This window comes from Populus alba, chromosome 1 (genome assembly GCF_005239225.2).
Source record: "Populus alba chromosome 1, ASM523922v2, whole genome shotgun sequence".
In the NCBI taxonomy this organism is placed as follows: domain Eukaryota; kingdom Viridiplantae; phylum Streptophyta; class Magnoliopsida; order Malpighiales; family Salicaceae; genus Populus; species Populus alba.
The window spans coordinates 48,703,986-48,825,881 of NC_133284.1; the positions used below are offsets into that span (position 1 = coordinate 48,703,986).

A 121,896-nucleotide genomic window follows, 5' to 3' on the forward strand; every position below is an offset into this window, starting at 1 on the left:
TCTTTTATTCTCTTTCCTTGCGATTTACGAGTTGACGGGATTAGAAAACACCAACACCATAGACTATAGAGCAAACCAAACACCAAGCAGCTTACCTTAGGTAAGGCGTATTAGGGGTGCTAGTACCTTCCCTTTACGCAACCAGTCCCTTGCCTTAGAATCTCTGAAAGACCAGTTAGGGTTCCTAGTGACCAAATACTAGGTGGCGACTCCAAAGAACCAAATCATCAGAACACAACGAAAATCGCCAGCCGATGTCGTGCCTTTATAGATTTTTTGTGGGGGTGTGACATAGGTCACAACCACTTGCTTCCTCGCATGAAGAGGCTACATCTAGTACATGGAATTCAAGTATGAAGAGTCACCTAATACATTGCAAAAGATAGGGGGAGACATATTTTTATATCTAAGTTATATATTTATTGTCATAATAAACAAATAGGAGACTGTTTACCTCAAATGAAAGAATATTAATTATATTGATATACTAGTTGTTGAAAGGTTAACTCAAACTATAAATAGCGTTTTTAATATGTTAAAATCATGATAGGTTGTAATACATTGTACATAACCTTCAAATATATATTAATCAATTATTAGATTGATGATAAATTAAGTTATTTAATATATCTAATCATATTTTAATTAGGATTATAGTTTATAATTGGGTTAATATGTTAGGAACAACAAGAAATTAAAATCAAGTTTTACTTGACTATAAATAAAGTTTTTAAAAATTAAGGGACTAATGTAATTTATTTAAAGGATTACAATTGCAGACCTAGAAAAATCAAATAGAGACTTAATCGAACATATTTATAATAGTTGTGCTGAAATAAAACATGTGATATTTTTTTTAGGCAGCAAAGTGATATTTTATTATAATTAGAGTTATGTTTTCCCTATGAATACAATGATGTTACTCATAACTCTAATAAAGATATTTATTAAAGAGTTAATGAAAGAGTTAGAAAAAAAGCTAGCCCTCAAGATTTAACAATCCTTCAATCCTAAAAGAGTTTAAAAGATTTTTAATTTTGCAATTCATGTGGATTATAATCAAAGATTAGATAATTTAACAACTAGTGATTTGTGACAATCTAGCTATAAAAAATCTATCAAATCCTAAAAGAAAGAATTATTCTTCAACTAATCTTCACTCAAAAGCTAAATGATCTTTAACTGTGTAATGAGATTTATGGGACTTTGAAAAAATTCTGAAATTACCATTTTTATTGTGTTCATGTTTTATGAGAAACCTAGAAGTTCATCAATATGAACATATGGAAGGGTGTCGTTTTAAACAAAAGTATGGATAGATTTTGTAAATATTCATAAAAATTAGATAGAAGCATAAGACCATAATACTTCTCAGTTTAGTGAATGTCTCAAAGAATGTAGTTTTATATGTATATCTCTCTCGGTTAAACATTAACCAACCATGGTTTAAAACTTGGGCTATCACTAATTTAGTTCAAGTATTGAAAACGTAACGTAATTGAAAGTTTAAATTGAAAGATATCTTTAAAGTCAAAACTATATATGAATCTCTTAAAATAGAAATGTAGCTTAACATATATATTTTTCCATTTGAACATGAATCACTACAATCCTATAAATACATACAAGAGCAGAATTAAAACATTATAGTCTAGATGAATTTAAATTAGCATCACAAAGACTTGTGAGTTAAAGAGGTAATTTCTATGAAAAATGCAATTCCATGACATATAAAGTAAGGTAGTATGTGTAATATAAAGACATTAATAAACAAATAAAAGAAGAATATGTACAAGAAATTACTTGATGGTAAGGAGATAAACGAACGACAAATTCAAGATGATTAGTTAACACCTGCATAGATGACACAAATGTAATTAATCTAATAATCTTATGCATGTAACTATATCTATGGTAGCTCAAAAAAGTAATTTTTTTTTATATATATAGAATAAAAAGAAAAGTCTTCAAAAGGAGTAAATAATTAATTGAATTAAGGTCCCTCTCTCCCACTTGCAAGGATCTTGCAGGAATCAAACTCGAGCTAGCATCTAATAATAACTTGCGTATGAATATCCTTATGATATATATCCATGAAAGAGTTTCCTTACTTCAAACTCGATTTGTCCACGAAGGCCAAAGACAAAAATATTCATATTAGAAGGGGATTCTTTATTTCAAATTTGATCTGCTTTCATTTTTTTTTTATTAAACATATAAGGCTAAAATGTTCCGATTAATTTTTACTTCAAACTATACTCGATTAACATATAAGTAATATTTTATATTTGTTAAAAAATCCTACACTCTATTTTGCATTAACTAGGGAATTTATAAGAATTTTATTTCTCATGGACTAACCATACAATTCAATAATTAACATATACTAAGGGTCTTGGCATTTCATTGTAGCAATTAATAATAAAATATTTTGGTCTTTTTCAATTTAATCCTCAAGTTTTTTTAAGTTTAAACTCTTTTTTTTCAATGTCATCATTCAATGTTGGGTTTAATGGGTATTAAACTTCATGATTTGTTTCAATTTTTTTTTTGTGGAATTATTATAGTTTCATTACCCGGGTTTGATAGGTTAATCTAGGTTAATCATATTCATTTTTTTTATGGGATTATCATGGTTTCATGACCTAAATCAACGAGTTTTACACGTTAGCCAAGTTGACTTGGGTTTTTTTTATCCTATTCTGAATTGAATTTTTTTAAAAACAATTCATCATTAAACATTAGGTTTATTAGGATTTTGACTTCATAATTTTGTTTGACTTTCTTTGTATTGATTTATCTTGGTCTTAAGACCTGGGTTTGACAGGTTGACCCAAGTCAACCTATGATAATTTTTAATTGATTTTTTTTTCAATTTATTCTTTCAACATTGAGTTGATTAGGAATTAAGTTTGATAAAAAAAAATATTATTTGTTTTCTATTGGTTTATCACAGTCTTATGATTCTGGTTGCAAGTTCGCGTAGTTGCCTTAAGGTTTTTTTTATCATTTTTCAATTGAATGTTTATTTTTTTCAATTCCATCCTTTTAATATTGAGTTGATTAAGAATTGGGCTTTATAACTTGTTTCACTTTGCTTTGTTTAAGGTTATCCCGGCCTTATGACTCGAGTTGACTCAGGTGGTTTTTTATGTCCTTTTTTTTTTAATTAATTGTTTTTTCAATTTCATCTTGCAATATTGAGTTGACTGGAAATTAGGCTTAATATTTTTTTTTCTATGGTGTTATTAAGGTCTTATAACTCAGGTCGAGGACTTGAATATAATATGTTTTCGTCTTAATATTTTTTTTAAAAAATATCATCTTAATTTGTTTTAGTTAAACTATACTCTTACCACTTGTTTTAGTTGTCTTTGGATTTGTGAAGTCGACTAAATCGCTATGCTCAACCCCTATATAGTTTTTTTTTCTGCTAGAAAACATGTTAAGAACACTTTGATTTTTTAAAAAAAAAACATTTGATTCGACTCGCAACGTAGTACGAGAAATTATCTAGTGTTGGCTAAAAGGGGGTATTTCTCGTAACATCGTACAAATCATTGAAGATTAATTTATAGTATTTAGAGTTTAACAGCAACTATGAATATACAAATACGCTTAGCCTAGTAAATAATTGCATAATAGCTCTATCTATTGAAGATGATTTGATTAAAATGAATCTAATTTCCTCAATTATTAAGTAATGGGAAGGTCTGTTCTTGCTATGAAGTTCGTGGATTTTTGGGCTTTCTAATTGACAAAACCATGAGTGATATAATAATAATAATAATAAAGAAATGATGTGTCAAGATCAAATTATGGTGTTCAAAGCTAGCCATGCACTATTAAATCCAAACATTATAGTTAATTAGAATGTTATGACAAGATTACTATTATTTAGACTATTACCCTACTTTAATTCACCAAACACAGAGAAATTCTACTCTTGTAAATTTGTAGCTTTTACATCCGTGTCAAATTTAAGGTAAAGTTTTAATTTAATTGTATATATGTATTATTAAGAAGATTTTTAAAACTAATTATTTTCTAATTGACTAATAAATTAAAACACCATAATCTTTTTAATAATGGGTATTTGATCTGTATTTACAATTATTTAACCCTACAACGAGATAAAATTCGATATAAAATTGCATACAGAAATTGAGTGAGTCTGGTAGGAGAAAATAGGAATTAAATTGAACAAATAGTTCACTTTCTTTCTCCATGGATCATACTTGCAAACATGTATGAACACATAATAATATAATATAAAGACAATAACAAATAACACAAGAATTAGTAGAAATACACACCTTGTTTGTAGTACGTAGAGACAGGAACGAATGGAAGATTCACGATCACTTAGACACCCACAACCTCTCTATCAATCGATTGCAACCACAAATATAATCCTTAATGTATGTAGTGTTGCTATAATTATGATCTCTCAAGTTTTTTTTTTCTTTAGAAAATGATGATTAGGGGGGAAAACGAAAGGACCTGAAAAGAAGACAACAATTAATTAAATGAAGAATACGCTCTGCCACTTCCAAGGATGAAACTCGAGCTATATGATTGTCCCTATATCCCACTCAAGGAATATGATTTGCCCATAAAGAAAAGGAAAAAAAAAAGACATTCCTTGCTTTAAACTTGGTTTACTTATGAAGTAAGCTAATGACATCAACATTTGCAGGCTAAAGAGAGATTCTCATTTCAATTTTATTTTTTATTTTATTTCATTTGTTGGGTGCAAGCAGGCCAATGGCTTCATGGGTAAGCGAAAACATTACTGCTGCATGTACAAAAACCAATTTAAGGCATGTAAGAGATGCCCTAAAGCCTTGAATTTTCTATATTACCGTTTAGAGTTTTAGATACTTCTATCATAGGAAGATGGTAACAATAAAAGAACATTTTTTGTTTTTATATTAGAAGCTGGTTTGCTATTCAACCTGTTTTTAATGAAAATTTAAATTGTTTTCTTCAAATTAATTTTTTGGATTGTTTTAATATATTTATATCAAAAATAATTTTTTAAAAATAAAAAAAATATATTATTTTAATATATTTTTTAAATAAAAAAATATCTTGAAAAACTACGTTTCCAAATAGGCCCAAAATATGACTGGTCAACAAAGTGACGCGAACCCATTAAATGGGTTTTTTCCTAGTAATAAAAAAAAATTAAAGTGTAAATTAAAAAATTTATACACGCATCTAATTAAATAAATTAAGAACCATCTATGTCAACAAATGAAAAAAAAATATTAACGATAACTAAATACATATCTAGAAAAGTCAAGGGGCGGACCTGTATTAAGATATTTGATCTCGCAACATGGTTCATTTACCTGATTGTGTTTAATGACTCTAGTTATTAAAATTAATTTTTTATTTAATCAAATGGTTATAGAAATAGACACACATAAAATTAATTATATCAAATTGAAGAAAAATATATATCTTGCAAGGTTGCACTTACTAAAAATATTATCCAAAAATAAATATTTTTTTATTCTTAAAAAATAAAGATCAATTATATGAAACATAATAGATGAGTAAGAAAAATCTATTTAAAAATTAAATACTTAAAAACAAGAAAATTAAAAAGGCTAAATGGAAAAAATCAAAGAGAAGAAGTATTAATTTAAATATAAATAAAAATATATTTAATATATATATATATATATATATATATATATATAAAGCATGATTGTTTTTCTTAAAGCCAAAATTACTAAAACAAAGCCAACATTGTTGAGCCTAGTAAGCCAGGCCAACATCTGGCCCATTTAGGAGGGCTCACGTGGGGATTTATTTTTTAAAAATGCAATTGAGACAAACAACATGTCATCTATTTCAATGTTTTTTAAAAAAATAATAATAATAAGTTAGACGACACGTCGCTGGACTTTGCGAAGATTCCAGCCACTGACCCTATTTTTCAACTCATTTTTTACTCTTTATTTTTTAAAAAAAACTTTGAAACCATCATCCATTTGTGGTGTCTTTTCCACTTTGATCCCCAGACTTTTAATTTTATCCTTAGTCAAAAAATTTAATTCAATTAGAATTTAATTTGGCTTGCCATGGTATAAAGATTTTAAAAAATATTACTATTATAAAATAATATAAACCATATTTTGGGGACTTTACCTAATAACTTTAGTTACTGGATTGAGATGATTCATTGGCATGATATCAAAGTCTTGTTAATCAAGTTGTCATAGGTTCGAATTTCACTACTCTCATTCTAGTTGATAAAAATTAAACATAAGGTAATGTGAGGATTTGCAAGTTTAAAGCCCAAAAAGCTTTTACTTGAAGGGGTATGTTAGATAGTAATATAAATCATATCTTAGAGTCTCACTTAACAGCTTAAGCTTTTAGATGAGATGGTTCTTCGACATGGTATCAAAGCAAGTTTGGGTAAGATGGTTGTCATACTTCTTTGACATTAATGATAAGCAGTCATGAGTTCGAATCTCACTAGCCTTATTTTATTTTATCAAAATTAAGGATAAGTTATTATGGGCATATGCAAGTTTCAACATTAAAGAACTTTCATTTAAAATGGTGTGTTGGAGAATAATATAAATCATATCTTGGAGCTTTCATGTGCATGTAAAAAATACTCTACACAATCTGAATAGGAATACATATATTTGAAAAAAAAATATGATTTTAATTCAAGTAAAAAATACTTTTAAAAAGTATCATGCATTATAATAGTCAACACAATCTAACTCATGATATATATTTGAGAAATCACATGGTATTTTTATTTTTGGTATAAAATATTGAGGACATAAGAAAATTAAAAACAAATAAAAGCATATACATTATAGATAAATTAGTTTTATGTCCTCTTCTCACATGAGTGAAATAATTTTTGATGGTTTTATTATTTTTACGTAATGAATTCTATGATAATTTAATTATGTTATTATAATCTTGTTCATGTGTTAGTGTAGTAGTTATAATAATTTTTATTTATATTATTCCTATTGGGTTTAAATAAGAATAATAATACATATTATATCCATTATAAATGCTTAATCCAAAATTTCAATTATTTTTATAACATTTTATTTTTTTTTCAACTTGGTATCATTGTTTTTTTAATTAATTGAAATAGAATTTAGAAAATTCATATCCTAGAACTAAAATAAAAAAGTTGTATAACTTTTTAAAAAATAAATAATATACTCATTCTCTTGATGCATATCAAATTTAAAATTTTAATTAGTGTTGATTTTTTAAAGAAATATACGAATATATCACTTGATACCCTAATCTTATTAAAAGACGGACTTAATTGAAAATAATAAGGTTCAATAATGTAGATTCAACTCTTATCCTATCATGTACTATTAAAGAGTTCAAAAGACTTTGATGTGAGTTAGGGTATGTTTGACATTGTAATAACGGTTATGATTCAAAGTATATTTTTATTTAGAAATATATATTTTTTATTTTTTAAAAAATTATTTTTTAATGTTAGCACATTAAAATAATTTAAAAATATAAAAATAAAATATTTTTTAATAAAAAATAAATTTTCAAAATTTAAAAGAACTTGCACCGCGATTTCAAGCAGCATTGCTAAGGCCTATTTCAAAACCTCATAAAGAATCATAATAGAAACAAAACATCAAAATGACAGAGAAAACATGTTTACGAGGCAAATACACAAGTCGTAGAGCCATTAGTTTGAGCAGAAAAGAGAACGAAAATCCACACATCAAACAATAAGCGCACACATGAGTAACATTATGCCCTTCACTTGTTTTTGAAGGTTCAGAAACTTGAAAAGAAACACAAATGGGCAAGCAAACATACGCCCTTATTTCTTGAGGTTCGCACAATAAATGACTGAAGACACAACATGACATGGGTAGACAACACAAAACATACGCCCTTATTTTTCTAGAAGTTCAATATCCTTCTTTTAGGAGTTGTATGGTAAATATGACTGTTACAATGTAAAGCCAAATTGTATATCATTGCCGATGAAACAGTTGAAATTACTTCCACGAATTAAAAGAATACTCGCAGCACCACCGCTTAAAGACATGATTCTCCGTGAAATCATCACATGAAGAGGTAACCAGTCAACCTGATGCAAACATGAAGATTAACAACGACCATTTCAGGCATATCGCATATGTTAACTTATTTCAACCAGTAAGAGTTGAAGGAGAAGGATAAAACATAAATAACTGCAGCCACATTACTTGGTTGGGGAAATATTGAATTATTAGCATGTTTTTCAAATCCCAATGCCAAACTAATCTTCTTACCTATCACCATCATGAAGAAAACCAATTAATCTTATTACACCCTCTTCCTCCTCCTCCTCCTCCTCCTCCTCCTCCTCCTCCCACCCATTATTTCGAGTCCACATTCTACCAATGCTAGAACCCTCAGCTACTTGAGATACCTGCAAAGCCAATTCAAGCATGGCATACACATTCTAACTTGTAAGTCTTATTATCGAGTGAAAACAAGAAACAAAAGCACTAAAAGAGAGGCAAGAAATCATGTCAAATAAGCATCACCTCTGACTGAGCACTCATTGAACCATTTGTTGTAGTAGCAAATTTTGTGGACAGCTTTGGACATTGACGCACCTTCAACGTCTCCAGCCGGGGAATAAGAACTCATAACATCCAAGACTGAAGTAGACAATCCTTGGTAATTGCTCTAGAGACAGCTCCTGCAGATCAGGGAGCACCATCTCCTTCTCAACATTGACAGGTGAAGCATGATCGTCCTGCCCAAATACTCCCAGTAGTTGAGAGGATTGGCTTACTCTAAGTATTTGAAGCTTCGGGAGACCTGAAGCCATGGCTACTGGGAAGAGACTCGTTAACTTGTTGCATTCATTGATCTCCATTCGACACAAACTGGGGAAGCATAAAGATTGGAGATCACTTCCGGACAATATTTGATCATTTCCATCATCAATATCCGTAGCTATGATTTGCTCCAATTCATCACAAGTTGATATCTCTAGAACTTTTAGTTGAACCAGACTAATAATCATGTTGCCTGTAAATACATGTGTCAGTCTCTCACATTTCCTCACCACCAAAGTAGTCAAATGCCTCAACACGAGACCCTTCCATATACACCTCATGTCAGGCACAGGCAGGGAGGACAACTGTAATGCTTCCAAACTTGTTAAGCCCTGCATAAAAAAAATAAAAATAAAGGTGCTAATTTGTTATATATAATTCCTCGTAACGTTTGTGCACTTTGGAACTATTATATAATTTTGGTATATAGGTGAACCAATTATCCCCAATACTTCAGCAAACTACTTAATCAACTAAAAAGATATAAATAGATAGGGCAATGGGTCATAAATCATAATTTTCCATATTTATGATAATCTAAATATAAATCATTATTTTATATTAGTTAAATTAAAAGAAATCATGAAAAGATTACACTTATTAACTGAAAAATAGTCTTTTTAATATTTGATTTATAAAAAAACAAATTATGACATTAACCAAAAACATATATATTAGATAAAATAATTTTAATTTTACATATTAGTAATATTTCTTGTATATAAAGTAAAAATGATTTATTATTGATCATTTTTTTTCTTGTACATAAATTCAGTGCATAAGAGCTTATCGATTACTTTAGTTTTAGACATTTGGAGGAAGAAAGAAGAAATTATAACAGTGTATTGAAGCAGACAATTTAAATTAGAAAATAAAAAAAAAATTCATGGAGAAGTATAAAGGACTTACTTGCAGCTGTGCCAACAAATTACCCGATTCTTCTTGGCCATCAATGGTTAACTCTTGCAAAGAAGGCAACTGGGCAGCAAAATTCTTTGGACCGAAGAAGCTGCAATTTGAAAGAGACAATTTTCTTAGCCGAGGGAAGTTGATGATGCCATCTCTAGTGAGAGCATCTCCCTCTCCACTGTAAAATATTTGCTTTAAATTGCTAGTAACTACAGTCATTTGTTCCAGGTTCAGAAGACTCGGAGACACAGAGACAGGGAAGACGTATTCCAGTTGACCACAATATTCTATAAGGAGAGTTTTTAACTTTGGGAAGCTTAGAGACTCTGGAATTATTTCACTTTCATCATCGTGTTCTCTGATAAGATGCTTCAATCCACGACAACTTCTTATCTTGAGTGTTTCTAGCTGTGGTAGACTTTGAGCGATGGACGGTGTGAAGATAAATGTCAGTTTGTCGAGAGAATCCAAATTCAGATGAGCAAGACTTTGGTGGCTGACATACCTGGTGAGCCCCTTCCATATACATCTGAGCTCAGGCAAGCAGGACAGTTGTAACTCTGTTAAAGATGACAACAACGACAGCTCCTTCTCCTCACTGCTTCCTTCATCAGCCTCACCCAATTCAAAAACCTCTTCCAAAGATATACAGTCTTTAATTTCCACACCCCTTAGATTTTTCAAAGCCTGCCGCCATTTAGCTGGAAACAGAGTGCGAATATCCCCACATCCATTCACTTTGACATGTTCTAATCTTTGCAAGAAGTCCTCTTGCGACCCATGGCCATGGGTGGTCATCTGATCGGAGGACAATACTATATTTTCTAAACCCTCCACTCTACGAAAACTAATTTGAGACACAGTAGGAAACAACTGCTCAAATGTCTTCGCATTTAAGGATGTGGCGCTGATTTCACCCAAATATAATCTTGTCTTTGCAGTTGGGTATTCATTATCAAGTTCTGAATACCCATTCCCTAACACCCAAATATCATATTTGAGCAACCTGGGAAAAACAAAATCTCTGGGAATGCATTCAGCCTTCGGTATCCTCAATGATAAATACAGCTAAATGAGACAACGAGTTTAGTTCTGTTAGGCTCGCATTCACTCCTCCCTGCTTGTCCCAACGACATCCCAATCCTTAAAGCTGTAACACCCGATTAGCAGTTCTTCTAACCTCTTCAAACTTCCAATCAAATTCACGGGAATCCTTCCTAGATTTCTACAACCTGTCACGTCCAACAACCTCAACTCCTTGAGCTCCCCCATTTCACCAGGTAATTCTTCAATGGAGTCGCACCCTATAAAACCAAGAATCTTAAGTCTTTGCAGCTCTCTCAACCAAATGAGGTCCTTGCATTTACACTCCATCAACAGCAACGATTGAAGGTTCGTTGAGAATTGAAGTGACTGCAATGACAAACACCCTCCCTTTAGAGACAAAACTTCAATTTCTTTCATCCCTTCAAAAAACCTCTCTGGAACATTCAAGCCACGATCCAGTTCTAATAATACAACTTTGAGCTGTGGACATACCAATCCTTCAGGAAGTTCTGCTACTTTATTGCCCATTAACGAAATTGCTGTGCAACCTTCAAAGCTTTTACTGCACATTGGCCACTCCTTCAACCCAATGCCTGCCTTTACCATGAATCCATATTCTTTAGATGATGCTATCTGAATAGCAACATCACGAACCAAGTCATGCATTTTCACATGCTCTTCAGTTTCAGTGCCTAACAGCATACAACAATCTTTGAGGGTTTTTATTTCCACGTGAACTTTTTCCCTTGCATCTTCAATGGACTCCACATCTTGATGTAACCCGTAGCCAACTGCATATCTCGTCAAGTCCTCAATTGGAATGTTGTAATCTTCTGGAAATAAACAGCATAGCAAGAAACATAACTTGGTTTTCTCGTGCTTCAAATAATCATAGCTCAACTTAAGACATGAATATGCATTTTTTTTGTTCACCAATTTGTTCCATGTGCCGAAATTGAGAGTTTCTGACCTCTGTGGACGCTACTTCCCACTCAACAGCAGATTTATCTCTTAGAGCCCTTCCCACTGTCACAAGTGCTATAGGCAGTCCTTGACATTCTCTCGCAACCTTCTTTGCCACTGTGTTCAAGGTAGAGTCCGCCTCATGTAAACCTGCATTGATTTTGAACAAAGCCCATGCTTCATTTTCTGATAAGAGACTTAAGAACACTTTTGGCTGGCACTCCATATAAGAACATATGTCTTTGAGACGTGTTGTTAGAAGAATTTTACAACCCCTGTGAGCATCACCAAATGGGATCCCTATCTCTTTCAAGTTAATAACTTTCCAAACATCATCCAGGATTATAAGCATCTTCTTCTCTGTCTTCAGTCTCTGCCATAATCGATCTGCTCTCCCTTCTTTAGTCTTTTCGTCAAAATGCAGACCTATACTATCTGCTATTCGATCCTGAATGTCCATGACATTTGGATTCTGGGATAGTGTAGCCATCAAAACTTCATCAAACAGCTGCGACTCTTTGGCTCTCCTGCCGACTTCTTTCACCAGGGTGGTTTTACCCACCCCTCCCATGCCGTACAGTCCAATCATATTGACGTTGTCATCTTCGAGAGCTTTCATAATCTGCTCGAAAGCTTCTTTTGACGATTCCGAGGGTGTGAGTCCCTCTGATGGAAGAAATTCTATGTCTTGAAGAGGTGCTTTGTGGGACACTTTGGGAAACTTTTTTGCCATTTTCTTCAAGCTTTCTCAAAGTCTCTGTCTTCTTTTCCAGTGCCTTGCTTAACTTGAATTGTCGCATCCAGTTTGGGCACCAAGTAAAGCATTTGCCATTTTTTCCTTCTTCATTTTCCAAACGATTCACACCTTCAATTTCGTTTTTTGCATCTTCCAGCCATTTGTTGACATCAATCTCAATCTCTTCAGTATTCCTTTTAGCAACATCGACAGCATCTTGTAGACGATAGAGTGCCAAAGCCAGGCTCGTCATTTGTTCATTGAATTCTTGAACAAAATTGTTGAAACAGAACATATAACGGAACTGCTTGATTGCTGGTTCAACCAAGACTTCGGCTATCTTAGATACAATGGATCCACCAGCTCTTTCGATAGCCATTTTCCACCAGTCTGAAAAATAAGAGAAATGAGAATAGTAATTTTATCACCTTAATTTGTGAAGATATAAGTGGAAAGCAATAAAATAGCGGGAGGAACAAAAGGATATTAATATCTATCTATGCCAACGAGCAATTAATCCCTTGTCCCCTCATCTAAATCTCTATCCATGCCATCCACAAAAGTTACTTAGGGTGTTATCTCTTTTTTGAAGACTATAATATCTTCAAATTAATTTGTCATCAATCTTAAATTGTCATAATGCTGTTAATAAAATATAGAATATTGATATGGTTTCTATACATTTTAAAGACAGAATCTTTATGCCACAAAAGTATACCTTCAAATTCATTTATTTGAATAAAGTTCTGACTTTCCCAAATATATGAGAAAGGTACGTTTCTATAATAATTTTTAAATTTGTTTTTACAGGATTGAAGACGATGAAGATTATATTGTTATTGGGTAGAGAATCAAAAAGTAAAGACAACTTGAAATTAAAATATTATTTATGAAAAATAAACCATATAAATGTATGAAATAGCATGGTGAGAAAATATTTTACATAGAAAATATTTTTTAATAGTAGTGGTGATGGATGTCATGAGATGACAATGATTGTGAAAAGGGTGCTGATGAGATAGCAATGATAACAAAAAAAGAGGTCATAGTGAGAAGGTAGTGGTGGCGGCAGCCATGATGGTAGTAAAAAAAAAATGGGGGAAATAAAATATGTTAGTGGTGGTAGTGAGATACAATAGTGTTGAAAGTCAAGATATAAGATAATAATTTTGTTAAATATTTTATTGGCAAGGATAAACATTCATAAATAAACAGAAGTTTTGAATTTTGCAATGCATGAGTAAATGTGATGAAGGTTGTGTGCCATTTGAAATGAAAGAAACTTTGCAAAGATATTACGTACCTCAATCATATGAATGATTGAATAAAAACTTTCTAGATGAGACTTTGATTTTATTTTAACTTGATATCATAATTTATCTACATGTTAATGATTGTTCATAATTTTTAAGCAAAATGCATAGTTTGATAGAAGTTAATAGGCACCTCAAAATAATATTTTGAATAGTAGATGTGATTTTCCAGTTTGACAAGATTATTTTGATATTTTATATGATGTTTAAGAGAGATCGATACTACTTTATATGCTTGGATTGAACATATTTTATCAAGCTAGTTTGGAAAGTCATACGTTAATATTCAAGGTAAGACTTCACCTATAATTAAATGCAAGATTGTTAAAAAATGATGCCAATTATTTAATTGCACTATAATAGGCTATGTTGTCAAAATATAGATTTATATGCTTGGATTGAACATATTTTATAAACAATTGGAGATTTAATTGCTTGTTTAAGCTATATTGTGTGATATGGAGCTCCACAAAAAAGGATAAAACTAAAGTGATTACTGATAATGAGAACTCCATCTTTCCTAGTTTAAAAATTAATCAAAGGTTTGATGATAAAAACTATTGATAGATGATTAGACTAAATATTAGGGCATGTAAATCTAAATTTTAGAGTTCATTAATAATGTTATTGTTAGTGAAATATGCTTTGTAGTAATTTGGTTCGTTAAATGTAGCATTGATTTTATTCATGCAAAACATATGTATTATTAACAAAGATTTTCTTTATCTTTAATATTCATTTATATTTAATTAATGAATCTAATATTTAATTAATGAATCTAGAGTAAAGATATAGTTCATGAGACAAAAAAGCTTTGCAAAAAAATCATAAAGTTATTATAATTATAAGATTCATATTGCATTAAAATATTGTTCCTAAATGTTCTAGGTCAATATTCTATTAAGACTGAACATTAATTAGAGCTATTGAGATTGGTGCATATTATGTTTTTTTTTTTATGAAAAGAAAAATTACATATGTCTATGGAAAGTCTCATATAATAATTGTGTAAGTGATCCTTAAACTTGAGATAACTAAATATTATTGATTGTGAAATCATTGGCCCCGGTGGAACGAATTTTGAAAAAGAATCAATGACTATAATGTTGAGAACAAAAATGATTTAACAAAGCAGATATACTCCATGCTATAATATCTAAATAAAAACATTCTTGATGAAGGGATAATAATTACACTGAGAAACTAGTTACTGAAAGGTTAAGTCAAGTCACTTATGACTTTTATAATATTTAGGGGATCATGACAAGTTGCTAGACATTGTACTTGATCTTCAAATATAAATCAATCAATTATTGAACAATTGGTCACACACATAAGAACCATTGGTCAGAAATTAAAATAAAATGATTAATCAAATATGACTTGATTATAAATAAATTTTCAAAATTGAGGACTAGAATATAATTAATACAGGGGATTGCTATTCTAGACCTAGAAAAATCAAGTAGGGATTTTATTCAATAAATTTATAAAATTATCCTAAAATAATGTATGCAATATTATTTAAGGAGCAAATTGATGTTTTTCTATTTATAGGGTTTTCAAGTTTTCCTATAAATAGAATGGTATGCATATTATTTCATAAGAGAATGTGAGAAAAGTACGATACATAAACACCTAAAACAAAAAAACAAAAAAAACAAAAAAAGAGCTAGCACTCTAAGGTATATCAATCTCTCTCCTAAAAGGGTTTATGAGATTTCTCACTGGTCATTAGTGTGGATTACTATTAGAGATCGAATATTTGGTCGGCTTATGATTTGCAACAACTCAGTGTTGAAGCAAATTTTCAAAGCCAAAAAGAATATATGTTCTTCAATTAATCTTTGCATAAACCCTCAACAACTCTAGATTTGTCTAACAGGATCGTTAGGACCCCCAAAATTTTTAAATTTACCGTTTTTACTATGTGTATGTATTTCAAGATACCCAACAATTATAGGTGAAGCCTAATGTTCTTATTGGAGCTTAAATATTCAGTTATGAATATATGCTTGTAGTATTTAGAAAAGAGCATGAAGTTCATATTAGTGTGTATGCCCAACAATTATAACTTTATTTCTTTTCTAATTAGGTGGTTGTATATGCCACTAACTTTATTCGTGCAATCAATATATTTAATATTCATTTGATTGTGATTAATAAATCTAAAGTAGAGATAAAGTTCTTAAGAAAAAAGATGCTTAGAAAATAAAGTTATAAAGTTGTGATAATTACAAGGTTTCTTAATATATCAAGACATTGTTCGTAGTGCTCCTAGTTAATGCTTTATTAATACTAGAAATTAATCAAAGTTGTTTGTCACACTAGATATCGCGGTGGCCTTCAAATTTCTAGGATCAAGAATAGACATCTAACATCTTGTTTTTAAAGAGGAAAAAGATCTGGTTTAAAAAGTCATTATCTACTATTATGATCACTAGAAACCTTAACCGTTTAGCAGAGATTATATGATACGAGACTTGTTAAGTAAAATAAAAGATAGTATCACCTTTAAAATATCCTGCCTGAGATAGGTTGTATTGCTGGTTTTGTTTTAAATTGCTAAAGATAAAGATTTGTTGTATTATATTTTTTATATCTGCCTATAATATTCCTGATTCTCGCACTAATAAATATTCAACTACAAATACTTGCAATACTGGTGTTGATAAATATTATGTAACAAAAGAGTATGGTATTGTTGACTTTGGTGTCATTGAATATTGAGGATTCAAAATAATTCTCAATCTTATTGTCAATATTCCTAACTTTGATGTTAGCAAACATCGAGAATATTTCTAATTCTGACATTAGTGAATATGAATATTCCTGACTCTAACTCCAGTGAATAAACCAGTAAAATTTGAATTGAAAGCAAAAGACATATTTTTGTTATTTTTTTAGAGGAAAAAAAAGATAGATATGTATTATATACTAGAATTGCATTTCACACTATAAGTCTACAACTCAATACTAAGTAAAGTGGTTAAAAAAAAGTATGAGGAATCCACAAATAAATTTAAAAGGGTCCCCGAATTATTTTTAGAAACTTATTATATCTTAAAAGACCTGTTTGGCTAGATATCAAAAATAAATAAGACTAAAAAAGGGAAAAGGACATAAGGTTGTATTTTTTCAAATACACCCTTAACCGAAGGAAAATTAGGCCTGCTGAGCCTAAGGCCCAAGTCCAGCCCTGTCTCAACAGCTTTTGTCTCTCTTTTTTTATAGGCTAGATCTAGCCCAGCCATATGGGCTGGGCTTCATCCACCGGCCCAACTTGGTCACTAAGGTTGAACAGTCCTCCTTGGAACAACATCGCTTTTTCGGCTAAAATGGGTATCTTCATTTTCCCCCCTAAATTGGAAATATCTTTTTCCTTTTTAAAAAAAATTTCAACCCTGGATCAATGCAATTGGACCCTGGATTTGAGCGTCATTTACAAAATAGTTCTTGGTTTTAAATTTAATCAATTCGGCCCTTAATTGACTCTTTAACTTCTAATTCTTTCAAAATTACCCCTGAAAAAATCAATTAACCCTCTTATTGTATCAACATCTATTCACTTTGGTCTCTAGAATTTAATTACTTGAAATTTTAACCCAAATTGACCCTGAACTTTGATATTTCTTTAATTAAGCCCCTGTTTTCATTAACTAAACTAATTCAAAGTTTAATTAAGTCCCTAAACTTATCAATTTTCCTAAGTTTTAATCAAATTGACATCCACATTTATACTTTCCTCCTTATTACTCCCTGAACCTTTAATTTGTGTTGTCTTGACCCAATTCTCAAAATATTTTTTCATTTGTTATTATTATTATTGTTATTATTATTGTTATTGTTATTGTTATGGAAATTTAAAAATTAGGTTATGACATTGTTGATATTGATACATATTTTTTTATTTTTAAAAAAAATAAAACAATCGTTCTCATAGGTTTAGGTGTAAAGAATATTTAAAATTAATATGTAGGTGTTTATTTAATGAAAAAACACGCTGAAATGACTTCCAAGAGGATTGTAAAGAGAATTTATTCTTGAAATGAATAGTGAGAGGAAAATAGAATTTGAAGAAGTTAAAGAACTATAAACTAACATCCAATTAGAACTTGAGCTAGAATATACAACATTGGATGCTTAACTTAAAGCTCAAGAAACACAATATTTTCATAAATCTAATAGAAGATGTCATACACCAATGAGATATGGATTTTTCATAGAAGCTAAAAATGATGAGCTGCTCATACTTAATGAGCCTACCAATTACATGAAAGCAATATCTAATATTGATTTCATGAAATGACTCAAAAATATAAAATTCTAAATGGATTAAATATAACTTGGTTAATCAACCTAAATGGGTTAAATCCACTAGATATAAGTGGATTTTTAGGAAACAGATTAATATAAATGGCAATGTATAGATGTACCAAGCCAAACTTGTTGCCAATAGTTACAAGTAAAGAAAAAGAATTGGCTTTGATGAAACCTTTTTGTTGGTAGCTATGTAAAAACCTTATTACTATAGCTATATGCTAATATTATGAATTCTAGCAAATAGATTTTAAAAATGCATTCTTGTATAGGAATATTCATGAAGATATGTATATTACACTACTTAAAGGTTTTGAATCTAAAGAATTTCCCAATAAATTATGCAAGTTGTAAAAATCCATTTAAAAACTTAAACAAGATTTAAAGAGTTTGAAATATCCATTTTGATGAGAAAAATTAAAAAGTGGTTTCATTAAAAATAGTTAAAATATTAATAAGTACTTAAAAAGAATTAAGAAAATAGTTCATGGATATTCGAAAGCTAGATTTAAATTAGATATTGATAATAGCAAATCTTGGTCTAAATATATTTTTACTCTAAATGGTGGTGATGTTATTGACCTATAGAGGCACACATCACATTTTTATATATTTTAATGATAACAAACAAAATAGAAAATGGACTAAAAATATACTTGGTTGAGAATAAGCTTTACACATGTTTCATACGAAAATCACATCAATAAGCATGAAAGATTTCATGAAAAATAAATCAAAAAGCCCAAGAAGGAAGAAAAGTGAAGACTTAGTTTAATATTCATTTTAGTGCTTAATTTGTAAATCTTTATATCTTACTTGATGGTACAATTAAAATGAACTCACACACATCACTTTACATACATTAAAGAATTGATATATTAGATGATCTAAGATAGATAGATGGTTCTAAGAATTCACCTAGATAAAATATGTTAAATATGGAATTATGCATGAGCCGTACGACCGCTTGTTCATCAGTGATGAACACTTGGAAATTTTGCGTGAACTAGATGACTAGTTGTTCATCACTGATGAAAACTTGAGGATTTTCTAAGAATCTTTTGATTGATTAGCTTGACCAATCTGAACTGGTTGATTGTTTTACTTATTAGTAGGGTTCCAACGACGAGTTTTTCTTAGAAAAATTTATATAATTTGTCTAATTACAAAATTAGCAAGGGATTCCAAACATATATGATAAACAATCTACTCTAAGATAAAACTAAACAAAAGTATCAATCCTAGATCATACTCTAACTAGTTCATGGATATTTGAATACTAGATTTGTTGAAGAATAGAAGGTTTATTTTGGGGATTTACATAATTCAAGACTCGTAGATCGAGATTCTTGGAACCCTGATCAACCGATCAGCTAGTTGGTCTAAGTTGTTTGATCGGTTTGCTTGTTATTGCCAATCAACTAGTTAGTCTAAAGAGATTTAGGATCAAGAAAGTATGGGTACCAAAACCTTAACTTGATTTTTTGTATATAGGAATCAAAATAGTATAGGAAATGGTTTTTGGATAATGTTTGCTCAAATCATATAACTAGAGGTGACTCTTTATTTTCAAGCATTACCAAAATCAATGGTGGAAAAGTCACTTTTAGTTAAAAGTCTTCCTCATATAGCTTCTAAAAGAGAAACGTTATATGATGAATATGGAACAATAATTAGAAATAAAGCTAGACTAGTTGCCATATGTTATATTCAATAAGGATACTTTTAGTTTAATTAAGAAGAATGTATTGATTATGATGAAACTTTTACACTAATAGCTAGACTATAATCAATAAGGATATTTTTAGTCTATACTTGTCATGCTAACTATATACTTTTTCAAATGAATGTTAAAAATGCATTTTTAAATGATTTTATCATGAAAGAAGTGTATGTTGAGCAACTTGGTTTTGAAAACTTTCATTTTTTTCAATCATGTTTTCAAACTTAAAAAAAAAACCATGTATGATTTAAAAGAAGCACCAAGAGCATATCCTTTCTTATTGATAATGGTTTTAGCTATGGCAAAATTATCTCCTCGTAAGAATTTTGTAAAATGCATGGAAGATGAATTTAAAATGAGCATGATGGAAACATTGAACTTCTTCTTTGTATTGAAAATCAAATAAACAAGGGATGGCAACTTCATTAACCAAAACAAGTACATCAAAGATCTTCTAAATAGATTTCGGATGGAACATGTTAAAGTTGTCGATAACTTATGGGAACATCAATTAATCTTGATATAGATGAAAGTGGTAAGAATGTAGATATCACTAAATATCAAGGTATGATCAGAGATCTTTTATATTAATTGCAAGTAAACCTGATATCATGTTTTGTGTATATTTATGCGTAAGTTTTCAAGCTTTCCCAAAAAAATCACATTTAAGTGTTGTAAAATATATTATTATTATTTTTACTTTTTGCATAGTACTGTAGATTTAGAGTTATGGTATCTGAAAGGAAATGAGTTAAATTGATCACCTATTCGAACGTAGACTTTGCTGGATACAAGGTTGATAGAAAAAGTACTAGTAAAACATGTTACTTTTTAGTATTCTTACTAGTATCTTAGGCTAATAAGAAGTAAAACTCAGTAGCCCTATTAGCCACTAAAACATATTCATATATTGGCATGTAGTTTTTATGTACAAAGTTTATGGATGAAATAAATCCTAGAAGACTATTGACTTTATTTTTATCATATACTCATTAAGTGTGATAGCATTAGTGTTATAAGCCTTTATAAGAACCTTATCCAACACTCAAGTACAAAACATATAGAAGTGAGACATCACTTTCAAATGGATCACATTGCAAAAGGAGATATTGTACTTAAGTTTATCAGCACAGAACACCAATTAGTATATATTCACAAAGCCTCTAAGTAAAGATCAATTTTGCAAAATACAAGGAATTTAAATGTTGCTCATGCTAAAGATGTGTGTGGTGTCTCCTATATGTATATGTTAATGGAAATAAGTTGGATATATTCAAGTGATGAAATGTATATTTGTGAGCATGAAATGTCTGGAAAATTTATTATGTTGCAAAATTTCGTTGACTATCCAAGCTCTGAGACGAACCGGTCGACTGGTTGATGCTAAACAAACATAGGACGACTATTGTATGAACAATAACCTTTTAAGATTTGAGTTAGATACCCTTTTAGAGTCAAAAGGGTGGACAAACTGGTATATTATACTAATGAAACATATCTGGATGATAAAATTTGAAAAATATTAGTTTTTATGTGAACCATTCGATCGACTCATATAACTATATCAAATGGTTGGTCAGTTGAGCTAGATGATTGATAATGATGCTATTATCCATATTTTCAATTTTTAGCCCCTCGATTTTTTTCTTTTTAGATATAATTTTTTATATGGAAAGGATTTATTTTTAGTGTAAAGAAAGGATTTGATAGAATTTTAGGAAATTCTTAACTTGGGATGCAATCGATCGACCAGTTCAGCTTAACCCAAAACAATCAGTCGACCGGTTGCTCGACAATATATATATTTGTTATTTCTGAAACAAAATCAGAAAATAAAACAGACCCTAACCCCGACTCTCTCTCAAACACTCACCAAAATCCATCCTCTTGATCACATTTTTAGCTTATTTCTTGAAGATTTAAGTACAATGGCAAGCAAGAAACGCATAAGAGATGTGGAATCAAGGAGTGAAAGGGTCAATGATCCAACCTCTTGCAAAGGTGATGATATTCAAAGATTTATAATAAGTCTATTTCTAGAGAAAGAGGGTTAGGCAATGATCTCAATACTTTTGATATAAACACTATATTTTAGGAAATGGGTAACAGCATAATATATTATTTGAAGAAAGTTAGTTGTGTTTTTTTTTTTTTTTTTGCTAATATGAGGATAACAATGGAATCAAGGATTATAAATTGAGGATTTGTTGTTAAGACCTAGATTGCTACATAGGATAATAGCATACAATATATTACCAAAGAAAAGGCATTTTAATAGGGTAACTTTTATCAATATGTGCTTAATCGATTGCATAATTACAAGATGGCCAATAAATCTTATATATATTATGATTAGGAATATGATCATGCCACATGATCAAAAGCAAAAGTTTTTTCCTTATGGTCAAGCATTAACTTCTATTTTTTAGAATTTTACGATTACTTTGACGGATATGGATAGGAATCCATATTTAAAGCTCATGGAAATAGATAATAAGACCCTCACCAAGATGAAATATATGTTAAATAAGGATGATGTTTGGGTTTCTCAGAACCAACTAAGAGTACATCCTGAAGAAAAAAAAACATGGTGATGCAGAAGAAGAGCAAGAGACTAGTAGTGATGACGAAATTGAAGTTATGTCTAGTACAAGGAATTCAAGGATGAAGAGTTACCTAATATATTGCAAAAGATAGGGGGAGACATATTTTTATATCTAAGTTACATATTTATTGTTATCATAAACAAATAAGAGATTGTTGACCTTTAGATTCTTTTATAAAAGAAAATAGATATTCTTATAGGTTGTGATATGAGGTATATTTGAAACTAATATTTAGGTGTTTGTTTAATGACAAGTATATTGATTGCACAAAGATTCCATATGAAGAGATACTTGTGTATATGAAAAGACTCTTTTGATAATTTTGAAAGTGATTTTTAGTGATGCGAACCCTAGCAGAATTGAATGGAATTCGCGAACCCAAGTTCTATCTAATCCAAGTTTTTACTGAAAATAGGATGAGTTTATCACAATGGAAGACCTGCTCCAAGGCAACAAGACTATAAACCAACCCAATCACAACGCCTACATCTGGAGATGAGCAAAAGGAGTATAAATTCACAACAAAAATAGGTCAATTCTTTGAAGAGTTGAAAGTTCAATCAAGAACCAAGATTGACAACTAAAGGTCGGCAAAAACCATAATGTAATTAGCCAAAAAAAAAAAAGTGTGCTGAGAATTATTCTCAAGAGTATTTATACCCCAAGCCAAAAACCCTAATTTTTCTAATGGGTCACATATAAACCCAATTTAAATAATAATCAACCCAAGCTAAAACAAGACCAAACTAATTAAAATAAATAAAATAAACATGTCTAAAACCCAAACTAGTGTTTCCTCATAAAATAAAGAAAGTTTAATAGCTCAACTAATTTAATAAGACAAGTTCGGTTATTCTCGTATTCTGTCTGGCAGCAGCAAATCCCAACTTCACATGAATAGTTCTTTCTCATCTTAAATAATTAAAATGTGTGTCATGAACCGTTGGAAAGGTATGGAAGTCTAGTTTCCATACCAACTAGAATCACCTAAACATTCGACTTGTAGCTCGATTTATGATAAAACAAAAGGTAGCGAAAGGTCAAATTGATTGAATCTAGTCTTCTTATCTCAATCCTTGTGTAATGATCTTGGTTCCTCCAATAAGCCCTTCGGCCACAACATTGCCACTTTGAGCCACCATCAACGACAACACCACCACCGCCAGGTCAGCCTCATCTCCTCCTCTTCCTCCTTCTCCTCTTTCTCCTTCTTCTTATGCATCATTTGTCGCAGTCTCCATTGTTTTGTAAAGTGAACAATGGAGAGTTTTATCACTGTTCAATGGGTCAGACCAGGTCCAACCTAAATCAAAATGGTTGAGTCGGGTCTGGTCCAGTCCAAAAAAATATATAAATTTTTTTTTTTTCAAAAATCCTTTCAAAATTTATGATTTTCCTGCGTATTTTTCTATCAACTTTGCTTAATATTGGTTTGTATTTTTATATTGTAAAGATACGAATCTGGTATTAAAATACCCCATTTTCTCTAAAATATTGTGAAAACTTTAAGAAAATGTCTTCTTTACATGCATACGATTAAGTCTCTCAAAGATTAAAAAAAAAAAATATATATATATATATATATATATCATATTTTCATACAATAAAAATTCAAAAAATATATTTTAGCATGTATTATAGATTTTAATAACCATTTTATTAAAGCCATTAGAATTATGCTAATATTTCAAAAATACTAAAAAAAATTATTTTGTTTTCTTTTAATATCTAGGATTATGAATTTATATGTAAGACATATTCTCAATATTAAAAAGTAGTTCTTTTATATATAGACATTAGAACGGTTAGGTTTTACACAATAAGATAAAAATCTCCTTACTAAGAAAGACTTATCTTAAACTTTAGACAAACCAACAATTAAATAACACAAATACCTTAGCATTTATCAGACAATTAAACAATGCAGTTTACCTTAAATAAGGCGTATTTGGGGTGTTAATATCTTCTCTTTACGCAACCAGTCCCCGAGCCAGATCTCTGAGACCAGTTAGGGTTTCTAGTGACCATAATACTAGGTGAGGACTCCTATTCTCTCTTTACACTAATAAAAGACAAGAAATCCTTATCTTCCCCGTTTTCCGATATTATACAAGAGTGGACGCATATTGGTCGCAACGCCGCAAACATGCGAAGCTCTTCTAATAATATTTAATCTGTATTTACAATTATAACCCTACAACGAGATAAAATTCGATATAAAATTGCATACAGAAATTGAGTGAGTCTGGTAGGAGAAAATAGGGATTAAATTGAACAAATATTTCACTTTCTTTCTCCGTGGATCATACTTGCAAACATGTATGAACACATAATAATATAATATAAAGACAATAACAAATAACACAAGAATCAGTAGAAATACACACCTTGTTTGTAGTACGTAGAGACAGAAACGAATGGAAGATTCACGATCACTTAGACACCCCCTCTCTATCAATCGATTGCAACCACAAATATAATCCTTAATGTATGTAGTGTTGCTCTAATTATGATCTCTCAAGGTTTTTTTCTTTTTCTTTTTCTTTAGAAAATGATGATTAGGGGGGGGGGGGAACGAACGAAAGGACCTGAAAAGAAGACAACAATTAATTAAATGAAGAATACGCTCTGCCACTTCCAAGGATGAAACTCGAGCTATATGATTGTCCCTATATCCCACTCAAGGAATATGATTTGCCCATAAAGAAAAGGAAAAAAAAAAAAAAGACATTCCTTGCTTTAAACTTGGTTTACTTATGAAGTAAGCTAATGACATCAACATTTGCAGGCTAAAGAGAGATTCTCATTTCAATTTTTATTTTTTTATTCTTTTTTGGGTGCATGCAGGCCAATGGCTTCATGGGTAAGCGAAAAAATTGCTGCTGACCAATTTAATTTTCTATCATAGGAAGATGATAACAATAAAAACATTTTTTTTTTCTTATAATGAAAGTATTTTAAGTTGGCTTGCGGCTGTGATTCAACCTGTTTTTAATGAAATTTTAAATTTTTTTCTTCAGATTAATTTTTTGAATGGTTTTAATATATTTATATCAAAAATAAATATTAAAAATAAAAAAAAATTACTTTAATATATTTTTAAATAAAAAATATTTTAAAAAAATTATATTTTTAATATCTAAAATATGACTGGTTAATCAAGTGACGCGAACCCATTAAATGGGTTTTTTCCTTAGAATATCAGGTTTAAAATTTTAGTATAAACCATATAAAATATTTTTTATATGCAAACGAATCTACGGCCTGCAACTAGATTTTGCATGCCACTCGTGACCTGTATTTGAGAAATCATGATATGGTATAAAATACAGAGGAAATAAGAACTAAGAAAGTTAAAAGCACACAAATTAATTAGACGTCTGCCCCTGTATTATGGAAGTGAAATAATTTTGATCGTTTAACTATTTATATATAATAAATTGTTTGGTAATTTAATTATGTTATCGTAATTGTGGATGTATTGTTATTTATAATTATTTCTGCATACATTGTTTCTATTGGGTTTAAACAAAAATAGTAATATATTTCATATTCATAATTAAAATGCATAACAGTTGCCTAGAAAAAAGAAGAAGATAGGTTTTAGTTCTTTTTAAGTGAGAGAAAAGAGAGTTCTATTAGTGGTGGTTATAATTAATCGCTATTTTACTCACTCTTTGCTAAGGACCGGGTTTTGTTTTATCAACAAAAAAATTAAACATATAAACTTTTATTACATATTTTTTTACATAAAAAAATATCAAGTGTAAATTAAAAAATTTATACATGTATCTAATTAAATAAATTAAAAATCATTTATGTCAACAAATGAAAAAAAAAACATGAGGGGGGTGTAGATTAAAATATTAGATCTCGAAACATGATTCATTTACCTGATTGTGTTTAATGACTTTGATTATTAAAATTAATTTTTTTATTTAATCAAATAACTGTAGAAATAGATACACATAAAATTGATTGTATCAAATTAAAGAAAAAAAATATCTTGCAAGGTTGCACTTACTAAAACTATTATCCAAAAATAAATATTTTTTTATTCTTAAGAATAAAGATCAATTATATAAAACATAAAAAAAAAAATTTATAGATGAGTTAGAAAAATCTCTTTAAAAATTAAATATTTACAAAATACTTTAAAAACAAGAAATTTAAAAAGGCTAAATGAAAAAAAATCAAAGAGAAGCAGTATTAATTTAAATATAAATTAAAAAACACATATAAAAAAGCATGATTGTTTTTCTTAAAACCAAAATTACTAGAACAAAGCCAAACACTATTGGGCCTAATAAGCCAAGGCAACAGCTAGCCCATTTAGGAGGGCTCATGTGGGGGCCTATATATATATATATATATATATATATAAATAATTGAGACAATCAGCATGTCATCTATTCTAATGTTTTTTTATATAAAAAAAAAAGTCAAACGGCACGTTGTTTGACTTTGCTAAGATTCTAGCCACTGACCCAATTTTTCAACCTATTTTTTACTCTTTATTTTTGTAAGAACTTTGAAATCATCATCCATTTGTGGTTTCTTTTTTACTTTGATCCCCAAACTTTTATTTTTATCCTTAGTCAACAAATTTGATTCAATTATAATTTAATTTGGCTCTTCATGATATATAGATTTTAAAAAATATTGTTGTTAGAGAATAATATAAATGATATCTTGAAACTTTATCTAATAACTGAAATTATTAGATTGAGATAATTCATTAACATGATATCAAAGTCATGTTAATCAAGTTGTTATGAGTTCAAATTTCATCATCTTTATTCTATTTGATAAAAATTAAACATATGTAGTGTGAGCATCTGCAAGTTTAAATCCCAAAAAGCTTTTATTTGAAGGGGTATGTTAGATAATAATATAAATCATATATTAAAGCCTCACCTAACAGCTTAAGCTTTTAGGTGAGATAGTTCTTTAACATGGTATCAAAGCAAGTTTGGGTAAGATGCTTCTTTAACATGGTTATTTGACATTAATGATAAGTGATCACGAGTTTAAATCTCATTACCTCTATTCTATTTTATAAAAAATAAGTATAAGGTATTATGGCATGTGCAAGTTTCAACATTAAATAGCTTTCATTTAAAAGGATGTGTTTGAGAATAATATAAATCATATCTTGTAACTTTTATATACATGTTCTTCTTTTTTCTTTATTCTTTTTTGGTTGCAAAAGTCATAAGCTTGAACTCGGATGTGTACATTGCCGATAAATGCATATATGGGCCTGCAACTTCATTTTGCTTGTAATGCTCTTTTGTTTTTATGTTTAAAATTTTATTTTTTTGTTAAAAAAATATATTTTTTTATATTTTTAAATTGTTTTGATGTGTTGATATCAAATATTTTTTTTTTAAAATAAAAAAAATATTATTTTATTATATTTCTAATCAAAAAAACACTTTGAACCACAACCATCATTACAATTCCAAACACACCCTAACTCACATCAAAGTCTTTTGAACTCTTTAATAGTACATGATAGCATAAGAGTTGAATCTATATTATTTGAACCTTATTACTTTCAATTAAGTCCTTCTTTTAATAAGATTAGGGTATCAAGTGATGTATTAGTATATTTCTTTAAAAAATCAACACTAATTAAAATTTTAAATTTGATATGCATCAAGAAAATGAATATATTATTTATTTCTTAAAAAGTTACACTACTTTTTTTTTTTAGTTCTAGGATGTGAATTTTTTAAATTCTATTTCAATAAATTAAAAAAACAATGATACCAAGTTGAAAAAATAAAATGTTATAAAAATAATTGAAATTTTGGATTAAGCATTTATAATGGATGTAATAAGTATTACTATTTTTATTTAAACCCAATAGGAACAATATAAATAAAAATTATTATAACTACTATCGCAACACATAAATAGGATTATAATAACATAATTAAATAATCAAACGATTCATTACATAAAAATAATAAAATAATCAAAATTATTTCACTCCCGTACAAAGAGGACATACAACTAATTTATCTATAGTTTATTTTATACCAAAATAAAATACCATGATTTCTCAAATATATATCATGAGTTAGATTGTGTTAAGTAATATAATGCATGATACTTTTTAAAAAAGTTTTTTTTTACTTGAATTAAAATAATTTTTTTTCAAAGTTTATTTATTTTTTATATCAGTACATTTAAATTATCAAAAATCTACTCCAAAATATTAATTTAATATTTTTAAATTTATATATATTTTTAGAATACACTAAAACAAAATTTTAAAATTTAAAGAAACTTGTACTGTGTTCTCAAACACCCTTAATCTAGTTCAAAAGATAGTAATTTGTTCCGCATTACCAAAAAAAACTTAATCTAGTTCAAAAGATTTCTCTTGATATTTTTACTTTCACATTTTACCGAGAAACATTCAATATGCATCTTAAATCGAAGTTTTTGATACTTCAATTGATTAAAGTAAAAATTATTTAATAAAAAGTGTATGTTTCAAAGTTTTTAGTTAAAAGTTTTTCTCCTACATTCTTCTTTTCAATCTGGTATCAATGTTTTTTATTTTTTCATTTTATCTGCATATGTGGCAAAAAAAAAACCAATTTATGAATTAATTTTCTAATATATGATAAAATATTAATGATTAAAATTTAAATGTATTGACACATAATCAATCAATGTATGTTAATCATAAAACACTTAAAATTGCTTGATTTTACTATTATATTTTGATTAGTATTGATGGTTGATTCCACTCTTGATAACATTAATAGTTGCTTTGGCATAACAATAGCTCTTGCTATAACTAGTGTTGTTTTTTTGTTTTTTTAATTTTTAAAAAGAAAAAAATAATTTCATCATACCAAATAAAATACAAATGCATCATTATTTTTATATTATATCATTAAAAAATATAACTTGCGATTAGATATGTTACGCATTGCCAAGTTTCATTGATAAAAAGATCTAAATATGTTGAGTTGTATGTATCCTCTTTTTCTAGCCAGAAACAATTACTAGACATTTATTGGAAAAGAGAAAAAACTAGATCATATATATAATTACAAGATCTAGATCTAAACTAACTATGTAACCTGCTGCACTCTGCACTCTGCATCGGGTTGAATAAAAAAACAATTGAAGAAAAAAAAGATATTCAGCAAATAAAAATGTGTTTTAAATAAGGGAAAAAAAATAAAAACATAGTCGGACAATGAAAACATGAAAATATATATATATATATATATATATATATATATATATATATATATATATATATCAACTATGTTAACCTACTAAACTTGAGATCTAAATAAACTTGAAAAAACATTAAAGCCCAATTCAATTAACCGAACATTAAAGCATCAAATTAAAAATATAAATATACAAAAAGAAAAAAAATATAGCAATTATAAATTAAAAAAAAATACCTAAGGCTGATGGGTCAACCCACCTAACCTATAGACCAAGTTATAAGACTGAGATAACCCGATAAAAAATAAAATAAAGAAAATAACAAAACCTATTTTAAAAATGTTTAATGTTGAATCATGAAAAGGATTAGAAAACTAGCAATTATAAGCCTAAAAAAGAGTTAAGCTTACCCAAGTCAACTCACCACACCCACGAGTCTAGTCTTAAAACTAGAATAACCCTGTAACTAAAGGAAAATGAAGATAATCAATAACCCTGATTTTCTCAAGAGAATCAAGAAAAAAAACAATGTTGAATTATAATATGGCACAAAAATAAGTAAAAAAGAAAAAAGAAAAACGATGTCAACCCTTGTAAGCTTATAAAACCTAAGCCCTAGGCTGTTTGATCGAAAGCATGAAAAAAAAAAAAAAAAAACCTCAGAGATCAATCAACAAATTAAATATTGAAAGAAAAAAATCATAACACAAAAGTATCCAAAAGGAAGAAAAAAAAAGTTATTAAAAGGCAAAACAAATGGCGTGAACCATCTAGGTTGAACCATCAAATCCAGGAGTTAGGTCTAGAGATTAGGATAACTTTATAAAAAAAAAAAACCACGAAGCCTATTTATATAAAAAAAAAAAATCAAAGTCGAGTAATGAGACCAAAAAAGAAAAAAAGTCTAAAAAAAAAAATAGGAAACTCATGTCAGCTTACAAAACTCATGACTCAAGTCATTTGATTAAAGGCACCAAATCCGGAAAAACCATAATTCTTGAATTTTAAAAAATTTAATGTTAAATGATAAAATTGATTGAAGAATAAAATTGAAAATAATTGAAAGCTTACAAAAAAAAAAAGGCAAGGAAAAAATCATGAAAAAAAATCCACGACCAAATTTGAAATTTTAAAAAATAAAAATTCTAGATTGAAGATGCAATAAGAAAAAATAACTTACAAAAGAGCCAAGATAAAAATTGACAAATCCAAAGAATAAGGACTGATATGCAAATATACTCAACCAAGAGGACTGGCATGAAATTTTAAATGCTGGGCATGAATCGCGAGGGAGGATAGAGAAAAGAAAACAAACAAAGGCAGCTTCTCCGACTACAATCTGTTCATCAAAAAGCAACACACATCCCCTAGGGTAAAAGAGAACTTCATGAGGAATCCAATGACATGGTGGAAGGAATTGTTAGTCATCTTATGAAGGTACATATGCCATATCATATACGCTTGACAACTTTTTTTTAATCACTTCAAAAGACCAATCTACCTCTAAACTAACTTGCTTATAACTAAAAAAAATTCATGTGTAAACACGAAATTGCCCCTAAACCATGCCTAAATTTTTTTGAGACATTAAGATTTCGTCGCACTATGAATAGTGAAAATACATGAATGCCCCCAAAGCAAGCCTTAATTAATTCTAACATAAAGGATAAGGTAGTAATTAAACTTTGCAAAAAGACATGAAATCTCAAAAAAAAAAAAAAAAAACCTAGCAACCAAATATCTTAGTATTTTATTTTAAGGGTAGTAAAGGTTTTTCACTATTAAAAAAATATGAAAATATGTTTGTATCCCCACTAAATATGTGAATAATAAATGGATCACATATAAAAAAAATATTTTACCTCTAAACTTAGTTTTCTTACCAAATTGGAGGAAGCTAGGTTTTTGGGTAGTTTTGAAGGAAAATAAAAAAAGAGCGCTATTAGTAGAGGTTATAATTATAAAGTTATTTGGTGATGATTGCTCTTAAAAGTTTTTGCATAAAAATACTCCAAAACTTCATTTTGATTATTGATTTCCAAATAATTTTCAAAACGTTTTTCCAATTTTACCGAGCATTGTTTTATAGTGATTTTTGGAACAAAACATCAATTTTATTATAAAAAAAAGTAAATAATTCCTTATTTTATTGTTAAATTAACAAAAACTAATTGTGAGGCTCACAAAGCATTATTAAGGTGGGTTTTTTTTTTTCTTTCTTTCTTTTGTTTATTTTAGATTTTTATTTTTATTTTATAATTCAATATTAGGTTTGTTCATTCTAGTCTCATGATCTAGGTTACATTTTGTTTTTTATTTTTATTTTTTATTTTATTTTTTTTAGTTTCATCATATAATGTTGGGTTTATTGGGAATTGAGCTTCATAATTTATTTTAATTTTTTTTTCTATAGGGTTATTCAAGCCACATGATTCGGGTTGCGGGCTTGACATATTAACCTAAATTAACTCAAGTTGTTTGTTTTTTTGGTTTTTTTTAATTAATTTTTTTTTTAATTTCATCATTCAATATTGAGTTGATTAGAAATTAAATTTCATAATTTTTTTTTATTTTTTTCTATAATCATTTTGGTTTCATGATCTATGTCTCGTATTTGACATATTGACTTAATTGACTTGGGTTCAATCCAATATGTTTATGTGTCAATATTTTTTTTCAAAAAAGATATCATCTTGAAATAGTTTTTAGTCAATCTATTTTTAATAATTTTCTGAGTTGTCTTTGAATCTGTCAAGTTAACTGAGTGACATCGGATTAACTCCCACATAATTTGAATTTTCTTTTCTTTTACACTATAATATTTTAAAAAAAAAACATTATGTCTTGATATATGTGTATCTATTTGATATTGTGTTTTTAAGTGTGCTTAAAAATATATTTTCTTAAAAAAATATTAAATTAATGCTTTTTCTAATGTTTTTCGAAGATTTAAGTTAAAAGTTTGTAATTGATTAGTAAATATAGTTTATATTGGCTTTTTTTTTCTTTTAGTTTTGTGTTTATTGGTAAATCATCTCTATCAATCATTATGAATGTATAAAAGGGCTCAATGCTCCTTTTACTATTTACCTAGACTCAGAGCACTATGGATTGAAGCAGTGTAATAACAACCCAGTCCTTGCCACAAAGAGTTGCAAGGGTAGCATGGGAGAGGTGGGGCTGTCTTTTCACTATGATGTATTTGGCATTGAATGAATGTTTAGGGAGAAGATGGTCACTTCAAGTTTTGGTAGGGTTTCCCTAGGCATCAGCTAGGCCCACACCCCCACGTGAGAACACCTGGTGCTTGGGATGACCTGCCCTTGCACTAGGTCAGACCCGATCGCCATGTGGCACTGGGCTGGCTTGCCCTTGCCCTAGGCGTGAGTCAACCCAAGCCCCCACGTGGGGACACCTAGCGCTTGGGTTGCCTGCCCTTGTGTTGGGTTAGACTCGAGTGCCAGATGGCGCTAGGGCTGGCTTCCCTTGCCCTGGGCAGGAGCCAAGCCTGCGCCCCCATGTAAGGACATGATTAGTACTTAAAAGTGTATTTTTATCAAGGTTTTATATCATCATTTTGCACTTGAAGTATCAATAATTCCTTAACTAGAACATGTTTTATAATAACAAGTCTGATAATATAAGATAGCTTTAATTTATGGTAAATGCTCATTTTAAATGCAGGCATATCTCACAATTCAAAGAATTGATTGATGTGATTAACTATTGAAAGTGAAAGGACAAAGAAAATGCTAAACTTAGAAAAGAGATGTTGATTTAATTCAAATTGAAACAATGTTTAGTCATCGGGTCATATCTGGAGCTGTAGATCTTGGATTTTAGTTTGGTTTATATGGCTAGAAAGCTAAGACATAGACCTAAAACATTCATGAGGGTCCAAGACTCAATTCTATCATTTGAAAGTCCAAATCTTAGCATCAAAAAAGAAGTTTGAATTTGTCCTACAGCCCAAACATTATTCAGTGTTCAGCCTATATCTCGAGTTTTAGAAGTCCAAATGACCTCATTCTTGTTTTGTTGGAAAGCTGAGATAATTTCCGAGAACTTTCATGAAGACTATCTGTTCAAATTTTGATGTTAGCAATGACATTTTCTGCAGATAAAAAGATAAGAATTGTTACCAAGTCAAAAGGTGGTCACCCATTCAACAATTAGTCATCAAATCAATAGTTCTAAATTTTGGTTTATTAAAGGAGACATTTGCCATGCATTTAGGCATCTTGGTATTTAGATCAAGATCACTCTTTTTCTTTTTATTTTGTACATCCTTTATGTGTGGTTTCTAGTTGATTAATAAAAAGAGTTTATATTATACTTATTTCTAATACTATTAGTGGATCCTCTAACCTTGACAATTGTTTATATCTTTGATTAATACTCATATCAATATCAGATCTCAAAAGTTCTCTTCAACTCCTTTTCATTTGTTTTTATAATTTTATATAGTTCACATCCTTGTGGTTCGACCATGTTCTTGCCGGGTTATTTATTACTTCGACACTCCTGCATTTGGGATAAGACATCAATCTTTGATCGTGTCAAGACACCGAGTGCTTGGGTTGCCTATCCTTTTACGGGGTCAGACCCGCATGCCACGTGGCGTTGGGGCTGACTTGCCCTATTCCTAGGGCTAAGGGTCAGACTCTATGTTGTGCTAGGGCAAAAAATAATAATATTTTTTAGTATTAATACTTTCAATGATAATAAACATAATAATCTTTGTACCCCAAATAATAATATTTTTTATATTAATAGTTTGAAATACAATAAAATAATTATTATTGCTTTCAATTATAATAAAAATAAAAATATTTGTATTGCAAATAATAATATTTTTTATATTAATGCTTTGAACTATAATATAAATAGTAATATTTATAACACAAATAATAGTATTAATATGAATACCTTCAATTATAATAAAAATAATAATATTTATGGCACACATAATTATAATAATAATAATTTTAAATTTTATCCTTCAAATCAACTATATGGTTTTTCTTTGTTGGTAATAACATGTTGGACCTGGACGTGTCCACGTCCAACCCCATGCTGGGTTGGACGCGTCCACTCCATGTTGGACCTAGACGTATCCATGCCCAACCCCAAGTTAGGTATGCACACGTCCCCGCCCAACTCCATGTTGAACCTGGACGTGTCCTTGCCCAACCCAATGTTGGGTCTGGACACGATCATGTCCACCACCATGTTAGGCCTGGAAGTGTCCACGCCAAACCCCATGTTGGGTTTAGACGCAATTGCGACCAACTCCATATTGGGCCTAGGCCCAACCGCGTACACCTCCATGTTAAGCCTGGATGCGTCCACCTCCATGTTGGGCCTAGACGCGTCCACGCCTAACTCGAGGTTGGCCTTGGACACATCCACACCCAAAACCACGTTGCACTAGACGCGTCCGCGACCACCTCTAGGTTGGGCCGGGACGTGTCTGCGCCTAGCCCAACGTTGGCCCTGGACGCGTCCCCGCCCAACCCCACGTTGGGTCTGGAGCGACCGTGTCCAACCAAATATTGGACCTGAACGAGTCCCCACCCAACCCCATGTTGGGTATGGAGCAACCGCACCCAATTATATGTTGGACCTGGAAGCGTCCGCGCCCAATCCCATGTTGGCTCTGGACGCATTCGCAGACAACTCCAGGTTGGGCCTGGATGCATCCTTGCTCGACCCCACATTGGGTATGGAGTGACCGCGCCTAACCACATTGACACAATCAAAAGATTGATGTCTTATCTCAAGTGCAGGGGTGTTGAAGTAATAAATAACCTGGTAAGACCGGGGTCGAACCACAAATAGGTAAACTATATAAAATTATAAATAATAATGATGATGATGATGAGTTCAAAAGGACTTTGAGATGTAAGATTAATGTGAAGATTAAACAATGATAAAAACAGTTATAAAGGTTAGAGGATCCACTAATAGTATTAGAAGTAAGTACAGTATAAAAAAATGTTATTAATCAACTGGAAACCACATATAAAAAAGGTTTCAATCGGATGATTTATCCTTAATAGTTCATTATAAATTTTTAACATGATCATATTAATTATCTTATTTAAGTAACAATAAAATTTTAAATATTGTCAGGAATTCATGATGCTAACTTATGTTAACAACAAATCAAGTTCATTTCATAGCACATGTGTAAGTTATAACATACGGTTGGCTATGAAAGTGCCAAGTATTTGTTGTACCAAGTATTATACAACACAAATATAGATTGACCATTCAACAAGCAAGGTATTAAGAATTAATAAGATAAAAAGATAAGACATGTTAATAACAAACTTTCTTGGATATAAATATTGAAGTCCATGTTGAGTTTATATTATACCTATTCTAACACCATTAGTGAAACTTTTTCACCTTAACATAATAAACTTAGCTAAACATAATGAAGAAGAGAAACATAAATAAACAAAAGAAGAACATGATTATATAAGTATAGTAAAGGAAATGAAAGACATAAACAAGAGATTAATGAAAGCAAAAATTAAGCATTACAAAAATATAAAGAAAGAGAGCAAGAATATGATCTTGATCTAAAAACAAAGATGCCTAAATATATGGCAAATGCCTCCTTTTATAGGCCAAAATTCAGAACTATTGATTTGATGACTAATTGTTGAGTGGGAGGCCACCTCTTGACTTGGTAACAATCCTTATTTTCTTGTCTGCAGAAAACGTCATTGCTAACATTAGAATTTGAACAGATAGTCTACATGAAAGTTCTGAAAAATTATCTCAACTTTCCAACAAAACACAAATGAGATCATTTAGACTTCTAAAACTCGAGATATAGGCTAAACATTGAACAGTGTTTGGACTGCAAGACAGATTCAAACTTCTCTTTTGATGCTAAGATTTGGACTTCCAAACGGTATAATTGAGTCTTGGACTCTTCATGAATGGTTTAGGTATATGTCTTAAATTTTTATCCATATAAACCAAACTAAAATCCAAGATCTACTACTCCAGATATGACCCAATGACTGAACAGTATTCCAGTTTGAATTGAATCAGCATCTATTTTCTAAGCCTAACCCTCTCTTTGTCTTCTCAACTTCAATAGTTAAACTCATCAATCAATCCTTTGATTTATGTGATAGGCATGCATTTAAAATGAACATTTACCATAAATTAAAGGTATCTTATATTATCAGACTTGTTATTATAAAACATGCTCTAGTTAAGGAGTTATTGATACTTCAAGTGTAAAATAATGATATAAAACCTTGATAAAAATGCACTTTTAATTATTAATCACACATATTGGTCCTGGAATCGTCTGTGCCCAGCCCCATGTTGGGTCTGGACACAACTGTGGCCATCCCCATTTTGGACCTCCGAACGTCCACGCCCAACCCCACGTTGGGTCGGGATGCGACCATGCCCAATAACATGTTGGACCTGGACGCATCCCCACCCAACCCAACCCACATTGGGTCTAGACGCGTCCCCGGCCAACCTTGTGTTGGACTTGGATGCGTCCACGCCCAACCCCATGCAGGACCTGGACATAGCCGCGAACAACCCCACGTCATTTTTTTTAATATAATAATATGTGTTATAAATATTATTATTTATCTTATAATTCAAAGTGTTCATATCAAAAATATTATTATTTGTGTTATAATCATCCTTGAAATTCTTAATATAATTATTTATATTAATTATAATTCTCCAGATTTCTCCTTATTCCTTGCTTATGTTTGACAGTAGCTCATCCTATCACAACACCTATCCAAGTCAAAATAGGGTGCCAATCTTTATCCTCTTGCTGTATTTCTCTTCCATTATCAGGGTCTTCATCAATTCTCCCCTCGAGAACTCACAGTTACCGAATCTAACTTCTTTGGAGAAATCACCACTCCATCAGATCCTTGATTATATAGAACCCAATTGTTCCCCTTGTGCCATCATCCTACTAGTCTTCACTAGTTTCATTACAGACTGTTACATATACAAAAATAGTACCGTATGGATAATCCTTCAACTAAGCAAGTTCCTAGGAAAGATTGGAGGGGTTACACCGATCCCGCTTAAAACCCAATCTCCTAGATAAAACTTCTTATGCCATATATATCCATTGTACTGTCTTTCCGTATATACAACCATTTTCTAGCTTTGTTGAAGCTTTCCTTTACAAGTGATCTGGGGTATCTTGAATTTATACCTGATTTCTCAACATCTGGCAAGACTACTAGTGCTTAGATTTATCAAGATTGGTCTTCATCATTTTTCACACTACACCTCTAATTATCCACATGATCGGGTGTCCAGAGTGTTCTAATTTTGTGTACCAATTTTGCCTTCCCTCAAGGCAATTGAAATTCTCCCCACTTAGAGCGTGTTTGGCAGTGTGATAGCGGTTGCTTTTCAAATAGCTTTTCGTGCTGAAATACATGCCAATGATGTTTTTTCATTTTTTAAAAATCATTTTTGACATCAGCACATCAAAACGATCCAAAAAGTACAAACGGCACTCAATTTTAGCAAAAAAAAAAATTCAAAATTTCAGCAAACGCAGGTTCAAACTCACTACCAAACGGTCTCTTAATAATTCATCACACATAATTGGGCAAATGTGTGCAACTTCTTCTTCTTCATCTCCATTGACCACTATAATGACCTTTAGATGCCTTCTCATTGTCATTGGGTAATCTCTCTTAATAATTCACCACCACTAGTTTTGATCTCCATCTCAACGATCGGATCATACCATTGCATCCGGAATGATCAAATTAGTTTGAAACAAGTCTGAAATCGTCCAAATCACATTTCAAATGGCTAAGATTTGATCAAAACAATTATGGCCTGATGAGCGACCCAAATTCAATCTCAAATCCGGTTGCACATAGGATCAGTTACATTGGACTTGTCCCTTGACTCGCAGCTCGGCTCCAACTCGGCTTGGCTTGCGGATGATGACGTGGCATGTGGGTCCCACTGTGTTGACTAGTCGTTGACATGCATGCCAATTGTGCATGTTGACGCCATGCTTACATCATGATGATGCCATCCCCATCTAGGTCAGTCACATGGGTCAGGTCGTCTGGTATTTGGGTCAGGTTAGCCCATCCGGACGAAGAAGATGCGTGGGCACCTCTTTGTTGGTGCGAGTTGGCACTTACGGCCATGTCCCACGACAGAATTTTTCGTTGCTTTCACCAGTGTACTCGTCTCTTCCTCCTCTACACGATGGCATGGTCAAAACACAATTTTGACAACCTTTATTTTTGGGCAAAAATCAAACACCACTTTAAACCATATGCTTTGATAACAATTGTTGGGGATTCCAACCGGTGATGTTCTGATAGTTGCCAATTGGAGGCTAAGCACACTGACACAATATTTAACGTGGTTTGATAGATCGCCTACATCCACGGGAGAAGTCGATATTATTAGAGATAGAAAAATGGAACAACATAGATACATGGAGGAGGACACTCTACTCTATTCCCGTTGCTCTCACAGACACTACTGCGCTTGGCAGCTAGTCCTTTTTCTCTCTCACGTGTTTCTCTCACACTCTCTAACTCTCTCATTTTACTCTTTAACCTATGCCTCTATTTATAAGCATGAATGGTGAGACAACTTGGCCATAAATTATGGCACTAATAATGACAACACATGAGTTGCATTATTTTATCAATGGTTGATGCAACTTGTTTGATAATACTCATCTATCATTGTAGCCTTTTGACAAAAGCAACGCTCTTCTAGAGTAGGGTTGCAGATGCTATCATATAAGTGGCAATATCCCAACATCACTAGTCCAAATATATCTGCTAGACTATTTATATAATTTGTCTTGGATCGATTTTTATTTAGTTATAATAGACTAACATCTAACTGCTCAGAATCACTTTTTATCATAAACCCAACTACATCATGGAGTCAATAACGGAGAGCATTGAAGATATATATATATATATATATATATATATATATATATTATGGACGCAACCAAGCGCCTCACATAAGTTACAGGCCAAAATCCTCTTATATGCCACTCTGCTTCTGATATTGAAAGTGTCATTGTTCCTTGTATAGCATTAACTTCTTTTTTTAACTCATTTCTTACTACTGCCATGTGGAGTTATGGCGGTTAAAATGTTAGCCCTGTAAATTGCATCAGTACTCCCATTTCTTCGACGTGAAGGAGAAGAGACTACAGGTCGATTTTTACGAAGAGGGTTTTATAAAAGCTGCCGTCCTCAATTTTTCTGTGCGCTCACGTGCATCTGGTGTGATACACTACCATAATTCTTAGATTTTCTCACAAAGTTTTTTTTGTTTGTATTTCACATATGTAGAAAATAATTAAATTAAATTCATATAAATCAACACTTAATAATATTTAGAAACTGATTTACTTAAAAAAAAATCACTCAAATAAATTTACAATAAATAAATAACACAAAAAAATAAACAACAACAACAAAGAAATAAATTAACTAAAAAACATTTCCACCTAACCTAGAAAACATATTCCAAGACCCATCATCCAACAACAAATAAATTAATTTAATTGAAATTGAATAACAAAATTTTAAAAAAAAATCCAACAAAATTAATCTCTTATAAAAAAAATCCTAGAAAAATTTAAAAATAAAATAAAATAATAAATATAATGCAAACAAAACACGAAAAAGAAAAGAAAAAAAATTCTACCTTAATTTAATTATGAGTGAAGCGGAAAAGAGAAAAGAAAAAATAAATTAATAAAATATGTTAATTAAAAAAAAAATTGAGAAGAGAAGAAATACATGTATGTAAATTTGAAAAAACAATTAATTTAAATATGGATGGTTTATCTAATATTTGATTGTAAAATACTTAATTTTAATATAGATAGTTTGGATCTTAAGTTATTATAATTATAAATAAAAAATGCATATGATCGTGAGTATGGAATCATTGTATTTTATGTCAGGAAGAACGTGTTTGAAATTGTAATAGATATTGTTTTTTAAAGTATTTTTTATTTAAAAATATTTTAAAATATTGTTTTTTTTTTTTTTATTTTTATATCAAAACATTAAAAAAAATCCAAAAACATCTAAAAATTTAATTTAAAAATAAAAATAAAAAATAAAAAATTTGTTGAACTGCACAAGCCAACATCTCATAAAATTCAATTCCAACCCAAATCTACTTTAGCTTCAACGTTACCAAAAAGTCCTTGGTAGCAATACGGGAGAAAGCAGATGAACTTTTTTCACAATGGTGAATCACTATATAATTTCAATACTTAGCATATTAATTTTAGTGTGAGTTCGCATTTTCTATGCATAATACTGATTATATAATCATATGGTATAATTTTTTTTTATCACCATTCCCTTTTTATCCACATCAAAATTTAAAAAATTTGAGATAAATTAATTTTTTTTATTATTATTATTAATATAAATATTCGAATTAGTTTATATATAATTCAACTAATATCATTGACTCTAAAATTAATACTTATATAAATTTTTAGTGATATTGAAAAAATTAAAACTCATAATTATTAATAAATAAACTTAAAATTTGATCAATTAAAATATTTTTTTTCACAATTAAATTAAAAGAAATCAACTCTTAACTCAAAAAGTATTGTGAAGAGACTTGGGTATATTCTCTCAATCCAGTAAAAAACAAATTATGTAAATCCTTTGACCATCCTGAGAACATGGAACTCTCAAGAGAATCGAAAATCTAGAAGAAGTCATCTCTTCTTTAGCTTTGTCAAAGTTTTTGAGCCCATGTCAAACTCTCCATGTTCATGCTTCACGCAAACACAAAATGGTCAACACGTGTACATTGCTCGATTGGTTAGAGCCTTAGAACCCATTCTGCTAACAACAAATCTTTGCACACAGTAACATTTGCCGCCCCCATTGACACCAAACTCTCTTCTTCATTTTTTTTCCATCTACCTTTTCCAAGAAGAAAGTTGTTGAAAAGAAGGAAAATTTATTAAAACGTATAAAAGAGATCACATGATCGTTGCCGAACGTCAGTCTTGAATTTCTATTTGGACTGGGACTTCAGAGAAAGTAAAATTAAAAGCCACCTTCTTCTCTTGTCCTCTCTTTCTACCCACCCACCACGAAATAAAAAAAGAGAGACCTCTATTTTTATTTCACTCTTTTTAAAAAAAAAATATTTCTGTTAGTCCGTAGATTATAAATCAGTGATTTTTGTATTTTATTAAAAAATATTATATAACCCTTCAAGATCTGAATGTTTCACTGCTTTTTACCCTTTGGTTGATATTTAAAGACACTGGTTTGTTAGAGTTTGTGTTGTTTTTGAAACTTTCTCTTGATCTTTGATCTTCACGGATTGGTATTCAGATTTTGAGTTCGTTTTTTGAGATTTTGAGATAAACCCATTAAGAACCTTTTGGATTTTGAGTCAAACGATCAAATTTTTACATCATGATTTGCAGTGTCAAGCAATCTGTTATAACGCCAACAATCAACGGATCTGACACTATTTTTCGCCGAAAAAACCCGTCGGCTATACAAAGATCTTTTATTTTTCCTTCACTTAATGGCGATAAGAGTTCAAAACCAGTTCTTTCAATGTCCAAGCCCTTGCATGTGTCAAAGGTTGAGTCTTTTGCTTTGTCAAAGCCTCAAAAGAGGAGCTTGATCACATGCAAGGCCTATGAGGCTGATCGATCAGAGCCAATTGAGGCACCTGAGGTGAAATCAGAGGCTGCAAAAAAGGTTAAGATTGGGATTTACTTTGCTACGTGGTGGGCTTTGAATGTCGTGTTTAATATTTACAACAAGAAGGTTTTGAATGCTTTTCCATATCCATGGTTGACTTCTACACTCTCTCTCGCTTGTGGATCTCTGATGATGTTGATCTCATGGGCTACCCGGATTGCTGAGACACCAAAGACTGATTTTGAGTTTTGGAAGACTTTATTCCCTGTAAGTTTTTATTTCTGGGTTTTGTTTGGTTTGATAGAAAAGTGAGAGAATTGATGGGAAAGTGAGGTTTTTGTTTGGTTTGTCAGAAAAAAAAAATGATGGAAAACATGGGAAAGTGATGTTTTTTTAGTTTGGTTTGGGTGTTACGAAAATTTCCCTTTGTAGGATAGCTGAGGAAAGTTGAGAGATTAGTGAAGGGAAATTATGATGGCTTGTTATTCGTGCTTTTATGTTTTTTTTTTTTTTAATTTATTTATTCTGATAAATGAAATAGCCCTTGTTTGATTGCTGATAAAGCTGAGAAAGTAAAGTTTCAAATCGCCTGTTTTAATTTTACTGGTTTCAAATGGATACAAATTAAGAATGCACTTCAGGTCAGGATGATATTTGAATTTGGTTCAATTTATGGTGGCTTTTGATGCTAGAATTAAAATTAGGGAAATTTCCAAGGTCTGGAATTCTTTTAGCAATTTATACTAGATTTTTGTTTTTCCAATTTTCTTCTCTTCAAAACAAAATTTGATTGTCGTTGGATTTGTAATCTGGTTATGATATGCTTTCATTTTTTCTTTTCTTTTCTTTTTTTTTTGCAACTCTGTGTTTCTAATAATTATTCTCTCTTTAAGGTTGCTGTGGCTCATACAATTGGGCATGTAGCAGCAACTGTGAGTATGTCGAAGGTTGCAGTTTCCTTTACCCATATCATTAAGAGTGGTGAGCCTGCTTTCAGCGTATTGGTATCAAGGTTCATATTGGGTGAGACTTTCCCTTCATCAGTTTACCTGTCCCTTGTTCCGATCATTGGTGGTTGTGCATTAGCTGCTGTTACTGAGCTCAACTTCAACATGATTGGTAAGAATATTAGCTTTCATTTGTTGAAATTTGATTTGATTATCTTAAAATATACGGTAACTTGTTTATAGTTTTGCTAAGATGTAGGGGAAAAAACCAAACAGCAGTTTTGATCTCAGAGCTTTCTTTACATGGAATTTGAGATGGCAAAAAAGACAACACTCAATCAGCTATATTCCATTTAAATAAAAGATTTGGACCGAAATTTGTGCTGTTTAAAACCAAATTCAATGCACTCTTTACTTTTCCTTTCTTTCTTCATGATAATCAAACCAAAATTATGATCCGAGTTCCTATCATTCAAATTAATTCTGTCGCATTGTTTCTGACTGTATTGGAGTCAAGCTGTCAGCCTGTTTTTCTTTTTATGGTGATTGGTTTCTGGCAGGTCATGTGACATGGGTTTGGCATTTTCCTTGTATTTCAGTCATTACAGGAAATTATCAGGGCTTAGAACATGATTTCAATAATGTTGATCTTAAGGATTGTTTTCAGAATTATGAATTTGATTGGCTGTCTGTTTCAGGTTTTATGGGGGCCATGATTTCCAACTTGGCTTTTGTTTTCCGCAACATATTTTCAAAGAAGGGCATGAAGGGGAAGTCTGTTAGTGGGATGAACTACTATGCTTGTCTCTCTATGTTGTCACTCTTGATTCTCACACCTTTTGCTATCGCTGTGGAGGGACCACAGATGTGGGCTGCAGGTTGGCAGACAGCCCTCTCTGAAATTGGACCGAATATTGCATGGTAATTGCTGGCAACTGCAAACTCAGTTTTCCTTGTATTGGTTGGCTGTGCTCACTTTTCATCCACATGGATTTGTTTTTACATGGTAGAAATTTTTAAAAATCATAATGTAAATTAAATTTGCAAGAATTTGTTTGATTGACCAATAATAAGATCACCTAGTATTCTTGTCTCTTGTTGTCAAGAAATTTGAGGTCTATAGGTATTTTTTATCTGAAAAACTTAACGGTTTATATTGCAAAACAATTTAGTCATCCCGGTAAAATTCCATGTGATGGCTCACAACTAGATTTCTATGCAGTCTTGCATTTAATCAAATAGCTTTAGTTTTACTTGTGCATGTCATGTCTGATGTACAACATATTGAATCGAGTTGGTACTAGACGTGAAGCACAATCTGAAGGCTTTAATCGCTAATTTGGTCCCGTTTGGTTTATGCTTGATGAATGTGAAATGAATTCTGGTCATTTTGTTCTGATTAATTGGCCCTTCATTTTATTGACAAGAATATTTTTTTGAATTGACCACCTTTTTGTGAATATTTCACTGCAATGTGCTGCAAGCTTCTTTTAATTTTCCTGTACAATAATCCAAAACATGTATTTCATCTTCTTTGGAATTTGACTTCAGATTTCTGCATGTGTTTGTGTGGTGATATTTATACCTTTTCCTGTTGCTTTTTGTTGAACGAATGCTTATGTGACTCTTATTTTGCCTTGTAGGTGGATTGCAGCACAAAGTGTATTCTATCATCTTTACAATCAAGTGTCATACATGTCCCTAGATGAGATCTCTCCCTTGACCTTTAGCATTGGAAATACCATGAAGCGTATATCTGTCATAGTCTCCTCCATTATCATTTTCCACACACCTGTCCAGCCTGTCAATGCTCTCGGAGCGGCCATCGCTGTCCTTGGAACCTTCTTGTATTCCCAGGTAATTTTCCCCTCTTCTCTTGATGAATTTAGTATGACACTTCATAATTCACCTATTTTACCCCTGAGATCTTCAAAAAGACATGCATGCCCTTGAGACAATTCTGTATGCAACGAACTGAAATTTTATCTGTATGCATTTTTCCCCTATCAATTGTCTGAATGTTAAAGATGCCAAATGAAAAGCTGGAAATGCTTTAGGTGGGAATAAGATGTATCAACTATCACGGGCTCATGAGAGAGTATTCATGTTGCATCCTAAGCATAAAAAGCTGTCTCCTCTATAAGTTTCAGAAATATCAGTCGCCTGCTTAAGAAATATACAATACACATACAATATAGCCGGACCACACTACCGAATTCATCTCAACTTGCTCTTTGGCAGTTAATGCTTTTGAATACAAAAGAAAGTTGAATATCAGATGCAAGGGTAGTTGAACTCCTGATCCAAGACTTAGGGAACTATGCCATGTGCTTCTCTTCTGATAAATACAGATATGGGAGATCGATCTTTTACCTACATCACGTGCACAATGTGCTGATTAGCTTCAGTTCAAGGGAAATTTTACGACAACTTCAGTCACCGTGCTATAGTGACTTTGAGAGTTACGTAAAATTGGCAATAAATGGATCGAGATTTTACGGGATTGTGTTTGACTGTTAGATGCGGTAGAAAATGTAATTCCTGCACTTTTCTTTTCATCATCTAACCTTGCAGCATGGTGGTCACTGACAGTAGAGACGTCAACTGCCTGTAGCAAGCAAGCACTTGAACAAGTTAATGATGGGGTTAGGTGTTAACTACCAATTTTGAAAGCTGATCGCCTAGGTGACGTAATATTTTTGGAGTTAGTTGACTTAAACATTGTCTGTTAGTTAGGTTGGACCATACAGAATGCCTACCTAACATTAAGAATTTTGTAAGCTAGGTTCCTACTATTTATTTCTCTGTGAAGACAACGTTTTCAATCTGTTCCTAGGTACGCCTACTGTTTTTTTTTTGTCTTGGAACGTTCTTGGTTTCTTCCTTCAGAGGAAGAGCTCTCTGCTTAAGATTCCAAATCTTGTTAACCCTCTGGTAAACATGATTTATCTATGTAATTTAATCGTTTGTTTTGGTTTTTTGCAGGCTAAGCAGTGATTGCACCAGACTTGGCAATTTTAATACTCCTCATGTAATATATGATGAGAGAACAAGCATGCCGCCAGCCGGAGACCTTCAGATTAGGTGGTGGTGTGTCAATAACTATCCGCGGGTTGATAATAAAAAACAAATGATGGAAGTCATTATATATTTAGTAGTTTTAGTTCTGTATATTTTTCAAGAATAATTGGCAGTACATGGAAAAATTGGAACGAGAGTGTAAGAATTTTGTTGATGAAATCTGAATCATCATTGTTTAATTCAAAAGACAGCCCTTCATGCCCTAGCTTATGCAAGGTTCTTGTTGCCATATCCTTTGGTTTCCATTGTTGCAGAAGTCTAGGAGCAACTGCCTTGAACAAAACTTAAAGAGAGTAATGCTAGATATAATAATCGATCTTGTAGCTTATTAGTACTCTGGATCAAAATATTATCCATAGATTTGGTAATCAACTGTGCTAAGTGGTGTAAAACGATCATATCCAAATAAAGCTGAACAACAAAACTAAAGTTGTTGAACAGCCTCTAGATTTCTTCATGTGCAAAAACGGGGCAATACTACTTTTCGTTGACATCAAGTTGTCAATTTTGTTCTATTTTGTTGGGAATGGTCAAAATATTCTATATTAATTCAAAAAACAGAATAAAATAGAACAAGTTTCATCTCATTTTGAATTTTGATCCGTTCTAGATTTTTCGGTTAAATTTCGGTCAAAACGTTCCAATTTCATTTCACATTTTCGTTCTGTTCTTGAAAAATCATTGAATCAAATTGAACAAATTAATTAAACCATCAAGGTATAAAAAGTTTTTTTTCATTACTATTTTCAATAACAATGATATTAATAATAATATTGAAAATTATTATTATTATTTTCATTAACAATGATATTAATTTTTTAAAATCAGATTTATCACTAATATATATAGTTTATATTTATGTTGTTATTTTCATGTTTATACTTTGTAGGAATTTGAGCAAAATAAAAGATGTTTTAGATTTCATTAGCCTTGATAACATTGACCTAACTTTATATTTAAAATATTTGTGTTAAAACATTTTATTGTCATAATATTTTGATATTTTGTTTAAGTTGAATTACTTTAAGTTAAAGTTCTATTTAATCTTGATTATTTAAAAATATTTTAAATTTTAAAATTATATTTATTTGGCATTGTATTTGTATTGCATAATTTATAATTAATTTATTTTGAATTTGAATTATGTTTGTTAAATATATATGTGTGTGAACAATACAATCCTAAAACAACATATTAAAATACTCCAAAACTAAAATATTTTATTCCAATTAAAAAATCAAAACATTAAAATAAAATTTACAACCTTTATCAACATTGAGATATGGAGAGTTTATACCTGCCATCTGACAGTCCATCAGTCCATGTGCCCGAGTATAATATAGTACTGCTCAAGTCTCAAAGCTCGCGTCTCTTTCAAAGGGCATGAGTTCATGTTGTCGGCTAAGATTTATTAACATATCTTCCTCAGGGATTGATTGAGGAGTGGACGAAGTGGGTGGCTGCGGCTCCTTCACGCATTAAGGTGCGAATAGACTCTACTGGCAACTGGAGGCACCGTCTCTCCATGGCACTGAAAGGTCGACGAATTTCTCAGCATCTTCATTGTCAATCTACACGATAATATATACTCTCAAAGTGTTGTCTGTCTAATATGGGTTATGATTTTTTTTTGTGAATATTCTACTTCACGTATAAATCTTTAAGAAAATCGTAATATTTTATATGTAAATGGCAGGATTAAATTATCTGGCTCAAGTTACCTCTCACAACTTTTTTCCTGGAAAAGAAGTATAGTTTCTGAATTGCTCACAGATACTCGTCAACTTTTCCTACCAAGCTACCGCACAAATCATTCATGTTGCTGCTCTTGCTATCTTCATTTTCTTTATTTTTTATTTTGCAGTGCTCATTCACAAAAATAATCTTAAGTAAGGTTTTGGGTATTCTTTATGTGCTCCAAGAATAATCTCTCTTTTCTAAATCTAAATTGCATCTTTATTTTATATGAATATTAAAAATAATTTCAAATAAATAATACTTTAAAAAACAATTTTAAACAATTATTATCGTAAACCTAAACAATATCAAAGTTCTAAACAATAGCTACATCTGCTAGTTTGCTTTCACTTTCGTTTTCAAAACAAAATAGCATCGAAATATTGTTATTTTATTACTCCGAAGCATCCTACAGAATAACATCACCTCAATTATTTTGCAATATCAAATATGCATGCTTTACTCCAATTTCTGGATTGATACATATTCTAGCACATCCCGCATACATTAGATGCACCAACTTTGCTGATACATATATGAAGGAGTGCGTGCATGTCTGTATTTCAAGTAAATGAAAACAAAAATCCACAATTTGATTTGACGAAAAATGGAGTTCTGCCAACACATTTGACAACATCGAAGCTTTTCATATAGAAAAAAAGCTGTAAGACTTCCATGACCAAGATAGCATTTGCCTATTATTCCTCTATCAAGTAAACAAAAAGCATCACAAACACCATTAAACCTGCAAATACTTTATGGCAGTTTGAACATCTTTGTCCCCTCTGCCACTGCAGTTAAGAACCACCTTTGTTCCATCTGGGAGAGTGGGGCAGAGATTCTCCAAATACGCCAGTGCATGTGATGTCTCCAAAGCAGGGATTATGCCCTCTAATCGCGATAATCTCTTGAATGCTGCACGTGAAGATTAAAAAACTAGTTAACAAGAGAGAAAGGACATGTTATAATTTTGTTGCATCACATGAGAAGAAACCCAGTAATACTGAGAAAGTATAGTTTGCATAGAGAATCAGAAAGCATTAATGAAAATCAATGATGTGAAATCTTGAAAGCCTGAAAATGGAGCAAACAATAAATCTTAATAGGATTTCCAGACCATCCAAAGCTTCTTCATCTGTGACGCTATAGTATTCAGCACGCCCTTTATCTTTCAAGAAGCTGTGCTCGGGTCCAACTCCAGGGTAGTCCAACCTATGCAAAACAATCATATTGTATAAGCACAGGGAAGAATGTGATAGTACGAAACAAATAAAAGCAATCAAAAAAGTCAACCAGAAGTCTTACCCTGCACTAATAGAATGAGGCTCAATTATTTGTCCATCTTCATCTTGTAACAAATAGCTCATAGCTCCATGCAACACCCCCACTTCTCCTTTGGTCAGAGTGGCAGCATGCTTGCCGCTATCGACACCTAAACCCGCAGCCTCCACACCAATCAACCTAACATCCTTGTCCTCAATGAAATCATCAAAGAGTCCCATTGCGTTCGAACCACCACCAACACATGCAACCAGCACATCTGGCTTCCCACCCCATTTTTCCAGTGCCTGTTTTCTTGTTTCTATACCAATAACCCTATGGAACTCTCGCACCATCATGGGAAAAGGATGTGGCCCTGCAACAGATCCCAGAATATAATGTGTTGTCTCCACGTTCGTCACCCAATCTCGTATAGCTTCTGATGTAGCATCTTTCAAGGTTGCAGTGCCAGATTGAACTCCTCTCACTTCAGCCCCAAGAAGACGCATCCGGAAAACATTAAGCGATTGTCTTTCCATATCTTGTGCGCCCATGTAAACAACACATGGAAAACCGAACCGTGCACAAACGGTAGCAGTTGCAACTCCATGCTGACCAGCTCCGGTTTCAGCAATTATCCGCTGTTTTCCCAAACGCTTTGCTAGCAAGACTTGGCCAATAGCATTATTAATCTTATGAGCACCTGTGTGGTTTAAATCTTCCCTCTTGAGATAAATATGAGGCCCTTCACCATTAGGACGCTTATAATGCTCTGTAAGCCGCTCAGCAAAATAAAGAGGGCTTTCCCTTCCAACATAATCTTTCAATATCCCATCTAGTTCTTTCTGCAATGTAAAAATATTCATTCCATAAATTTTATTCAACTAATAGAAATATTCTGGCATCATTGCATTACATTTTTAGAGCTGGAGTATGTTTCGGTTGTTTTTTAAAAAATTATTTTTGATATCAACCGTAATATAAAAACACCCAAAATTATATTAATTAAAAATAAAATAAAAAATTTATTTTTTTCAAATACGTTCACTCAACCAAAATTTGTCACAACATGTTCCTTCCAAATTCAGTATTTTGAAAACCCACGTTCATATTTAAGTTCATGAATCCCACAAATACTTAAATTCTTTACAGGCAATGTGCTGTGTAAAAACAGAAAAACACTTCAAGATTCCGAATGTTTATACACCAGAAACGCTAAATAATTGCTTCAAATTTGTAATTCTTTACTTTATTTTATACATAATAGGCACCGAAAATGAAATAAACATTCTTTTCCAGAGAAATTAAATAAGCCCACAAATGCAATATATAGAGAAAGGCCAATGTATGTGTAGGTAGGCAGAGATACCTTAAATTCAGGGTCATCTTTTAAGGAATGGAAAGCAGATTCAAGCTCAGTGAGTGCATACATAAGGGTTTCAGGTACATATTTCCCGCCAAATTTACCAAACCGACCAAAAGAATCGGGTCGTTGCCATTGGGCCGGGTCAGAATCCACCTCGTCCTCCATTTTAACCACAGCCTCTCGGGCCAGAGTGCAAGAAATTGCGAACCTAGAAGGTGCGCGAGATGCTGTAAATTTGGAAATTTTGAAGGGTAACTGCGAAGAAGAGTAGGGTTTGAGGAGAGAGGAAGATTGAGATTTGGTGATGGTTGCAGCGGTGGTCGCTGCTGCTGCTGTGGTTTTAGATGCGGCGGTCGTGGTCGCTGCCATTAGGATTTGAAGGATTGTTTTTTTAATGGATTTATGTCACTTTGAAGGAGGATTTGAAGGATTTTCTTATAGTTTGGACATAATAAGTAAGTACACGTGGGATTTGTTTGGTTGGTGGAAAAGACAGATTGCAGGATTGCAGAATGCTGGTGATGTGGAAGATTGTGGACGATGTCTTTTTAAAAAAACCAAAAACAAATACTGCCTCGAGAAAAAACTGTGGGTTGTTATATAGATTTGATTTATTGATTTTAAAAATAAAAAATTATTTTTATATATTTTCAAATAATTTTTCAAAAATATATATCATAATACAAAATACATATTAAATATTTTTTTATTATTATAATAGAAGATACTAAAAAAAATTTAATTTAATATTTTTTTAAAATTATATATTTTTGAAATGTATTCAAATACAATTTCAAATATAAAAATATTTTTTTTATCCAATTTTATATGATTATTTTCGTTGATACTTGATTCCAAAATAACCAATTCCATAATTTTTTTAATTAATATTTAACTCTTAATAAAGTGGATCTAATTATTAAATTTTATAGTTGATGATGTTATGAGGCTTGTTTGTTTGAATTTAATATTTTATAATCACTACGTTATTTATTAAAATATTCAGAAGTGGAAGTGTTTAAAATGTTTAATAAATATTTAAGGTTGATAAGGATTTATTTTTTTTACCGGCTTATGTAAAATTGATATATTAAGGCTTTGTTTATTTTTGCATTTCAAAAATGTTTTTGAAAAAATTTAAAAAATTTTATTTTTTTCTTTGCTTTAAATTAATATTTTTTGTGTTTTTAGATCATTTTAATGCGCTGATATCGAAAATAATTTTTAAAAAGCAATTTTAACTATACTTTCAAACAAGCTCTAAAAAAAAATTATTATGTATTGAATAATAATATAAAAAATATTATAACTTATCAATCAAATTATTCTTCAAAAGATACTGATAATTAAAATTATAGTGAATTGATTCCAATTTTTTCTTCAGTCAACCTTTCATTCTAGATTTATATTAATCTTCTTTCATTAAAAAAAAATATTATTTTTATCAAAGAATCATTTCAATTAAAAAATTTAAATTTTAAAATAAGGTTTTAAAATATAATTTATATTATTTTCTAACAAGTCCCTTTAAGTGAAAGCCCTTGAGGCTTGAAATTTGCACAGGTTTACCTTAACTTGTGCTTAATTTTTATCAAATAAATGGAAATAATGAAATTCAAATTCTTGACCACTTGGTCATCAATGCTCTAATATCATGTTAAATAATTATTTCAACCCAATAGCTTAAGTTGTTAGATGAATTCTAAAAAATAATTTATATTATTTTTTAACACACCCCCGTAAAAAAAACTGTCCAAACATTTAGTAATTGATGGGATAAATCTTATACAAGGAAATTGGAGGATGGTGAAGCTTTGTATTCTAATTAAAGTGATATGCAATTCAGTGCATCTTTCTCTAATTTGTATGCTCTATACGATGAACAATTGAAATTTCTTAATTTGGCAAGACAAGGATTTTGGTGTGTGTGGTAGACAGAAGGTAATACGGTTCGCCGAGTTTGGTAATTTGTTAAAGAGTATATTTTAAATATAATTTTTAATTGAAAATATATTAAAATTTTCTTTTTAAAAAAAGTATATTTTGATGTTTTTTTTAAAAAAAACAAATATGTTTTACAATTCTATTTATTTTTTCTATTGGGTTATTTTAATCTCATGATTCAAGTCATAGGTTTGGTTAAATATCCTAGGTTAGCTCGATTTTAATTATCGAAATTACAAATTTATCAAGCTAACTCAAATTAACCAGGGTTTTTTTATGTCTTTTTTATCCCATGTTATTCTTTTATTTTTAATGGTTTGTTAATTAAGATGCATCCATTGTCTTCTTTTGAAAAAAATATTTATTTCTTATGTTATCTTGATCATTTTTCTTATTAAATTTGATCTATCTATTATCATTTTCTATATTGTTTTTTTTTCTAATTAAAAAAATTAATTTATTTAACCCAATCAAATCTACACGTCAAGCCACAAAATTTTCTCTTTTAAAAACATACTTACAACACTTGAAGACAACTAACATATTGGCTCGCGTTTCATAGCTAGTTAATAATATTTTTTTTTCAAATATAAAAAATATAAAGAGTATAGAGAATTTATCAAGTGTCTTGAGTCTAATGGTCAAACCAAAAAATAGTCTTGGGTTTAGCTGCAACGATAAACTCATATAACATTGGGTCTGGCGGAAAAGTCGACCCGATAGCATTGAGTCTGATTATCATATCAAATCCAAGAGCATTAGATCTGGTGGCCAAGAAGTCTAAAAGCTGCTAGGTCTGGCTGGGCAATTAGACTCAATGCTAGTGAGTCATTCCAAAAGCTGAGGGGTCTGCTAGATAACTAGACACAACACCTGTTAAAGCGATTTGGGTCTGCCTGTCCAACCAGACTTAGCAGTTTTTGACAGAAAACAGAAAATACAACACTCTTAGTAGTAACATTTCCAGTATTATTTTTTGACTAAAAAACAGCAAATACAACACTCTCAACGCTACAATATTATCCATAATAAAAGCATTTTATATCTATAATAAAGTTCACAGTGTAATAAATTTATTTACACGATACATACACAGTAATTTTTCCACAAGATCATTTTTAAGAAAAAAATAGTATGGCTCCATGATAAAAACGCGGGCAGAGAGCCTAGTTGACTTCTAATTAAAGTGATATGCAATTCAATGCATCTTTCCCCGGTGCATATGCACTGTGGGATGAACAATTGAAATTTCTAAATTTGATAAGACTAGGAGTTTGGCTAGAAAAATAGTAAACTTGGCTCGCCGTTGCCCATTTCAAGGCCACGTGGTTCGATCTTTTTCACTAGTGCATATGCTCAATGGGATGACCAATTGAAAAATTCCAATTTCACGAGACAAGGAGCTTGGGAAGTGTGGTTGGAAGAAGTTTACATGGCTTGTCGTTCCCCATTTCAAGGTTATAGGGTGTACACAGTCTAGAGTCTCTAGACTCTCTCTTTTTAATTACATATTTTTTTAATATTTAACATTATTTTTAATGAAAATGCCATTGTTATATATATATATATATATATATATATATATATATATATATATATATAGTCAGCCAATAGAACAAGACAACAAACATCTAATGGCACAATCCAGCTTGGAGATGAGCTCCACTTTTCCTGTCCTTTCCTTTCTTTTGTTGCAATTTACATTTAGGATAGCATGTGCGTGCTTTTACACAATTACATCCCATTTAGTCCCAAACCTATATCCTAATTCTTAATTGAAACCCTAACTTATAAATTCTATCAATTAGGCCACGAATGTATCACGAAATTCTCAATCAAGTTTTTTTTTTTTGGTTGAAGTTCATGGTATACCTATCAAATTCTCTTCAAATTAGTCTAATTTTGATGCATAAAAATCGAAAACGTTGATATTTAATAATTTTTTTGTGAATTGTTCTTAGGTCAACAACGCTTTAGTGCATAAATATATATGCATTAGACATAAAACTATTAAAAGAACACGATTTAGAAATAGAGAAAACATTTGAGACCTAATTGATTAAATTTATAGATTTGGCATGCAATTGAGATTGAATAAATAGGTTTGGTACTAAATTTAGGTCTTCCTTATTTCTTTGCTGGAGTGATAGCTTAGGATTAACGATCAAAGCCCATTGAAGCAGATATATCGGCAATGATAAAGGTGAGCTTAAGCAGAATCCATGAAACCCAGGTCCAAGCCCAGGATCATGGCCCATGTAAAATAAACAAACACTTGAGATTGGATTCCCATTGAAACCCCGTTTTGGGCTTCTATCAATTCAATCCTTCTTGTTTTCATCAAGATGCAATTAAGTCCTTGAAACATCATTAAGCCATTTTGTTTTGTTTCTTTTCCATTTTTTACAAGAAATAGAAAAGGGAAAATTAAAATATTGATGAAAAAAAATAAATGTTTTGAGATAAAAAATATTAAATTATGCATGATGGTTTTTGAAACTAAAAGGACTATTTAATTCATTTTGTAAAACTAGAGGGACTACTTTATAATTTACTTAGAAAATTGTGACCTTTAGTCTTGATATTAAATATATGTTTAATATCCATGGAAAGTGTTAAGGGATTAACATTTATGTTTTTCTTCAATTTAACATCCAAACTTTTCTTCTCTTTTTTTCTTAAACATTAAATTTATTTACCGTGAATATAAAAATCACAAAAAAAAAACCTTATCTAAACCTAACAAACTATAAGAAAAAAATGTTAGAATGATATTTAAACTATAAGCTAAAAAACAAATGCATTTACAAGTGATTTTCTGCTTTTTAATGGAAAATAGCTTTTTCCCTCAGATAACTATTCAACAAATATTATGAGATTTTTTACTTCCATATCTTTACCCAATTTTTCAACTTTTTGGGTAAAAATTTATTGACTAAATCAAAAATTAAGTTAAGAAGCTAAGATAAAGATGAGGATATGTAATCCAGTGTTTCATGTAGCTTTTTCAATTCTTTTTATTTGATTATAGAATAATACTTTTTTTAATGAAAAGAATATAAGTCATTTTACATCATTACAAAACATATATATTTTTTTTGAAGTGTAAAACTATTTTTTTTTATTAATGTATCTCTTGTTCATCTTAGTAAACACAATGTTTTTAAATTAAAATAATTGTTTTCATTAAAAAAATATTTTATAATTGTTAAAGTAAGTTGAAAAAAATAAAATATTATGTCCATATTTTATATGCTATTCAAAGCTAAAATGATCATAAATGTGTTAAAATTATATTCATAATCTATTTAAAAATTTTAAATTAATGAATAAAATTTTCACGAGCAATTTATTATTAGTATTGTTATTTTCATATTAGATACATAATAATTGAGAAAATAATAAAAACTCAAATACTATTTAAAAATCATGTTAAAATTAAAGAGTAAATGAATCAACATAATATTTGTTTTAGTGCATAAGAAAAAAAAAAGAAAACAATTTAAAAGGGTTAGGTTGTGCGCTTAGCCCTCGATAACAAACGCAAAAAAAAATAAATTGGCCAATATGTTATTTGTTGAGAAAAATGATGTGTCGTTTGTTTTTCTAGATTCCAGCAACCTAAATAATTATAAATTAAGCAGAAACTCGTATTTTATTTTTTGGACCAAACAACTTATTGTACTTGCAAACACATGAAAAACAAAATATATAACTCAACAAATTTATTTGTGTAAAAAATAGCCAAAAAATAAAAAATAAACTCGAGACCCCAAATATTTTCAAGCCTCGATCTATTCTTTTTAGGCAATTTGAATGTCAATAACCATCATCATCAAACTTTACTTATCAAATGGAATATTTAGACACTAAATTTAATTATTTTTATGGCTAAAATCGCGACAATCAACCACTTTCTCTCCATTATTGTTTTTTTAGTGAATTTATCTTTCATCCATGAACTAAAAACACAATTAAAATGAATTTTTAGATCAAAATAAAGATTGACAAAATGAACTTGTTCTTCATGTTTTACATTTTAATATATTTTTTATTTAGTTATTATACCATAATTGCAATACCAATTCCATCGAATTATGCCATCAAAGAATGTAATCAATGGAAAACAAAATTGAAAATAAAAGCTAAAAGAAACAATTGCTTTATTGCTTAATAGTGGAGTCCCTTCAAATAACCCAGTTCTTTTAAATGTTTTAAATGATTAAATAGTTTAGTTTCACCTTTGCCACCAAACATTATTTAGTATCAATTTATTCTTAAACTTTTATAAATTTTCAATTAAAAGCTTTAAGCTTTTCATTTGTATTTTAATTCCAAATTGCACTTTTATCAAGAAGAACTAATTAAAGGAGGGGAAATCATTGTTTCCATCTTTGCATATTATTGTTTTATTTATTTCATTATTTAACAATTGAATTTTATTATTTAATAATTCTTATTGAAAATTAAATTTTATAATTTGTTTTGATTTTTTATAAAATTATTCTATTATCATGACCCGAGTCTTGAGCTTGATAAATTAAATTAACCAACAAGGTTTATTTTTTTTTGTCCTTTTTTATTTAATTTTATTGTATTTTATCTTTCAACAATTTATTGAGAATTATGATTTATTATTTATTTTAATTTATTTTATATAAGGTTATTTAGTTTCATAACTCGGGTCACGGACTTGGTGAATTAATCCAGTTGACTTGGATTATTTTTTTGAATTATTTCTGTTTCAATTTCATCCATCAATATTGAGTTGATTAGAAATTAGGTTTTATAATTTGTTTCAATTTATTTTCTATGAGGTTATTTTGGTTTAATGACTTATGTCATGGGTGTGGTTGGTTAATCCAAGTTGACCTAAGTCTTTTTTTTTTTTTAATTAAACTTTTTAAAATTTCATAATTTAATATTGGGTTGATTAAGAATTAGAGTTTATAATTTGATTTTATTTATTTTTTATAGGGCTATCCTATGATTCAAGTTGTAGATTTGAATAGATACCTAGGTTGATAAATGTAAATTTAATATATTGTTGTTTTAATATTTTTTTTAAAGATATTATTTTAAATTAAATTATGTTTTTATTGATTCTTCATATTGTTTTGGGATCTATAAAATTAATCAGATCACATCATATTAATTCACACAACTTAATATTTTTTTATTAGAAAAAATGTTAGTAATGTTTGGATATTTTTTTATATATTCAAACAGAATTTGATATGATTTACGAAGTAAATAATTAAAAATAAAGGACTGTATTTTGTGAAAAGCTTAAATTTTTATTAGGTGATTTTAACAAGAATTCTAATTAAGAAATCAAAACAATTTAAAGGTAAAATTAATATAAAAATAGTTTGAATGTAAAGATTTTACCCATTAGTCGGAGAATATATTTTAAGTTTTCCTTTTATTAAGACCACACACCCATGGTTACAAGACTGTTCTCGAGGTTTGGGCCAGCTCAAAGCAGATCATGGATTAATTTATAGATTAGTTGATTAATTTAATATTTTATTAAAATAATATTGTTTTATTTTTTTAAAATAAAATGATGCAGTTTTTATAAAAAAAATCTGATAATGAAACCCAACTTATTAATAATGGGCTAACTGATCGGACCGGTCCGGATTTTATAACATTGACCGAACCGGGTAAGCGGGGAAAGAAATAAACAGAAAAAAGAAAACCCTATCTTCACTTTCTCTGGAACGTTACAGTCGACTATTAGCTGCCAAGTTAGCTAAGTTCTTGCTTTTGATTTCTTCCCTCAAAATCTTAGGGTTTAAGTGAGGTTTATTATTATTACTATTATTATCAGAGTCCACTGGAATTGAAAAATCAGTGGCAATGGGGCGCAATTTATCCCAATCTCCACACAGGGATCGACATAGAAGCTCTCATAGAGATAGAGATGCTTCCCCAGTGAGAGAGAAACAACAACAACAACAACGCTCTAGCCGCAGTAATAATAATAATAAATCTCCCAAGAAGCGGGAGATGTCTCCTCCTCTATCTCCTCCAGCAAGACACAGGAGCTCGCAAAAGGACCGCTCCCCAGTTGAAAAAGAGAGAAATTCAAATCGCGGGAGGTCTCCTTCGCCAAGAACGAAAAGATTAAGGAGATCCCAAGATGAGAAAGAGGGTGCAAAAATGAGAGATAGAGAGGTTGACAGGAATCACGACAAAAAGGGAAGCGAGAAGGGTGGCACACGAAGGGAAAGAGAGGGCGAGGGAGAAGATTATGAAAGGAGTCTTGGAAAGGGAGGCGATAAGGGTTTGCAAAGGGAGGGAGAAGCTGAGAGGAATCGTAGAGAAAGAGGAGAGAGGGAAGTTGGGAAGGAGAGAAGGTCAGGGAGGGATGAGATTGAAGGAAAGTCTTCTTCTAGAGGACGACATAGGGGGCGGTCTACTTCACCATTGGAATCAGACCGTCGCAACAGGAGCAAGCATGGGTCTCGATCGCCGCTGCCTCAAACAGAGAGAGACCGCAATGAGGTGTCTGGTGATATTCACCCCTAACAACACTTTGGTCTAAACATTTTTTTTTCCTTTTCTTATTAAATTATCTTATTATTGTGTTGTTTGTGGTTAAAAATTATCTGCTTCACAATGTTGCTGATGAATGTAGGCTAGTTTGTGTTGTTTTTCTGTTTGCAATTCATAATTTCAAACTAAATGTGATTTGTGTATTTGGATTTTGATAAATTCTTTTTTCCTTTTTGTGTAATTGTTTTTGTTTGATTCAAAGGTTTGTATATGTTTTCATGAAGTTGTTGGAAACTTGGTAGTATTAAAAGCTGATAACCTTTACAAACAACCCCATTCAATTCCCGTTGTTAACTTACTGGTTGCACTTTGCATATGAATTTCAAATCATTAACTTTAACATAAATCTCATCAAGAAACCCCACCAAACCCCTTAATCTCTCATTATAACCATAAAATCTCCTCTTTTGGCTCTTCTCCTAACTGCTTTCACACTGTAATGATAATCCATAGCAAAACCAAACAAGTAGCCACTAGCCAGAAACATTATAATTAACAAAATCCCAACCCTAGAAGTTGCTAGAGTACAAAGAATCCCAATGGAAACCTATGGAATGTTTTGCTCGAAAATTAAGGCCCCAAATCATTTTGGCCTGAAGTCTACAATCTTTTCCTTGAACAGAAAATGTCGTGGATTATGTCTATCTTTTAAGATTTCAAACCTTGATGAATCTTTGGAATTGCCTTTCTTGAAAAGATTCTCGAATGAAACACTGATTGGAAAAACTAATTATTTCAGGGGACAAACTCAAGGGGAGCTGAACAAAGGTAGGCTGCTTCTTAAGCTTTTCTTTTTCTCATGTTTGGACTGGAACATTGGTAACGTGCCTCTACCATGGAAATGCTATTTAGAAACACCTAAATAATAATAATAATAATAATAAATTGTCCTACTTAAATTTGCTTGGGCAGGAATAGTGATGATGACAATTATGATGATTCTGTGGCTAAGATGAAGGCTGCTGAGGAGGCTTTGGAAGTCAAGAAGAAGGTAGGAACAGCTTGTGTGGTTGCTTTACTTCCCTGTGCTTAATGCTCCTTATTTAGTTTGTAAACATACTTTTGTTTGGCTAAGAAAATAGATCTTCATTGTGTCTAGCCAATGACCTCAGTATTGATCATTATCTTTACAAATTGCAGCACGAACCTTCTTTTGAGCTATCTGGAAAGCTTGCTGCCGAAACCAATAGAGTTAGAGGTGGGTGATATGTACATTGCTTTTAGTTTCACTGAAGAGAATTTCCTTTTTTTCTTATCACTAATAATTCTGCTGAACCTCTCTCTCACCTCTTTTATACAAATCTGGTGGCAAGCTAAAAGTTGTTTGGCATCTTTGGTTAGTTGGTTTAGATATAGAGGTATTTTTGTCGTGCAATTGCTTTACACATTTTGACATAAACGTATCATTTTTCTGGTCAGTTTAGTTGAATCCATGTAGAGTTACTCAGTTGTTTTGTCATTTGAAAAATAATTGGGGAAGTTTAACAGCATTTGGGAGGCAAGAAAGAAAACAGTAGATTCCCTGAAGTGACAGATAGGCTATACCTTTTAAAATTACATCCGTATGAGAGGAAGAATTAGGCACAGGCACTTGAGGCTTCTTGATTGATGGTGGATTTGATCTCCATAAGCAGTTTTACAAATTGGGCCAAAACATATTCTGTTTTTATTTTCTTTCTTTCTTTGGTTCGTGCCTGATGTGAAAAAGCTTTACCAACACATGATGTGTGTAGTTTCCTTTTTCATATTCACTTATGCTAATTGGTTTTTTTCATTTTCTAGGTGTTACATTGCTGTTCACCGAGCCCCCAGATGCTAAGAAACCTAATGTAAGATGGCGACTTTATGTTTTTAAGGGTGGTGAGGCTCTGAATGGTAGGTCCTGCATATGGCATGTTGTATATGTATATGTTTCTGGGAGTCCTGGAAATCCATAAATCAGACATCATCCATTGCCTTCTCAAATCATGCATTTTTACTGTCATCAAATTAAAATGTGTCTGGCTTGCTTTGATGCTGGGTTATCAGACTGTATAGTTGAAACAAATTTATATATAGCAGCTGCAAAATCTTAGTAGAATTCAGGGTTACATTTCGATACATGTGTAAGATGCTAGGATACAGGTCGGGAGTGGACCTTTTGGTTAAGTCTTGAAGCTTTCACTTCTTAAGGGGAAATTTTAAATATTTTTTGAAGTCTTGTGAAGAACTTACATGACTTCTTTTGTTTTCCTGACAATTTCTTTCCCTGCTTCTCAATGACAGAACTGTACTTTATTATGAGGGGGCCACCAAAGTCGTAGAGATTTTAAATTTTAGTCCTTCAAATTTGAAGATTTTTAGTTCTTCTCCTCCATTTAAGGATTATTTAATAGGAATACATGTTTTGCACCCCCATACAATTATCTATTATTAATATGGATTTTTCTTTGTTATTTAATTTTCAAGTCTACCCTGATTGCTTTCATATTGCACCCCCTTTCCCATTCCAAAAACTCAAGTTCTGCCCCCCTGCTAGCTGTCCTTGAAGAGCTCTTTAAAAGACTATATTGCTCTCAAAACAAGAGTGTATAAACATTGAACAATTTAATTTTCCAATCTAAACAAAATAATTTTTTTTCCTCTGAAGAGAGTGCACAGCCTTTAGTCCTTATCTGAAAGGAGTCAATAGTCAATTAATTTCCTTCTGTTTTTACGAGAGCTTTTCTGTACTTGGTGGTGTTGACTCACCATTGTTTACCACATTGCATGTGGATTTATTTCTCTTATGGTCAGTCCTTGTTCAGGATGGAATTTCTGATTATGGAAGAAACCTGTTAACTCACCCTCTGGCTGATGTTTATGTTTCTAACAATTGTATTGGTAAACAGAACCCCTTTATATACATCGTCAGAGCTGTTACCTTTTTGGGAGAGAAAGGAGGGTGGCAGATATTCCTACAGACCATCCATCATGCAGCAAGCAACATGCTGTTATTCAATTCCGGTAGATCTAAAATTAGCAGTTTTTTCTTCTTTGCTGTTTCAGGACATTTTTATGATTTCATGTTTCTGGTTGTTAGGCAAGTAGAAAAGGAGCAGCCTGATGGCATGTTAAAAAAGCAAGTAAGGTAAGAATCAGCTGTGTCATATGACTATTTTCATTGATGAATGGCAATTTATCACATCTCCTAGTCAAACTTTGTATTTTCCGTATGCCATGGACAGGCCTTACGTAATGGACCTTGGAAGCACAAATAAAACTTTCATTAATGTGAGCAATCTCTCTTAATATCAAGTTAGCATATACTGAGCTTTTCTCTTATTTATTGTTGTGATTGAATCTAAAATTTCTTCTGCATTTGCAGGATAATCCCATTGAACCTCAGCGTTATTATGAACTATTTGAAAAGGACACAATAAAATTTGGTAATAGTAGGTAGGCCTCCAATCAAAATGCAACGTCCATTTTTTATTGTATGAATCATGCTAAACTATCTTTGCCTCTCCACTGTTATTATACTGGCTGAAGTAGGTTCTTTTTCTATGGTATTCATACAATATATGCTTTGTCTGTGATTTGATTGTGTTCATCTCTTTAGGCATTTGGGTCTGCTTTTCCATGTTCTTCAAAAGCTATTGGGAAGTTGAGTGGCATACCATTGTCTCTGATTCTAAAAGTCGAGGCTGTGATTTTTTCACCCCTTGAAGCTTATATATTTGATATAGCTTCAATCTAGTCTATTTTATCGTGACAATTTTTCTCCTATATAAGAGTATAATTTCTTTTTTTTTCCTGCTTATAGATGGAGCGCATAAATTTTTGCCTTACCATTTATACATAACAAAACTCTCTTTTTCGTTAGAAGGCAAACTTTGAATATCTGAATGTTGTGCAATTTAGTAGTAGTCACGGCCTATTCGTTTCCTGCTTTACAAAACAAAAGTAGGAAGCTAAATGCATTAGTAAGTTGCATTTTGATGTGTGAAACACTTTCGTATAGAGATTAATTCCAGTGGCAAGTTGACATTTTGAAAAATCTGTTCTAGTCTTGACCAGTATGAAATGCTTCACATTGACATGAATGTTTATAGAATTCTGAATGACTTTTCCCAAGCTGGTTATGCTCGGCTCATTGTAAATAATTTACATGTCCTGTTTTTGTTTCAGCCGAGAATATGTACTGCTGCACGAGAACTCATCTGAATGATGTTCATTAAGCGGCTTCTACAGTATGATTTTCTGACATCAGCATTCTGGAGAATCAAGAACATTTTGTTTATCCATCAAATCCTTTTTCTGATATGTAGGAGACCTTGTAGTGGTGCATATTTTGCTTCATCTGGGGACCGGAGAGGTCGTGTCAAATGTGAGAACTCAATTGGTTTAAGCTGATGGGTTTGACACTTTCATTATGCTCGCTCTTGCCTAGGCTCAAGAGGTCTTATTATGGTAGTTTTTTTGGCCGATTGAGGTTTGTGGCCATTCCCAGTCATGTGTACTGCATAACTGGCCGTTGTATTTGATCCTTTCTTGACTAATCACATTGGTGGTATGGTTTATTTGTTATCTTGGCTTATTTGTTTGTCTAATATACAAGTCATGGAAAGAAAGCGAAAACGTACTTAGAGATTATTTAAGAATATAATGAAGATTGTTTTTAAAATTTTTTTTTCTTGAAAATATATGTATTTATTCGGAAATATATTAAAATAGTATTTTTTATTTTTTTAAAATTATTTTTAATAGCATAATATTAAAAAAAAAACTATTTTTAGGCACAACTGCGCCTAATCAACGCTGAAGTAATAGAGAGCCAGAAACATCATTTAATGAACTGTTACATTGAAGTGCTGTCTGTAAAATCATTTGCCTTTACGAACTTTGATATACAATAATCTTCCCTCTTCAATTCTCTCTTCCAAATGCTTTAATGATCTAAGTTCTGGTATAGAATTAGTTTCTTAACAAAAGAAAGTCATGTCAACTTAAATTATGCTCTCTAATCCAACTCAATTCAGAATTCCGAATGTATAGTTATTCTTCTGAAGAAATTGACGATCACATAATTTAAGTCTTAACATAGCGGCGAGTACAATAGTAAAAGTGCAGCCAAACATTACATCGCCGACGAGGCAAGAAAAAGATTAACGCGCCGATAAAGCAACAAATAATTTTTATTTTTTTTGTAGTAATAAAAAATATTTATAACAAAGAGATGATAAATTTAGTAAATAATTATGTGTAACTCATAAATATTCTTTGGCGTTTTTCTACATCAATTTTAACTTACCAACTCGTGTTGATGAGACGCCAATGAGGCGAGAAAAAGGTTAACATGCTGACGAAGCAACAAATAATTTTTATTTTCTTGTAGTAATAAAAACTATTTACAACAAGGTGATGATAAATTGGTAAATAACCATGTGTAACTCATAAATGTTCTTTGGTGTTTTTCTATACCAGTTTTGACTTCCCAACTCGTGCCGATGAGACATCGATGAGGCGAGAAAAAGATTAACGTGCCGATGAAGCAACAAATAATTTTTATTTTCTTGTAGTGATAAAAAATATTTACAGCAAGGTGATGATAAATTTGGTAGATAACCATGTGTAACTCATAAATGTTCTTTGGTGTTTTTCTACACCAGTTTTGACTTCCCAACTCGTGCCGATGAGACGCCGATGAGGCGAGAAAAAGATTAACGTGCCGATGAAGCAACAAATAATTTTTATTTTCTTGTAGTAATAAAAAATATTTACAGCAAGGTGATGATAAATTTGGTAAATAACCATGTGTAACTCATAAATGTTCTTTGGTGTTTTTCTACACCAGTTTTGACTTCCCAACTCGTGCCGATGAGACGCCGATGAGGCGAGAAAAAGATTAACGTGCTGATGAAGCAACAAATAATTTTTATTTTCTTGTAGTAATAAAAAATATTTACAGCAAGGTGATGATAAATTTGGTAAATAACCATGAGTAACTCATAAATGTTCTTTGGTGTTTTTCTACACCAATTTTGACTTCCCAACTCGTGCCGATGAGGCGAGAAAAAAATTAACGTGCCGATAAAGCAACAAATAATTTTTATTTTCTTGTAGTAATAAAAAATATTTACAGCAAGGTGATTATAAATTTGGTAAATAACCATGTGTAACTCATAAATGTTCTTTGGTGTTTTTCTACACTAGTTTTGACTTACCAACTCGTGCCAATGAGACGCCGATGAGGCGAGAAAAAGATTAATGTGCCGATGAAGCAACAAATAATTTTTATTTTCTTGTAGTAATAAAAAATATTTACAGCAAGGTGATGATAAATTTAGTAAATAACCATGTGTAACTCATAAATGTTCTTTGGTGTTTTTCTACACTAGTTTTAACTTACTAACTCGTGCCGATGAGATGCCGATGAGACTTTCTTTTCTTTCTTTTCTTATTTGGTAATATATTGAATTTTTTGTTTAGTGTTACCAAGTATGAATCAAAATTGAATCACTAAAAAATAAAGGTCCAATATATAGTTTTTTGTTCTTTGAGAATCAGATCCGTGATATTTACTAGTTCTTTTTCTTTCTTGATGCAACAAAGGAGCTCGTTCTTGGTTGAATGTTCTTCTCATTTTCCCAGTCCTATATTTTGCAATCCCATCTTCCTTGCTTAATTTTCCAGTCAAGGGCTGTTTTCACTGCCTGTGTTTCAATTTTCTAAACAGACAGACACAACCTTTCACAGGAAACAAACGGTCACCGTGCTAAATAACTGCATTTCTTCGCTATAAAAAACCTCTGCAACTGTCTCTTCAGATTCTCAGACAAACCCCTTCATAATCATGGACAGAAACACAGACATGTTCTCAAACCTGCCAAGTTCTCTACTCATAATCATTGCAAGTTTCCTGTCATTCAAAGAAGCTGCTAGAACATGCATCTTGTCCAAACAATGGCTTAACATTTGGCGCGAAGTGGAGAACGTTGATTTCGACGAAAACAACTTTGTTAAACTTGATGAATCTGAGGAGAATCAAAAAGTTCAAAGAGAAGATTTCATCAACTTTGCACGGCAGTTTATTGCAGACCATTCACAACAGGTTATCAAAACACTTGGATTCAGGTGTTCAAAGCCAGAGAATTTTCTTGTCGATATGCAAAACATTGTCATGTTTGCGACCTCGCATCACGCGACAGGATTAAGACTAGATTTCTCTGATCCTACATGGAGAGAAGACGCAATTATGAATCATGAAGCAGTATCTGAATTGCCTTCATATGTTTATGAACATGGCCAGGCTCTTGAATCCTTGAAGTTGTTTTCGTGCAGGTTTGATGCATCTAAGTTCACTAACTTTAGTGCAATAAAGAGCCTTTCTCTGGGATGGATTGACCTAAATATTGGATCTATTTTGGTTATATTGGATAGTTGTCCATTGCTAGAGACTTTGCGTCTGAAAAAGTGTTGGAACTTGGAATATTTTGAGATATCCAAGCCAGGTTTGAGGCTACAAAACTTGGTCCTTGACAAATGTGATTTGAGGCATGAATGGTTAGCAATTGAAGGACCAAGTTTTCAATTCTTCAAGTACTCAGGAAAAGTGGGTCAATTTCTCTTGGAGAACCAACGTGACATGGTAGAGGCTGAACTTGATTTTGGGATGCAGACTCAATTTGAAGAAGTTGGTGCCTTCCTTTATGATCTCTTACAAGAGCTTTTTGCTGCCCGAATTCTGACTGTTTGCAGTGTCTTCTTACAGGTATAGATCCTTACATTTTTTTTTTTTTTTTGCATTATGTCTTAATTAAAACCATTTTCCCAGTGAATTTTATGCTGCCTCTCACATTTAGACAGATTTTGTCAGTTTTATGTAAGAATTCCCATTTCTTGCAAATATTTTGTCTTAAAATTGACTTACTTTTTTGTAGTCTTGATTTCATATGATTAATTTGCGAAATAAAAAAAACAGATAGAACTTGTATATCTGATTTAATCTTATGCTATATACGATCTGCTGCTTCATTTACATGTTGTGATCAAATTTTAAAGTTATTAGGGATGTGTAATGCAGTCGCCAAGTATCATAAGAGGTGACAAAATACGCTGTTGCTTAAACTCGTTGGTTGATGTTTTCACTCTTAAGAATTTAGGATTGTTTGGAATCGTTTCTTTTTTTTTTTTTTTTTTAATTTCCATTTCTAAAAACTAAATATAAAAAAAAATGATTCCAAATGACCCCTTAGTTTTTTGTAGTGTTTTGTCAATATCATATTTCAAACCCCCATCTCTCTCTCTCTTTTTTTTAAAAAAATTTCTCGTAGTATATATTACAATTTTGGAAAAAAAATCAGAAGTTTTCAAAGGCACCGATCCCATTTATCATAAATTTTTAGTTTCATACATGGATCATCTTCTCTTTCAATTTCTCTCTTTATGTTTTGTACAAAAAAAGGGGGCAAAACTTATATTTATGATTTAATTCTGAAAACCCTCAATTTAATCCTTAACAGTACATCACTTCAATATCATTTGAGTTACAAAACTTTTGATTTTATACAATGTCATCCATATATTATTAGTGAGGAAGTTAAAAGATTTCGTTCATAAATGTAAATTAAATGTTTTTATCCAGGGCATTAAAACAACTCCTAATTTTCCCTAGAAGACAATATCTTCAACCTTAAATCATAATAGATTCTGACCTAATTGACTAGTTTGTATAAAAGGAGAAGTGGGAAAATCTTGTTTTCACAGTAATTTCTTTTTTTGAGTAAATTAAAGCTTAATACTGTCGCCTATTTGGGACTAACATACATCATTTTCTTTTTCTGATGGTCACTCACAGATTGTTCCTAGCGGAGACGAACCATTGGGTTTGCAAGCTCCACTTGATGTCCGCAAGCTGATCTTGAAAACAGCACTGCACAGCAATGAATATTGTGGTATCAAGTTCATGCTAAGGAGCTGTCCTCGTTTAGAGACGCTTACCATAGACATTGGCCCTGCAAAAATTTTCCCGGTAAGTACTCTTGCAGAACTCCGGCCACCATTTTCTGCCGCGCTGCAATTTTTTTTTTTCTGAGTAGCTTGAACTTGAAGGATTAACGTTGTTCTTTAAACTATGCTTGTTTCAGGATTATGAACCTCCCTATCCATTTGACCCTGAGGAAATCTGGTCAAGGAACTTTCAAGTTGAATTTTGCGTCATTGAGACTCTTAGGGTGGTGAATGTGAAGGGATTTAAGGGCACGAGGAATGAACTGTATTTGCTGAGATACTTGCTCCACTTCGGCCGTGCAATGGAGGAGCTTAATCTTTATGCCTCCAATGAAGGTGGCGATAATGGCGAGAATAGGGAGTTCTACATGGGAAGAGCACAGATAGTCTTGGGATTCTACAAGGCATCTCGGAATGTAAGCATATCAGTCTTATAAACCAGTGATCTTCCCGACGATTTTATTTTGGTATCAGCTTTGAAATAATACCAGCAACTTGGTGATGATTCACTGAACTTTGTGCTGACGATGATGGAAGCTTGTGTTTTCATCTCTGCTTTTATATATTATGGATTCTTATGAATAATTATGCATTGATGGTTTCGTTTGTATTACTCAAGAAGGTTCTTGAGTATGGATTTTTCTAGTAAAACAAATAAATTTTCAAAATAATTATTGTTAATCGATCTCGATTATGTTAGAAAACCTTGTTGATACGTCTAAACTTCTTTTTATGCCTCGTTTTATCCATCTAGTTCATAATTAAATAATAATAATAATGCCATATATAGGTCTCTTGAACCCTATTTTTTGTTTTTTTGTTTTTTTAATGTTAACAAACGAAAGGCTTTGTTGATCATAAATGGAGGAGGAGGGGCGGGGGCTTCTTCCTTTCCATGGAGGTCTTTTTAGTTGCGATGGTGGGTTTTTTGCTGTTTGTTTAGGTATTGTGGTAACAATTATTTTTTAAATAATTTTTTGTATTAAAATATATGTAAATAATATTTAAAAAAAAAAATTATTTTTAACATTAACACATTAAAATAATTCAAAACATATAAACTATATTAAATTTTAATATAAAAAATTTAAATTTTTTTATGAACACAATTTCAATAGTATTTCCAGATGCTTCTTTAAAAGGAAGGAATATGAATATGGGCGTGTGGTGGACTCAGCAGATTATGATCAACAAACTGGTCCCGAGGGGGAGAAAACAAGTAGACTTATAATTAAATTTCATGTGGAAGGAAAAAACAATAAGAAAACTGATCATGTGAATTCTGTCCTGAGATTTTAAATATTTTTATGCAAGAATTGAGAAACCAATTTCCTGTGCATGAACATGGTTACCTGACTAGTTTAGAAAATGGCAGTAGGCAGGCAGGGAGAGAGACAGAATATTGCAACGATTTGCTTCCAGGATTTGTTTAACAATTATGTTACATAAACATGAGGTATTTTCGGTATTGCATTTCAAAAATATTTTTCAAAAAATTTAAAATATTTTTATTTTTTTATTTTTAATATGTTTTAAAATAAAAAATATTTTAAAAAGTAATCATTATCATACTTTATAACATATTTTTATAGTGATAGTCACAAAATATTAACTATTTATTGGAATAGCATATATATATATATGAATTCATTTTGATTTAAATTGAGAATTTAATAAATTAACTCAAATATTTTCAAGTTATATTTTTAGAAAAAAAATTTAATTGATTTTTTTATTTTTTTAATATTAAGTTAGATGGAAAATAGGCTTCTTAATTTTATTTTTTATGGGACTATCCAATCTCTTGACTTGGGTAACTGGTTTGACATATTGATTCCGGGTTCATCCAATTTATATTTTTAGGTCATTTTAAATATTTTTTTAATTGAGTTTTGTATTTTTTTATTTGTTTTCTATGAGTTAATTCAAGTTTATTTAATATATTACCATCTTAATATTTTTTAAAAAATATCATCTAATATATTACCATAATGATATTTAAAACAAAATTAATATATATCATATTTTGAGTTAATATTTTTTTTTTAGAAAACATATTAGTAATGTTTAAATAATTTTTATATTAAAAAGTTCGATTAACATATAATACAAATTAGGACAATTATCTAATTATGACTAAGATATTATTACTAAACTAGTACATTTTAAAACCCAATCAACTCGAGACTTAGCTCAGACAAGATTTAATAAAAAATAAAAAAATTAATTTGATATGATCTTGTAAAATTTTTAGATTGACCCATAATTTATAATTTAGTTAACCTAATAAAATCCATTTAACTCTTTTTTTTTTTCCTCTAGTGTTTAACTACCCAAACCGTGGCCCAAATATTATGCGAAGTTGATCCAGGTCGTGCTTAATAAACGTGCAGTAAGTCTTTATACATCATCTCATTACAACGAATATAAAGCTATTCTTAAGATAATATTTTCCCCAGAAACCAAGAATTTTTGTAGGGCTTTGGGGTAGGTATGGGGGAGGGGCTGACCATTGATGATTATAGTTTAAATTGGAAATGGAATAAATGTGGATTCTCCTATCTTTTTTATTGTCCATACCTAGATATGTGCTTTATTCCCTCTGTTGAAAAAAATATGAATTCAGAATTGAAAAATGGCACGCAGCAGCATGACAGTGTGTTTAAAATTCCTGAGGAAACCAGCTTGGATTATTTTAGTTTAAGCAGCACTGATTCCTTCTCTAACATGGAGCAGGAGGAATATATGAGAAAAATAAAAAAAACATTATTTTTACACTATGGTACCATACACTAGGTAACAGCAGCTATCTCCAATCTAGTGTGGAGTTGGAAGAAAAAAATAAAGAACAAGGAGAACCATAGAATATAAAAAAAAGGGTCTGCAGAATCCATCTGTTGAGGTGCTTGAATTTTTATCTCTTGTTTACATCTTTTTTTCCCTCTTTCGGCTATGTACAGGAGGATCAGTGCCAAAGCGACCACGTTTAGAAGTCAATTATGGGTTCTCCAACTGTCAAGTTTCTCTCTACTGTCCATGGCAGGTTAAAGAGCTTAGCCATGATAAATTTGAAGATCTTGTTCACATTTATGTTATGTTTAGAACTTGAAAAGAAAAGGGTTGCCTTCATTGCCTTTGCATATGCCCTTGCCTGTAATACAATATCACAGCAGAGAATTCAATTTAACCACAGTTCTTTCCAATCTTAATTAACATTCATCAATCAATGGGGAAACATGTGGCCCCTTGTGCTTCTTTTTCAACACGGAAATACAAAGAAACGTCAGTTTCTTCAATTTCTCCAGAATTTCTTTTTTCCAAAACTTGACTAATTAGGACTCAAAAGGTCTTCTTCTTATCTTATCGTGTATTTGACATTGTTTTATAAAATGTTATTTTTTTTAGAAATATATCAAAATAATATTTTTAAACACTAACACATCAAATCAATCGAAAAACACACAAAAATAATTTGAAGCTAAGAACAATTTAAAATTTTGTAAAAGCATGGTCCAGCCACAACGCATTAATTAGTCATCCCCACACCATTCTTCAAATTCACAGTCTAATCAATGGGACGTCTCGTTCATGAAAATTAAGTCCTACGTGAGGGGAGAAGTGAATCTGCATGAACAAGCTTAAGCTGCAGACATGATACTTGAATTTAAAGTTTTTGGCAGCATAATCATGAAAATTAAGCACTGCTTCTTGGAGTAGAGACTTTTCTAAAAAATAACCTTCAAGCTTCAAAAGTAAAAGAAATACCCCAGAAATTGAATTTTATGGTGCACGGAAACCTGTGAAATTCTATTTTTTTTCAGGTGTGATCCACACGAGCTCCATGAATTTGACCAAACCAATCAAATAGTCGAGGATTACAAGTAAATTACCTGAGTCACTATTGTCCACTGCAAATTTGGTGGGAGCTGGACAAAATCATCAAATTTGGTCCCTATTAGTATAGGAATTGCTGTCTGCAAACACAGCACAGAAAACTTTGAGATACAAAAAGCATTCACATTAAAACAGTTAGGTCTCTTATTAACACCAGGGCTCCACTCTAAAAAAAAGTCTCACTGTACGATCTAGTGATGCAGACCCCATTAGACAAAAGCAAAAAAGCATACACAAACTGTTAAGAAGATCATGAACAATGAAACATTGCATTGAAATCATCATTAATTTTGTGGCTCCACTCTTTAATTGGTTTTGGTAAAATCATAGATTGTTTCACACCATCCCTTGAACTAACAGTAGCTTTATGGTTCAGTGATTCAATTGACATCAATGTTCCTTTTCTGGGCTCGTGCACAAACCTAATCATCACCAGCATACACGATGATTAACTAATCAAGGTTGATCAAGATCACATTACTGAAGGATTAGTCATCCCTTCAATGTTAATTATTGGTTTATGATGAGGCATTTGATGGCCATCATTTCAGAAAGGTTACAGAATCAATTGCTGGTAAAGAAAGGAACTTTAAATCGGTACCTGATTCCATTTTCTCGCCTGATTGTACCACTCAACCACGCTGCAAGGCCATGAAAAATCAAATCATATGCTTAGAAAAGTCTAGCAATGCCTAGAGTTTTTGCATTAAAGAAAAGGGATTAGTTCCTTACTTGTTAAGAGTACACCGGCTAGTAAGATCAAACATGAACAATATTGCTACTGCATCTTTACATGCAATTGGAACATGATCAAGTGAACTGCTATCACCTACATCCAAATAAACAAAAAAAAAGAAAAGAAAGAAGAGAAGCTAATTAAAAAAAATTCCATTCTTAGCCTTAAATTATATATATATATATAAAAAAAACTCAGTTAAACAGTTATAAAATACCTGCTACATCCCATATACTAAATGAAATTCTTGCACCTTGAACAAATAATGTTTTGTCCATCAAACTCAATCCTGTCATCTCCAAGCATTTCTTCTCCTGCTCATCTCCCACATACTTTATCTTCATTCAAAAAAGAAAAGAAAAGGGAATAATAAAAGAAATCAATCCCAGCGCCAGTCATGCTAACCCATGATTCAATATAAAAAAAGAAAAACGACAAAGAAAAGGTCATATATGCTTACCACAAAGCTTGTTTTACCAATTTGGCAATCACCCAACAAACTAATCTTCAAAGAGACTAAATCCGAATCCTTGCTAAATCCACGACAACTTGCAGCCTCCAATGACGTCTCTACACCGGTTTCGATGGCCTCCGGTGGTGGAGAGCACGATCTGTAAGTTAGCCTCCGGTACCTTGCAGGCTTGCCTATAGAGCAAGCAAGAATCCTGTCCCAGATGAAATGAAAAAACTGCTTAACCACAGTTACACGTTCAAGAATGCTCCACTTGATGCTATTCCCATGAGCAATCTTTACACAAAGTTGTGTCATCTTTTCATGAACGATCTTGGACATGAAAATACAACTTTACTTCAGGTTTTTTCATAGTACTTATTTCTGTTAATGTTGTACAGTATGTTTTCTTTTTTTTTTTGGTATGTCTGGTTCTTTCTTTTTTTATCTAACTAACCTCAGCTAAAAGAAGAAGGTGTCGTCTCTGTATCATACATAGGATAGACAGTTGACCGGTATTTGGTGTATGCCCAAACAGTCCTAGATGCCGCCTTCTTGGGTTTTACGCATGGGCATTTGGGTCAACATTGAGGTCTTGACTCCTCGAGCGTGAAGGGTGTTTTGGTCATTTGGCGAAAAGGGTATTTTGGAGATAAAACAAAGTTCAAAGGGATAGAATTTCGTCTGCGTAGACCTATCACGGGCATCTTGTGATAGACAAGAAATCTAGATTTAAGAACGTGATGCTTGTAATTATACATTAGAGGTTTTACGGGGTATAATGGCGGTAGAGGGAAATGGTCACAGCATACACAATGGTAGGAAAAAGTAAAATATATATTTTTTTACTCTTGAAAATTAAAATAGAAAGGTGGAAATTATATATAATTCTAAATTGTTCTTTGTAGGGTTTTTTTTTTAACTTCCAAAACGGGGTCTTGAATTGTGAGACCAGGACTCTTTATTTTTAAGTAAATGCTACGTGAATAGAATCTAAACTTTTTTTTTTTTAAAATGCATATTTCTAAAAATGTCTAATTTCAATGTTTTAAATGGGCCATTTTTCATGGCTCCTAATAATATTTAAGAGTGTGGTTATGATTATTTTTTAAAATACTTTTTATCGAAAATACATCAAAATAATATATTTTTTATTTTTAAAAAAAATTATTTTTGATATTAGCATATTAAAATGATTTGAAAACATAAAAAAATATTAATTTAAAGTAAAGAAAAAAATTAAAAAAATTTCAAGTTTGTTCAAAAATATTTTTAAAACGCAAAAACAAACAAAATTAGTCTGGTAGTAGTGCTTTTTTTTTTTTTTTTTAATTAGGCTGACAAAAATATATATTTAAATAATTATAGCTTCAAGATTGGTGTTTATTTCTTGGACACAGAATTTAAAAGCCAATTAATGATGAACTAATAAACAAAATTAAACAAACAATTAGATTCACTATCTCAGCACTATTTATAACGATGTATAGATTCAACCATCATTACAAATCTGGTTTTCTGAGACATAGACTGTACTTGAGCATACAATAGGGCAAAAAATACTCAAGCCATGATCCATGTCTAATAAATAAAAAGTCGACAGAGCTCAAGAAAGCTGAGACATGGCATGATCGATGGCACGAACCCTAGCAAAATGTTTCCCTTTCATTGGTGGATCTACATCACGGGGGTTCAGGCCTTTAGGAATAAAGCAAAAGTTTCTTGTGCCATAAGGCTCGATGCTCCACAGAAAAAAAGAAAAAGAAAAAACCTTTTTCTCCTTCACCAAAGCAAAAGTTGCTTACAGCATCATGCACAATGATTCGCAAAAACCCCTTTCTCCATCACCAAAACCATGAGGATATGGTTAGAAAACGAAAAAAAAACTTGTAATTTTGTTGGGTAGGTGGTAGTGGCCCTGAATCTTCCTCTTTAATCAACATTGCATTATAAAAAAGCTTTCTCTTTGGCGAGATGTGTACTCCATGGATCGTCAAGAAAATTTGATTAATTTCCAAAGGCACCCTCACAAGAATTGCTGTATATATATTTCACTTTTTTTTCACCTAGTTGATATGAACAACATAATGATAACCCACAGAAAACATTCATATCTCCCTGCTTGTCGTGAAGTTAATTATCCCTAGTTTTTTTATTAAGCTTTTTTTTTTTTAAAAGCACAAATATCATCACTTTCATGAGAATAAGCTCTTATTGAGTCATGTTCACCCAATCCAAAGTTCCTTGCAAAGGTGGAATGGAATATGTAACAAGACCTAATTAACAAAAACTACCAAATAACATTTACAATAAAGTGTTCATATATTGTTTTTAGAAAAAAATTGAAGTTTTAACTTCACGAATGTTAAACCTTTTTAAAAAAAAAAGTATTTTTATCATTCCCAGGTTAATTTTTCTTTGAAAAAAAACAAGCTAGGGGTTTAAAATAGGAACCCCACATATGGTATCATTAATGAAAAAATTGTTTAAAAAAAAAACTTGTTGTGAGAATTGTGTGGAAATAGTTTAATTATATTATTTAAGTATTTAGAAATAAAAATATGAGGAATTGAAAAAGAGGGGTCACCCCATTAAGAATTGGCTTCAACTAAAAAGAGAAGGAAATAACAAATAAATTATTTATAGAGTCAAGCTAAAGGATGAATTCAAATGAATGAGGAATATATCAATTGTGAGAGGCTAATATTAGAAAGATATACACATTACTTCAGCTAAAAAAGAAATGAAGTTTTATTTTCATAGAAAAGGAAAGGGAAAGGAACAAATTAATTAATAGAAGAAGAAAGAATTTCTTGGAAGGAAAGATTTAATGAAACTAAATAAATTTAATTTGATGATACATGGAGAAGTTGCTGGAGGGTCGCAAATATGGAAATGTAATATGCCAGACAAAAGCACATCGAATAGAGTTATTTGAATTTTCAATATGTTAATAATTATAGTTACTCAAATGTTTAATTATATTATTTAGTCTTGATCATGATGGGAGAAATTTAAATGATTTAATATGTGAAAGGAGTATCCAAAAAAAAAACTACTAGAATACTTGGTATTCAAAAGAGAAATATCAAATGATTGGCTTTTAAATTAAAAATATTTAATAAGTATCCATATGAGGATACTTAGATTTCATTGTATTAAAAAAATACCATATTTGTAGACACTTGGTTGAGGTTTTCAAACAAAGAGATGGAGTAATAAGAAAAAATTAGGGATGATTAAGGCAATGTGATAGAATTGCTAGATTTAAATGGATTATAATCAGAAAATTTGGCTAGATTACCTCGATTGAATATTCTAAGAGTACTAGGCAACTTGTGCACCTGGCCGACTCTTTTTATTAGGCTTTTTTCCTTTGGCATACCAAATTTTTTTTTTATGGTTAATTTTATTTTTAAAATATCTTAGTTTTACAAGAAAATGAAAAAAGAAAATATGAGTTTTGTTTCTATAAATAATATGGGTTTGTTAGTTTAGTGTTTTTTCTTCTTTGTTTTTTGTTATTACATTATATCTTTTTAATTTTCCTTTTTTTCAATTTTTTTTTAAATAGTATTTTTAACATATGTAACTAAATTCTCACATTATTATTTTTATTTTGATGATAATTTTTTATTAGTTTGAATTTTTTAATTTAATATTTTTTAATTTTTATTTTTATATATATAGTTTAAACAAGTGTCATAGGATGTTTACGTAATTAGTTCAATAGAATTCACACATAAGGTTTTGTACAAGGAAAAATTATACATATAAAAATAAGATTTGAACGGCAAACATGATATTAACCCATTTTTATTGGTTAAATGCATTGATGATTGGCTGATTGGCACTATGTATATAGTTTTTTTTTTACTCTAATGAGAAAAAAAAATCATTTGAAATGCTTATCGTATTGAAGTGAGAGAAATAAGTATTTTTTTTTTTGTAATGTATTTGATGCTTTTTTTTTTACATAACTATATTTAATTGATTTATTTTTTTATTGGTCCATTTTGTTGGTTTTGATTTAAAAAAAATTATATATAGAAATAATATTTGTGGAAAAAAAAATATATTAATATTTATTTAGCACTTTAAAATATATAAAATAAGTATAAAAAAATTAAAATAATATATATTTTTTTAATTTTAGCTTTTCATTTAGCACACCTCTTCTAATTGCTATTAAGGAGACGCATTTAAAGTGCTGTCTCATTCAAAATTCAAAATTAAACAATAGATGTATTTTTCTCATTTAAGATAAAGTGGATTCTTTCTTGATGTTGTGAAGAAAATATTTACGTGAATACAATAGCCTGGATATAAATAATATGTTTAAAACATAAATAAAAAGATTTATTTAATTAGTCTTGATGAAAATATATATATATATATATATATATATATATATATATATATATATATTCTCTCCATAAGATATGAATATACGCATGACAAACCATGCTAATTGTTTTTTTTTTTTTTTTAATTTGCATGGGCGGTTAGGATGTATTAATTAACTTTCCCTTTAACTCATATTAATAAGTTTTTTGGGTTTATATATATATTTTGTGGTGGTGCACTTGTTGTTGAGGATACCTCGTGGAGGTCCACGGTGGACACCAAGACAAAAACCACTGAACTACCTTACATGTACTGTGTTGTTTGCTACGTAGGCCCATAGGTGGTGGTGTTTACGATATAAAAATTAAACACCAAACTTCAATTATTAAAGAATGTAGTTTGTTCTTATCAAGCTACATGATGTGCAATAATGTCAATTCTCTTAGAGTCCAATGCACGGATACTTGAATTTTTTAAACAAATTTCTTAACCAAATCAAACTAAAATAGGGAACTGTAATAACAATTAGCAATCTAAAGTATTTTTTATTTAAAAATTTATAAAAATAATTTTTTATTTTTTAAAAATTTTTTTAACATCATTATATTAAAACGATATAAAACATAAAAAAATTAATTTTAAATAAGAAAATTTTTAATTTTTAAAAAATATAATTTCAATCATGTTTTCAAACAACACTCTAAGTATCATCGAATATAGTTTCTTAATTCCTTTTCGAATGAATATATTTCAGGTTTTTTTTGTCAAATTTAGCCACTATTTGGAAAAACACGGTGCAAACCATGTTCCATAAAAAATCAATTTAAAAAAAAATTAATTTTTTATATGTTTTGGATTGTTTTGATGTGTTGATTTTTAAAAATAATTTTTTAAAAAATAAAAAATATTATTTTAATATATTTCAACATAAAAAATTTTTAAAAAACAACACAACTATAATTTTAAAAGTATTTAACCCCGTAGGTGTTGCCACACCGAATTCAATCATGGCGGGCACAAGAGATGCGATAGAGTGATGGATCTCAGAAGGTTACTAAGAAGAGTTTGCTTCATGTCAAAATCAATTTGTTGAAATTAGTGTGCCTTTTCTTGGCTTTTCTCTTGGACAATTCTTGTGTTCATCTATCAACCTCCTAACCTTGAAGAAATCCCATCACCATGCTGAATATTCGTGATACAACTGGATATATAGCTTTTCATTCTTTCTGTTTAAGCGTTTTATCTTATTTTTTTATTATTTGATTTCTCAATAAAATCTTTAATTCACATGCACACTCCAAGCTTCATCAAGACCCTATATATATATATATATATATATATATATATATATATATTTTAAATCGAGAAAAAAATTAAAAAACCAATTAAATTAAGAAAATAGAAAAAAAAACCGAACTGTGAAATAAACCAATTAAACCGATTAAAATTTAAAAAAACCGAACCAGTTTGTTTTGGTTTTATAAGCCTGAAATTGAAAAAATCAAACCAAACCCAAACAAAAAAAAACCGAACCAAACTAAAAAAACTGAGCCAAACTAGAAAAAACCGAGCCAAAACTGAAAAAAATAAACCAAACAGGTTTCAACTGATTTTTATACAAAAAAACCAAACCGGGGCAAAACTGATCGATTTATAAAAAAATTAATTTGATTATTTTTTTTTATAAAAATCAAATTAAACCGAAAGTAATTTTTTTTTTTTTTTTTTTTTCATTGATTTTTTAATGCGCAAAGCTTCATCAAAACTCTATATTTTCTTGTTTTTTTATTGATCTTGTATATTTCATTTTCTTAGTCGAATACAGAGTCCGTAAAATTAAATGCACTCAATTGATAACTCTTTTAAAAGTACAAACATTCAAATAGATAAAAGAAATGTGTACATTTAAATACAAAAAAAATCAAATGTGTATAGACACTTAATTAGAAATAAAGTGAAATGTTTATGCAATATAACAGCCATGCCAGCATGATGGCATGATGACATTTAAATTTAACATGATGACTTGTCAATTTAACAGCCATGTCAACGTGTAATTAATAGAATCTAATAAAATAGTTGCATAGAAAAAATTTGAAAATTCACACATTCAAATAGTGAAAATAAAAGTTAGAATACTTGAATAGAAAAAATAAAAAAAATTTAAATATGAAATTTGTAATGATCTCTTCAAAATACTTGTACTCTTTCATTTTTTTTTTTTTGAGTAATTATACTTATACTTGTGAAATCTGATCAATTAAGTGCCTATATTATTTTTATAACCAGGTTACCCTATTTGTTTTTGTGTTTTAAAAATATTTTGAAAAAAAAAATTAAATTTTTTTTATTCAAATAAATATTTTTTTTGGTGTTTTCAAACCATTTTAATATGCTATATCAAAAATAATTTTTTAAAAATAAAATAATATATTATTTTGATACATTTCGAGTGAAAAAATATTTTAAAAAAACAACCGCAATCACACTTTGGACAGGAATATCTCTTTTTTTCCTTCAAAAATTCTCAAAATATCTTAAGAAATAAAATAAAAAAATCAAAATCACTCAACCATTAAAGTCTTGAGAAATATTGTTTTTGAATAAGTAAAATCCTATTCTTGTACAGGTTAAGGGCATTTTTAGAATAAAAAATTAATTATATTAAATTTTAGAATAAAGTAATATTAATCCGAATCCATTTAACGAAAAGTTAACCACCACTTTAACATTTCAATAACAAAACTAATAAAACTACTTGATTTATCAAATTTTATAAATATAAGTATTTAAAGAGAGAATTCAGTATAAATACTCAAATAAAAACAAATGAGAGAATGCAATTATTCAAATGTCATTATCCCTAAAAAAATAAAAATAAAATATTAACTTGAATCCACTTAACGTAAAATTACAACCACATTAATATTTTGATAAATATAAATATTTAAATAAAATAATATTACAATCACTCAAATAAAAATAAATGAAAGAATGCAATTGCTGCAAATGTCATTATCCATATTGATCAAATCCTTTGGCTGTATGGCACCGCCCCTTTTGTCCACAAAGAAAGAATCCCCATCGCTAGAGGACATTGTATTACCCTCTTTAAAAGGTTACTCTTTTCATACCTGTGTCCCTTATCCACGGTGAACACGGTTTGCACTGTGTTTTTAAATTTTTTTTTTTTTTTTATCAAAAATTATTTTTTTTTATTTTAAACTTTTTTTTATATGCAAATCTTAAAAATAATTTTTTTAAAAAATATATATTATATTAAATTTTTTTTAAGTAAAAAACACTTTGCACCGCAACTGATACCACAATCCAAAACAAATAGTAAGTTGTGTAGAATTTTTTTTTTTTTAAAAAAAGTGAGGTAGAAATTGTTAGAGAATTATATAAATTATATATTGGGGTCTCATTTAATAATTTAAGTTATTGAGTTGAATTAGTTTTTTGACATGGTATCAGGATTTTGTTGATTAAGTGATCATGATTTTAAATCTCAACATTCTTATTCTATTTAATAAAAAAAATAAGCACAAAATAATATGTGTGTGTGCAAGTTTAAAGTCTAAAAAAATTATATAAATCATATCTTGAAAACTCACCTGATAGTTCAAGCAATTACATTAAATTGATTTTTTTTTTTTTGACAAAAATCAAGTTTCAAATTATTTTGAAAATATAATATGGGGTAAAAAAAACAAAGAATTATTGCTTAGATGAGCATGTGATAAAAATTACTTGTCAAATTATTTTTTTATTTTAAAATATAATAAAATAATATATTTTTTATTTTTTAAAATTTATTTTTAACATAACCTCATTAATATAATCTAAATTCACTATAAAAATAATTTAAAATAAGAAATTCAACCGCAAACAGACATTGACTAAGGCAAATCTTTTTCCAAGTAGCTTTCTAGATTTGTTGGAGCATGAAAGTGACCGTACAGGCAGTATCCATTTGGCTTAGGAACAATCTCCATCAACTGTTGAGGGGGTCCAGCTAGCTAGCTAGTGCATGCTTAAGAAATATATTAATTAATTAATGAAGTTAAGAGGTAAAAAGGAAAAAGTATTAATTTATTTATGTTAAAATCGTAAAACTAAATCTAATTAGCAATCATGCTGATTAAGAGGCTCTAGCCGACAAGCATTAATCTCTTAATATGCCATGGAGGGTTAGGAGAAAAGTCATTAGAAATGACTAACATGATTTTACAAGCCAACCACTCTCTATTTGTATAGATTCATCATGCTCTTAGGCTCTTTTAATCGTATTGTTAATTGGGTTCCAAAATCAATTTTATTTTTTTAAAAAAAATAAAATAAGGATTTTTCTTTGGTAATATAGATAATCTTCACTTATACAATAATCAAATATCTATTTTTTTTTATTTGACAATGAAGAATATATTTATATTAATTTGCAAATCAATTGAGATTAAACGCATTTTCAAATAATTTTAAAAACACTTTCTTATATTAATTAAGAGAATAAATTTATCTGAATACTAGTATTAAGATTCTAACTTCATTGGAGCAAACATTCTTAACCATTAAAATTAACAAAACACTAGTTATTGAGATAATATTTTCTTTTTTTATTTTATTTCAACTTTCAGCAACACAATCTTTTTATATTGATTAATATATTTAAGAAAATAAATTTATTTGAATACTAGTACAAGATTCTAACTTCGCAGGAGCAACATTCTCGACCATCAAAATCTATCCCTTGCGGTTACAATAAGACGAATTGCATGAGAAATCTTAATTTAATTACAATATATGAATTGAATGCTTGACAATACCTATTAGTATCACCCCCAACTGTTTGATATGCTTCTTGAAAGAAATTAACAATATTATAGCAAAATAAAATACATGTAACACTACTAGAGTTTTTAGATTTAACAATGAAATTTTCTGTCAATATTTATATTTTTGGTATTTATAAAACCACATATGAATTTATTAATAATATTTTTATTGGTGAATATGATATATCACCGACATAAAAACAATATGTAATTTCATCAGTGAGTATAGAGCTACATTAACATTTGCAATACTAAGATGTGTTGTCCAAGCTTGAACTTGTTGATCTAAAATCACCTCAGGCTTTGAAATTTGAATGCTTGGAACTAAATGTAAGCATCCAATGGTTGAAACATTGCGAGCTATATGCAAGTTTTTAGCTGTAGTGTTAGATGGATTATACACCCAATTTCTATTGGGTCCACCAAATGATCCTACCTCCAACAACAAATCCGAATCGAGATCCGAATGGGTTGAAGGATCTTTTTCGTATCTCTCCTTCAACCTGGTGTTATATGTATCTTAAAAACAAGTCAACAAATTTTTTTAAAAAATAACTTAAAAAAAAAAGGGTTGAAAACCAACATACCACAAAGTGCTGAGCTTAACTATCTATGAGCTGTTATACCTTTTTTTATGGTCATCAATCCACACGTGAGCTTTCACAAAAAGCTTCGTCGAGCTTGACTCACATCCAAAAACCTTAGCCTACAAGAGAAAACTATTGTTAGTTAAAAATATTTATAAAAAAAATTAAAAAATTGATCTAATAAAAAAAAAGAATCATACCAATCGCTTCGCATGCGAAATTAACAAAACATAACCGTCGATGTGCATGGTAACAGAACTATGAACACATCGATTAAGGTTCTCTGCGTCGGACTTTAATTGTCACACGAAACACTCGGATATCACATGCTGAATATATCCCATCCATATAGCATCTAAGACGTACAGTGGTCTAAAATCCTTCCAAACTTTCACGTCCTTCTAGCCTGAAAGCTCTCTTCTTTCATATGTTTTAATAGATGATTTTATCGTCAATATTATAATTCTGGCAGCCTCAATATTTGTAAACATGAAATTGCATTCTTTAATTATATTTTTTTCAAAAATTATTAACATGTCGTTGTTAAAGGAAAACAAACTTACATTTAAAATTAATCTTCCACTGAGCCTGGTACTTCTAGGTAAATGGATCTCGTTATAAAGGAACCTTCCTGCAATGGTTGATGTCTTTCTGGAAAATACCGACGGACATCAACTATCGACGATCCCGTATGTAATGGATAACATGAATAATGCAATTGAGAAGTGAATAGTTCTAAAACTCTATCATAATCGGCTTCACTCAACCCATATTCAGACCTAATGGTGAACACATGTGCAACAACCGATAATTTATTATGATTTGTTCAACCGTCTCATTATGGTTCATCATAATCTTTTAAAAGATAAAAAAAAAAACTTGGTCGCAACTGTATTAGATTCTTCATCTATGATTGAAAATTTATCGGTATAACCCTGATTCAGTCTCATCACATCTATAACCATATTCCTATAAGAATTATGATTTTCATATACAACTCCATGCACATTACTAGAATTAAAAGTTGACTCAACTATCATTTCAATCATGGTCTCGTGAGGAACATACAAACCACACATATATTTATCCATGAATCCTTTTGTAGAAGATGTATCGTTACAATATTTGGATTAAGAAACTTTTTATTCTTGCATCTCTTATATAGACATCTAATATCGCTTTCACTAATATTTATTGAATTAGATAGTGTATAATTAATAAAACCCAAAACGCTATTATAATAATTCATCTTACGCAACCCTTTGGGTGAATCTTGATATATCTATGAACGATTATCCATTACTTATATCAAACCTATATAGAATATTGATAACAACATGTTTTAATTAATTACATAAACTAAACAAATTTACAAACATTGGTTTAACTCAAACTTATTTAATCAATTTTAATAGTACTTTTAATTTATTATCAATTATCTATATAAATTCAAATTTCTATACATTTACCAAAAAATTTAACTTAACAATAAAATTGACAATTTATAAAATGGACCCATTAAATAAGCCATTATTTATTTCATCACAAAACACCTAAGTCACAAATTCAAAATAAATTTCATCAATTTACAAACAAATAATATTTTATAAAATCTCAAACAAACACTAATATATACATATCATACATTAACATAGCAAATTTATATAGGCAAGGGCTATAAAATAAGTAAACACCCAAACAAAATACATATACTACAAAAATATGCAATAAAAATTCACATTTTAAAGTTGAAATCAAATAAAAAATGGTAGTTTTTCTTACCGAAAATAAAAAAAATCCTCAATAAAATCTAAATAAGAACAAGGATGCTAACAAATTGAGTATTAAGGTGATCGAATTTGTAGCGAGATGTTGATTTGTGATAAATTAGAAAAGTTGTTGTTTGTTGTAGAGAAAAATGGAGGAAGAAGAAGAAATGAGTGAGGGGGAGAGGATAGTCGCTCACCAAGCTATAAATTAAATATTATGAACGGGTTTACTTATGAGTTAATGTCATTGGTAATTTTGTCTATAAAAATAATATGTTATTATAGTTTTTGGCTTTTTTTTATTCATTATAATTGTCATGGTATATATCAAGAGAATAATTTTGTTAGAGGTTATCGATAGATACAGCGAGAGAATAGTCTGTCGATAAAGTTTAGCCTGTCGATAAAATTTACTGCAATCTATAAATATAAAAATTTTACCAGTATTTTTGTTTATATTTATTAATTTTCTAATAGGTAACTAACAACTTTGTTAAGAAAAACAAAAAACAAGTGATCAATGAATATCAAGCAATGAACCAAGGTCGGGCTTGACTAATAGCAAGGCAACAAAAATGCGCGTTGGAGGCAGGCATTGCGCATTATGAGAATCTTTAGCCCTTGGTGAAATCATGGAACATAAGACTAGTAGCAAGTGCTGTAGCTCCCTCACATCCAATGTGAGGGAGGTTATTGCTGTGACCCAAATGTATCTCTCATTAATTTGTGGAGCACTTACTCTGCATTGGTGGTTTGTATTGGATTATACTAATTTTTAATACAAGAATAATATCTTTCAGCTTTTCCTTATGGGTTATATTTTTAATATTTCTTATGTTTCATTTGTCACAGTTTGAAAATGCGAGTCTCTGGAACACCTGATTTTATGGAGCGACTTCTAGGAGCTGCACGCTTCCTGTCACAGGTAAAGAACTATGGTTTTTCTTGTTTTACTGTGATTTCACTTATTTTCCTGCACATATTTTGGAGTTGATATTTTCTTCATCTCTTCATAGCAAAGGCATTTTGATATATCTCAACGTACACAAACTGAGAGTAAACGTTTTAATTAGAGCTGCGTCGTATCCGTAAGTTTATGTAGTTCTGGGATGGTGGAGCCAATGTTGAGCCATGGTCTATTCAATTTGGAGTTTCAAGCACACAGTAATTAGAAAATTAGCCCATCTTCCTAGATGTGTTCCTGAATCCAATAATGCAAATGGCTAGCTTTGTACAGTAGTCGTACGTCATATGCTTCTTTCGCATAAAAAACCATGCATTCAAGCCACAAGATTAAAATACGAGGTAAGAATATGCAGAGCAAGTTCTTGTTTCTGTTTCTTTTCATTTCTCTAGCCCCACACTTCCCGACCTCTTCGTACACTCCTTTATAATGTCAAAAAATTATCTCAACTCAAAAATTTAAACTGTTTGGTGAGGTTCTGGGATATAATTTATATTATTCTCTAAGACACCCCCTTAAGTGAAACTTGCACAGGTCCACTTTATCTTGTGCTTAATGTTTTATCAAATAAATGAAGATGGTGGGATTTGAACTCGTGACCGCTTGGTCATCAAGGCTTTGATATTATATCAAAGAATAATCTCAACCAAAAAACTTAAACTGTTAGATAAGATCATAGAATATGATTTATATTATTCTTTAACACCCGATAGCCACCCTGCAGCCAGTTATGTTAGTGTATGTATTGTTTCGTTCGGGAAAAGGGTCAGCTATGAGTTCTATGATGCATCATTGCACAATTATCCCACAGCCTCCCTTGTTTGCTAATTTCCTCTAACTGTTGTCATTTGGATTTCTTTTTCTTTGTTTATCTTAGTCTCGGATAATGCAATATATTGCCGCTACGCTGATCATCATTCATAATGCTGTATCTGCTTTGTGCTATGCCACGGCTGTGCAGTCAGCTAAAATGCGAGGCGGATGAATTTTTTTAGGCGCAGTTGGAAACGTCGCTATATGTTCATGTGAGCTACATCATTCATTTAGAAACGTCGCTATATGCTGCTTCTAGGTGGATTTATGATTATGGTCCTGCACATTAGGCATTCACAATGACCTACATAAATCTGAGTCTGAGAACTGGAAATCCTTCTAAGATGAAACTCAAGTCTCAGGATTCTGTATGATCCTGGACAATTTAATCATTCAAGGTTGATGTAAGAGATTGTGCAAATAACTGTCCCTTGGGGATTATTGTTTCCTGTTAGGAATAATATAAATCATATATTGTCCCTCAGCTTAGAAATGCTATTGTTTCAACTGCCATTTTTGTTTCATGTGTTTCGGAACAATTTTTTTGTTTTTTCGTGAATATTTTTATGGATGCCTTGTATGTTTAGGGCCATTTTAACTCAGTAATGTCAAAATAGTGTGTTGCAGAGAGTGACAATGATTTTGGAAATGATGATATTGAAGAGATCACACTGCAGGAGAAGGTACTGCTCATATCGAGGAAGATATGAAGCATTTGTTTCCTGGCCCCTCCGTTCACAGTGAGCATGGGAAACAAGTTGAAGATAGCTTTGAATTGGGGGATCATCCAATCATGTAAGAATCTCCTGGCAAGCAACTCCCTCGAAAAGATAGCCTGGTTGCAACGTCAAGTTCGCCCTAATATTATCTTAAATTTTACGTAGAAAGAGATTATTTTGTTTCTTGAAACTAATATTTTGCTATATATCTATACACATACACATCGAGAGAGACTTATATCTTAAAAAAACAGAAGAAAAAACTGAAATCAAGTATCCAATCGCAAGCAAATATTGAGATGCAAGGACTGAATTTAATTATTAGAAAACTACATTGAAAATCTGCTGCAGCCCTCCCACCCCTGTCTTTTAAAGGATCCACCACTGGGTTTGGGCACGCATCCATCTGCGAATTATTCAGTGGAAAAACCACCCTGAGCCCCTGTAATTTTAACTTTTTTTTCTTCTTTTTTGGTTCTGTCAATCCTTTTACTTGAATGTGAGACTTTTTAACCCTTCAAATCATGGAAGCCTGCAAGTTTGATTAATAACGAACAGGTGAGCATTCTGAAAGTATCAGATATACCCTAATTAACCATGATGGTGAGGCTCCATATAATTCCCATGATGAGTCGAGAGAGCCAAGTATATTTCATAATCTCTCATTCATTTGTTGCTTTCTCATTCATTCAGACCTTATTTTCTTTACAGACAAGTGTGTACAGCACGATTGGATAACCTGCGACTGTGAGAGACGGAATCTGCATGCTCATATGATTGAGCTGCAAATTCATATAAATTTGATTTTTGTTGATACCAATTCGAATGGAAAAGTACTTGTGGAATGATTTGCTAACTAGCATTTACTGATTTGGCATTTAGCATGCAATAATGCGAGAGTTCCTGGCATTTTAGCTGTTCATGAATAAATTAAACGGGTTAATTATTTTAGCTTCTACATAGTTAAAATTCGATATTTTAACTAATCAAATGATTTTTCATGAGTGATCAGACAAAATGCAGAAATTAAAAGGGTGTCGAGGAGAATAATACTAAAAACAAATGGAATCTTAGAAAAAAAAAGAGGGCAGCCATGGCGGCCTTATCCGGAATCTGATAAGGTGTATTTGTGACCAATGGTACAATATTCCTCGAAATCAAGGAGTGACTAAATTAACCCAAGTGAAAGCATTAAAGATGACAGTTCATGAGGTATATATATATATAGACGACGACAAGCTTTGTGGCTTTTTGTGGTGCTTAGCATAGCATATATGCTTGCCTCTTAGGATATGGAAAAGGTTATTATGAGATGAGATCCTTGCATTTCATGAATATATATGATTATTATTTTTTGGTTAATTATTAACATATTAATCAGATGGATGGTTATGAAATGAGATTGATAAGTTAATAAACAAATACATATAACATTCAAAAGAATTTATTTATTTCATTTAAATGCATCGTCTTTTTAATTACCAGTAATTATTAAGCATGAGTCGTGTTCATTGATTATTTATATGTGTCAGTGTTTGGACTTTGACAATATAAATTTAATTTCAAGATTATCTAATAATCCAGCAATTTATAGTCAATAGTTTTTATAATTTTATTAATAAATTTATTTTTATACTTTTATACATAAATTACTTCTTGTTGAGATTTTTTTATGATGTAATAATGTATGTCATAACCCAATTTTTAAATAAATAATAAAAACTAAATGGAATAAAAATATATTTGAAAATGGGTTTAAAACTAACATATACAATTAAATTAAAAAAAATAATATTTATTCGATCATTTAATTAATCAAAACATCTCATCTAATAAAAGGATTATATATAGTTTGTCAAGTGACGAAAATCATAGCTATGTTTAAATTATTGTTAGTATTTGTTTTAATAAAAAAAAAATGGCTCTCATATATATATATATATATATAATATTTGAAAGATTGAAAGATAGCTTTGTCATATAAAAATAAAAAAATAAAAAATTAATTGTTAATTGTTATAATAAATCTCACTTTTTAAAAAAAACAAGTAATTAATTTCATGCTTCTAGAAGTTCAAGTTTGTAAGTGGTTATTGCTTCAAAAACAATTTTAAAAAAAGAAGCTTGATTTTACCAAAAACTTGTGTTTATAATAGTTGATCATGGATTAAAAAAAAAATTCTATTGTTATATGTTTTCGATCTATAAATCTTGACAATTCTTGTATGAAGTTATAAAAAATGTTTGGAAATGCAGTTATACCGTGTTTTTAAAAAAATTAAATTTATTTTTGTTAAAAATTTAATTTTTTTTTATGTTTTTATGTGTTGATTTTAAAAATAATTTTTTAAAAATAAAAAAAATAATTTTAATATATTTTAACACAAAAAATATTTTTAAAAAATAATTATAATTATACTTTCAAATATGCTCACAATATAATAAACCCAATAGGATGGGTACAAAACCATCAAACTAAAAAAACGAATAAAAATAATCTTAAAATTAAGTAGCACTTTCAAATTTTGTATACTAAGAGCTTGCTTTCTTACTGTAATAGCGGTCATTTAAAAGATATAAAAGATTATAAGTAATTTTAAAATTATTTAAATAGTATATAATACTAAGTGTTTATCTTATTATAGTAATTTTTTAAAATATTTTTTATTTAAAAATATATTTTTTTAGTTTTAAAATTTATTTTTAACATCAACATCTTAAAACAATTTAAAATCATAAAAAAATTAATTTTAAAAAAAATCAAGTTTTTGCAAAAACATTTTCTAACTGTAAAAACAAGCAGGCCTAAATAAACTAGAAATCAACCAAAAAAATGTAATATAATATTATTTTTTATACTACATATCAAAACAATCTAAAAATATAAAAAAAAAAATTAATTTTTTATTTTTTTTTTAAAAAAAAACATAATTGTAAAAGACTGAAATACCTCTGTTTTGTCTATGAAGCACCCAACAGATGAATTGGACGGTGTCGTTTGAAGGACAGATGAAGCACCTTCTACAAATAATATATTGCCGGTATTGTCGGCAATGAATTGTTTGGAGGGACAAGGGTTAAGAATTTGGGTCATTGAGATTGAGTTATAAGGTCAACCTTGATAAATAATTTTTATTAAAACGATTTTTTTATAAAAAAAAATTAATGTTAATACGGAAAGTTTAATGGTTAATTATATTCAAATGTATTTTATAAAGTTAATATTTAATTTAATTTAATTTAATTTTAATTTGAGATTTTATTTGATATTATAATGTGATGGGGTGCGTTTTATATTTTACTTTAATTATATATTTAATTAATTAAAATATATTATAATTTTATATAAATTTCATAAAAAAAAACTCTTTTTAAAACTCTAGTTAAACAAAATCTATAATATTATATATATATATATAAAAATGTTAAACCCAATTTTAAAAGCCAATATATTGTCATATATATACTTTGTTTTTGCATAATATTTTTAAAAATATTTATCTTTTTATTTATTTTAAATTATTTTTTTATATTTAGATTGTTTTGATATATCAATATTAAAAATTATTTTTTAAAAAAATAAAAAAAAATATTATTTTAATATAATTTTTAATTAAAAAATACTAAAGAAAATGTTACCGGTACTGAATCATTGAAAAACCATGAGTGAACACCGCTAATAGAAATAGAAAGAAAAAACATTTATCACCAGAAGAATCTGTGAAGTACATGCTACAGACAGAGAGAAAGAAATGGTAAATGCTGTAAATGTTTATCATCATCATCGAACACCGCCGATTCTTCCACTTCAATGTCACTCCTCTGCTCCTCCTCATTTCACCAGGTACATGAAGGTCACACACCCTCTTTTCATTTCACTTTCTTTTTAATCTTTCTATGTTGTTTTTTTTTTTTTTTTTTTGAGGTTCTATTCTTGTTGAATTTTGATAAGTATCATAAAATGTATTATATGCCGGCAATGAGGGATGGATTTTTTTTAAAAGAAAATATGCTTGTGGTGAATTCACTTTTAATCCAGTTCAAAATATCATTTTCGATTCTGTGGTGTCTGGTTAAGTTACAACTATGCATGTTTGGTTGCTGAGAAAGCTCGAGAAAATTAATTGAGAAGAATTCGGTTAAGATTGAGAATTTGGTAGTTTGAAATAAAAGATCAGTACCCAAATTGAGATTTAAATTAGAGGTTTGAGTATGTTATTGAATCACGTTTTAGGAGCTTTCGAAAGAAAAACACTGTTACAATCTTTAATTTCTTGGAATTGTGGATTCTTCTGAGTTATGGAAAGTTATATATCAATTGTTTGGCTTTATAAAATGTGATTCCTTATGTAATCGTTCTTCTGTAGGGGAATGCCTGGAAAGCTTTTGTTAAAATGTTCATTTGAGAACACTACCTCAAGTGATGTTGCAGTAAGGCATGTGCTATCTGGATTTGCTGCCTCATTAATATTTCTTTCCCAGACAAATCAGGTTGGCTGATTTATTTTTTCTAGCATTTAGTATCGGATTTTTCAATCATAATTGCAGTCCTAATTTTACAAAATGAAGATCAATAAGCTCGTAGGGATTTACAATGTAACGAACATTTGTAGTTGCATGGAACATAGGCTAGTGATGAAGTGTTAGAAGCTTATAGGTCAACCATTGAGAAAAAAAGAGGTACTAAGAGTATCTCAATTTTCTCCAGCACCTCCATCGTTCAGAGAGCTTCTAAAGAAAAGATGTCGGGGATTCAGTTCTTAGTTATGAGGTTACAATTAAGCTTGCCAAATTGTTTCTTCACAGAAAATTTGGATCCAGCAAGTGGTATTCCGAGGAAGTCGATGGAAGAAGTAGAATTCCATGTGCAGTTTTTGGATTCATAAGATTTTTGCTTAATTTAACTAGAACATATCCCTGCATGATGAGCAGGAGTATTCTGGTTTCTAAGTAATCTCTCATTGTTCTTGTTAGGTTCTTGCAGCAGATGTGTTTCATTCCCACAATATCTGCCAGCTCGCAAGCGCTGCAGAAAATAAAATAACCCCCCTTCCACTTGATGACAGTTCTGGTGGAGGAATGGGAAAACTAATGATGATGAGAGCTATGACAGTTAAAGATTTTGATCCTGTCAGATATTCTGGAAGGTGGTTTGAAGTAGCTTCACTAAAAGGTGGATTTGCTGGGCAAGGTCAAGGAGACTGCCATTGCACGCAGGTAAATTGCAAGGGATATGTCTGACGACATCCGATTATTGTTAAGAATCATCCTTGCACGAATTGTTTTCTGTGAAAATTTTATCAGGCTTGCAAGCACTTGTGGTCAACTCAACACTATCTTGAAAGTCTCATCTTTTTTTAATTTGAGGTTTTCTCAGTCAAATATTCATGGCTTCTAATGCATGATTGCTTATGTAAATTGATAATCTGCAGGGCGTGTATACATTAGATTTGGAAACACCAGCTATCCAGGTAGATACCTTTTGTGTTCATGGTGGCCCAAGTGGTTACATCACAGGTATAAGGGGGAAGGTTCAGTGCTTGTCAGGGGACGATTTAGAGAAGCAAGCTACTGAGCTAGAAAAGCAAGAAATGATTGCAGAGAAGTGTTACCTCCGTTTTCCAACCTTGCCATTTATCCCCAAGGAGCCTTATGATGTGATTGCTACTGACTATGATAACTTTGCTCTTGTTTCGGGAGCAAAAGACAAAAGTTTTATTCAGGTAATCACCCATTTAACAAAGAGCTCTGCACATATTAGATGGAAATTTATGCTCAAGAAAATGCAGTATAGTTTTCAGATAGAAAAAAAAATGGACGTCAAAATCTCTCCTTTCTACCATGCTCATCTGAACTGAACCTCATTAAACAACTATGCTCAAGAAAATGCAACTATCTTTGTCATTGCCATTGCTACAGCTAGAGCACGACCATCGATTACATTATCTGTTGTATTGAAGAACATTAGTTTGTGGACTTGAAGTTAGGGTATCCGTGGCATCATTTATGAAAAGTAACTTTTGACTTGAAGTCATGATTTAAAGTAACTTTCGATTCTTAACTGTGTAACAAACTTTTGATTGAAGTCCAAATTTTGATTATATTTGGTTCAAGTTTTGCAAATTAATTTAAGTTGTTTTTTTGACCTTTCACTCGAGAAAAATTATATCACAAGTTAAAATTTAAAATTTTTTATTGTTTTATCAAAGTTTTGACTCAATTTTATAACAAATTTTGATTTAAGTCAAAATTTAGATTATATTTGGTACGAGTTTTGACTAGAATTAACTTTTGATTTAAATCAAAGCTTATTACAAAGTCAAGTCAAAATTTTGATTTAATAAAAAAAGTTTAAATTTTTAACTATAACTTATATTACATTCTTCTTAAAAAAAGAGTTGGATTTGAGACATTTTTATCAAACATGTTTCTAGATTAAAGATATTTTTTACCCTTTTTTTGTCACTATCTATGAAAAATTAACTTTTGAAGTATATTTGAAAGTCAAAACTCATAATTCGAAAAATATGCCAAACATATTCTAATTTCTTGTCAAATATATACGTATGAATTTTTTTTAATAAAAAGCAACTTAAATTAATTTGTAAATGTCATACCAAAAGAACCTTAGTTTATGAATTTGTAACAGCTAAATATCTCATAGTATTTGAACGAGGAACTATACTTTGACTTGATGGAGTTGTTACTCATATTTTTTGGACTAATTAACAAACTTTTACATGTATTCTTCTACTCTTTAGCTGCCGTTTGAGCTCTGAGATGCAGCAACCGGGCTTGCATCAAGTTATATATATATATATATGATTGATCACTTAAAGCTTTGTGTTTTGGCATCAATGTTACAGATATACTCAAGAACACCTAACCCTGGACCTGCATTCATTGAGAAATACAAGGCTTATTTGGCAAACTTTGGGTATGATCCAAGCAAAATCAAGGACACCCCACAAGATTGTGAAGTCATGTCCAACAGTAAGCTTGCCGCCATGATGTCTATGCCTGGGATGCAAAAGGCACTTACAAATGAATTTCCTGATCTAGAATTAAGGAGCTCTGTCCAATTTAATCCCTTCACAAGCGTGTTTGATACTTTGAAGAAGCTACTGGAGCTTTATTTCAAATAGAAAAATGAAGTTTGTGTACATTATAACCCTGCTTCTGTGCTCCACGTAGAGCAACAGATACATAACTCTTTCCCAATACTGTTAATCTTCTCTACCGTTTGTGAACTCTTCATGGTAATTTCTCAATCAAGATCAACTACAAAGTCAAAACTGTCAAACATGTGCTAAGTTGTTGATGGCTAACTCTATCTCGTTCTCAGATTGAAGTATTTGTTTTCAGTTTTCTTTGCTTTCTCCCCCCCCCCCCTTTTTTAAAAAAAATTTATGATCAGAGCTTTCTTCCCATTTTAGATGGTAGAAGGTGGTATATTTCAAATGTAAAGATAGAGGTCTGAAATATAGTAAAAAAGTGAGTGATGTCTACTTAGTGACTTTAGGTTATATTTTTCGTTTCAGCTTAATCTCAGGAACCGCTGATTCGAGTTTGTCATGTTTTTTATTTTATAACGTTGTTGAATTTTTAGTGTATTTTGCCTCAATCTGTTACGATTCTTTAGCAGGAAAAACTAATGGTGGCTCGTGTGATTTCTTAATGGCTTCTTCTAATGATTATGGAACATCAATTGTTTTCGGTTCTTCCTGTGGTAATTCCTTCAAAATATGGCAATAACATTAGTCTTTGGAGCTAGAACACTAATTGTGTGCCAGTCATAATATTTTTCCAGCTCATAATTTTTTATCATCAACTTGATCAATTGTCACCTCAAACTACTTCCCATCTACGTTTTGCCTCCTTGCCTTTCATTTAACTTTCTCAAATAGCAAGTAATAGCTATACTTGGTATGTAATCTATACATAATCATTGTGTATAAACTTTAAAATTAATAATTTCCTCATAGTTTGTTGAATTACGAGCTTGTAAGTATTAACTTTATCTTCTAAAACACCATGCTAATAACCTTTAGTGTCCTATATGAATTTGCATCTTGCAAATCCTACCTTTAGATAACTTGGAATCTTCTTCAATAGAAAATGCAGTTCCAACTCTCATCTAATTTTTTTCAAATTTCATCAAGAATAAGAATTTCATCGAAAATTGGAATAAATCTACAAATAGATTGTCTATTATTTTGCCTATAGTAAAGACATTATGTCCATACGAGTTTCCGAATAAATTTTGAATTTAACTCGTTCTGATGTAAATCTCTAGGTCTCCTTGTAACAATTTTATTATTATTATTATTATTAACATAGATATCCAAACTAGCTTGCACACATCTTGATTAATTCCACAGGTCTTGAAATTAACAATTATATAAACATTTAGTGGTTTTAAAATTTATTGATTTTGAAATTTATGAGACTCAAACCACTAACCTCTAGAAAGTAAACCTATAATTTAATCAGTAGAGGTACACCCTTAAAATTTCAATGTTGCACTTCTTATTTGAGCCTTTCCTTGACAATTAATCCAACTAATCAAATCTTTGCAATAAGGTTTTTGGCGCTGACTCTCGATCCCTCACAACTTCCTTTGCCTTCACTCTTTCATTGCAAAGTGGGAAAATATTGCTAATATCTCTGTCTATTGAACATGGCTAAAAAATAAAGGGGGATTGGATCTTGTAACTATGATGCCAGCCGTCTAATAAAAAATATCCATGGCTATAAGAAAACTTTTGTTGCAAAATAAAACAGCCAAATCGACATGTTACAGTAACAGTAAAGGAAGGGAGCACATTTATGTAAATCACGCCTTGCGAACAGATAAACCGAGGATGAAATCCTTGGTTTCTTCATTGGCTCTATCAAGTGCAGTTCGTCCATCTGCATCCTTGATATCGTAAGCTGCTCCAGCTCTCAACAGCTCTTCAATCTTCGGCTTGTCGCCTTCTGAAGCAGCCAGCATCAATAAGATGTCCACTGGATGGATGTTTTGACTCAGAAGAGCCTCCATCTTGTCATATGTACCTTCAACGGCAAGCATCCCCATGTAGTTAAAGTACTGCAAATTAGAACAGATTTTTTAGCCAAGACAACATTTTCAGAGTCATAATAGTTACACACGCTGAGTTACTTAAAGCAAAGAGTTGTTAGAACATTGAAAAGAAGAAAAAAGAACGAAACAACCTTATTTTGATAGAAAAAATGGATCCGGTTTGACATGTAACCCGCGGGTTGAGCTAGCAACCCAATTAATGATCCTAGCCCTCTACCAGGTCGGAACCTTGCCGGGTCTTACAACTATGTCAATAACTCCAAGGAAAAAAGAACATGAGAATATTCAGAATTCCCAGATGAAATACAAAGAAAATGATGCAAATGCATTATTATTCAGAATCCTCAAATGAAATAGAAAGAGAGTTACAATAGAGTAACATCAGTATTAACTTCACATACACAAGCCTGACAGTTATCCTTTATAATTAAGCCAATTGAAGCAGTTAGGCAAGCCCGGGCATGAGTGACAATGTTCAAGCTCTTGTACAAGCAGAAATGTTAGGAGATGATCGCTATAATTGGAACTCTGCTGGCACTTAACCTTTGCTTGATCACTAAACCTTAAGGAAACTCAAGTTTTAACTTGTAATTTGATATGATGTTCTCATTTAAGCTGTCTACAACTTCTCTAAGTTTCGTGATTTTTGCTCCCAGAAATGCTGAAGACTCCAAGAGTCTAAGTTTTATTACAAATAAAACCGACAATATTAATAGGTTAGTGTTCCAAATAATTTTAGAAAATCAGAAAAGCGACACTAACAAGCAAGAAACTTGTCATTCCAAACCTACCATCTGGTAAAGGAAGGAGAGAAATTGCCCATAATCTCACAACTACGATCTCAATTATAATCTAGAAACTGTTAAATTTACTACTAGAATGTCATTAAGCCTGAGAGCACAACATGATTAGTCGACACCAGCTCTTTGAAATCGCCATTAACGAACCAGGTAAACTACATACAACATAAATAACAAACAATGCGATGAATTCATAGCAGCTAAAGTGTCAAAAGAGAGAGAAGGAAAGAGGACCTGCTCAACATCATCTCTGTCAAAGTCATCACGGGACTGGCTGCCATAAATGCCAGCACCTTCAGCATCAACACCATTTTTACCAAATTTGAACCAGCACTTTGCTCTTGACCCATTGGAGGGTCCAATTCTAACGGGTCTTAACCAACCAACATTACTTTGAAGACCCAGAAACTGAGAATTGAGTTTAGGCAAAAAAGGTTGAGAACTTTGAGGATTGGAAGCGAGAGTAAGATGGGTTGTACTTAGGATTGAAGCCATAACCAACTAAACTGTGTTTTCTAAGAACTCAAAAAAAGGACCGTGGAACTGATGTTATCAACTTCACTTTCTATCCACACATGTCTTGTCTTGTCTTTTCATTTTCTTTTTCCTCTTTTTTTTTTTTTTCCATCTTTTTTGGCACAAGTGAAGAGGAGGCTAGGACAGAGTGTTTTGCTTACATGGTGGGAATCCAAAAATCAGCCTTTATTTATAGTATGCTGATCAGGTGGCCAACAATCATCCTCATTTTCCTTAACTCCTGGATTCATTTGCTAGATAGCTAGTGGGCTATTTTTATGGGCCATTTACCCAACTCAAAAATTAAATTCATAAATATATAAAAAAAGTTACTAATATTTTATATCACAATATAAAATATATATCAATATTTATACATGAAATAAACTCTATCTCTAATTGATAATTATAAGAAAAGAATTGAATATTAATATAATCTCTATAAAATATGTTATTCTCATATATATATATATATATATATATATATATATCACATAAACACATCACATAAAATTTTAAATAATATAGAGTAAACTTCTTAAATCTCTTAAATTATATAGTTACTTATTGACACTCTATCCATCTATCTTGACATTTAAGACTTTGAAAATGTTTTAAAATAGGTAAAAAAGAAATCTAATAATTATAATAATAAAATTTATCAAACTATTAAGTTAGATTCTTGAATTACACACACAAACGAGATTCTTTGTTATTTTTTAAGATTCATAAAAGTTGTTGCAAAGGGGTACTAAAATAATGTTAGGGAACACAAGCAAACCATGTTCTTAAAAAAATTAATTTTTTTATATAAATTTATATATATATATAAATTGTTTTAATGCGCTGATTTCAAAAATAATTTTTAAAAAATAAAAAAATATATTTTGATGTATTTCGACATGCAAAATACTTTAAAAAACAATCACAACCACACTTTAATTCGTCAAAGATGGTTGTTGTGTGGTTTAAAACCTATTTATTTTTGTATTTTAAAGGTAATTTAAAAAGAAATATTTTTTTTATTTTAAATTAATTTTTTGAGTATTTACATATTGTTTTAAAGTGATGATATTAAAAAAAATAAAAATATATATATTATTTTAAAAAATAACTGATAATACAATATTAAACATGCTATTAAGCTATGTGGTGGTTGCAGCCACTAATCTTGGCCTTGCGCGGTGGTTTGTTGATTTGAAATTGGTAATTTTGGGTGAAGAGAGCTTCTTTTGGAGGAGAGCTCTTAGATAGGCTAGGTTTTTTTTTTTTTTTTTTTTTTTTTCTGGTAAATATTTTTTCTTGTTTCTTTTCTCTAAAAATTTTCGAACTTCTCCCTTGATTTTTTTTTTATCTCCTCTCCTTTTTTGCTATTTTATTCACTCCAAATTTCCTCCTCCCGTTTCATTGTGTACATATTTTTAAAATTTTAAATATTAAAATCTTTTCAAATTTTAAAATTTCTTATTTAAATTTAAGTTTTAAATTCCTTTATTTTGAATTTTAATTTCAAATGTTTTTAATTTTAAAATTTAAAATTTTAAATCCTTTAATAACTCTCCTAATCTTATAAATTTTATTTTGGTCCCTCTTTTCTTCGTCACTTATCTTTTACTTTTTGATCTTTCAAAAATTTTTATTTTTAAAAAATATATTTGAAAATAAAATTAAATTTGAATTATAACAAAATTTTTGTTATTTCTTATATAAAAACTCCTTTAAACAATAAAAGTCATTAATCATGTTGATATTTTTAATTTTATACATTTTATATGTAATTAAATTCAAAAATAATAAAATTACATTAAAATTTAATAAATTATTAAATTGATCCCTTGTTATTTTCTTATAAGCGACCCTGGATTATTTTCGTATATTATCTCTTACTCGTTTAAAGAAAAATATTTATACATTTTGAAAATCTAAAAATATTTTTTAAAAAAACCTTCTCTGTCAAACAACAAATCAGCATTTTTATTTGTGCCTGTATTATTAACATTTAGTTCATGTATATTAAAAAAAAATTACAATGCTAATATAATCACATTAAAATTTAGTGGTTTTGAATAAATTTTTTATTCATGTTTATACCTTATGTATTTTCTTCCATGTGAATGGTGTTATTCATAATATATTCTTACATTTTCATGGACAACAAACAGGAAGATACAGCATTTCATAGGTGAAATGTAGTCATCACTGTATTATTAGTTTTGTGTTTTTCATTTTATTTTGGAAGGGTTTTTAAAAAAAATTTAAAATTTTAAATTTTTTTTTTTTAACTTCAAATTAATATTTTTTTTAAAATGTTTTCAGATCATTTTAATACGTTGATATCAAGAATAATTTTTAAAAAAATTAAAAAATTATATTTTAATATATTTTATAAAAAATACTTTAAAAAACAATCACTGTCATGTAATACCAAACACAAAACTAATAATGCAGTGGTGGTTCCCTTAACTTGTGCTGACAAAGTTTTCTGGGTAGAAAAGTGGGTTTCTATTTGTTCTGCAAAATTAAAGAGGTGTAGTGAATTTAGCCACAAAAACTACTCCAACAGTCAACTTTGATTTGCAGGCATACCAAATTGTAGGTGGTTTCTTTAATGCCATTTACTCTCTCACCGAGCAAGTAAAGAACAAGCAGCTGAGGAAACCAACCGTCACATGTACAATCGGTGATAGATGAGGAACGCCACCGTTATCTTTCCCATGCCCTTCCACGATGAGCAGAACAAGCAACGACTGCCCCATTCCTCAAAAGCACTCAAGTTGATGCACCAAACTACAATCCTTCCTTTACCCTTTCTTCACTTGCCATTCAAGACAAGAAGAAAATAACAACCTTCTACAAATGGAGAAGAAAGAAGTCATCTTTCCCTTTGGATCTCTCACGTAATCATTTTGACAGGGACGAGGGATCTAAGTTGGATTGTTGGGTCTTGGATGCCATGTAATGGCCCTGTTATCAGCTGTTATCAGATAATTTAGTGCTGTTGCCAATCATAATCTCAGGTCATAGCCAAAAACATGGAGAGATCAACATGTGAAAGAGGGTCAATAAAAAAAAAAAGTACAGTGGTTAGCAAATTAAATGTTTTAACTGCAAGCACATGAATACAATGACAATGTCACCATCTGATCTATAAAATGTAATGCTGTTCGCTTCAGATAAAGAAGAATTCAAGTGATAACACCGAGTATAAGAGCAATCACTAGATGGCACGGTCTCAAAGCAATTTGCCCACCAAGACAGAGACCATCAACCAACTCTCTTCATCTGCAAGCCTCCTTCAACTGAACAAACACATCATGCATAAATCCAGCATCATTCCCACAAGAGTCTCCGAAGACATGGCTGCACAAAACCCGGTACAAATAGGCACTAGAGGCACCGTTGGGTCCCTGGTAATGCAAGAAATCAAGTACTTCAGCCAGCTTGAAATAAGCTGCCGAGAAAGCTCAAAGAAGCCCCAGCCTCATGTTACTTCCCTGGCTTCAACTAGTAATCAATCCAAAACCACTCTTGGATCTGTAATAACAACCCCGAAAAAGAAAATGAAAGGAGGCAGCAGGCGTCTACCGAGAATTTGTTCTATGGTGGAAGTGTCTGATAGCAGTCGGCCGAATGGGATTTCAAGATTCAGTTATAGAAACCTGAAATCTGATGTCAAGAAGTTGCAAGCTTAGTCAATGCTCTCAGATAGCTTTGAGAAACCGAGCTTCTTCAGTTTATTTGTTATAGGGTTAGCCCATGCTCTATCTGGGTTACCACATTTTATGTCCACAATTTCCACAATATGAGTTGCTTTCTTGTCAGATTTCTCCCTACTAGGAGTTCTATCCAAAGTAATATTATCAGAGCCAAGCATTGGCATTCGATGGGTGCTTTTATTGAAGCTTTTCACTTTCCGAGTAGTTTCAGGGCTTCTACGACCAATGCCGCTGCGACAGCCACTGCTGCTTGCTTCATCTAATGATTTTCTTGCTTGTAGTTTTCTAGGAGTAGTAGCACTACAGGGCACCGAAACAGGAATAGTTCTAGGCTTACCTTGACCAGATGCTGATGCTTGTGGGGATGGTTTTATTGATTCCATCTCCCTTGTCATCAGATCACCAATGGTTCCAGTGGTACCCACCCTGATAGATCCTCCACCCCCTTTGATAGCTTCTAGTTTCTGAACCATGTTTCTATATCCGTTCAATCAGAAGTATGAGTTCGATCTTCTAGTATTATAGTTATTAACCTTCAGAGCTTCTTGAGATAATTTCAGCCAAATAAGTTCAATAGCCTGTTCGCAATGGACACCTGCATGTACATGGTACTTCTTAGTAGAAATCTGCATATATGGTTTTGAGTCTATGCAACAAGAGCAGAGCTAAACACACACACACACACACACAAAACAGCAAAATTTCAAATAAACTAGCTGGGACATTTAGATGCAGAATACTTTACAGGATACCCCAAATTGAAAATGAAGAGTTTTTTTTTTAAAAAATCAAAACATGTAAAAAACAAAGGATTAAGAACAGATCAGTGAACATCTTCCCTGAAGAGTTGCAAGGAAGAAAGGGAAAGGGTTTATTTGGATCCTAAGGAAACGATAGGTATAATCTAGCAACTGATTCCAAGCAAACATTCATCAAACATGAGCTAGGTAAAGAAATGAGAAAACATCAGCAACTTGTGACAATAGTAATAAGCTCATAAGAGTTCGTATTAACATCAATTAGGTTCCAGAAATTGCAGGGTTCAAAACATGGTCAACAATAGATCTTGAATCCACATTTGTATATAAAATGCAGAAAGCAAAATGAACCCCAAAATGATACCCTAAGTTCCAGATACCCTACGACCATTGGAATCAGAGCTATCAATTTCAATGAGAAAACATCAGATAGATAGATTTATCCAGATTTCAGAAACCTTTAATATCATTTAAGTTAACCTAAAAGATATCAGGGAGTCATCAATCGTACTAAGAACATCAGATATACACCAACAGCAGCAACTACCAGTAATTATTGGACATAAAAGAAGGCCATAAATTCCTTGTTTTTATAACATCAAATATATAAACAAAAGAACCCCAACAACCTTTAATCAAACCACGAACAATCAAATGCAATGTCATAAAAGAAGGAGATAAAAAGATGATCATACCCTAGATCAAAAGCAAGCCAGAGACACTAATTTTTTTTTTTTAGCCAAGCCAAATTCGAAGATGACAACAAAAATCAAGAATCTGACCTCAACCGAGAAAATGAAACAAAACCCAGAAATGAGAACTTTTTTTTGTGTGAAACTGAGATCTTTTCACTTAAAAGTGTTTGCTTATACCACGTGTGATGTTGTCGCATTCAAAGAACATAATATCTAAAGTCTTAACTTTTGTTATGAAATTTGACTTCCTGAGGTGGTGTTTCTTGTCTTTTTCTGCGTTTTGTCGAGGACTGCTCGAAAAGCACGGTAACCAATCATGTCGCAGTGAATTCTGACTCTTGCGGTGAACACCAAACAGTAATAGTTGTGACCGTTGGGGTAGTTTACCAATCGCTAGCTAACAAAATTTTGTTTGTGTTTTGGAGTGTACCGGATTCTGAAAAAAATTTAAAAATATTTTAAATTATTTTATATATTAATATATATAAAAAAAAAAACCTTCACTTTGTCGTGAACTGAAGCAAAAAGAATTTCATATACTAAATAAACTATCAATTTTCATGTCACAAAATAGTATAATTCTTTTTGCTGAATAAAAATGGTATGATTAGTTTGTTACTATTTATATAATGACATTTTATCCATTTATCATTAAAGTAATTTCGTCCGCTTTCATTAGCAAACTCCTAAAAAAGAATTTTACGTGATGTTGAGCATCAAATCAAAATTTATAAGGAAAAAGAGAGAGATTGCATCTGAAATAGTTAGGGTGAGCAAAAAAAAAAAAACTAAAAAATTAATTAAATCAAGAAAATAAAAAAATATTAAAAAATCAAATCGTAAAAAAAACTAATTAAAATTTTTTTAAAAACCGACTAGTTTAGTTCGATTTCGATTTTTTTAGTCTGGAACCGAAAAAACTGAGCTAAACCCAAACAAACAAAAACAGCAAAATCTCGAGCTAAACAGAAAAAACCGAGTCAAACCGGTTTGAACAAGTTTTTGTTCAAAAAAACTAAATCGAACCGAAATTGATCGGTTTGAGCTTGTTTCAGTTCGATTTAAGGTTTTTTTTTTTAAAAAAATTAATTTAATTATTTTTTTAGATAAAACCAAACCAAAAAAAAATATCACCCTAGCCTAAAATATCAACAATAAGCATATACATATACATGCATCATGAATAGTCCTTGAATCCTCGTGCAGTGCTAGGCCCATTGGGCATTTGCCAAACTAGATGCTGCCCAAAATAGAAGCCCACCCTGGAAGTCCAACACAGCGAAAAAAAAGGTAGAGCTATCCTGGGTAGAAGTGGATGTCAGAATGAAATTTAAAGAGCTTTGTTTTAAAGTAATTTTTATTTAAAAATATATTTTTATTATTATTTTTTAAAATTTATTTTTAATATTAATATATTAAAATAATTTAAAAATATAAAAGAATATTAATGTAAATAAAAAAATATTAATATTTTTAAAAAACGATAGAAGCCACTATTTTTGTATATTGGTTTTTGGTGCAGGAGGTGCGAAGGGAACCCTACCTTTTCTATTTATTGGTGACAAAAGAGGGATAGCACTTGAAAGATAGGTTTTGGTGATAAGGAGTTTCGCTAAAAAAATTATGTAGTAAGTTTAAATCTTAAAATTAATGTTTATAATAATTTATTTACTTATTTATTAAATTGATTAAATTGATATATTTTTTAAAATTGACAAAGGAGGTATTTAATATAAAGCATTAATAAAGGAGGTATTTTTAGCAAACCGTGTATCTAAAAAATTAAAAAGAATTTTATTAAAATTTTATTTTTTATATATTTGGATAGTTTTGATACACTGATCTTAAAAATAATTTTTAAAAAAAAAAAAAATATTTTTAATGTATTTAAACACAAAAAAATATTTTGAAAAACAACCGCAATTATATTTTAGATAGTCACTAAATAAAAAAAATAATGGTTAAAGAAGAGCATTCTGGATTTTAATTTCACGACAAGTATATAGAAGAATTTAATTTTATCTGAAAGGAAATTTTAATATAAATTGATATCTTAAATTTGTTAAAAAAAAATAGGATAAATTATCTGCTCAACGCAGAGACTCCCACGTCAAGTGGCGTGTTAAATCCCTTTTATTAAGCTAAATCACGAAGAAGATTGTGATTGATGGCAATGGATTTCCAACTCAGCTTGTAATAAATTATTGAATTTATCGTTTAATTCCTAACAAATCCAGCAGGTGAAAGTTAACTCCTCGTTGTGATGGTTAAATTAATATGCACTCAATTAATATTAAGCTTGCTTCATACCCTTTCCCACTCATATTAATAACTAATTATATCTATAATTAAAAAAGTGTGATAATGATTATTTTTAAAAGTTTTTTTATTTAGAAATTCTTTAAAATATATTTTATTTTTAATTTTTAAGAATTATTTTTTACATTAACATATCAAAACTATAAAAAAATAATTAAAAAAATCAAATTTTTAGGAAACACGATTTCAACCACTTTTTCAAGCATTATCTAAAAAAAAATAATTCTAAATGAGTTTTTATAATCCCATATATTTTTCAATTAAAAATATATTAAAATAATATTATTTTAGATTTTCTTTTAAGTTTTAACATCATTTTAAAAACATTTTAAAAAATAAGTTTAATTGCAGACCATTGCTCATTACCCATGGAGCCTAAGCCTAAAAACTACAAGCTTATTTGTTTTTGTGTTTTAAAAGCGTATTTTTTTTTAAAATTATTTGTTTCTTTACTTGAAATTAATTTTTTAGTGTTTTCATGCTGATTAAAAATAAAAAAAAATTAAATATTATTTCAACAATTTTCAAATAAAAAATACTTTAAAAAATAATTTTTATCACATTACCAAATAGATTTCAAAATAATATTAACAATAACTTGTCACTAATCTAACTATGATAAAAAAAAAATTGTAATGATTAAAACCATGTTTTAGATGATAATATTTATTTTTTAAAATGTGATAATAGTGTTTTACATTTTTTTATTTAAAATAAATTAAAATAATATCTATTTATTTAAATAAAAAATTGACTTTTGATATAATATATAAAAAATTAATTTAAAATAAAAAGAAATAAATTCTAACCACCCTCCGTAAGTCACGGTAGAAAATGAAAATGGGATTTTATCTAAAGTCACAATAACCAACTTATAATTGGTGTTTCCTATTGCAAGAACATTGGCAGTGCAAGTTACATCCTCGTCAATCCTAAAACGTGGACGCCACCTTTCTACTCATCAACCCCACAGGCAATTCATTATTTAAGAATTCGTTGTATGAAATTGTTCTTCTTACGATCTTTCCTTCCAAACAAATCTAAATGTACAGTAAAGAACTCGGGCAAAAGGGTCCCACCCATATAATAGGACTCTCACAACCGATTAGATGTTGACTTCTTAACTAGTCATACAAATCAGGGGTCAAAATCATCTGATCAGACCATTGTGTTACCCCACCATGTTGAACCCAAAGAGACAACTTGGAAAAAAACAAAGGTTGGAGGCTCCTCCTGGTTTCCCATCTCAATGGTGATTATTGTGATCTAATCTGATCTGTAACTAGCAATTTAAAGTCTTGTTTGATTTTCAAACAAACAGAATCCTTTTTGTTTTCCCTCACTCTCACACCTCACAAAGATCTTACCTTTTTCTGGCCTTCTCTTCAAAAGTTCACATGTCCTCTCCCCAACAAATGCAATCATCTCCAGACCTCACTGCCTTGCCTTAGCTCTCTCTCTCTCTCTCTCTCTCTCTCTCCAAGGGCTCCTGTTTCCTCTCTCTGTAAAGCCATTTCCTTCAAAAACTCTGAGTTTCCTTTTTCTAAAAACCTCCATTTCCTTCAAAACCCATTTTGCATTTCCTTAAAAAACTCCATTATCAATGAGTTCACAAGCACCCAAATCAAGTAAACCAACAAAACCCCAAAACCAAAACCAACCCACATCAAGATCCCCTTCCTTGTCAACCCATTTAGCCATGGTTGAACTCAAGCAAAGAATCATAACTTGTCTCTCTAAACTTGCAGACCGTGACACTCACCAGATCGCCCTTGAAGAACTTCACACAATAACACAAACAATCTCTCCTGACGCGTTGCCAATGTTGCTAAACTCTCACTATGACTCACTTTCTGAAACCTCCAATTCAAAGCCCTCGGTTAAGAAAGAATCTTTGCATCTTCTTTCACTTGCTTGCCAATCTCATAGAGATTTGACATTACCCCATTTGGCAAAAATCATTTCTTGCATTGTTAAAAGGCTTAAAGATTCAGATTCTAGTGTTAGAGATGCTTGTAGGGAAGCTATTGGGGTTTTATCAGGGTTATATTTGAAGGGTAATGGTGGTGGTGGAGAAGGAGGTGGTGGTGGGGATGGTAATGGTAACGGTGCGGGGCCTATGGTGGGGTTGTTTGTGAGACCTTTGTTTGAAGCAATGGGAGAGCAAAATAAAGTTGTGCAATCTGGAGCTGCTATGTGTATGGCGAAAATGGTGGAGTGTGCTGCTGCAGAAGGGGATGATAGTGGTGGTAATGTGCCCATTGGGGCATTTCATAAGCTGTGTCCAAGGATTTGTAAGTTGCTGAATGGACAAAGTTTCCAGGCGAAAGCGGCTTTGTTGGGGGTAGTAACGAGTTTGTCACAGGTTTGTGAAATGTGGTTGTTTGATTTTATTATTCATTTTAGCAATGTGTGTAAACTGTGTTGCTTTTTATTATAATTTGGCTGGTGTGTATATTGTTAATTATGTGAGTCTGTTTGGTTTATGAGAAGTTGTGGATGAAATGAGATTCTGTTTGTGGCTTTGTTTTTGGGTTTCGTACTGATGCATTTTCGATTATATTTTGTTGGGAAAGAGAATGAACAATGGATTGTTCTGATGATGCGTGATTGAATTTAAGCTCTGTGGTTATTATGGTGAATGATGATTTGTAGGATATGCGTTTGCCAAGTTTGATAGCGTGGTTGTTTCATGTGTGATTTATATGGGTTTTTATCATTGTGCATCGATCAATCTTTGGTTAAGGCTTAAAAGGAATTGAAAGAGAAGGAATGGAAATTTGGGATTTTGGCATTTGGTTATGTTCGATGATGCACTGTGTTTATTAATCTTGACAATCAGCATTAGAGAAAGAAGGCATAAGTTGTGGCCGGATATTCTGTTTTTTTTTTCTCTGATCTGTAAACTAAAAGTTGCCAAAAGAGAAGTACCACCTCTTGTTTGTCAAGATGCTTGGATTAGGTAGTCTAAATTTATGACTTGCTTGAATGGCTAAAAATTGCGAGGAAAGAGAAGAAAAGGTTGAATTTTATAGCGTTACCTGTGAAGGTTTCATGTCTCATTTGATAATTTATAAATCGTGGATAGAAAATTTGGAACGTTGGCATAGGTTTTCCACAATCTGTCTCTCTCTACAATCCCATTCTTAACTGAAATCTCTCTCCCTCTCCCTCTCTCTTTTTCTTTCTCTGGCTCAGACTCTCTTTCCTCTTTTAAAATACCACCCATTTCTCCGCAAACCATGCAAGATGAGCACACAAGCTTTCAAATCCCCTAAACCTGTGAAATGCTTAAACCAATCTCCACCCCATCCTCCTCTACATCATTTTCTCTTTCCAAGCAATTAGCAAATATTGCACTCAAGCAACAAATCTTACTCTCTCTTTGTAAACTTGCTGACCATGACACCCATCAGGTTGCTTTGGAAGATCTCCATTCCATTACCCAATCCCTGCCCCCCTATGCAGTCCCTGTGCTTCTTAACACCCTCTATCAATCCTCTTCTGACCCCACCAATAAACCCATTATTAAAAGGGTATCTCTCCATTTACTCTCTCTCTACTGTCAATGCCATCATGATTTAAAGTTACCCCGTTTAACCAAAATCATTTCCCACATTATCAAAAGGTTGAGAGATTCAGATTCAAGTGTTAGGACTGCTTGTTGTGATGCCATTGGGGTTTTGTCAGGGTCATATTTGAAGGGTAGAGTGGGGCTGTTCATTGAGCCATTGTTTGATGCAATGCGGGCACCAAACAAAGGTGTGCAATTGGGTGCAGCTATGTGTATGGTGAAGATGGTTGAATGTGCTCAACTAGATAGCATACTAGTTGGGGAATTTCAGAAGCTGTGTCCTAGGATTTCTAGGTTGTTGAATTGTAAGAATTTCTTGGCCAAGGCTGATATTTTGGGAGTTGTGAAAAGTTTGTCACAGGTTTGGGCAATGTCGTCCAGTTATCTCTATGTTTTTGAAATGTACAATGTTTTCTTTTGGTGATAATGCTACCTTTCAAGATTGAAACATTTGTTACCTTTCATGACTCGGTTTAGATTCATAATTTGTCAGACTCCTCCAAATTGTAGCGCTTGAGAGAGAACAAATTCCAAACTTCTATAATTTCCAAATAGTTTTCTTGATAATTGTTAAATAGCTTTCTTTGTTTCCTGATTATTTCAATTCAATATTTTCTAGGCAGTTTAAAGTTTCTCTCAGTTCACTAAACTAGCTTAGTAGTGTTTGTTGAAGTAACTGTAATTGTCTCATGATTATAAATTAGCAACTCAAATTGGATATTTGTAAATTCTAGTAGCAAAGAGGCAAAATCCAGGAGTTTTATTGATTTTTTTTTTACAGGTGGGAGCAATTGCACCACAAGGTTTGGAACCATTGTTACAAAACATTCGTGACTGCCTTGGGAGCACAGATTGGGCTACACGTAAAGCTGCAGCTGATGCTTTAAGTGCTATAGCACTGCATTCAAGCCGCTTGATTGCAGATGGAGCTGCTAATTCCACACTGACAGTGCTTGAAGCTTGTCGTTTTGACAAGGTACCTTCTTCAAACCATTTTTTTTTCTCAATTTTTTTTTAAATTTTATTTACAGGATTAATGCCTCCTCTTGATTATCTCATTTCAATCATTTTCAAGATCAGTGAGCTTCCCTTGGTTTTTATGATTGTATTGCTGAGTTCGTGATGGATGTGTGATGCATGCATTTTATTTATTACTTTTTATAACCTTGTTAAAGCTTTAAATTTAGTTGTGTTTCACACGTGTTGTTTATCACCTTGTGAAACAAATGCTGCAACTATTAAAAGATGAAAAACAAAAGAAGCTACTCCAAAATTTTGTTTCTCGAGATATAAAAAAACTAATTTTCTATTCTGTTAAAATGAGATTGATTTGGAAAAAAAATTAAGTGGTTTGATAATAGGTATAATATTTATCCTTTTCAAGCAAGTATCCAACTGCTCCTCATTTGGTGAAGATGGGCCCTTCTTGTTTGCTCTTTTTTTGAATACCCTTCCAACAAAAAAATGATTGGATTTTACTGATAGAGAAGAACATTCAGCTAGAAAGTCCAATCAAATCTGTTGTGCATTATCCGGGATGACATGATGAATCTATGGAAGGAAAAGAAGGCACTTCTAAACTGCCTAGCTTTTCTCAACTGTTCTACAAGCTGCCAATTAACAAAAATATATTATTCTTGTGATTCTTATATGGTAGATATGCTGTAGTCTTTAGAGGTGCATGTTAAATTCTATAGTTTTAAGGATTATCTCGTTTCTAATTTTGAACTTAAGGATATGGAAAATAGGTTCAAGTTACCTGTTTCTGCCTTTTGAACTACCATTCATTCATTACCATTTATTGGCATAACAGATAAAACCTGTCAGAGATAGCATGACAGAAGCATTGCAATTATGGAAGAAAATTGCTGGTAAAGGAGAAGGTGTTCCTGATGACCAGAAAAGTTCCTCTCTGGGTGGGTATTCGTGCAATACTTTTCTTTTTGTTTGTTGTATCTCATCACAGGGGTGTGACGTCACTGCGACACTGTTAATGAACCTTCAATTTCAATTATCTAATCATTGTTTCTTCACCTTTTTCTTTATATTTAATGTTTAGATGGTGAGCATCATGAACAAGCTGAGTTGTCAGATAAAAATCTAAATCCTAATGACCAAAGAAAGGAGTCATCAGCAAGGGATGCATCCAATGGTACTTCCCCAACCAAAGATTCAGCATCAAAAAGCAAAGGCGGAAGCATTCATGACAAAGCAGTTGTAATATTGAAGAAGAAAACTCATGCTTTAACAGATAAAGAGTTAAACCTAGAATTCTTCCAGAAACTTGAAAAAAGGGGTTCTGGTGATTTGCCAGTAGAAGTAGTTGTTCCTCGTAGATGTCTCGATTCTTCCAATTTGAACAACGAGGAAGAATCAGAACCAAATGATTCAGAATCAAGGGGGAGGCCAAACCGCATGGGAAACAGCCAATCGGATGATATTCATGGAGCTTTCAACACCAAATTCCGCAATATAGAAAGAGGAATTACTGGAAAAGATTTAAGAACCAGAACATTTGATGATGAGAGGATTGACATAAACCATAGGGAGTCTTCTGGCAGTCGTGCAGGTTTCTCCAAATCTGATGGTCAATCTGAGGGATCCTTCATAAATAATAAAGGAAATTGGTTGGCCATCCAGAGACAGTTATTACAGCTGGAGAGACAACAGGCTCATCTCATGAACATGCTTCAGGTCTGTGTATAATTTTACATTAAGGAAATTGTTATCATGCATGTTTTTATTTTGCTAATGAGATGCTTTACATTGTAGGATTTTATGGGGGGGTCTCACAACAGCATGGTAACATTGGAAAACAGAGTTAGGGGTCTTGAGAGAGTTGTTGAAGACCTGGCACATGATTTGACAATATCATCAGGCCGCAGAGGCAATAACTTTGCTATGGGTTTTGAGGGATCTTCTAATAGACCTTTAGGGAAGTATAATGGCTTCTCTGACTACTCTAGTACAAAGTACAATGGGTGGGTTCCTCTTGGGGAAAGATTTTCCCAATCGGATGTTACAGCTTCAGGCATGAGGGGAAGGGGCTCTCATAGGAGATCAGACACATCTGATGCCTGGGAATTCCCCACATATGGAGCTTCCAGGAATGGACAGGCTGTCTCAAGGAGAGCTCCAGGCAGTGGTTCTTTGAATGTTAGATCACCTAAATCTGAACATGAAGGTGATCAGTTAGGCAACAGGAGAGCTTGGGAGAAAGGAGCTGGACCTGTTAGGCATGGTGAGGGACCTTCTGCTAGAAGTGTCTGGCAAGCCTCAAAGGATGAAGCTACCTTAGAAGCCATTCGGGTGGCTGGGGAGGACAGTGGGTTAGCTCGGACAGCAAGAGTGACCATCCCTGAGATGACTGCAGAAGCTATGGGAGATGATAATGCTGGGCAAGAAAGGGACCCTATCTGGACATCTTGGAGTAATGCAATGGATGCCCTTAAAATGGGGGACATGGATACAGCTTATGCTGAAGTTGTATCCACAGGGGATGATCTCTTGCTTGTGAAGCTTATGGACAGATCAGGTCCTGTGGTTGACCAACTTTCCAATGAGACTGCATGTGAAGTCTTGCATGCTATTGGACAGTTTCTAATGGAGCAGAACTTGCTTGACATCTGTTTGTCTTGGATTCAGCAGGTATGGTTTTTTCTCCACTCAATATTATGAGTTGCATAATTTGAGTAATTCTTTACGCAAACTCTATGGAATAATAACATTTAGAACGCCCTCACCCCCAAACCCAGATTATATCAGGTTGAGGAATGTTTATAACTTCCATCTAGAGTTGCTTCTGGAGTTGGAGTGCATTATAAAATCAGCAGGTGTCTTGGAAGTGCCTATAACCTATTATGTCAGTTGTCACAAAGCACAAAAGCCCCAACTCACTTGAATTATGCATTTCATAAAATACATATGTAGGGCATAGGTGTGATTTAATGGAAAAGAGAGAAAAATGGCCGCTGCTATTCCAACATCAGTTTTCGATTGTTCAATAGCCAAGCCATATGAACAAATTTCTTCTAGGCATATTTGGAGCTTGATGGATAAGGTTTTGAACTTTTCTTATTGTTTATTGTTTGGCATTGCAGCGAACCCTCTAACCTAATGTCCTTTCTCCCCCCAGCCCCTGTGTAAATGAGTTCTTATATTTATCTCATTTCCCATACTAATGGTTTGAATTTGCTTGTTTAGTTGGCAGAAATAGTGTTAGAAAATGGATCCCATGTCTTTGGCATTCCCATGGAAATGAAGAAAGATATCTTGTTGAATTTGCATGAAGCTTCTACCTCCATGGAGCCCCCAGAGGACTGGGAAGGTGCAGCACCCGACCAACTTTTGTTGCAACTGGCATCTGCCTGGGGAATTGAAATACAACAGTTTGAGAAGTAGTAATCAATAGTTGAAGCGACTATTTTACGCTCGGATTCTGTATTTTATAAACAGATTGATTGTGGCATGTGGTTATACGTCCTGAATTTTGGAAATTAAATGTAAATTGAAAGACAAGGTTTTTCAAACAAATATATGATCACATGGATTTACTCGAGTTACACACTGGAATGCTTTGCACTTACAATGCGATGCGTAAGGGGTCATTGGCCACATTAATTGCTGAAAACTAGCAAAATTCTTGCAAAAAATGAGGAACAATTTCTTTTACATGCTTCTTGATACAATTGCATGGCGCCAACTCCCAAACTCACCAGAAAATTTACAGGAAACAGTTGCATAAAATAACATCAATATGCAGAGGGCGTCCGTACATGTCTTCACCATGGATATGAGATTAGAAGACCGTCAAAGCAGGGCAGCAAACTCCCTTGCCTATTCATGGCCAAAACAGTGCAGCTACATCATCAAGGGCAACAATTTGATATCAAGGTTGCTGTATCGAGAATGGCTCCCAGAGCAAAATAGCCTCAAAGGATGGAATTTGCCTCGACATGGACAATGTGGACGGTGCGAGAATATAACTCCATTCTCAAGGTAGGAGAAAGAAGGTAGGAGGAACCTCAAATGAGATTTCAGCCCATGTCGACATCCAATTGTGGCAATGGAGCCATATACCTATTTAGCAGCATACCAGTTTTGAGCACACTTTGAATCAACAGCTAGGTCCACATTAAGAAAATTCTTGCCACCAAAGGGTTTAGACATGCACCCAACAACTATTGCCTTGGCAACCTCAGCTGACTCAGTTGGTCCTTCCAGGATCACTTCATCATGAACCTGTGTTTTAGATAATGTTAATTCAAACAAATTGTCGGTTATGAATTTTTCTTGGAAGACTTAAAATTACTCGCATGTAATTATGAATTCCCGGAGACTAAAATGTGCAAGAGTAACATTATTGAAAAATCACTCAATTTACAAAGTTGCATGGCATCCTGTTATATATGGCATGCAAAATCGATGGAAGAAGGATTCTAAAGACTACAGCCATGACAACTTGGTTCCAATCAAGGATACAAATTAAGACACGAGTGAATGAATGCAGCTTGCAATCTCATGCCAAAGCAGAATCATCAGAGGCAAACATCAAATTTTAACGACAAAAAAATATGTACCTGTAAAAGCAGCTTCCATCCAAGTTCCTGCAGACGTGTGTTCTTTGATATTTCTAGCATAGCACACATAGCAACATCTGCAGCACTACCCTGTAGCAGCCACTCACATGAGATAAGAGAGACAGAGAGAGCAGGAAAGGGAAAACTTAAGTGAAAAGGAAAGAATGGAAGAACCTGCACTGGGGTATTGATAGCAGCCCGCTCAACATGACCTCTTAGAGAAGAACTAGCATCAGTCAATGATGGAAAGACACGAGCCCGTCCCAGCAATGTGTAAACACGTCCATTTTCTCTGGCTTCTTTCTTACGAGCTTGTTGCCATTTAAGCACTTCTTTTCTTTCTTTATACCAGAGATTAACAGTTTCCCTTGCTTCCGCCACAGAAACCTGGAAACAAAGATGATAAAGACCACACCTATGGATCAGCATGATTCGATTCAAATCAGGACGAATCACCAATTATTTTAGGTTTATCCGGTAAAGTTACCTTCCAATCCCTGGAAAGCCCCACAGGAGTCTTTCCATAAGCAATAGAAAAGTTAAGCATTTTAGCTTTTCTTCTTTCAGAAGCAAAGGCATCCTGAAAAATAAGTTTCATTCAGTAACACTAGGTACACTGAATTCTATAATTCTACTTCTTGATCATAACATAATGCACAAACAAAAGGAGAAACATTGCCAAATCTTTAAAATCAGAAAAATGCAAATAAAATAAAATAAATGATTTGACTACACTTGTTAGATACATTCACAAGCAAAATGGAAGAATAATAAACAATTCACCTTCAGTAACGGAACGGGGGGTTTGTCTTCACCAGGTTGAGGATACCACTCAAGAAGCACTTGCTTTTTCTCAATGGCCTCACGAATATGCGGATACATGTTCATAGCTGTCCTTGAATGGAAATCTCCACCAGCTTTAAAGGCATCCAACATGCTCTTACAGTTGGCAAGATGTGCAAGAATCCTAAGTTCCAGCTACGATACAAATACATATTTCAATCACCCTTCACTCACACTGATTTATTTATGTATATAAACTCAAATGCTTACTTGCCCATAATCAGCAACAATAAGTGAATTTCCAGGTGCAGCTATAAATGCCTGACGGATCTTGTACCGGTCTTTCTCCAAAGCAGGCTGATTCTGATTTATAGAAGACAAGATGTTAGCACTCTTTAATCTCTACTGCATTCAGAAAGAAAACAATATTCAAATTTCTTTTCTTGTCTTAAGATTTTATAAAATCAACTGACAAACCACCATGAAAACTCCATGGTGCATTCTAACACCATCCTGACTGACTATCCTACAAAATGCCTTAGTAATTGATACCTCCAAGAATGAAAAATTAAAGCCTTTGCAGTTGCAATTGGAATAATGGATGCAATACATAGATGCTTTGACGTGCAAGTAAAAGGCTCAGGCAAACAATTGGTTTCACAGTTGTTATGATTAACTGAAGCAGCCAAACAGATATTTGATAGAAGCAGCCAACATATTTCACGGGCAATAGAAATCATATTCCATTCAGCACATAACAATTAGAAAGATTCTCAACTAAAGCACCAGGGCATCTTTGTTGAAACATTGAAGTCATATTAATTCAGTTAATTCTAAGGTGTTAAAATAAGAGTGAAAAGACCTGCAAATTTGGTCTCCTAGCTGATAAGCGCCCGGTTTCTGTATTGATATTCAGAGAACAGTGAACACGCCCACCCTTGCCTGATATGTCGCTGCTCTGTGGTGGAAAGACACCAATATCAGTATGAACTAGTCTGAAGAATTAGAGGTAGAAAACAAATGCATGGACAGCAAACTTGCTTAAACTGAGAAAGCACTGAAATCGAAATGCTTACAGTACCATTGGAAGATAAAAACATGTATTAACAACAACAACAACAACAAGAACAACAACAACAATAACAATAACAATAATAATAATATTGTTATTATACTTGGGATTGGGTGCTCTGGGAAGAACCAGGAATGGATATTGGAGTTCCATTTTTTGTCTTGTCCATTATTTTGTTTGAACCTTAGAGCTGGTTTGAGTTTTCCAGGATGTTTTCAGTGCCTGCAGAGGTTGCTTTCTAGTTAGTAGAGTTCGGGGGAATCGTTATTTACAGATTGTTGACAATTTCACTAGCGGGGGGTAGACATTTATTTTCTTAGGTAGATTTATGATTTAGGAATCCAAGTCCCATTAGTAGAAGGAATAACTCAGCCTATAAATATGCTTATAGTCTTTCAGTTTCAGTATAAAACTTACTATGACTAAAGTGCAGTCTTTTAGCTTAATATGTTGACAGTGCGATGCTTTCGTTAAAGGAGCAATTCCTTAAACCCTAGGTGAGTCCCTCGTTTTTTTTTCCCCTTTTCCAGCTTTTATCAGAATCTCGAACTAAATACCCATTGCACACAGAAATCTTAGACCTCAACAATGGCCCCAATACAATGAGGCAACCACAATACCACAGCGGCACAGAATAAATGCATCTAATCAGGCACAGAGTTAGTTCACATACAAACACAACGATCAAAAGGAATAGCACATCAAAATAGCAGTAAAAATTACCTGCAGGGGGAGGATGAAGTTGGATATCAAAGAATCAATAGAGCAAACTTCACATAAAGAAGCAATAGCATGACAGGCCTCAACCCCTTCTTCTGGTGTTTGAAACCTACGCAAACCTGCTACATACTCAGATTCTACTTTATTCTCAACATAGGACCCTTCGGAATTTGAATCTTCATCTGTCATTGTCCCAGAATCATCCAAGACAGCATCATCTAACTGCAAGCCAGCAGCATCATTGGCATCGCTAACAGCATCAGAAATCTTCCCAGCCAAGGCCTTCAAAGCAACTCCACTGACTGAAGGCCAACCACTTGCGGTATATGTCTCAACAGGCAGATCAACTCCAATGCTACATAACTTAATGTTGCGATATTTTGTGGGAGTCTTCTTGCCTTCTTCAATCACTTTATCAACATTTGGAACTTTGAATGTTTTATCTTCTGGAAGAGTAAGGAGAGGATCCTTGCTGAAATGAAAATAATTAAAACAAATGAGGTGATTTTTCCATCCACCCTTGGTTTAGATGAAACTCGGTACTAACTGGTGCGCATTGTCACTGGATTTTATGCAAGAAAACTTGACCCGAATAATTTCCGAATTTAGGAATTCCACGGTACAAATACTTTTGTTCAAATTGTAATGAAAATCAACTTTCATGAGGAATGTGTCCCCTTCCCAGGACAGGCCTCAAATTTACACTTCAAAAGCACATTCAACAAAAAAACTGATTCATGGCACAAATATTTTGATATTTTTAAATAAAGGAAGGAAGTTTAACTTTTACCTGTTCTGAACACCACCAAAAAGTAATTGGCGCAGTTGTGTATCACTTCCCACATTCATGTACTTGGCATCAGGGCAATACTTACAAGCCCAATTACGAAATCTGTTAGCAGCAACCTCCTGTTCTGCTTTGGCAACCTTCTCCACCTCAGCAAGATATGCCCGGTCAACCAGCATGCCCTCGGTTTCCATTCTAACTAGAATCTCCCCAAATGGTTGCCAGTATTCCTGGTAGAAGTCAAACATAGATTTTTGAAAAACACGTTTTCCATCCATATTCCAAGGCATTTTAGATAGTTGGCTCTCCATGCTCTTATAAAGCTGCAAAGTGCTTATTGCATCCAAAGCAGAATAACAAATCCACGGTTCTCGCTCTTCTCTTTGTAACTCTTCAACAGGGGCAATGATGGTCAGTTTGCCTTCAGATCCATCTTTTTTCAACTTTTTCTTGCCAAAGATGGTTTTCATTGACACTTTACCAATCAATTCTTTATAGCATGATCCTGCCCCACGCATGACTTTTTGATCACCTGTAAGAGCTTCAAGAGAATACCCACCCTTTAATCTTCTTGATGAATCCCATAATCGTGCCATGTGCATTGTATCAGCATGAAAACCAGAAACAGAAAACCCGTAGTTCTCGATGACGTGGTTATCAAAGCTGTAGTTGTGCCACACCTGCAGAAAGGATAAGCAACTTCAATGTTGGTTCAATTTGTATTTGTGGACTGTGAATGCAGCCTAGTAAAACAACATGGCATGAGCAGTTGAATTCTCTAAAGTACAGACAAGGCTGTGGACTGTTTAACATAGTAAAAAATGATCATTGCTTTACAAGGAAAAAGAAAGAACATGCCTCTTCCAGGGGGGGGGAAAAACAATGTCAGAGTCCAAATCTCTGCCCAGGCCAAATATATATAAAGGTGAAAAATAATTGCAACGGCAAGCTTATTCACATCAGCAACCTCCCACTATGCTGATGTTACATCAATTATCTAAATGACCATCAAGCTATGTTAAAGGAGCTGTAGATCAAGAGAGCAACAACAAATTAAAACTGACAAAATTTACCTTTTTTATGTCCGGGTCTTCAAAAAACAGAGCAAATTCATTCAAAAGATCCCTGCCTCCACCATCAAGAACATCTACCCAGATACAAGATTTCCCGTGTCCAAAATCTGCCTCAGGTCCACAATAAATACTGACACATGTTATCTCTCCATGGTCAATGGGTGTTTCCTCTTTCACATCAATTCTGGCAACCTATAAAGATACTTTATCAGAAATTTAAATTATAAATACATAGGAGTTCCAATTAACTCAGAGACATGCATATCCTTTAACATTCATGTACATAGAAAATGAGGTTGTAGTATACATGTATGTGATGTGGAATTTATCAGAATCAGAAATGATGAGTTTTAAATATCATGGTATACTAAGATTAAGCTTGACATTCATAGCAGAGCCATCTAGGAGCATTACATACATGTAAAGGTGAAAGCTAAAAAACAAAGAAAAATTAATTTAAAACAAACCAAATATAACCAAATAAATCTTAAAATTAAGCTTGAAACGTGTATCTCTGCATAACAAGGTAATATCCCTTTCACGTTAAATATGTGTCTGTAGTGTTTTGCTCTGGAATAAAGATTAATTTTACAGAAGTTTTAGAAACTTTTACCTCTCTGGGATTATTGAGCTTTGGCGCAACTATAGCATCTTGCTACTGACAGGAACTTCAATATGAAGCCTGAGTAATATGCTATATTTTGAGATTAGAATTTGGTTTAATAATTTCTTTAATTTTTGAAAACAATTTGAACAGTTTTAAACCCACCTAGAAATTGTCCTTTTTAAAACCTTAATCCACTGCACAATCAACTTCAAAAATTAAACTTAAGCTAAAATTACTGCTCACATTAAAAAACTTGCACTGTGAACAGCTCAATATTCATGTATTCTCCTCTTAAGGTGGATTCTAAATCTGAGAGTGCAATTTTGGCCTTAGTTTGCTTCCATTGAATCCTCAAAGAGCTACTTATCTAACTTTTTATGTTAATGTCTACATCAGTTTAGGGCATTCCTGCAGTACTACACCAGCATGCCTCTCTATTGTCTGAGCAATTATATCTTAAAAGAAGATAGCAGAAAGAACTTGATTTGATTTAAGTGCATACCTCAGTATCGCAAGCATGGATAAGATGCCTATACTGATTTGTAAGCTTACTAACAACCTCCTTTGCCATAGTGACATTATCAACAACCAGTACACTCTCATATATACTAGTAAGCCTCTCACGAATGTCTAGCTTGTGAGGCCTTCCATTGGTCTGGACTTGCTCCTTTGAACCAATACCTGTGTGTCCAAGTTCACTACACTGGAACTGCTTTTCATTCTCCATTCTCTGCATGAACGATCCATTATTCCACGCACTCTCTTTTAAAATGTCATCCAAAGATGAACCATTTGGCCTTTTGTTATCAACCAGCTGACCAACATTCCTGGAAATTAGTTGTTTCTGACTCTTAGGTTTATCTTGTGTTTGTATTGCATTAATATCCATCCTTTCATATTTAAATGAATAAACACTACCATCATATTCACATTTCTGCTTCAACAGTTCATTACTCTCCTGTTTCCATAACGCTCTAGTACCATCACGAAGGATCGTAGTGAACTCAAGACCAGGAGGCGCATTAGAATTTCTTGAAACCACCCTCCTCTTCTCATCTCTCTTTTGCATGTCATCAATCACTTGCAAAGGGATTTTCCCCCAAAACCTAACAAATACAAGGAACACAAATTTTATTCTATACATGTGAAGCATCAAATACCAAAATCTTAATCAGAAAGTGTAATTTTTACATGGATTGACTCTCTTTAGTTAAGACCAATAAGAGGTCTACATAAACCGATTCTATACAACTTTTTAATGGTTTACTTGCAAACACATTTAGCATGTTCCAAACACCAGATTATCAGAACACCCAGATAGCAAAAACTATGAAGACTAAACAACATCTTAAACACTTAGTACAAAATGAAGCTTTCTATACTCATAATCAAGCAAGCCATAAATGGAACGGTATGAACAAATAAAAATGTGAGTATCAACTAAACTGAAAAGCCTACAAAAATCACGTTGTTCAGTACACAACATCAAATTCTATCAACACAAACCTTTGCTACACTACATTACACTGCACTGCACTCAAAACCCAAACAAAGAAAGGAAAAAAACTGGGTGTTAAATAATTTCCAAACCCAGGTAGAAAAACTTTAAAAACAACAAATGAAGGTCTTGACATGAATAATAAAAGTGAAGAAACCTGTGAAGGGCAACAGAGAAAGGCCTAGAAGAACCTTCCCTGGAGGCAAAGCAAGGACAAGAGCGAGATAACTTGAAATAAGAAGGGCATATTGGTCTAAAAGGACTGATTTGAGTGGTGGTGGAGGTGATTCCCATAGCTAAAACGTCAGCAAACCTCCCCAGCTTAGCAGCCCTACTTCTACTATATATGAGAGCCGTTTTGTAAGGGTTTTGGTGGCAAAGAAAGTAAAAAGAAGGAACTTTGAGGGTGTGGTTTGTGTTATCTGAGGGGGGATGCAAGTGGGACTGTGAAAGATACAGGAGCAGAGGGAGATGGAGAAGACAAATACGAGGGAAGGCCAAGAGGTCTAAACTAAAACCCTTTTGCGTCTTTTTTTTTCTATTTTTTAAGGAAAAGCTCAATTATTATTATTATTATTTTATCTTTTTTATTGGCTGGCAAATATTTGTCTTTGTGTATAATTTTGACATTCTATAATTTTTTGTTTGGGAATTAAGGCTTGGAAAACTTGTTTATTACAGATATGCCATTATTGGTGGGTCTGGTGGTCTAGCAGTGTAGTGGATTCATATCTTATTTCTTATTCTTTTTAGAAAAATCATTAATGTTTTTTACAAGTTAACTTGTCTATATCTAACTTAAAGCTTTCAAAGAAAAAATCAAAATAATTTTTGTTTTAACTTTTTATCTAAAATAAATATTGAAACAATTTTTTTAAAAAACTGATTTAAGTCCATGTACCTAATCTTAACAAGAACCAT

At 31.5% G+C, this 121,896-nt stretch overlaps 10 protein-coding genes, 1 long non-coding RNA gene and 1 pseudogene across 14 annotated transcripts in view; 5 read left to right on the forward strand and 7 right to left on the reverse strand.

Annotated features, from left to right (window-relative positions):
- The window catches only part of LOC140955933 (uncharacterized), a 24,907-nt gene extending 20,371 nt beyond the window's left edge, over nt 1-4,536 (reverse strand). Inside the window, exons 1-2 of the long non-coding RNA XR_012170704.1 lie at nt 4,317-4,536; nt 1,804-1,854 (exon numbers count right to left, since the gene is read on the reverse strand). This is a non-coding gene — a long non-coding RNA (uncharacterized lncRNA). The remainder of the gene's footprint in view (nt 1-1,803; nt 1,855-4,316) is intronic.
- A 4,045-nt stretch (nt 4,537-8,581) lies between these two features.
- On the reverse strand, nt 8,582-12,958 carry LOC118040955 (disease resistance protein At4g27190-like; annotated as a pseudogene).
- Nucleotides 12,959-41,600: 28,642 nt separating this feature from the next.
- LOC118040970 (glucose-6-phosphate/phosphate translocator 1, chloroplastic) lies at nt 41,601-46,623 on the forward strand. The gene is made up of 5 exons (XM_035048061.2): nt 41,601-42,676; nt 43,303-43,528; nt 44,055-44,277; nt 45,000-45,213; nt 46,342-46,623. Exons 1-5 carry the CDS (start codon nt 42,173-42,175, stop codon nt 46,351-46,353), a joined length of 1,179 nt encoding a protein of 392 aa, XP_034903952.1. The 5' UTR covers nt 41,601-42,172; the 3' UTR covers nt 46,354-46,623.
- A 2,123-nt stretch (nt 46,624-48,746) lies between these two features.
- On the reverse strand, nt 48,747-51,297 carry LOC118040971 (tryptophan synthase beta chain 1). Its single transcript, XM_035048062.2, has 4 exons — nt 50,804-51,297; nt 49,480-50,279; nt 49,292-49,386; nt 48,747-49,089 (listed from the first exon to the last, which is right to left on the reverse strand). Exons 1-4 carry the CDS (start codon nt 51,167-51,169, stop codon nt 48,914-48,916), a joined length of 1,437 nt encoding a protein of 478 aa, XP_034903953.1. The 5' UTR covers nt 51,170-51,297; the 3' UTR covers nt 48,747-48,913.
- Nucleotides 51,298-58,415: 7,118 nt separating this feature from the next.
- LOC118040973 (FHA domain-containing protein DDL) lies at nt 58,416-63,856 on the forward strand. 2 transcript variants are annotated; one of them, XM_035048064.2, is made up of 10 exons: nt 58,416-59,257; nt 60,048-60,076; nt 60,221-60,299; nt 60,449-60,506; nt 61,091-61,183; nt 62,179-62,293; nt 62,370-62,417; nt 62,515-62,560; nt 62,655-62,725; nt 63,458-63,856. In XM_035048064.2, the coding sequence occupies exons 1-10, from the start codon at nt 58,610-58,612 to the stop codon at nt 63,495-63,497; spliced, it is 1,227 nt and encodes a 408-aa protein (XP_034903955.1). In that variant the 5' UTR covers nt 58,416-58,609; the 3' UTR covers nt 63,498-63,856. The 2 variants fall into 2 exon arrangements, with proteins under 2 accessions (XP_034903955.1, XP_034903956.1); XM_035048065.2 differs by having other exon boundaries at nt 58,867-59,264.
- Nucleotides 63,857-66,122: 2,266 nt separating this feature from the next.
- LOC118040974 (F-box protein At3g62230) lies at nt 66,123-68,811 on the forward strand. The gene is made up of 3 exons (XM_035048066.2): nt 66,123-67,040; nt 68,127-68,300; nt 68,416-68,811. Exons 1-3 carry the CDS (start codon nt 66,123-66,125, stop codon nt 68,713-68,715), a joined length of 1,392 nt encoding a protein of 463 aa, XP_034903957.1. The 3' UTR covers nt 68,716-68,811.
- Nucleotides 68,812-70,937: 2,126 nt separating this feature from the next.
- Nucleotides 70,938-73,837, reverse strand: LOC118040951 (septum-promoting GTP-binding protein 1). Of its 2 annotated transcripts, none has more exons than XM_035048030.2 (6): nt 73,369-73,833; nt 73,126-73,246; nt 72,905-73,001; nt 72,774-72,813; nt 72,169-72,252; nt 70,938-71,429 (listed from the first exon to the last, which is right to left on the reverse strand). In XM_035048030.2, the coding sequence occupies exons 1-6, from the start codon at nt 73,699-73,701 to the stop codon at nt 71,265-71,267; spliced, it is 840 nt and encodes a 279-aa protein (XP_034903921.1). In that variant the 5' UTR covers nt 73,702-73,833; the 3' UTR covers nt 70,938-71,264. The 2 variants fall into 2 exon arrangements, with proteins under 2 accessions (XP_034903921.1, XP_073265833.1); XM_073409732.1 differs by lacking the exon at nt 70,938-71,429 and adding an exon at nt 71,445-72,075 and having other exon boundaries at nt 73,369-73,837.
- Nucleotides 73,838-91,064: 17,227 nt separating this feature from the next.
- LOC118040953 (chloroplastic lipocalin) lies at nt 91,065-94,763 on the forward strand. Its single transcript, XM_035048035.2, has 5 exons — nt 91,065-91,237; nt 91,761-91,884; nt 92,368-92,610; nt 92,826-93,116; nt 94,260-94,763. Exons 1-5 carry the CDS (start codon nt 91,146-91,148, stop codon nt 94,536-94,538), a joined length of 1,029 nt encoding a protein of 342 aa, XP_034903926.1. The 5' UTR covers nt 91,065-91,145; the 3' UTR covers nt 94,539-94,763.
- Nucleotides 94,764-96,078: 1,315 nt separating this feature from the next.
- LOC118040950 (protein LHCP TRANSLOCATION DEFECT) lies at nt 96,079-97,888 on the reverse strand. Its single transcript, XM_035048029.2, has 2 exons — nt 97,513-97,888; nt 96,079-96,484 (listed from the first exon to the last, which is right to left on the reverse strand). Exons 1-2 carry the CDS (start codon nt 97,771-97,773, stop codon nt 96,230-96,232), a joined length of 516 nt encoding a protein of 171 aa, XP_034903920.1. The 5' UTR covers nt 97,774-97,888; the 3' UTR covers nt 96,079-96,229.
- A 2,973-nt stretch (nt 97,889-100,861) lies between these two features.
- LOC118040952 (uncharacterized) lies at nt 100,862-103,168 on the reverse strand. Of its 2 annotated transcripts, none has more exons than XM_035048034.2 (2): nt 103,051-103,168; nt 100,862-102,105 (listed from the first exon to the last, which is right to left on the reverse strand). In XM_035048034.2, exon 2 carries the CDS (start codon nt 101,981-101,983, stop codon nt 101,483-101,485), a length of 501 nt encoding a protein of 166 aa, XP_034903925.1. In that variant the 5' UTR covers nt 101,984-102,105; nt 103,051-103,168; the 3' UTR covers nt 100,862-101,482. The 2 variants fall into 2 exon arrangements, with proteins under 2 accessions (XP_034903925.1, XP_034903924.1); XM_035048033.2 differs by having other exon boundaries at nt 102,964-103,149.
- A 3,208-nt stretch (nt 103,169-106,376) lies between these two features.
- Nucleotides 106,377-113,418, forward strand: LOC118040958 (microtubule-associated protein TORTIFOLIA1). The gene is made up of 6 exons (XM_035048040.2): nt 106,377-107,647; nt 109,638-109,832; nt 110,670-110,772; nt 110,916-111,550; nt 111,629-112,504; nt 113,060-113,418. Exons 1-6 carry the CDS (start codon nt 106,886-106,888, stop codon nt 113,255-113,257), a joined length of 2,769 nt encoding a protein of 922 aa, XP_034903931.1. The 5' UTR covers nt 106,377-106,885; the 3' UTR covers nt 113,258-113,418.
- Nucleotides 113,419-113,446: 28 nt separating this feature from the next.
- Nucleotides 113,447-121,488, reverse strand: LOC118040956 (DNA polymerase I A, chloroplastic/mitochondrial). Its single transcript, XM_035048039.2, has 12 exons — nt 121,133-121,488; nt 119,980-120,583; nt 118,871-119,062; nt 117,801-118,477; nt 117,014-117,482; nt 116,081-116,176; nt 115,489-115,581; nt 115,219-115,413; nt 114,923-115,015; nt 114,610-114,822; nt 114,436-114,525; nt 113,447-114,097 (listed from the first exon to the last, which is right to left on the reverse strand). Exons 1-12 carry the CDS (start codon nt 121,267-121,269, stop codon nt 113,936-113,938), a joined length of 3,021 nt encoding a protein of 1,006 aa, XP_034903930.1. The 5' UTR covers nt 121,270-121,488; the 3' UTR covers nt 113,447-113,935.
- Between the last annotated feature and the right edge of the window lie 408 nt (nt 121,489-121,896).

What these genes read in the sequence shown, in the direction of transcription:
- LOC118040970 (XM_035048061.2), top strand. Translation starts at nt 42,173, where the DNA reads ATGATTTGCAGTGTCAAGCAATCTGTTATAACGCCAACAATCAACGGA. An exon ending in TTTGGAAGACTTTATTCCCT is followed by an intron (nt 42,677 to 43,302) that starts GTAAGTTTTTAT and finishes TCTCTCTTTAAG; the next exon opens with GTTGCTGTGGCTCATACAAT. An exon ending in ATTGGACCGAATATTGCATG is followed by an intron (nt 44,278 to 44,999) that starts GTAATTGCTGGC and finishes TTTGCCTTGTAG; the next exon opens with GTGGATTGCAGCACAAAGTG.
- LOC118040971 (XM_035048062.2), bottom strand. Translation starts at nt 51,169, where the DNA reads ATGGCAGCGACCACGACCGCCGCATCTAAAACCACAGCAGCAGCAGCG. An exon ending in AAGATGACCCTGAATTTAAG is followed by an intron (nt 50,280 to 50,803) that starts GTATCTCTGCCT and finishes TTTACATTGCAG; the next exon opens with AAAGAACTAGATGGGATATT. An exon ending in CCTCATTCTATTAGTGCAGG is followed by an intron (nt 49,387 to 49,479) that starts GTAAGACTTCTG and finishes TGTTTTGCATAG; the next exon opens with GTTGGACTACCCTGGAGTTG.
- LOC118040973 (XM_035048064.2), top strand. Translation starts at nt 58,610, where the DNA reads ATGGGGCGCAATTTATCCCAATCTCCACACAGGGATCGACATAGAAGC. An exon ending in CAGAGAGAGACCGCAATGAG is followed by an intron (nt 59,258 to 60,047) that starts GTGTCTGGTGAT and finishes TAATTATTTCAG; the next exon opens with GGGACAAACTCAAGGGGAGC. An exon ending in CATGCTGTTATTCAATTCCG is followed by an intron (nt 62,294 to 62,369) that starts GTAGATCTAAAA and finishes TCTGGTTGTTAG; the next exon opens with GCAAGTAGAAAAGGAGCAGC.
- LOC118040974 (XM_035048066.2), top strand. Translation starts at nt 66,123, where the DNA reads ATGGACAGAAACACAGACATGTTCTCAAACCTGCCAAGTTCTCTACTC. An exon ending in TTTGCAGTGTCTTCTTACAG is followed by an intron (nt 67,041 to 68,126) that starts GTATAGATCCTT and finishes GGTCACTCACAG; the next exon opens with ATTGTTCCTAGCGGAGACGA. An exon ending in GCCCTGCAAAAATTTTCCCG is followed by an intron (nt 68,301 to 68,415) that starts GTAAGTACTCTT and finishes TGCTTGTTTCAG; the next exon opens with GATTATGAACCTCCCTATCC.
- LOC118040951 (XM_035048030.2), bottom strand. Translation starts at nt 73,701, where the DNA reads ATGTCCAAGATCGTTCATGAAAAGATGACACAACTTTGTGTAAAGATT. An exon ending in TAGTATATGGGATGTAGCAG is followed by an intron (nt 73,002 to 73,125) that starts GTATTTTATAAC and finishes ATTTGGATGTAG; the next exon opens with GTGATAGCAGTTCACTTGAT. An exon ending in AGGCGAGAAAATGGAATCAG is followed by an intron (nt 72,253 to 72,773) that starts GTACCGATTTAA and finishes CTGTGTTTGCAG; the next exon opens with ACAGCAATTCCTATACTAAT.
- LOC118040953 (XM_035048035.2), top strand. Translation starts at nt 91,146, where the DNA reads ATGGTAAATGCTGTAAATGTTTATCATCATCATCGAACACCGCCGATT. An exon ending in TTCTTTCCCAGACAAATCAG is followed by an intron (nt 91,885 to 92,367) that starts GTTGGCTGATTT and finishes TGTTCTTGTTAG; the next exon opens with GTTCTTGCAGCAGATGTGTT. An exon ending in GAGACTGCCATTGCACGCAG is followed by an intron (nt 92,611 to 92,825) that starts GTAAATTGCAAG and finishes GATAATCTGCAG; the next exon opens with GGCGTGTATACATTAGATTT.
- LOC118040950 (XM_035048029.2), bottom strand. Translation starts at nt 97,773, where the DNA reads ATGGCTTCAATCCTAAGTACAACCCATCTTACTCTCGCTTCCAATCCT. An exon ending in ACAGAGATGATGTTGAGCAG is followed by an intron (nt 96,485 to 97,512) that starts GTCCTCTTTCCT and finishes TCTAATTTGCAG; the next exon opens with TACTTTAACTACATGGGGAT.
- LOC118040952 (XM_035048034.2), bottom strand. Translation starts at nt 101,983, where the DNA reads ATGGTTCAGAAACTAGAAGCTATCAAAGGGGGTGGAGGATCTATCAGG.
- LOC118040958 (XM_035048040.2), top strand. Translation starts at nt 106,886, where the DNA reads ATGAGTTCACAAGCACCCAAATCAAGTAAACCAACAAAACCCCAAAAC. An exon ending in AAGCTTGTCGTTTTGACAAG is followed by an intron (nt 109,833 to 110,669) that starts GTACCTTCTTCA and finishes TTGGCATAACAG; the next exon opens with ATAAAACCTGTCAGAGATAG. An exon ending in GTTTGTCTTGGATTCAGCAG is followed by an intron (nt 112,505 to 113,059) that starts GTATGGTTTTTT and finishes TTGCTTGTTTAG; the next exon opens with TTGGCAGAAATAGTGTTAGA.
- LOC118040956 (XM_035048039.2), bottom strand. Translation starts at nt 121,269, where the DNA reads ATGGGAATCACCTCCACCACCACTCAAATCAGTCCTTTTAGACCAATA. An exon ending in AAGACCCGGACATAAAAAAG is followed by an intron (nt 118,478 to 118,870) that starts GTAAATTTTGTC and finishes TCCTTTCTGCAG; the next exon opens with GTGTGGCACAACTACAGCTT. An exon ending in ACTTCATCCTCCCCCTGCAG is followed by an intron (nt 116,177 to 117,013) that starts GTAATTTTTACT and finishes TTTCCACCACAG; the next exon opens with AGCAGCGACATATCAGGCAA.